The sequence below is a fragment of the Orbicella faveolata genome, unplaced genomic scaffold (genome assembly GCF_042242905.1).
Source record: "Orbicella faveolata isolate gen_17 unplaced genomic scaffold, um_ofav_v1 contig_46, whole genome shotgun sequence".
Taxonomy (NCBI): domain Eukaryota; kingdom Metazoa; phylum Cnidaria; class Anthozoa; order Scleractinia; family Merulinidae; genus Orbicella; species Orbicella faveolata.
Window position 1 is genome coordinate 20,436,523 of NW_028301576.1, and position 130,978 is coordinate 20,567,500.

Below are 130,978 nucleotides of genomic sequence, written 5' to 3' on the forward strand. Positions count from 1 at the left end.
AAAAATACACTGTGCTTACATTGTGTAGGAGCATTGTGGAGGTTTTTCTCCTTCCCGCCAATTCGGAGTCGGACGGAATGACGTCGCATATATAAACACAGTCTGGCTGCCAAGTACAGTTTTGGGCTTCTTTCGAGACAAATTTCCTCAGGATAGCGGGGACTTTTAAGGCTGAAATTTCGGTGAGTGGAAAAGCGAAATGTTTACTCAAGCTATAGGCAAGGTAAGCTTTTTGGAGTGACCTCCTTTAAGCTAGCGCTCTCCAGCGCTCTACAGATTTAAGAAGATCTTGCGGGGAATGTCAACTTTCTTAAATGGCACGCTTTCAGCCAGTCTATGATAAACTTAAGACTATAAACCAAGGAATAACAAGGAATCAAGTCAAAACCTGCTTGCAGCTTATCAATTTGGTCGTCAACTGGCCAACATGAGATTCCAGGCGGTGGTTCCTTCTTTAGAATGCTAAGTTCTCGCTGCATACGGGTGTTTCTCTGCATCTTGATACCGAGTACCGAGTACCTAACTAGAACAATTTGAACAACTTAAAATTCTCCCCTATACAGCCAAATACACGTTGATAACTGTTCACAGCACAGAAATACTAGTATCAGCCATGTTTGAAAACAAGCGCGAAAATGACACTGTCAAATAGATTAGCCAATTGTGAACCTTTAATTTGATCACGTGACAAGGTTCCGATGCTTCTCGACTGAAATACAAAATGGCTGCAGATTTGGGAATACTAAAATGATATGAGCTAAGAAAGCAAGATTTAGGAAAAGATCGGTTGAAAAAATCTATGGCGAGACGAAATGGCCAAAGGTACAACGGTTCGACAAAGGGAGAAAAAGAAATCTTACTTGACAAGTAAGAATTTCACGGACTCTACAGTTGGCAGTTCTACTTCGAGCGATGTTTCGCCAATCAACGAGGATCTTCACAACCAAAGTCTTTGGGGATATTGTGTTTTTGCCATTCTACTGTCAGTTGGCAGCGTTTCACTGTTTTGTTTGAAAAATACTGAGTTGTTTTCTCGAACATGGAGATCAATCCAAGTTTCACACAGATTTTACAGCAGTGCAGATCAAAACGCTGTAGAACTTCCGTGTAACTTCGGAGACAACTTCACCGTTGATCGCCGCTCTGATCTAAGCCTGGAGGAATTCATCCGTTGCTATGATGCCAAAAGGTACCTACTGTAACAGTAAGGTTAAAGTAGCTGATCAACCAAATGTTGTTTGCTACGGAAGAGAACATTGAACTCTGTCATTCAATCCACATATAGGCATGAGTTCGCTTGTTTGTTTGTTTGTTTTTTTCTGGGGGTGGGGATAGGGTGGAGGATGGTAAGAGAACCTCTGCACGACCCAGCCATCCATTGTTTGTTTCCCGGTCCAGCAAGTATTATTGTACTTTTGAAGGCTGTAATTTCAATGGGTCCTGCAGGTAATAACTCTTGATGTTTTACCACCTGTTGATCACAATCATGGTCATGTGGCTAGAAGGGGCCAGGGTACATGTATTTTGCCATGTGAAGAGGTTGGTTTCCATTCCTGGTCACAAAATGTAAAATAGGAGATAAATTTTAGGAGCTCAGTGGCGATATTTTGAGTACTAAGATAGAAAAACACCAGAGAGATAATAATAAATCGTAACAGAACAAGGACAGTTAAGGATGGAGAAGATTGACACAGATTTTAAGCAACAAACTTGAAAAAATTAGGCTAAAGATTTCAAGATGTGCAAACCATGACGTAACTTCTTTAAATGTAGATCTAGAAAAAGCCAAAATTTTCAGTGTCATTGTGTCGCTATGTGTTATCTTTTAATGTGTTGAGAGTTTCTGTTTTGTTTTGTTTGCAGACCAGTTGTTATAACAGATGTTGTTAGAAACTGGAAAGCTATGAACTGGACTAAATCATTCCTTGTCAGTAACTATGGAGACAAGAGAGTATCAATGAAAGCCACAGAGGTTAGATGGTGCTCTGATTTACTACACTGTTTTATAATATAGATAGGACCCTACGTGTGCTCTGATTAGTCAAAAACCCATGTTTTATCAGAGTATAAAGCATAGAAAAAGCGCATTTTATTGTTTTTCACCACATTACCTCTAAATCATAAAGCAAATGAAGAAGCCTAAACTGTGTATTACACTGTGATAAAACACTCCGGACATTTGAGAACACTCGAGAAATGTGGAAAACACTCACCTATGGCTTGTGTTTTCTACATTTTCCTCGTGTTCTCAAATGCCAGTCATGTTTTATCACAGTGTGATAGACAGCTTGGGCTTCTTTATTTGTTAAATATTAAAGTAGCCTTGAATGGATGTATGACCATCCAGTATTGCAAACTGACATTTTGCACTCCATGGCAACCAGAAGTGGAACATGCAATGCTGTCAGGCTGTTCATACATGTACTCATGAATGCAACCCTCCCCCTTGCCCCCCCTCCCAAAAAAAAAAAACCAAGCTACAATGAGCTAGTGCAGTGGTTCCAAGGCTGTTGTCTAAGAAAAATTACAAGCAGCCAAAAGGAAAAAGTAAGTTTTTCCAGTCACCCAAAGGCCTGAGTTAGTCACCTGTGGTACCCAGGCGCTTCTAGAGCACAGCCCTGGGTTAATGTATGCTGAACTCTAGATTGAGTGGCCTGCGTTCAAATCCTGGTCAGGATTATAATAATTGTGACTGTGTTCACATGTGTTCACTTGCTTTGTAGAAGTGTCTTAGAACTATAAAGACAATGTGGTGTTTGTTAAATGAGCCGAGTCCCTGCTTAAGATAAGTCTCCAATGACGAACCCTACGAAGTACATGTAGGTACTGTACAGAAGTGTTACTGCTAAGTCTTCTTTATAATTCCTCTGAACTGCAGGGTCCTTTAAACAAAGCCCAGGGATTTGCCGTTCCTTTGAAGACTTTTGCAGAACATGTACATGAAGGCCAACCTGAGGTGTGGACATATCTGGAAGATGAGCTGTTTATAGAAATGAATCCAGAACTGAGAGATTATCTAGGGCAGCCTGTGAGTAGCAGTAAATTATGATATATATGATTATATTGTTCTTATTTAGTTGTGCAGGGTTCTCCCTTGTTTTCAGTACAACAGGTAAAAGGGCATTTTAAACCGGTAAAGCAATCAGATGGTTTTAGATCTCAAATGAAATCAAACAGCATTTTCATTTTTAAGTGTTTTATTTTTTGTCTTAATTCTCTTGCCCTAAAATCAGAGAAAAATAGGCAAAAGCCACTTCCGGGGTATCCTCGCTGTGCTTTTATGAAGTGTCACTACAACATCTGCAGTCGTCTCTCAAAACCAAACGAAATCGCTGCATATTTGTTTTCATTCACGTTCTGGAAGGGTTTATTGTCAAGGATTCTCTCAAAACGTCATCTGAAAATAGATTTTAAACACTTTTGACCTGAATGTGGAGCATTTTGTGACAAAGATGAAGTTTTCGATCGCCACACGGGAATGTTGATCAATTTAGCAACACCAGTTTTCTAAAGCCGATAGTTAGGTGGGAAGTTCATGGAACTGATTTCCCAAATCTTGTAACGTCTAAAATCACTTTACCTGTAACTGTTTCCATTTGTGACTTCTTACCATTGCTGATGGAGAGAAATGAGAAGGAATTGTGGCAGAAAGCCTGCCAAAAATTCACGGATCTTGCCTTAAGTTCGAAAGCCATAGATAGAACTTACAAACCATAGCCTGCGCAGTTTATCTTTTAATCTGTTTATTCATTCTTTTACAAGGATAAAATACCAATTATGTCGGTGAAACAACTACATTTTTTTCTTTTACCTGTCGAATTTTTAAGAATTCCAAGGGATTTTAGGTGGCAATGAGTGGTGTTACAGGCGGTAAATTTTACTGGTTACCGCCTGAAAAAGAGAACACTGGTTGTGTAGATTTGCATATTAAGTAGCTGTTAACATACAAATTTTAGTATTGTTTATTTTTTTTAACATGCAAATTGAGAGTAAAAGCTGAATCGTAACAAATATAGATTATGCAAACAGGAATCCGTAATTGCAGTTGTCCGGTTGTCTGTGACTACATGTACTAAAAAACTGTAGGGACGACCAAATCAATACGAAAACTCGTCCAGTGGACGAGTTTAGTTTGACTCTACCATTTCTTAAGTTTTCTTGTGAGTTCCCTACATTCTGACCACTTGTCATCCATTTGAAACTTGAAAAAAATAGAGAAAGATTTGCAGCTTTCCGTTGCGATAAAATCATCATTTTGGTCTGCCATCTGGGATGATGTCTCATCGTGAATGAAATCATTGGAGGCTCAATTTTCATAATTTTCTCAACGGCTGATGCTCTGTAATACTGCATCCTTGAAAACACATGATGCAATCATATTAATTGTTTTGATCAGGACAAGGCGTTTAGTTAAATGGAAATACAAGCCAAATACAAGTAGGAAGAGTGAAAGTGTTCCTTTCTGCCTTCATGGCAGTCAAAGAGTTAGAGGCCTTGGTTTTCATTTGTACCTGGATTTTTGGTGTCCACTGACAGCCGCAACTATGGGCATGATTTACTGGGAGACTGGTCACATGAAAATAGTAAAAAAGTAAACTTTCCAATTACATGCCGTTTCCCTATTGAACGGACAAGTAAAATTTTGGCAGGGGAAGTATGTCGTATGCCAATATGGATCCCTGAGCAAACTGTAAGACTATGTTTTGCTCCTTGTAGCTGGAAAAATAAGTTGTCAAGTTCAAAGGGCTAGCTGACGATGTCCTAGGATTTTAAACGTTAGCCTCTGGTTGACAGTTTCAGAAAAGATGGACAGTTTCCAAAATGTGGAGAGCCCATCAAATACATATTTTTAATGTATTGCTGAAGTCTTATAAAGATTGGTCACTGATATTATCCTAAAAGGACTGTATACGTGTGTTTTTTATATGTTGTAGATCAAAATGAAATTCAGGTTAAATGATTTTAACCTAGTTTGATTCTGGCATCTTTTAGGAAAAAACATAAAACATATATTGTTGGTAACTATTAACTCTGTCATTGAATAAGGCTTATCAATAATTACTTTCTCTAAATTAGTCATCTGGTGTTTCTTGAATGGGAACCTAAGCTTACGAGCCCCGTGGTTTTTATAAGGGTTCCCTTGCCATTTTTTTTTTTTTTATTTTCTATCCTTTAATATATAAATTGTAGTTTTGTATATTCATTGTAATCGTGTATATTAATTTTTGTAGTTTATTAATCATTGTACTGTAATTCTATTTTTGTTTGTGCACGTGGCAAATCAAAATAAAATAGAAAATAAAAAATAAAATTCTCAATTTCTTTTGTCTTCTAACCCTAATTATTCATGATCCATGAATAACTAGGGTTAAGAGACAAAGAAATTTCATTTTAACCTGAATTTCATTTTGACCTACAACATATATATAATTTATATATGTTATTGGCTGGCTGGGAGGTCCGTATAGTGAAAAACTGTGACCTCGGGCTTGAAAATGTTGCCCGAGGCCACAGGCCTCCGGCAGCATTTTCAAGACCTCGGTGACAGCCGGACTACGATGTATACGGACCGACCTTTTCTTGGGGTAAATTGGCTTACAAGTGGGTTTGTTTACACAACTTTGTCAATTGAATTGGCTTACATGCCATCTACAAACCATTCGCAAAAAATCTAACGAGCGAACAAGCGAGAAACTCAGATACTAGACAAAGAAAGATGTATTACAGAACAGATTTATTTCGAACTACTTTATGTTAGTTACATTTAGTTCACCAGTTAAGTTCTCCGAAAGTGTTTTTCCGGTGTAAAATTTCGTGCAAAGATTAAAGTTGTACTACAAAAACAATTTCTGTTAGTTGTGTGAATCACTCAAAATCAGAGGTTTCTACCGTAAATTGAGTAGTGGAAAGCGAGGAAATTCGTTAAGTGTATTCCACAGAAATTCTTTCAAATACAGCAACGATCAGAGACTGAACTCGACTGAAATTGACTCATGTTTTACTTAAAACTGTACAGAGAGACACACAGGATTGCGTGCCATTACAGTGACGAGCTACAAACAGCCAAACAAACTCTTACAACTTCAAAAAATTCAATTGAATTTACTTACAGTGACTTTCCTTGCCGTTTAAAGGTGAATAGAGTTAAACTTGCGTTGATTATTCGTCGATGGAAGTGTAAAAAGGTCGAAAGATTGACGATTACCGCTAATTCGTTCACGAAAATAGATCGACTCAACGGATTCCGCCCACTGTGGCAGTCCAGATGAGAAAATTCTGCCCACTCCAGGAACCAATCAGATTGCAGGATTTGTTGAATTCTGCCCGCTCACGAGCTGAGAATAGGATAAATATAATTATTTGAAATTTCTGGAAGTTTTTGGAGGCATGATGTTTGATTTTCCATCTTACATTTTCTCCCCTTCAAGCAGTTGCTTAATAATATGTGAGTAGGATTCACTCAGTCAGGTAATATTGTTGCATGTACATGTAACCATGTAAAATATTTGGATTTTCTCCCAGGTCTATCTGAAGGAAGATTTTTTCCAGTTGTTACCAAAAGAGATTCGACCGTGGAATGCCATGCTTTTGTGGGGTACAGCTCATTCAAGGTCATCTCTTCACATAGGTACAGCACTAGTAACATGTACTTATGTAGTATATTCTCTATGGGAACATCATCATTTAGGGGCAACAACCTAAACTTAAAAAAGTAAAGGGCAATTTCACTGTCAGAAATTGTAGCTACCTGCAGCTAACCCTTTACTGAGATGAACAAGTGAGTAGGTGAACGTAGAATGCCTAGTTTAAATCCCGACCATTCTTTTAGCAGTGTTCTATCCTTTCCCCAAACTCAGAAATCAAAGAGGTATGCCAGCACATGGCATGATACATCCCATAATTAAAGCACTTGTGGTGGAGCATAATTCTCGTTGAAAGTTAAGTTTAATCCTGAAGTCTCTTGATGTATTCAAAATAAATGATGCACATCACTGCACATAGCAATCAGAATCATATTAATTTTCAGAGACAGATTTAATTATTTTAGGATCTGAATTAATATACATTGCAGGCCCCAGTTGTTCAAAGACTGGATAATGTTAGAACACTGGATAAATCGCTATCCAGTGGATAAGTGTTAACATTTGATAAACCACGCTATCTGTTGGATAGTGATTTGCTTGGTGGATAGCGTTATCCACCTTCCAAACAACCAGGCAGGCTTGGTCACCTTATGTATTTCTTTTCACATGTGCATACATGTATACATTTGCAGTGTATAAGTTGATGTCTATTGTTACTATGTTTTTTTTTTTGTTTTTTTGTGTTTTTTACAAGCGATGCATGTAGATTAGTGGGCACAAATTTCAATGTCTTTATGAGCATTACATGATTGTGAATAAAGTGGTGAAAATGCATGGATGGCTGCATCTGCAGAAAACACAGAATGTGGTTCAATGTTTTCTGCAGACACAACTCGTACACTCCCACGTACTGTACTTTTTCTGTACTTTATTATGCTTTCTTAAAAGCCCATGAAATTTACACACAGTCAATAATTATTGTAAATTTGAATTTATATGACAGTGGAAATCTAATGGAAGTTTGAAAATGTCCAGGCTTTAGAAATTCACTGCTTACTTGTCTTGCAGGGATACCAAAACTTACAATTTTCATTAACTGTCTTTAGAACTTACAACTTGCTTCTTTGTGCTTTGAATAGATCCTTACAACTGGACTGGCACAAACGCTGTTTTATCTGGAAAGAAAATGTGGAAGGTAAAGTATGAAAGGTTAATGGAAAAAGGCTTGTCCCTTCTTTGTACTTAGAGGGGATTTTCAGTTTGCCATCAAATATAGATAATACATGTCAGTTTCCAAATACTAAAAGTCCTTCACGTGTAAACTTATTAAAAAACAAACCTTTGACTTAAACTTGTTTAAAAAAATAGAAAACAGTTTTATTTATTACAGAAATATCATTTAATTTTATAATAATTTTATGCTCTTGATCAAAACACTGGTCTGGATAAATTTGTAGCAACAAATCAGTGTACATACTGTTTCCAAATAGTACATTTGAGAAGTGTACAATGTCCTTTAACACTATACAGTCATTAGTTTGTATGGTCTGATTGTCCGGGTGAGGGTAGTTCTGAAAAGAAATGTTGCTGGTGAATGATGTTTTGACAACCTCAGCGGAAGTCATCTTCCGAATCAAGTTTAGTGAATAGTGTTTGTCAGTCAATGGTGTTAAAGTCTGATCCATGAAATGGATTGGTCAGCTAAGGGACCGTTCATTTTTTATGAGGGAGGGGGGGCTGGTGGGATTTGGGAAGCACCATTTAAAAATCGCATGACCCCCCCTCAGCTTACCAATTTTTTCACATGGCCCCCCCTTATAGCGGTCATTTTTTGGGATGACCCCCCCCCCCCAAAAAAAAAAAATTGAACAAACAGTATTTTAATTGCTGGTTTTCAGTGTCACGCCATTCAAAATAGATCAAAATAAAAATCAAAACCGTTCAATAGATAAAGTCCAGATTCTGAGAAAAGAAAGAAAGTAAATATGCAAAGACTCTCGCCAAGATTCAGGTCACAGCAATTTTTCTTATGCAAGATATGCGGATAAATTTTTTACCCAAATTTACAGAGATTTGTATGGAGACGCCATCCTGGTGCCCATCCGGATGGGCACCAACATGGCGGCCGGAAACCAACAGAAACATCTGTCAAAGAGTTTTGCTACAAAAGCGTGAATTTACCTCTCGAGGAACTCAAAAACATTAAAATAATATTTTTTCTAATACAAGAACTGTTCGGATAGCCAAATTACCCGAATTAAGTCACATTTCTACCCAACATGACAGCTCTCTTGGCCGTCACGTAAATGCTGCGTCACGCAAAAGCTTAGAAATTCAAGCGTAATCTATCACAAAACCAAGAACCCATTCGGAGCAAAAATTTGTATGAATGTTAGTTTTCAGCTGCTCTTATACATCATGGAAGTAAGATGTCAGGAGGATCAATAGTTTTGTGGTTTGAATTTTAGTGACGTCATGTGAAAGCCGGCAATATTTCTCTAGTATCCCCCTACTTCGCGTTATTATGCTCACTATGAAGACAATATTTACAATCCCTATACTACAGAGAGCTGTTGTTTAAAAAACAAATCAAAAGAAAGAGAAGTCAATTATGGATCTCCTAGTTATGGTTCGCCCTGAGCGTGTGGCATTTGGCCTCTCATTGGCATCTTCCTCATCTGAATTGATGAATGCAAGAATGACGTCACTTGAGTCATCTTCTCCCCCAGAGTCAATGGCATCATTGTCACACTCATCATTGTCACTTTCATCCGGTTCACTGCTGTCAGCACTTGCCCTGTTGTCATTTTGTGTCAATGTCCTGGCATTTCTCAGTGTTGGTTGGCCAGCTCTGAGAGGACTCTTCTGCTGCAAGCATGAATGTCTTACAATTGCCTTTACTTTCTCACTCTTGCTGCTTTTCAAATGCGCAAAATTCCAAAATGCACAATAATGGCGAAAGCGACGAGTCGTTTAAGAAAAGGTTTACAGCTGAACGATCCAGGCGGTTTGACATCTTACAAGCAAAAGAAGCAGTCTTTCTAAGTGCGGATGGCTGTTCAGAAAGGGCGAGTGAGTTTTCCATGCCAGGGTACCAGTTGAAGCCTGGTGATGGAAGAAAACTGAACTTCTCCATCAAAGAGCACAGAGCAATGGTGGAAAAGTTGAATGTCATATTGAAAGATGTAAAGGAACACGATTCCACACTCTTTCAGTCCAGTGGGCTTGCTTCAAAGCAGGGCGAAGAATTTGCCCACAGTTTTAATGTAAAACAGATCAAATGTATGTTGACGAAGGTCACGCAGGACATGGAAGCACTAGAAAATAAGAAGAGCAATTATAACAGCATATTCTAGGGCATACTCAAACAGCACATCAACAAAAGGAGAAGGAAAAAAGAAAACCGCAGAAAGTCAAATGAAAGAAAGAGGAAGCGGACTGAAAACAACGTCCAACGAGTTTATGGAATCTGTGTTGGAAACCCGCTAGGAAATGATCTTCCACAATGCCTTGTGTGTACCCTCCTAGAACGGCCGTCCCGGAAGAGTGTATTAAAGTTGAGGATGTTGCCACGTCGTTATTTAGAAGAGATAGGCCATACATCGCACAGCTCTTTGAAGGGAATTATTTCACCGATGCTGCAAGAAGCAGAATCACCACAATCCTTGAGCAGGAAGTCAGAGATTATGTTTACACCTTCATGTACCCTGAAGAGTACACTCTGACGGAAAGCATTGCTGCTTCTTGCAGCATTGGTGAAAGAGACTCCCATAGCAGCACAAGCGGCGACGAAGAACTCGACGACAGCGAAGATGAAGATGAGTGCCAGTGAAAGTTGCATTCGAAAATAACAGTGTTAAATACTTCTTTTCAGTAGCTACAAATGCTTTTTGTCGCCAAATGTTTTTTCAAAGCAGAAGGAAAGTTTGTAATAAATTTGTTTCCTGCCTTCTATGTTTATTCTATAGCAATTTTTTTGATATTCAAACATTATGCCATTTTAAGGTTTTACTAAAATATTTCACGTGACCCCCCCTTTTTCCCTTATTTTTTTGGGATGGCCCCCCCTCGTAAGCCATTTTTTTTCGCATGGCCCCCCCCCCAAATCCCACCAGCCCCCCCCTACCTTATAAAAAATGAATGGTCCCTAATTCATGATCATAGATGGTATTGCCTGTAAGACTTGTGTAAAGGTTGTCGACATGCAGTCATTGGTCAGTTCTAATAAGTTTCAATCTTTAGATGTTGTAAGTCAAATTAAGTTGTTCTTGTCAAGGTCCATCCATCGGTTTTGTTTATGTTGGGAATAATTTATTGGTATGGTGCCGGTACGTGTAGTTTGTTTGCTCTAAGTTAGTGTACCAGCTTTCCAGAGCCAGTCATTGAAAATATGTTCAATTCAGGGACTTATAGCCAAGTTGGGGCTATAGGTTTATTTCACTGTAGGTCACCATAAAGAGAGCTTATCTACATGTACAAGCCAAAATTTCACTACAAAACAAAGACAAGGCAAATTGGAAGGTACACAGAGCATAAAGACCAGCTGGGCTTGTTAATGAGTGCATGGCTTCAGGTGGTTTTCAAGCCTACCAGCTTAGTTTGTCTAGCTGCATCATTGTTAATTCAGCTCACTCTTTTTTACTGGCTTCTCCTTGTAGCTTTATCCTCCTGGACAAGACCACTTATTGTACGTCAGACAACATCAACGCTGTGGATTCCCTCTGGATTGTTGGAAATACAATAGGTACATGGCAGTAGAATTTGGTTTTCAGACTGTGTTACTGAACAAGCCTGAGCAGCCTTTGACTAAGTTACCCTCTAACATTATTATACATTAACTTCAATATGTAACTAAAACATATCAAATAAATCAAATTAAATTACTTTAGTCTTAGAACGGTTTTCACTTGAGTGTTGAAAAGAAATTGGTTTTGCATGATTAGAGCAGTTTTCAATTGAGTGTGAGCAGTAATCAGGCAATTACTTTGATTTTGGTTTTACTATGGTTTGAGATTGGCTGAGTAGTCTAATTGGTAAGTGATTGGTTTGGTTTACAACAATCAAAAATCACTCTATGCTATGTACACGACTGGCTTAAAAGACTTGGGCAACTTTTTGTTCCTTTCAGAAGGAAAACCAAAACCAATCACAACTCGCTCGCGCATGATTCCCGCACTTTTCTTCAGTTACATGGATTTGCTATGGGTTTTGATTAGTTCAATGGATTGTCTGTGTCCTTTGTGACTGGCTAGAGTGATTTTGCAACAATTTGAAACCGCTCTTTTAACCTCCAGAATAGTCATAGTCTTTTACTTTTAACATAATATAAAGTAAGGTTACACGGAAGTTTGCATTCAAGCCTACAGTGTAGCAGGGGCAGCCCATCAGCCCAGTGCATTTTCCTGTTTTCTGTACACAGCATGAAAGAACTATTTACCCCCCACCCCCACTTGATTTGATGCTTAAGTCCAATGCATTATTATCCTCAGCGTTGTATTTGCCAGTACATGTTTATAAATACACGTGGATAGAGAGGGCTGCAAGAGTTACTCAATTCCAAAGTGTCTGCCCAAAGAACACAACACGATGACCCTGTCCAGAGCTCAAACCTCGACCATTCAGTCCACACTCCAGTGCCTAAACACCTTTCAAAGAGTAGATGCATAATACAAGTTGAATACTCCTTGTTAATACCACATAAAAATCAATTCATGGAAATTTCTAAGGATTACTGTTTGAGCCTTACAGTATTGCCATGCCTAATCATCTGCTTAATGTGTACTTTCCAGTCCAATAGATGCATATAACCCAGACTACAAACAGTATCCAAAGTTTAGGCAAGCAAAAGCTATCTCTTTTACTCAGGAAGCTGGAGACCTTTTCATCATTCCTACAGGCTGGTTTCACCAGGTGAGGTGTCATCAAAATCAATGCCATAACCCTTTGAGAAGTATCTAGCTAATACTTGCATGGCTATGTAGCCTGAAGATCCCAAACTCTCTAATCAAAGTACCCAGTTTATTATACATGTATGACTGAGAAAATTACTTCATTGTGATTGGCTGAGAGCAGGCCAATTTATTGTTAATTCTTAATAGCGGAGCTCCGGCGGCCCAAAGGGCCGCCAAGCGGAGCCCCATACCCATATAGGGAAGCAAAGGAAACCCATGAATTGATTTTCTCATGGTTATCATGACTAGCGGTATTGCTCGTGGGCGCGTACGCACGACGGCGACGACGACAGAGTCGCGCAAGATGGCGGCCATACTCCAGCTAATAGGTTGACAGAGACATGCACCCTTGGTTTGTAGCGGGAGAATGCCATTTTTCTTGGCGGGATTTTGAAAGAGAAACGATAGCGGAGGTTGATCTAATGTTTTTAAGACAGGGTTGCACTGAAGCAAAAAACAGAAAGCAAGAATTAACAGGCAAAGAAGTAGCGAAGAAGATCGCGAAAAAGACTGAGCGGGCCAGCGCTGGGGAAGGAGGCGAAACAGTACTGAACAACGCCGTGAATTATAGCTAGTCAAGGGCTAGAGAAAGGAGGTGAAATAATACCGAACAATGCCGTGAACCAAAGCTAACGAGGGCTATAGAAAGGAGGCGAAAGTACCCGACAAATCAGAAGACTGCAGAACTCCTCATGGCCAAGTTCAAAATTCGCGCGAACGTGATGCAGCCGTGCAAGAAAATTCAAAAGTCACATGATTTGGTCAGGTGATGAACAAGAGAAATCAAACGTACCCGAGAGTTTTAGAGAAATTACAAAACAGTAAACGTAGCGGAAAGAAGTGGTTGATTCGTTGATCTATCGAAAATATAACTTCAGTTCAGTCTTCACAACTTTTGCTGCAAGTGTCTGCCTGGAAGATTTACACTGGCCGAACTGAATTGCCAACTTGCGGTAAGTGACTTTTGTTGTTGCGTTTGCTCTGAAAATTATTAAGTTGCCTCGGCGATATAAGCTTAGCTAAGCTCATTTTCAATTGGAATCCATTGAAAGTCTTCCTTATTTGAAGCCATGCTGTAAGAGATTTTAAAAATTGCATCGTTTTAATTTCGCTCGTCTCTAAACAATAACACGTGGGTCGCTTTGGAGGTTGCTGTAAGTTGTAAACAAATAAAGTTTTCTGTCGATTTTCGTCGTCAACTTAAGCTTATAACCTCACGTCTAAAAATAAGCTTAACCAAAACCGTACTTGTAAACACGGCCAGGCGAGTTTTGAAGTTTACTCTGAGTTAGTTAGCACTGCCGCTTCGTAGACTGCTAAAATTTCTTCTTCTGTTTTGAAAACCAAGAAAGGTCTACAAACCATTTTAAGCCGAAGCGAACAGGATTTGCTAAATTTACTTTTGTTCCTATGTGAATATTTGCATATTGTGATTACAAAGTATGGAGATTTCCTTGTTTTGTTAGTTCAATTTATTCGGTTTGGCGAAATGCTTTTGTGAATTCCGAGGTTGATTTGGTTGAAGACTGGTAAAGCTACTGCCAATAAAATGACTGCAAAGCTAAATTAAACCGTCGGCAAAAATACAGACTCTCAGTAATATTCAATCAAATTTAAGCGTGAATAATTTTTAAACTTTAACACTGCAAGCTTAAACGAATTTTCTTTATCCTCTCTTTTATTCGGTCACCTTTCATTGAGAAGGGATTGCTGTTGATACTCGAGCTCAGATGTAGTGATATGCATCTTGTGTTTATAATGTAGATTTCCTCGTTTTATTTTGTTGTCTGTCCAATTAGTTCGGTTTGGTGAAATGCTTATACAGTGTATAGTCCAAAATGTCGAGTAGACGATTATGCATGGCAATCCTGTCGGCAAATTAAGCTCTGCTTTGATTTTGATTGGCTATTTCATTTTATTTATGCCATTGCTTTTGGTTGGGGGTACATGGACCCTATTTTCTTAATAAGAGGTTATTCCCCAATGCGGTATTTACACTTAATATGGAAATGTTCCTAAAAAGTGAGATTGTACTAATTAACTCGGTAAATTGAACAGTGTAGTAGAAGTTCTTGCCCTGACCATTTCTCAGTAATAAGAATAACTTTTACATACATATATATATACACAATTTAGTTGGAGAGAGCGCTCTCCTATCTCCACTCTCTCTCTCTCACTCTCTGCTCTCTTCTTCACACTAATTTTTTATTAACTAACTTGTTAAATGGATATCATTGACTGTTTTCTTTGTTGTGCATGCATACTTTTTTGCTTGTCGAAGAAAGTTTCAGTTTCTTCCTGGCTGTACAGTGTCCTTTGTCCTGTCCAGTACCAATTCTCTCAGAGTGTTCCATCATTGTCTTCAGTCGCTACAATTTTCCAGGAAAAAGCAATAGTTTTCTTAATTTCCTTTTACTTTGTGTTAGGACTTTTTAGCATGCCTGTAATTGGCCCATGGGCATTACCGGAGAATAATTTTCAAGTAAAGAATTACATTTGTTTTAGTGTTGAGTGTTTTAAATTGTTATGAATTAGGCATTTATTTTTATTTTTATTTTTATTTTTAAAATTTTTTATTTTAGTCGCATGCAATGTTTTATGATTTTACCGAGGTATACCATGTAAATGTAAATAATGCACTGGAATTGGCCAATCAGAGTGTGCATTATATCGGCTTTAAACACAAACCATGTATAATAAATGACTTGTATGTAAATGATATTTTTATCACAGAGAACTGGACAGGGCAAGAACTTCTCGTTCTTTTGTGAATTTATATATTAATTCCTCTCAGTGCTGTCAAAGATGTCTCGGGAACCTTCATTTCTGATAATCTATTATTTTCCACCATACCTACAGCACAGAAGCTCACCAAATCCTAACTGATAACTAACATGTGTGTATCTCTAGCCTTTGCTGTCTGCTACATGTATATTCTGTTATCCTGCCTTAACTGTTAGAAACAATTTTGACAGAGCTGTTTCAACAGTTTCACTTAAATTGATTTCCAGTAACAGTGCTACATGTAGCAGTGTTATTGAGTATGAACTTTATGGAGGATTTTAAATTTTTATTTTTTTATGATTACAGACGACAACAAAATATAGATGTGTATACATAACCTGATGTTGGTGTTGGTTACAAACCGTAGTTCATAATAGTCATCCTATTACAGGTAAGGGGGAAAAGTTCAGAGAGTTTAGAACATTTCTTCTCCCAGTACACCTTCTGTCTAGAGGTGCAATAATTGAGAGGTTATATATATATACGAGGAGTATTGTAAAGTTACTGTATAAACTTAGTATGAAAATCTGACATTTGAATGCCTCCTTTGCTAAAATTAGGCACGATTTAATTGTTATCTCTCCCCGTGAATTCATAGAGATTCCAGAGGCAAATTATCACGTAATGTGGAAGTCCTGTCTTCAAGTGAGGGAAAATGACACAAAAGAGTTACAATGAAAGTAAAAAGAATAGATTGTTTTCACGTGATGTCATCGCTTTCTAAAATCCAAAACTAAAGAACCACCAAAGTTTTTATCCTCGTTAGGCATAAGAGGCGGTATATTTATATCTGTTCACAATTTTACAGTTCAATAACGTGCTTCGTTTGGAATCCAGAGCATTTTGAATGTCAGGGTTATGGAGGTGCGTGACATAAGGCTAAGATCAAGTTCGTCAAAAAATATAAACTTATCTCACGATTTTGAGCTTTTTTAGAAATTTGAGCATTAAGAAAAGTACTTATGTAAATGCTTCTTTGATCAGTACTGATAATCAGTCGCCTAGATAGCCAAAGAAAGTTCCAGATGTTTACTCTATTTTCCGGCTGCCATATTGGTGTACCACGGAGGTACACCAACATGGCGTTTTCATACTGGGCTCTGTAAATATCTGCGAAACATTTCGACGAATATCTGAAGTTTGGGGGAACATACAGGCCTAAAACTTGGAGAAGTGTCTTATTTAGTTACCTTCTATAACATCATAATTTCATAGCTTTTTCCAAAGGATGGTTTTCGATTTATTTTTTTTATTGCATGACAGTGAAAATGATCTATTGTGAATGTTTATATGGTGTACATTATACATCATGTAAAGGTATTTGGTGAGTGCCAAAGGCATAACATTTCATGTATTGCTTTTTCAGGACAAATTACATAACAGTGATGTTTTAAAAGGTGTGATCAGAAAAATAATGAGTACATTGTCCAGGCATCACCAGTTTATGGACGGCATATGTAGACAGTAAGAGATTAACTGTAAGCACCACGTAAGTTAGTTTTATGCTTATGACTTCTTGTTCTTGGATTTTGTGTCATTTCATCACAAGAATAGGTAATGAAAGATGCAATAGTTGTTGCAATATATTTTTGAAGGAAAACTTATAAGTCTGCCTATGCTGGATAACAGCCATGTGTAAACTGAATGTGAAGCAAACACTCTGTTAAAGATGGGGCAACCCTAAAACCCAGAAACCGGAATCCGGAATCTGGAACCAAAAACCGGAATCCAGAAACTGGAAACTGGAATCCGCAAATCTAAGAAAATAAGTTCTTCAAATACACAAAAATTGTTTTGCTTAGCTTTTCGACAGTAAAAAATAAACTGCCAAGTAAAAAGGACCTCAAACTTAACCTTTTTTGAAACAAAAATCCCCCGTCTGTTGAAATCGTGCAACCGTTATTTCTAGTGAGGGCTATGATTATGAGAATCTCAGTAAAGTGCATCTTAATTTTATTCCAAGCACCTCGAGAGCGTCTAAAATAAGCTTGCTGGTAATTGCCATTTTGTTCAATAAGTGATCTTCAATTTACCGGAAGTATAAATTTATCCTTTATGTCTAGTAGATACTGAACAAGATAGAAAATTTCATAGAGAACAGGATATCCGTCAGTGGCAGCCCCCTGTACATTGACGGTCAGGCCCCCCACTTTCGAAGTCCAAAGGCTAACCTGTCTGGTCTAAATATGAAATTTGATTTTTCCAACAGATACGAGACCAATTCCAGATTAACACAATTTTCACACTGATACTGTGACAAATCAGCATTTCATATTCGTGGCGGCCATCATATTAAAACAATTTGTAGAAATGTTGCGCACTTACTTCCATCTGCTTCTCACTTGCCAACAGATCAGACCACATGTTGTTAAAAGATGCTAAAAGACTGCCAGAAACTCACTGCAATAGCCTATAATAGCTTGTTGTTAATATGCTGCTCACCAGTCTTCTCAGAGCAATTTGATCTAGACAAGAACCGGGCTCTCACCAGGGCCAGCTTGAACAAAAGATGGGTAACTTAGCCTATGAGCAGGCTCTCGTGTTTGGGCTGGGGGCGTGAGTGGCAAAGCCGCATGAAGGCTCTTGGTGACGTGCCAATGCAGAAAAACACTAGACACCTATTTAGCCTGCTCAGACACTAGAGACAGATACTAGAGCCTGCTCGCAGGCTATGAGTAACTCTATCCACCCAAAAAATCAGTAACCCTGACTGGATAGTGATGTACCCAATGGATAGCTTTATGCAACTTTTGAACAACCGGGCCAGATATATAGCTAAGGGTTGTTCAGAACTAGTCAATCATTTTTTAGCAATTACAGTCTGTGGCTGAAGTAAAGCCAAGAAAATAACTAACAAGAAAATAATTTTTGCTCATATATATTAATTAGACATTGCTGAAGTAAATTATTTCTATCATCATTCATAATATCTGGATTCCAGATTCTGGTTTTCGGTTCCGGATTCCAGATTCTGGATTCCGGATTTCGGTTTCCAAATTCAGTGTTTTAGGGTTGCCCCAGATGATGTATGTGCATATGTTAATCTTGAATAATCTGAAATTTCAGAGAGTTTAAAAATGTCATATCATATCTGTGATGGTTCTGAGGTGGAGGGCTGTTACATGTAGATGTAAATGTCTCATGCACGATTTTTCACTTGTTATGATTCAGGTGAAAATAGTTTCTGTATCTGTTGATGTGCAACAACCTACACCAATATTTCAGCCTAATAATGTACAGTGTATATTAATTAACCAAATTATGCTGTTTTTAGTTGACCAGTGCTACTGAATAGTAATGTGATGTTGAAGTGCACAAATTTACAAACATGCCCAGTGTCAACTTGTCAAATATATGAACTGGCCAGACAGTGTATATTACAAAATTCTCTGAAAGGTAAGATGTTTCTTAAACATTATTTTGTAATTGTTTTCCTCAAGAAAAGATTCATACCCCACATGGAGGTTTTTTCTCTGTTAGAGCTCTTGATTCCTGATACTTTTATTTGGAATTTCTAAAGACTGGCCATGAATGGGTGTTGGGTGTGAATATCTTCTGGAACTGCACATTCATTCATTGAGTAAGCAAGAACATCAGTATTTATCCCGACAAACTCTGATTTTCTTCTGGAAGCTGAACTCATATGCAGTTGTACAGTTATATGTACATGTACAAACAAACAGCCTGGATGACCCTGTGATTGGGACTGTGCACATTGTTGTAACTTGCAGTGTTCCAGTTTCTTGTTTGAAGCAAATTGCATTTGCTCTCGAAAGCAAGTTGTGAAGTTCATAACAGTTATGTAAGTTTGCTTTGTATCTCAGGGCAGAGCCTGCCACTGTGAAAGTTGGAGTACCAACCCCTAGCATTTGATTCACTACTAACACTCAGTAAACAAGTCACAATGAAGTACACTGTATATCAAAGAGAGGAATTACATGCCTGTTCCTGTCAGTCAATACATGAACAGTTTACAGATGGGCAGCCTGTATTAAAACATCAAAGATTTTCAAAGCAAGCATGGCCTGGTGAGATATTTCTGACAGATATATTAATTTGTGAAAAGTTCTATAAACAAATGCATCTGGGAACAATTTATTAATTTATCATGGATGCAGCTTCTGAGAGATCCCCAATATTAATGGAACATACACTGCTCATACATGTAAAAGAGTTCAGTAATTCATTACTTATGATTGTAATGCTTTGTTTGGTTTCTCTGTATTTACAGACAACTTGATGGGGTTATAAATTCTGCACCAAGTTCATTGAATAAACTGACTTGGAGGTTCAGTTCTGCAACCCATCCTTTGTGTAGTAATATCATAGCTGCAACATTGTGACAGATACACTGCATTACATTATTAAGAAACACATATTAACTAATTATTTTTAAGTGCCTGTTAAATTAATCAGTTTTTCTTAGAGATAATTTACTCATGGTTTATTTAAATAATTGGCTTTTTGGCTTTAAAATGACATTTATTGAGCTTTTAAATCAATTTTGTGATAATCTGCATTGGACATGGCATAAATTGATATTTTGCCAACACGAAATGGAGAACTGGGTCTTAAGCAAAGTTGCAGGATTAGCATTTTTGTAGAAAGAAAGGGTTGAGAAATTTGTGACATTCTACAGACAGCCTTGCCATTCGCAATGTCCAATAAGGTTAATTTGTTCCATTCTGTTGTAGAAATAGTGTTCTCTAATTTATAAATGACTTCAATCTGTTGTTTAAATGATTGCCTTATAACCCCATGTCTGGCTTTGGTGCATGTAGGATATTGATGTATTTTTTATCCATTTTGCTGTAAATTATCGTAAGTGATGTGTCAATCAAAACATATCTTGGATATGCTGGGCTCTTCTGACAAATGTACCTATGCCTGATATCCTTGGAGTGCATTTGGTTGTGTAGTGCAGACAAAATACATGTACATAATATAATTTCCTCTTAGCTTACTGATAATTCTTGGTATAATTTAATCATAGCAAAATTAATTAATGGAACCCAATAACAGCTCTTGTAGTCCACAATGCCAGTCGAGAAAAAGAACAAATCACATTGAAATTGAGTAATAAAATTACTATTAGAAGCCTATGCAAGTATTCATGATCAGCAAAAAAAAAAAATATCGTAATTACCATTTATGCGAGGGTGATTTTGCTCATTGCAAACCCTTCCAGCAGGAGCAGACTCCATACAATAGTGAAGATGGCTAAATGCATCTTTGGGGACAAGTTAGAAAACAAAACTTTCCAACTTTTCACATATGTATACTGTTTTGGTATTTTTGTGAGATTACATTTGGTAGAGAATCAGGGACTGAGTATATTGTAACCACTGTATTTCAATCAGTCCCCACAACAAAAAAATGTGTAAACTTCTTTTGTGTGGGAGTCCCCATGTTAACTAAGGAAGAATATAATGATTAATAACAATGCCTTGTCTTTCTGAATAAGGTAGGAAAGAACAAGAAATGCCACCAAAAAGCACAGAAGACAGTTGTGTTATGTGATCAAGATTTTTGGTGGCTTTCCAGAAATCCTTGAAATCATGGCTCTATATTTCATAATCACACCATCTTTCACCTCGATCTGCTGATGTAATACTAGTTCCGGCTGAAACTATTAAATCATTCGCAATTTACCTCATACATGTTGGATTATTTTCATTAGTAGCAACATTCCGAAAAATAACTGAGGAGCTCCGCTTTTAGGCTGGCCTAAATCTATATATTATGCACTGCAGTGCAACTTAACGCACGCGCATTTGCAATTTTCTCAGTCCTATTAGGAATGAGTAATCCTCCGTTGGAAAAAAAGATGGCGACTGGTACATTTACCCATAGATCTTAGTGAGCGAAAGCCTTAACAACGTTCATAAAAACACACAGAAGAGTTACAAAATCTTCAAACCTAGCATACACAATGTCCTTCGTAAAGAGACAAATATTGTAAAAACTTGGCTTACTTTGTGCCTTACAGACTGTGTTAGGTTCGCAAGGTATTGTGGTAAAATGTACAGCCGCCATCTTTTTTCCTACGGTGGGTTGTGTGAAAGCTCGAGCAATTAATTATTTACACTAATCAGTTTTCATATTTGAAAATTCTTTCAAATTGTACTCGCCTTAAGAGGTTCGTGCGACTTTGAGAGAATTTTCAAATATTACTTGTAGTGTTGATCCTTAATTGCACTCACATTCATACGATTACCTGTGTTTATTATAGTTATAACTGAGAAAGCAAGTAGGCTATGTTAAAAACAGTATTTTCCCTTTTGCAGGCATACAACCCTGTGGAAACGATGGCTATTAGCAGTCAAGTGATGAATTCACAGAATTACAAGTAAGCTGCCAGTCATGAATTTACATGGTTTACTCTAACATTATATCAAGTGACTATGAAAAATTCTGCAACGTTCTGGTCATTTTGTCGGAGCCAGTACTTCATCATTACTGAACCAGTCTCCTAGTGGAGAATTGGGCTGTTGGAGCCAGTACTTACACCAGCACCAGTAGTCTAAATGGACACACACACTAGGCCCCGATGTACTGTAAGCTTTATCTTTAATGCAAGCGAAATCTCCCCGTAACGAGAACTAGATGCAACCAAGATGGCGGACGCATGAAGACTGATCGCGCGGGCTTTTATACCACAATGAACGCCGCTGACCGACCGACTACAGCGGAGTGCCGCTGGACAACCAGCCTGCAGGCGCAGTAAGTTAACTGCCAACCCCAATCCACTTCAAGCGCAGCCACAATTATTGTTAATCAATGTTTTGAAAGTGGCGCATGTTTTTTCTTTAACCAATGGCGAAGTGTGCTTGAGCGGTTTTCACTTAAAGGTCGTCGGCTACATTGGTTCACTGGATTGTCTGTGACTCTGTGTCTTTCACTGGCCAAAGCAAGCGCGAATTATTTTCGACAGTCAAGTGAAACGAGCCCTAAGCTGCTAGAATACTGGGTCACGCAGTTTGTGGCAATCATAGTGGCAAACAGCTCTTCAAACGCACCTGGGTGTAAAAAGAAAAACAAAAATAATAAGATTTACTACAGTTTTTAGGCGAAATCCCTCAAATCCCATCATCGAGAATTGGCTGAAGTGAAAGTTGTTAAGTAAACACTACAGAGGGCTTGGGTAACTTGTGTATATAGTCTCCCTTGAACTTGATAATCACACTTGACTTAGATCATCTCGCTAGCCCCTGGACTTAAAGCTGGATTTTAAAATACTGTGCTGTTTTATTTTTTTGTTTTAAGATTGGTTCTAGACGAGATTTACAAAGGCGGAGAAGTAGATCGGAAGAAACTGCCGGGAATTTTTGACAGTTTATCCGCGAGAGAACAAGTAAGATGGATACGTTGGTGTTGAGAGCAACTTTGTTCTTCACTATTAATTTCAGAGGCCGTTTTCACGGAATTTTTTAAGACCGAGAACAAATTGAGTATTAGACATTCCAGAGCTTATGGTGGAAGTTAGCATTATATATAAGGGACTAGACAATAACTTAATCTTGAGTGTGCTTCGGTGGGTGGCATATAAACTAGATTTCCTGTATACATGGCTTAGACTGCGGTAAGAAACAGCAAAAACATTTTTACATTTTTACAGAATTAATCTGCCGCAACAGCCTCACGCAACCGGCAACCGTGACCATGAAACGATGGCTGCCATTGTTAGTATCAAACACATATTTGAGTTCACAGCGTGTCTTTGTCGAAACACTTTCAAGCAGCTTTATTCGCTTGACCCTTGCGGTTTCCAAATTTTACGGTGATTTTATTGTTACTGGAGACAAAAAATGTGTCCAAACAAACTTAGCACGTCAAGATAAGCCAAGTTTCAAATATCAGAGAAGGCTAAGACACGATTTCGTTTGTGGTATTTAGAATTCCGTTTACCACGACAAGTAACAATTTTGAAACGTAAATTCTTGGCGCTTTGACTTCAGGTTAGGGCGGTGGACTTCTGAGTTCGAGTGCTGGCCGGGGTTGTTGTGTTGTGTCCTTGAGCAAGGCACTTTACTCTCACAGTGCCGCTGACACAGGCGTATCAATGGGTTAGAGCAAATTGTTGGAGCAACTTGACTTAATCGTGGGTTGGGGGTGGGGTAGGGTGGTAGAATAACCTGCGTGGCAGATAAGCATGCTTTCAAAGGCTCTCCTTCTGTTGCTTCATGCGTGCTACAGAAACTGGGACGGATAAGTTCCAGCGGTTTGAACCACAGACATATCGTTCCCTAACTTGATAAGCTAGTGTGACCGGGACTTGTATGTTTTTAATTTTTCTAGGTTGAAGCTGTTGTGAAGATTATTCCAAAGGATATCATCAGAAAAGGGAAGAGAGTGACAGAGGACATTCTGAATCAACTCAAGTGGAATGGAAAGGGCAAACGACACAAGAAATGAATGATTCAATACTTGAAGCCATCGAAGAGAAATCACCGAGAATTGTTTGAGCCCGCGGTGTTCAGCGGAGAAGTTGCTTAGCAACTTAACGTGTCCTAAGCCGACGAGTTGAAGGAGTGACTTGGAGTGCTCGTGCTTTTCTTGGTCTGTTTATGATTGGACAATAAGACCCGGGAGCTCGTCACCGAGGATTCAGCGAGTATTCTCGGAAAACGGCACTCTCTTATACCCTTGGCTGACATACATAAGAAAAGGAAGATTCACAAGTCCTAAAGACATGTATATTAAACATTAAAAATTAAATTTTAGGTAATCATTGGAAATGAAATTTCACGCGAAAAGTTAAAAATGCGATAACAATTTTTTTTCTTGTGGCGGATGTAGAGAAATAAGTTGATACTGTCATTTGGACTCTGTTTTTTTGTTTGTGTGGCAAAAGAAAAGATTGTCACAGCTATCTACATGCATCTGTAATACATAGAAGTGTTTTTTTTTTTTCTTCAAACGTGCATACAAGTTAAGTTTATATGTTCTTCTGTTTTTAGCGTTTACTTAATGCTTACTCGACAAAATTCATTCTTTGACATCAGCCAGATCGCCTCATGCCAAGACTTTGAGAGATTCTAGTCTTACACAGCAAAACATTTTAAAGAATTTGTAAAATAAATCACGAACTAAAGAAAAACAGTCAGTGCAAGTCGTATAAAATATCAAGTTAACTAGCGTGCACTTGTGTCGTTCCCAGGCCCTGTCCACATTTATATGTTTTCGTTTGGAAACACATATCACACACTGATGCAGTTTTCGCCAACCCTCCACATTAGAACGATCGAAAACATTTATAGCTGTCCAGAGTGGAGATATTTAAAAATGGAGACCTATTTTATTAGTGTCGATAGCGAAAACGGAGGGTTTGGAAAAAGCAGACGGATACGTGTGGACGGGGCCTCAGTGTAGACGGAGGAAAACGCTGCGAAAACGGTCGCGAAGACGGTAATCGAAAACCCATCTTATCGAAGTGCACTAGTGTCAACGGGGCCTCAGCAGGTTAACACCATGTCCCTAAAGTTTATGCTTGTGTCAACAACATACGTTTTTATTAGGTAAAGGTGAAAATGAAATGTTGAGAGATTGTAGGACTTGGAATGTCCGGAAAAGCAATCTCTTAAGACGCTGTTTATACACAAGTTCATAGAGTCAACTTTTCGTGACAATTGCGACGTTGTGACGACAAGGTTTCGTGCACTTTGCCTCTAAAATTTTGCTTCAATTCACGTGGTAAGTTGTATGAAACATATCGCTGACTGAAAGCGTTTTTAAGAGCAACGAAACGTTCGTAAAATATTCCGCTTCCTGTTAACTCGAATAACGTTTTAGTTTCCGTAGCTCCAAACCGCGGTGAAAGCTCATCAATGTTTCTTTATTCATCGAGGGAAAAAATCTGTGTTGTGCAAACCGCGATGACAAGGCCTCTTGAAAAGAATTTTCGATATCCTATTCAACTGTTCTCTGTCGGTCATTTTGTTACGGAAAGGATCTTGTTGAAATGCGTAAATATATTTCCGTTTCAAGAACGGACTTAGTTTTAATAGTGATAATCGGGTTGTGATATTTCGTCGAAGTTGCACGCAACAAACGCAGTATCGCACTGCTGTGACATAATTCAGGATTATTATATATCCGATTAAACGTGCGTCCTTCGGCCTGTACATGTAACACGCTTGAACCCGCGCGAGTTTTGTTAATTCCTGAACTCAAGCTCGCACTGTTCATTTTCATTCCTTTTTTGATGCATTTATTTCAAATCTGAGGACAATAGAAGATACAAAACAAGAACAATTTAAGACAACAGGAAGTAAAATAACAACTGAACATCTAAACGCCTATCAAATGAGACAATCACTGATCTCTGTTTGATATCAAATGTTTGTGCATACCGTTATGATCGCTATGGACCCTCCCAGGATATTTTTCAACACCTTCATTTCGTAGAACATGTTGCAATGCTGAAAGTATCATGTACTTAAGAAAGGGCCGAGAAAGGGTTATTCCTGAACTACTAGCATTGCATTGTTTTCGCTCATTTGTTCTCCCGCGTATATAAAGGATAATATATTATTGCATGACCGCGCGGAGTATACGAATTTTATCTTTCATAATTGATGGTATCGCTCACCAGTGAGCGAGAAATACCATTAATTAGCACGAGTAGGTAAAATTCGTATCCCCACACGACTAATATGACAGCCATTTCAGAGTGATCGAATGGAAAGATAAAGTATGTTGGCTTCGGGAGAAGATGTTATTTTGTGCGTTCAAATTCGACTTAACTTCAACTCAGGTGTTGAAAGAAATATTATTCATGTTCGTATCCCATGACGATATCAGAATCATCACGTCAAAGCCTTCACCACGCGAGACAAAGGAATCAAATTTTAGGAACAGCAAAAATCCCTGTATTTCATTAATATCCATAAAATAAAACTCAGTTTCTGTCGCTCTGCCGGTCAGCCATCTAATCGCGTGATTACAGTAAGAACCTCCAGATATACTGTACGTCTGTTGAGAAAACAGGCTGAGCAGGTGCTTAAACTGGTTCTTAATTACAGGGTGGAAAGAGTTATTTCTGTACATGGTATAAATAAGCTACTACAAATTTTTGTTCATAACTTAGTGCATTATTGAATCTAATACTGTATAACCGAAATAATCTCATAGCATGTCATAGGACGTGCGCAAGAAAAACAAACAATCAAAATGTAAACTCATTAATAATTCATCAAGTTTAAACAAAGGAAATCATGACCGTGGCAGTGTTTGGATATCTGATCTTAATTAGCATAGATTTTTACGGTCTTATTTCTCCGTTTTCTCCTTAGTTTTGGTTTCGATCGAGAAGATGTATCAAACCTTCAGACTTCAGACCTCGAAGTTCGTCAAAAATACTTCGCTACGCGTCGTATTTTCAACTCTCTTCTCGGTGTTTGGAAATGTGGTCAAACATGTACGATCTTTCGTGTTTGATATATTACTTATCTTCCATGGGCACTCTAAGGGCTTGGCCAGTGTTCTTTGATATGTAATGTCTTTCATTTCGTCATGCCAAAGCAGTTGTCAGATAGCTGGTACTCTCTGTAGGTCCTTAATCAATCCGCAGTTTCATACAAGTGAGTTCTACATTTGACATGCCCAGAATCTAGAATGTCTCTGACAGTGTCTCTAAAATTAGGCGGGATCGTTACGAGAACTCTGAGTACAGCTTTCCATTTTGCTTTTCATGTTGGAATTTCCAAATTGTGTCGTTCTTCAGCTGGTGCAACCCTCTGCTCATAAATGTGTATATATGCGTTCATATATCAATTTGAATTCGCTCCGGGCATAACCGTCACAACGGGGCTAGTATAGCGAGTACAATGCATGTAATAAATTAAAATTTTAAAATTATGATGTCATAGTGGAGTAATTACAGAAGGAATCAATCTTTGCTTCAATAATATTAGCCTCAACAAGGAAGCAACATTTAAATTGCCATCACCTGTATGTCAGCAACGTCATGAGACGAGTGAACAATGAATTGGTTTTCGGCGGTGAATTTGTACCACAATAAGTCTAAATACAGCTAGTGCATGTGGTGCGCGTGGGATATGTCAGGTGCGTGCACATCCTGTTTTTCATTGTACGTTCATACTCGCCACGTCAAATCACAAACGTTTTTTTGGTTGAACAAACCATTACAAACAAGGTTACACAAGATATATATCTCCGTAGCAGGCTTGACCCAATTTACCCTACAAGTATGCACACAGCTCAGCCCTTTTTGGTTTTCAGCATTGCTAAAGAGTTCCTTCTTGGTTTGCGAGCATACCTTTGCCTCGGCCGGAGGGTTACGATATCGATCGTACCATTAGCCGTAAAACGGGCCAAAATTTTAACCCTTGTAGCCGTAAAAAACTGTTAGCCACCGTGAAAGTCTCAAGACCTCTTGCCAAGACATTTTTGTGTTTTGTCTTGTGGCTTGTAAGTCTTGTAAACTATCATCAGTCTATATTCTTATAATAACTTTTCCCATCCCAATCGGAATGGTTCTAGCATCTTTAAATTTGTTTTACAATGTTGAAAATAAATTTTTAACGTTCAAGAATGAAAGGTGAGTTTTAACTTTTTAAAACAACGGTAATTAATTTAAGGTTCCTCTTAACAGTAAGGAAAGTAAATCAAGTAACCGTTACCCGTTACAAAGCCAAAATATTAACCGTTAGCCGTAAAGGCCACCCACCACCACCCCTTTGAGACTTTTTGTTGATTGTCCGTGCCAGCGGAAATTCAGTTTTAAATTCAGGCTTGTAATAAGTGTTAACATTTTGCACCAAGATAACCAGAACAAAGAACAAAAGCGGGTGTAATCAAACAGTGGAATTCTGATCCCAGATAACAATCATGGGGACGGCAAGGAATCGTTTAATTCAGGATCTGAAACAGGGTCACTGCAATGATATTATGATCACGCCGGGATTCCTGAACCTTGCCCCTGGGGACTTTTTCCACTCCGTACCGTATTTGGAAGGAGAAAAGCCCCGGCTGGGACGCACTGAGCTGACGAAGGATTTCTAAATTAACGGGGTTGATTACTTCATACTTCCTCAGATATGTTTAAAAAGAGACCCAGTCATAGCGTATTAATTACATGATTTTGATAATATTATTTCAAGATGCGGGCCATTTGACGTAATACAGCTTGTAGTTATTTAAAATGCTATCGTGACATAGCATTAAGTTAGCTGAAGCACTATTACATAGCATCTGAGTGTGTCATGAATTGCGGCTTACGGTACCCATGACTCTTATTCCAGCTGATTCCAGAAATACGAAACTTAATGATTATGAAGATGTATGACCAAGAAGTGCACTCGTGGATTTTTGCTAGCCGACGTAACTAAACATTTCCTTTATTCCTTCTCTCGCTAATTGGATTTAGCCTAATTATGTCCGGTCCTCAATAAGGGTAAATAACTAGCTTATACCTTAACTTGCCAGTCTTTAATGTTCTTTTAATCTTATTATCAGTTACATATAGTTCAAAGAGCGGTTGATGCACTGTAGAATTGACTGAATTTAAAACTTCCATATTAAATAAGTTATTCTTGCTCAGGGAAGTCGTTGAAAAAAAAAAATGTCATCTGGAGATGGAAAGTCACTCTACGGCACTGACCTCTTTGCCTCATGCTTTTTTTCAATGGACTTTAAGGTTGCCCTATAGAACTGCACGCTCCACTGGATCTAGCTTGACTAGTCTAGCCCCAGAGTCTATAGCAAGTCTATAGTTGCAAGGACTTGTATGTGCAAGAAAAAAAGTCTATTTTTTTACTTGTATTGCGGTAATTGAAGTGCGGCAGAGATGCCGATTTGCTGCTAGTAATTATAACAAAGAAAAAATCTTTAAAACTCTATCTTAGACGTTTCCTTCCTTTCTTCCTCCATGCAAATACAATAGTCCGAATTCCACTAACGACAACTTCATAGTTCTACAACGGCCGTGAGCAGGTAAAATATAAATATCGAACACCGGGGCCAAACTCGGTTAAAAGATTGCTAGCTAATTATGTACGGGGTAATTCATGCGATTTTCCAATTATTCGCGTGATAATTAAAATCGGCGCTATAAGAGATATAGACACAACAATATTTGCCAGGAAACTGTATGAATTCATGTAATTAAATGATGTCTGGAAAGCGCTATCTATTTTTCTCTCGGTAACCGTGATGTTAAACTGCAGTGTATTTAAGTCTTCATTATTATATATTGTTGCTTCACTTCGGTTCCGTGATTCTTAGGGAAACAATATATTATACTCCAAAATCAACATGGTAATTTTTTTCCTGTTAGATTGATATTGCTGACTCGTTGGAACTAAACTTTATTAATGATTTGGACGATCTTTAGGAAACCACTTTTTATATAACCGTGGCGCATCTCTCAAATGTTTGAAATATTCACACAAGCTTGGGTCTTCCAAAGAGCGAGCCGCAGGTTTAATTTATTAAATGGCAATACTGAAAAAAGCGCATTGTTAAACGACAGTGCATTATTAACGAAATTAAACCACTATAATACCACATTGATGCAATTATCGAAAGTCCAATATAACAGTGAAGAACTTTCCCGGGGCTTCAAGCAAGATGTCTGCTATTCGAGTACGTTGTTTGGCGCTGAACATGATTTTTTTTTTTTTTTTTGGCTTGGTGGTATGTAATTAGCAGTAAGGAACAAACAATACTGTGAATTGGGCGTCTGAAAGTACAAGAGGGTAATAAACTTGGCAAGGAAGTCATTGTAAAGATTGTAAGCCGATAAAGAACAAACAAACGCTGTAAGAACAACAGAGAATGTGTCATACAGAAAGAATGCAGATGTGTTAACGCGAGGCGACTTGGTTTAGCATGTTAAAACCCGAAGCTGAGAGATACGATTACAAACGTCTGTTGATTAATTCGACTAACAGATATAGAACAGCTCAGTTTTGAACTCAGTACAAAAGGTCAAAGTCGCTCTTCATTCTGGAAAAAAACCGCGCGCTTTGTACGAAATACCGCGTTCTCCGGTGTTTATGAACACCTCCCCTGTGCGGAATGCTCATTTTTTGTAAGCTTCCGGAACGCATAAAACGCTTCTTTGACAAACGAGTACCACTTTGCGTATTGTTTAGTGTTTTCGTGTATGACTCATACACTGCTCGAGGCTATTTTCGCCGCCAACCAAACGAGAAATTTGAGCCCAATTACCTCAGTGATATTTTTGCAACCCGGCTGTGCATTACAGCATAGGTCACGTGACTTCCTCTCATTTATCAAACACAGAAAAATCAAAAATGGCGGCGAATTGTTGGAGATAGTGGTCGCGGCAAAGAACGCTTGCATCTTCGGCTTCGAAGCCTCGTTATGTCCAAGAAAGGGAGTGAACCACGGAGCGTAAACGTTGCTGTTGTGGGTTTGTCTGGATTAGATCGAGATCAAGCCTTTTTTGGCGTTGGAAAGTCGTGTTTGTGTAATCGGTTTGTGCGGCCGTTGGCCGACGAATATATTACTGAGCACTCTTCGGTGTTCAGTACGTCTGACTTTGGGGGCCGAGTGCTGAATAACGACCAGTTTTTGTACTGGGGCCATTCGACGAAGACAGCAGAGGATGGCAGCGAATTTCTTATTCATGTGATAGAGCAGAGTGAATTTATTGACGATGCCACTCTTATGCCTTTGTCGCGTGGTGGGCAACTTACGCCGTACCCTAAACGCTGCGCGATTTCAAAGCTTTCTTCCCCCGAAAAGTTGATGTATATTAGTCGAGATCAGGTGGCTTTGCAGAATGACTACGAACAAGTTAATTTACCTGGTGGGAAGGTTGCTATCGATGGCTTTCTCGTCGTGTATGATGCCGAAGCGACGCAGTCCAAACGGCTCGAAGAACAGCAAGAGCGGCTGTTGTCATCAATTCTGACTTACGTGCAGAAAAGTAAAAAGCCTTTCGTTCTCGTAGCAACGAAATGCGATGATACACAGCTTAATTTACTTCAGGAGGTTCATCGTTTTGCTCAGTCGAAAAAGTTGAACGTTCCCATCGTTGAAACCTCTGCTCACGAGAACGTAAATGTTGACCTAGCATTTCTAATGTTGGCGCAGCTTATAGAACGTGGAAGGGCGCGTTCGAAAGTCATCCCTTTCACAGAGGCGCAGAGAACTCAGCGAGAATTATTAGAAAAAGCTGTACAGGATTTTCAACGCCTTATAGATAGGACAGTGACCGACTTTCGTGTGATCTGGAAAAACACGAAGAAGTTGATCGAAAATGAAAGGGAATTTCAAACACACCGCGATCTTTGCGGCTCGGAAGCGTGCAAGAGACTATTCAATAAACACATTCGCAAACTGAGGAAGGAGTTTGAGGAGAGAAAGTTGAATGGTTACTTATCGAGGCTGCCTAGTGCTTTGGACGAGCTAATGCCGAGTGCATCCTCGATGGATCTATGCCACTGGAACTGGCAAAATTGCCAAAAGGCGATTCGAAATCACAAAGAGTTTGAAAAGTGGATGATCGTTTTGCCCGAGGAAACGGCGTGGAATGAGAGCGATCATTTACTGAGCGACGATCCACGTGTTCCCTTTGATATTCTGTCTCTCCCGCGAGCAGAGCAAGTGTTTCAAAACCACGCGGAGAAGTTGAAAGCCGAGGAAAAACGCCTTCGAATGATGAACGAGTTTCGAAAACTGTTGGAACTTACGCCGCAAATTCGACCGGGTACAAGCTGGTTAGAGGCGGCGGTACTTCTTGAAAACGAGGAAAGTTTTCAGTACTTGAACGACACAGACAAAACAAAAATTTTTGACACCTATCGACGAGACATAACCGAGAAAGCCAAAGCCGATTTTCAAGAATTGTTATTCGAATCAGCAGGGTTGTTTTCAAAACTGGAACCCAATACGCGCCCCTCGATCTCTCAAGAAGACATGAGGGTAATCAAAGAAGCGCTGAGCGAGGACGATCGCTACAAACAGCTTGATAAACTGGACAGCGATCGGGAAATTGGTTTGATAAATCACATTGCGTTGTTGTACAGTCCAACGAGATGTCTGAGCGGAGCGGAGAGGTGTCGAGATCGGCTCATGCAGGAGATTGTGGCCACAACCACATACAGGTAATGTTTTATCTACTGAATAGCGTTACTTTTGTCTTCGAAAAGATGCAAGTTTCAACGGTGTCAATTTAACTCCATTACGATTATCATGCCTCAACCACTTTTAGATCGCTCGCCGGGTGGCGTATATTTTCTAATTTTTAATCGGTTCAACTTTAATCACTGGTTTTATTTTACATTTTATATGATATTCGAAGCATTGTCCGAGCTCAGTGAGTTCTCTTAATTTTATGCACGTTCCACGTTCTGCAAATGATTGAAATATTCCATAAGTACACAGAGATTTGAAGTTCGTTATTTTATTTGCCAGCTCTTATTTCAAAATATTTGCACTTGTTTTGACAGAAGCTGCAACATTCCAATGTAAAAACCCAATGGGGCTGTGTTGTTGTTATGCATGTTCTTTTCACACTTTCCATTCAGCAGAAGGTTGTTTTGGTAATTTCACAAATGATATGTACATAAATTCCTTGTTGGAGATTTCTCATGCATGAAATCTGTTTAGCTGTCAAAATACTCGGCAGTTGTCCCTAGTATGTCTACCTTTTCATTTTTGTGCTGTTTTGGATAAGTAAAATCATTTCAAGAGATGCTTTGCACTTTTAAGAGGGTCTGTACCAATCACAGACCTAGAACTTCTTCCAAAAGAACCAGAGACAACAATTTAATTTTAACAGTCTTATATTGTTACAAGGCAGCCAAAACGGACAGACTAAAATAATACTTTTTTTTTATCTTCATTTGCATTATTTTTTATTAGATTCTGTCAGCTAAAAGACTTGTAATTTATTCATCTTCTGTGCTTGAAACTCTGTTAAACTTTCTTTTCCTTTGCCATTTGCGGTTCATTTGTTTCTCCTTTCATATGGTAATCAAGTCTGACAAGAGAATTATAATATCAATTTTTCTAAGCTTCTCTGTCTGAGAAGGCTTAATTTTTCATTTATTTAATTCACGATGCACTGCATGTCACAATTCCTTGTTTTGCATTGTCATTTAAAGTTACAAATTTATCTATGAAAATTAATATCTCATGCACTGTACACCTGTCTCTGTTTACACAAAGCACAATAACAAGTGTTGGAACACTGCCGTGCAATCGGTTTGAAGAATTCAGTTTCGGTGGAAGTAAAAGTTTACTTTATTACAGGGTTTATGTTTGAGATAACTTGATGCAGTTGTGACTTTGTTGTTGTCATGCGGAAATACATAAATTATATATTTTAATAAGACAAAGCGAATGTTTCACTTCGTTTAAAAAATTGATTTTTTTTAAGCAGATGAGCAGTACAGTGTTTTGCAAAAAGTGAATGTAACATTAACCTTTGTATGCTTTCCCACACAACAGAATAACAGATTGCTTCAATTTATGTCTGAAATGTGGTTCCGACAAAGGTAGAATAAACAGAAAAACTAGAATAATATCTTCAATTTGAAAATGTAAAAGCCCAGACCAAACAACTTTTCAGATAAAATAACAACACCATGTTACATTTTATCCATGTTTTGATCTTTCCAAGACATGGATGTGTTCATTTTAATTGTAAGTTTCAACCATGTCCAAAAGTTACAATCCATTGCAAACTAATTTAAAGGAAGGCTGTGACTTCATTGACATAATTGTTATGTTGGTTGAATGGCCTGTGGTGGTTTTAGCAGATTATACTTTACAAAGAAAGAAGAAAACAAATCGATTGTCTTAAGCATGTGACAAAGCGCCCATGGCCATCCTTTATTAACCAAGTTCCACAAGAAAAAAAGTCATTTTACATTTCACCAGGGAAAAGAATGGTTAACTTAATTAATGTTTGGCTCTTATATGCTAAGTGCTATCTTGAAAATCACCATGTAACATTTTCATCCGTGTATGTAGAAGGTTTCTCTTCATATTCAGCACTTTCAGTTAGGTTTATGATGTAGGGTCATGTAGCCTTGGGGTAAGAGAATGAGAAATATTTGATATGTCAACAGTCATATGGGTTTAAGTATTGTCATTTTTTTGCAAATAAACATGTCATACTTTGGGGGAAAGATTTAAGCGTTGTGACTGACCATTACAGTTACAGTTAATTAACCTGGTTGACTCTACAACTTGCCTAGGAGTTTAAATTCACAATAGACTTTCTTGGTCTGTGCACATTGACTCTATGAAGAAGCACTTCACACAAAACATTGGAGCACTAAAGAGAATGAGAATTCTACCTAAACAGTCACTTGAGGAATTATACTTCAAATCTATTATTCCCAGCATAACATATAGTATTTCAGTATGGGGAAATTGCTCCCCCTCTGCAGTGAATTCTCTGAACTTAATCCACGCAAGAGCTTCTCATATTATAAACAACCTTCAACCGTCGCTTGCTGATGACATCTGTTTCATTAAATTGAACTGGCTCCCTTTCTCTTACTTTTATAAAAAGTCCGTTCTTATGTTAATCCACAAAGTGTACTTTGAAACTTCAAACCAATCTGTTTGTTAACTTTTCTCTAAAAATGCAACTTCTAGGTCATCTCGCTTTCCCAATCAATTTAATATCATTAGGTTTAAATCTGATACTGGAGGAAACACTTTACAGTACAGAGGCCCTGTGATCTGGAATTTTTTAAATAGATTAGTTAAAGTACATGTACCTGAAAATTTTTATTCTTACAAGCAGATATCTAAGAAACATGTCAAGGACATTGCTGGGTTTTCTTTAAGCAAGGAAGCAACTTTGATCACTGCAAAAAAAGATGATTTTATTTATTTTTGATCTGTCTAATTTCTGGCAATATTGTCTTAATTAGGTTCTAGTGAATCAAATATGTATATATGATTATTAATTTTCCCCTGTACATAGTTCTTATTCTTTTGTTAATATCTTTTGTGTTTGTAAAATTTTATATTTTGTGTATAGTAGGTCCACATCAGCCCTTCGGCTGCCAAATCCCCTCTACAACCTACTTATCAAACAAAGTTTACTTACTACTTACTTACTTACTACTTACAGTTGTGTATACAATTAATTGATAGTTGTTAAAATGGTTGAAAGACCTTCAAGCTTGAATGGGAATATCTTTCAGGCTTAAAAAAGGTCATTTTTTTCTTCACCACTGCCTAAGTTGGGTACATGTACGTGTTTGTAACTGACTATGACCAGTCACATCTTAACACATTTTTTTTTTTAATCAAGGCGTGAAATTCAAGACAAGATACTTTAATTTAGGTATTTGAGTATATTGTTTAATCAGACTGGTCTGAGACTGTCCATGGTTTTCAGAAAGGAATATATGAATTTTCATCAAGAATCTTAATGTATGTGCACTGGTGGTGTAATAGTTTTCTTTAATGATGTCTGATATGCATGCTTTGATTTTGTAATTCCTTGCATATGACCATGGTTTGATTAGCTGTCTGTCCAATATAACCTCAATGACAACTTTATTTCTAAAACACTACTGTTATAGCAGGGTCCGAAATTAACTTTTTTCGGCAGGCGCCAACTGGGGACTGAAATTTTTTTTGCAGTCGCCATATGGAAAAATGTGGTTGCCAAAAAGTGTCATTAAAATTTTTCCTTCGCAGCGAAACAAAAACCAAAATTTTTGGTTGCCACGGGCTTGCCGGCAAAATATTTGTATTCGATGTAATCAGGAATTAAACCAGTGCTGAAATTATCTTTTGACCACTTTGACAGATCTACATTTCCACTGTATAGTATGTATTGTAGTTCTGTAAATTGCCTCAAAATTTTTCTGCCATTTTTTGGGTCCACTGATCAATTGATTCAACAAGTGAAATGGCTTACTTTGGTTGGGTGCAAAAGGGCCATCAAATGCGATCCTACTAGTGTCTCATGTCCAACAGGCTTGGGTGTCTCGAAAACCCAAATAGTCGTGAATAGCGAACAGCGAATAGTCCTGAATAGTGAATATAGCGAATAGTACGAATAGTGTGAATAGTCTTGAATAGTGCGAATAGTGGCAAACAGTCTTGAATAGTGATGAATAGTGGCAAACAGTTGTAAATTGTGGCAAATCGTAGCAAATAGGGTACCCAATATCTCACAGTCAACCTTGCAGCAACATAGGATGGGATTTTCCCACTAAAAAGCACAGACACTTATCAGGACAAAAGGTGTTTCTAAACATGATTTCTTCTGTTTTAACTGCTGCAAAAGCGTAAATACATCGTTATTAGGTTATCCTTGTGTTTTCTGTTTTCTTAATGTTGGCGATGTCCAGACAGCCCTAGCCTGAGTCGGGAGAAGAAAAGGTAACAAATTCGCTGAAATTCTGTTGCCTATTTGGATAATTAATTAATGCAGGATATAAGATCTAAAGCAGTGACTATTGACGACTATACGTCACTTTTCGCGACTGTTTGCCATCATTTGCACTGTTCAGGACTATTCGCTATTTGCTATTCACGACTACTCACTGTTCGCTATTCGGGTTTTTCAGACACCCAATAGGCTTTCTTTACTTTGTGTCACACCACTGTTTTGCTTACAGCTGTAAATATTACTTAAACTTATCAGTGATACCCCATACAGCTGTTATAGGTTAGGACATTAATTGAGAACACTGTGATAGTAATTATTATGAAGATGTACTGATGTGTATATTCATTAATCGACATAAGATGTCAAACAAGTGCTAAAGTAGAGGGCCTAAATACAATGGAATTCTAATGTTTTGATCCTCCAAGGGAAATGAAAATTAGTTTGAGAAATACTTTGAGAAAACTGGCATAAAATATAGTGTTGACCTGAGTCGTGGGAAACGAGTTGATCAGTGTTATCGGGTTTGAAAATAGAGCGTTTGTGAAATTGCGATTCTACCGTAACCAAACCCAGGTCTGATAGCCCAGGACAAGTAAATTTTGCTTCTGGGCAAGTGAAAATAGCAGTTTGGTGGTCTGGTGGGCAAGTGAAATTAGCCTCAGTAGTCTTGTTAGGAATAATTTTCGATCAAAACCAAGTCAGATGAGCAAAACAATGGGTTGAAAGTATGGATTAATTTAAAATCCAAGCATACTTGATTATAGACACTACCCAGTAAATGATGTAGTTGGTAAGGCATACACATTGGGCACCTATTCGGCAAGCAATATTTTAGTGGGGGCTACTGAAAAGTGAAATGTACTGGCCCACTGGGCAACTGGCTTTCAAAACATTTTTCCTGTCCTGAAATTACTGGTAAAGTGTACATGTAGTATGGTTTTGCTTAAAGTAGAAGTAAGGCATGTTAGTCACTCATTTGTTGTTGATTTACAGGCCTCAGTTCATGGACAGTAGTGAAACACTGGACAGTGAAGACAGCCAGATTAACCTGTTGATTCTGGGTAGTGGAGGTTTCGCCCAAGCAATGGAAAGTGAAATCAGGGTACGTAAGGGTGTAGAAAAAAAAATTAAAATCCTGCAGAGATTTGGAGGCAAATTGTGCAGGGTACAGGGTCAATTGTGTAGGATTGTGCAATGTTTTTGTGGGGAAACTGGCATCTAGAGGAATACATTACCTGTGTGTACACACATATCATTCCAGTTGCTCTAGTTCAAATGTTGATTTCTCTATAATTATTTGTCTCACTTGTCAATTGTTGGTCAATTGTTTCTTGTCTTTTTGTGTGGAATTTTGTGGATTTTTAGGAATTGTGCAGAGTTGCGCAGGTTTGACCAAATTTTGTGGTCCTGCACTCGCACACCCTGCCAGAAGGCCCAAAACTTTAAACATACATGTATATACATGTATGCGGTGTATAGATCTGCAGAAGTACAAGTTCACCAGTTGTGAGCTTGAGTTTGCCTGCCTGGTTTGACCATCTGGAGGAAAGTTTTCTTACAAAGAAGTTTGGAACAAAATGGTTTTACCTGCCTGTGAAAACCAATTACCCTCTTGAAAACCTTAATGAAACCCCTGTATCTAGGTTGTGGTGAAACAAATCTTATTATGTTTTGTTTTTCTATTTACATTTTGATGAATGGACTTGATTTCAGTTTTCCAATTTTTGTGGCCAATCAAAGAGTTGAAAGCCATGTACATAGAAATCATTGCATCTGTTTGCGGATGCTTATCTGTTTCTCAAACTAAGTGCATGGGCTTTGAAAGGCCATGGAGTGGCAAAACCGACATGCATTTAAAGACGCCTTAAAACAAACTTATAAACAAACAAACAAACAAATAAACAAACATCAAAAATTCAGGATACTGAAAAATGAATATGTGGCTTATCTTGGTTATGGGTTATTAATAAAAACCAAAAAAAGATAGCGTTGCTAAGGCCATAGTCACTTTCACTTGGCATAAAACTGGAGCATACATGAGAATTTAATGTTTGCCTGCTCAATCAATGGGCTTTTACATGTACTTTGTAAAAGTAATTTCATTCTACTGTTTATGGTACAAGTGTACAACATAAATGACACAAACTAAACCCAGGTTATCAGATGCATGTACTTTTTTTCCACCCTTTTGTCATTTCCTCAAACCCCAACTCCAAACATTCAATTCTCGTTAGCTGTTGTCATTCATTACTTTCATTGATAGTTTAGAGAAAATGAATCACTAGGTACGTGACCCTCATCATCATCATCATTTTTTTTCTTCTCTCCTCATGGAGAATGGGGCCATGAGTTCGTCTCCTTCAAGCAACTCAGTCTTGTGCTGCTACCTCTGCCTCCCTCCATGTCTTGAAACTGAGATGTTCTCTCTCCTTGTCCATCATTCTTTGCCATGTCTCTCTTGGCATTTGCCTTAGCATGCTGTGATAGATGATATGTAATTCTCATCCTTTGACTGTATGACAATGTATAGAACATTTTACGGAGAGTTTGCAGGGAATCTGATGTAGCTTTCTTGCCTTTTCAGACCCAGTGTTCTTATGGAGACCCAGATGGTTTGGAATTTGCTCTTGATGGACGCATGTATGAATTGGAATACCAAGTGGTTGATGGGGACATGGATCCTCCAGAATACGCGTTTGCTGGCAGTGACTTGACGACACAAGGTAACTCAAATATGCTCTGCTTTGCATCATCTTCTATCAAGTTCATTTACAGAGAGCTGAGTCAGTTAAATATGGCTTGCAAAACTAGTAAAAACATTAAGATATGTATCTGTTACAAGCCAGAGTTACAAATAATTAAATTCAAACAATCTACAATATAGCAAAATTAGTGTGAGGAAAAATAGCCTTCTATTAATAATCTGGTTGGCATCGAGTGGTGCTATATTCACAAGAAGTGGTTGTTGCTTCAGCAAACATAGATTACAACGTAAATATTGTTTTACTGCTTGAAATTATTTGTTTTATGCCTCTGGTGTAACTGAATTCCTCTCTCAATTCTCTTAGGCTGCTTCTGTGTGTATGGCTCACTCATTTCTCTTGACTTTGTTCGTGACTGTCTGGATGAAATGACCACACGGTCCAAGTACGACAGTATTGATGATTCAAACCCAATGCAGCTTCCTCCTCCGACATTTTTAATCCTTGCTCGGAATCCTAACAATGACGATATTATTCATCAACTGAGGAAGGAAGGCCAAGAATTAGCCTCCAGGTACACACGTACTGCTTTTGCAAACATTTAGATGTAGGTCAAAATTTAATTGTTTGCAGGCTAAGATGAGACCCAATAGGAAATTGAGCAATTTAAGTTTAAAGTGGACAAAACCCTTGTACCAGAATAACTTTTATATGTACATGTACATGTATTTTACAAACTTAAACATAAATAGACATAAATATTACACTGTATAAACTTATACGTACATGTATATTATACATGTAGTCCTTTTTGCATTTTCTAAAAGCTAAAGATATAAAAATTTGTCTGAAATAACACTGAAAACAATTTTCCATGGGAACTCGCGAAAAAAATTTCAAGGTTCAGAGAAATTGTGCAAACACAGGCGAAATTTCATCATCAGTTTCATTTCACCAGTACTTTCAAGTGTTTCATATCAACTTCAACGTTTGTTTTTGACATTTGGTGTTGTTAGAAATGATTTCTTTGTAGAAGATATTTAAAAAAGTTTGCAAAACAGTAAATGATCTTGGTACAAAGTTTTTGTCCACTTGTTACTCGGACTTCTGGTGGATTCCTTCTAATTTTTTAAAATTTGTAACTTAAACTGTGAATCAATCTCAGGGTTTCACAGATCAAGGGATCAGGGAAAATTGATGTTTTGAAGAAAAGCTAGCTAAAAGAAAAGTGAACTTTTTAACAGCGCTGATTTAATACCAGGGAAAAGCAAGGGAAAAGTCAGTGGCAACTATGATTGACAATCTGTTTTGACCTGAAGACAAGAGTCTTCTAGTTGCATAAAAACATTTCAAATCTATTCAGCAAAATGAATTTGAATTGACTCGTTAGAAATTGTATTGAGTAAATAGAGATTGTACTCTCAGGGGTGTCATGAACATTTTCAGCAGGAGAGCAACTGGTTTCTACAGGCAGGCAAAACGTTTTGAACCAAACTTCTTCATAAGAAAAACTTTCCTCTAGATGATCAAACAGGTGGGCAAAGTCCTCCTCACATGTGGTGAATTCACCCGGTGCCTGGCCCTAAAATGAAACCCCTGACTCTCAACAATCTGAATACTTGCATTTTCAACACCACACCATCTCTTCTTCCTCATGTAACTTAGTTTTAATTGACTGGTAATTACATTTATCTTTTATTCCAAGTTTATTTTATCAATTGTTATGATAATATTATTTTTGTTTCAGGTATGGTGCAACTTTCATTGATTTACCTGTGGCCCGTTTCTCCCCTGGCAAGATGATTCATGAAACACAAGTCGTGGATGCCATGCGAGGATTGCTGGAGAATTTGAAACAACAAGCCCGCACGAATTTGTCAATAGAGGACTTGAAGGAGAGCGAACCAGATTTGAAGTAAGGAATTGATGTAACTTCGACATCCAGAGATGTATAGTACATGTATATGTGTGCATTTACAGTCGAACCTGTATGTAATGGCCAACCTCGGAACTTGAGGAATTGGCCGCTTCATACAGGATCACTATAAATACTCACTGGGCGTGGTCTAATGTCAATTTTAATGACGTAATAATAATAATAATAATAATAATAATAATAATAATAATGATAATGATAATATTCACAAAAACACTTCATGCAAGGAAACAATAGGACAATCAACACTCTTTCAAGCGATCAATACTTTAAAGGTTCAGTGCCAACTTGTAACTTAATGGTATAATATACGTAATCTATAACTTAATGGTATAATATACGTAACATGGTGCACTGTCAACATCACTGTGTAATTATGTGAAACAAAGTAACTGAAAACAAGATAAAATAGAGGTACACGTCTACAGCATCTGTGCCAGAAAGAGATACAATGATGGTCACTGTTTGAATACAGTATATTGTAGTTCATGCACACTTATAAATACAGCTAAGCGTGTCTACATGTACATTCAAAATAGAGCTTTAACTATTCAGTTGATATTTTCTATGGCCACGATATACACATGCAACTTGTGTGCGCAAATGCTCTGGCTTTAAGTTGTTTTATTGTCATAAATGTTATTTCAGGATTGTGTTGTGTGCGATGTGCGGAGATCCTTACCCAGTGGAGCTGATTCTAGGGCCACTGCTTCACCATCAAAACTGTTGGCGAAGTTCTACCCGGCCAGACACTATCATCCTGGAAACTTATCTTGGGTTTGATAAGCGACGAGTGCAGATTACACTGACCTCCTACCACAGTAAGTCAGAGCTTTCTTGTCAAAAAGTAAATGCTTGTGAAGCAGTGTTCAGTAGTCTACAGTACAGGCACAAGTTAGCAGTGAGTAAGGGGTAACATTTTTGCAGCCATTTGATTACATTATTTATTCATAATCATTACTTTTCGTCACAATAGGAGGCTGCAGGGGATTATTATGTACAAGAAAACCGGAAATTGAAAAAAAACAACTTTATTTATACACTGCTGTGGTGTTGTGGTTTGGTTTTCACTCAACGCTTTTTTTCATGGTTATTTGAGTATCCCAAAAAGATTGGGAGGATTTTTTCAGGAAAGTTACCCACTACAGACTCTAAACACAAGTGAATGAAGAGAGAAAAAGTACACTATAAATTGCTCAATAAACAGAGCAAAATGATTCCAGTTAAGGGTTAAAAGTTGCTACCCTTGGAATTATCAAAGTGCAAGCCATAACACCGCATGCCTGCTCAGTCGTACTCTCCTTATCACATGTATACATTGTACAATGTAAACGTGTTCATCTCCTTTTTGCTTGAGGCACGTCTTAATTATTGTCTACTGTTCTTTGCAGGAGCGTACAGTCTCAATTACCAAATGTACCACGGCTACATCTTAGTGTACTCGGCAATACGAAAGGCCTCTCTAGGAACCCTTAGGTAATGCAATAACTTTGTTGTCAGACCCAGAGGCAGTTAGATATCTCTCTACACCGAAACACAGTTCTTCTTGGCCTTTCCGTTTTGTAGGGAGGGGTGGGTGGGTGAGGTTTTACTAGATTGGGTCCCGTATAAAAGCGGAGCGACTTTTTAGCAAATCATTGATCAGTATACTTTAAAACAAATTTCAGCATGTGCTAAGTTATGGTTTTGCTTCTAAAGTTACCGAGCTATCTTTGGCAGGGGTGAGAGGTACGGAGGGTGGAAGTAGAATCGCGTCTAAGAGAGATTTTCGCAGTAGCATACTTAATGTCAATGTATGAAGTTTGAGAAATCAAACTTATTTTGCTACTTGTATGTACCTTCCCGTATTCATTAGAGTAAGATCATATTGATACCAACACAAAGTTGACCAGGTGTACCTTAGATCTCTGGTAGAAGTTTTAATGTACCTTCTAACCAACCCACTGTAACTTCCCCCTTAAACGAACTACGTCACGGTTTGCGGATCTTGAAAAGCTTAGCTTTCAATTTTTCAAGTTCGTTATTTGTAATCCGTGTTAACCTTCTCCATCCTTAACCATCCGTGTTCCCATGTGGTTAATTATTATCTCTTTGGTGTTTTCTATCTTAGTAAATGACTATTTCCAGGTTTCCTTCAATTTAAAAGTAATTTTGTAGGTGGACAAAAAAACTCAAAACTACATTACTAAGCTCCTATAATGAAATCATTTGTTACTTTGTTTCAGCGGCTTCTCAGGGTTCATACCGCAGGTTCCCATCCAGGTGCTAGCAGTCACAGGCAGCGCATCCGGTGCCAGTGTTGTATTTCACAGCCATGTAGCGGCCTCTCTACTGGCTGAAGGCACCAATCTGGCAAGTAAACTGTTTGGAAAGTTCCAGACCACGTCTTCGCAGTTTCAGCATCAAGGTTTGTTTTCACAAGATGGAACTTGTGTGGTAATCGCTGTAATGCTCTGGGTTGGGTTGTTCGAAAGGTAGTCAACGCTAACCCAGGATTAAAAGTTATCGGAAGTATGAACTTTTCTGGTATAAGTTACATGTATTTCACTTCTCGTGTTTTGTGTAGTTTGATATTTTTTCAAACTCAGAACTGAAGGCCAAACAATATAAACAGAAAACCTCACCGCAAAGTTACAAAACTGACATCAAAATTTTCGCGTATCCTGGGTTAGCTTAATCGGACTTTGAACAACCCGGTCCTGAATGTTAGAAGATATAGTTTACATGTACCTGTTTTTCTTCAAAGAAGAAAGGAAAGAGGACAAACTTGCTGACCGAAAAAAAAAAGTTTCCCAAGGTCTGAAAAAAAAATGGTTTTAACTTTCTCGAAACGGCGCCAAAATGAACTGACTAGTCTTGGGAAATTTCCGTTGAGAAAGACAATAAATATGTTTAAGTAACACTTTTGCAGGGTAGTAAAACTCCGAAGACGGTTATAGCTAGTTAACCGAAAACGGCCAAGGATTTGCGTAGTAGATGTGACGTTTTTAACTTAGCTGTATTATTTTCTTTTCTTTTTTCGCAGCCGGTGCTTTCGCTGCGTTTTTCAACCAAGTATGGGAGAAGAAGAGAGACAGCGAGGCGGCGTACGCGAAGTTCCAGACAGAACAACACCTACGCTTGTCACAGAAACAACAAAACAATACAATCCGATCGAGGAACGACCCGCTACCAGAACCGCCAAGCAAGAGGTCGGCGCACAGCGAAGACGAATTCAACCGCAGACGAAGCCTCAGCGACAGACAGCCGCAGCCCATCTCTCCAAAGTCGGTGTACCGCATGTCTGAGGGGACACTAGATGACGCGGAGATCAATCCGTACGCGGTATTTAATTCCGTCAAGAGGCCGGTGGACGCTGCCAAGAACAACCAGGCGAGGGATTCGAAAGGAAGTGGCGAGCTACAACCGTACGCTACATCGACGCCGAACGCGCTGTTCCTAAGCCTCCAGCAGGGTGGAGTACCTGGGGCTACCCCTCCAAGTGACAGCGTTTGGCAGAAGAGAGAGAGCAAGACAGAAGATCTCTACGCTCAAGTAGACCTGTCGAGGAAACGATCCTTCAGAAAGTCCAAAGATCTAACCATGAACGACAGTGAGGTCAACCTGATCGAGAACACTCTCTACGCGAACAACAACCTGGTGCAGTCGCAAAAATCCGCCCGAGAGACCCCTCCCACGACGCGCGAAGCCTCACCACCCCTCCCCAAAAGGAACTATGACTTGAGCGAGGACTTCCCACCGGCGGACTCCAGAACAGACACGCTAAGGAGCGTCGACGATGAGGGCTATAACACGTTCAAGAATGATGACCGCAAAGAAGAGAACCCCTACGCTGCTGTAGCCGATGTCCAACCCAGACCTCCGTCCATCGCGGTGGAAGATCCTTATTTTCTGCGCGTCAAGGAGAAGATCGACTTTTTTAATAACAAAGTGGTGATGCCGAGACAGGACGTGTGGGTGAAAATGGACGCCAGACAAGGAGAGGTGCGCTCATCAGTGCCTGATTTACACAGAAAGGGTTCAGACATGGGGGCACCGCTAGCGCAACAGGAGGTAAAAACGTATTGTGCTACTAAACCTCTGCGATCTCTAATCTGCCTCTGCTGATTAAAAAGAGCAGCATTTACATGGTGTATGCCGCGAAGTTTAACGTTATTTTTTCGGTGTGCAAACTGAAATCGCATTCAAAGAATCAAGAAAATAAAAACTACCGCAGCAAAAAGTCCAAAATGAAACAACCGGTGTGTAGTTGGGGGATGGGGGGTGGTGTACTGTTACGTAAACGTGCGATCTAAACTAGAAGAAAACACTGCATACACCTTGGGCAAACCGGCCCTCTTTGAGTAGGCGGTGCTACGACCATTTGCTCGCAGGCTTGAAATGGGACGGGGAGGCTACATCTATTCCTCGAGCGGAGAGGGCGGAAGTTTTGGGGGGTTGATAGGGGAAGTTAGTAAACTAGGCACCCCAAAACAAAGAAATAACCTGTGTCCGTTGCTGTCGTTCTTCCAGGATGTTAGCGACCCCGAATACGCCCAAGTGCAAGAGGCTTTGAAGAACAAACTAAAGGTGTCGGCAAATTCGAATTCTCGTCCAACCATTTACGCTGTGGCAGTGGTGGAGGAACCCAGCGTGTCGGACAATAAGCCTAAACAGCACGCGCGAATCACATCTAAAGGCTCTTTAAGGCTGGCGCATTCCGCTGAAGACGTTAGTACACTGGAGAGAATATCAAGACGAGGTGAGAAAAGTTCTTTATTGTGGGCTGTTACACTGATCAGTTGGTAAGTGCGCTCGCCTCTGGATCGAGCGGTCCGGGTTCGAACCTTGGCCGGGTTGTGTTCTTGGGAAAGACAGTGCTTCTGTCCACCCGGGTGTAAACTTAATGCTGGGTTGAGGGGGGGGGGGGGTGGGGGGAGGGGGGGGAGGACGTTTACCCTGCAATGAACTAGCATCTCATTCAGTGAGAGTAGAAATACAGCTGGTGACTTCATGCTATTGAAACTGAGATAAGCACCGGTCTGATGGGCTCGTATACAAACGTATACCGCGAATCTCACAATTTAAGCGCGCCGTCGCAAGGTAGGCGACACAAAACTTACGCCACATACACAACACATCCTCGGTTAGAATCAGAATGTCGAAAGCTTCAAAATGTACCATCTATTATTGAAGCTTTCGAAATTGCTGATGTTCCAAATGTACCATATTTCGTATTTATCACAACTTGTTTCTTCTTCGTGCAACACTTGCCGGGCGTCGCGGTATTCCTGACACAATTACTTTGATTGCAATTTTCAGACACGTTTGGTCGACCAGTCACCGGAAGACGTGAACAGAGAAACTACAGCGCCACTTCCGATCAGGGCACTGGGGACGAGGCGACTCTGCCTCGAACTGAAGAACGCCCGGCTAAGAAGAAAAGCGGGATTCGGCGTTCCCGAAGTACCACGCGAAGCAACCAGTCCCCCACACCTAACGTGCCCACACAGCCTAACAAGAAACAACTCTTCCCTGGAAGAAAATCAGGTGAGAAAAGGAGTGGCGGTGAAAGGAGAGGGGTGGAGTGCGAGTAGTGAGAGAAGTGGGGGCGGGTGGGGGTTCGAAGAGTTGTCGTGTACCTGATGACAAAGTAAAACATAGTAGAAAGATAGATGGTAGAGAGATTTGCTTGCAGCTGTGATTTTTCAAAGTCCACCTTTGTAATCCTTCTCAATCTTTCCTAGTCTTAAACCATCCGTGTCTCAAACCTTTCTAACTGCGCCAACTAACTGGGCTTGATTGGTTCTTTTTTTCAGCTAAGAAGGAAGGAAGGAAGGGTGGTACAATGTCTTCGAGCCAAGAGGACGAGTCTTCTTGGGCGAGCAGTATGGAGGCGAGAGTAAAACACAAAGGACTTGTCAGGGTGCGTACATGATGGGGCGCGTGCTGCCCTTCTTGTTAGACTTATAGGTTAACAAGGCTTGTGAAGGGATTCGCTATCTCGTGGCGTTTGCAAACGGTCTCTTTACTGCTTAATTTGCTCATCAAAGTTCCCCCCCTAAAATAAGGCTATTTGAGGCTAACGAAGTGAATGTTAATTAGTGACGTATCAATTGGTCATTTGACGATCGTTTGGAATGTGGGGCGTAAATGGCTATTGGTACCAACTCTTATTTGAGGGGAGCCCGGAAAGCGCGTTATAACCATCTTCGGTGTGGTAAAAGCTGGCCTCTGAAAGCAAAAAGATTTCCGCTTGCTTGGAACGGCAAGTGACACTCCGTCTACGTTGACAGGCTACACTGTAGCGACTGTAGCCGTGTGTGTTACTGTAAAGTAAATCGTGTTTCTTGTTGTTTATTGTAGCCCACTCTGCTGGATCTTCCGCAACGACAGTCAGATCCGGGCACCGAAGAGGTACGTTTTGAGCTTGCAGGTTGAATCATTTTCAACATAGAAATAATTTAGTTATAAATAATTTATGTTTAAACAATTTAGTTCTAAATAATATATTTCTAAATAATGTATTTGTAAATAAATTATTTCTAAATCCAATTCCCTCGGTGTTCTTTTGTAGGAAACGGAGGATGACCCTGGCTCCCCGGGACACAAGCCAAGGAAATCGGTGAGTGGGAATCGCAATCGCAATGGGATGTGTAACGCAAGTGAGAAAATGTTGTCACGCTGCGACTAGCGACTTGTATTCAAAATGCAAAGTTTGATTGTTATGTCACGAAATCATCAATTGCGCTCGAGGAATAAATGCAGATCAAGATAAATTATAAGCGATAAAAGGTTCGAGGTGAAAGCAACTAGTTAGGCAGCTTTTTAGCAGCGAGTAAAAAAAAAAAATCTATCTTAATAAGAAAGCATCGCACTGTTTCTCAAATCGATTTTGTTGTCTTTTTTAGCCGTGGTCGTCATCCAGAAAGAAGCCGTCACGCGAGGAGCGTGAAGCGCTGAAACAACGGAAGAAAGAAGAAAAGAAGTCACGAGAAGACGAGAAACGCTTGAGACGACTAGAGAAGAAAAAACGAAAAGACAAAGAAAAAATCGACAAATTCTTCGAAAGTAGGCAGAAAAAAGTCAACAATTTCACGTACTTTGCTCAGCCACTGGAATCGATCTGTGAACCGGGATCTTATGTTCCAGTTTTTATTGACAAATGCATCGAGTTTGTGGAGAATGCAGGTAAGTCACGCACTCATGATGATCATGATATTAATTTAGAGTACAGTGATTGCGTGACCTCACTCCTCGCGATGTCACGCGATCATTGTAAGCCTAGCGAGATTAGTGGTCACGTAAGAACTTTTGGGATTCCCTCAAGAACTGAAAAGTTTATTCAAAATTTATCATTGAGCTGAGCAACCTTCATCCGTTTTGCGTTGGTTTGGGTTTTCAATTTTTATCATAACATAAACCGTTTTCTGTTGATTTGATTGAAAAAAATTTTCAGCTGACACAAAAGTCGCTTGAATCGGTATGAATGAAATATGGTATGTTTGAATCAACCAGAATTCTTCGAGAAAGACAGCATTCTTTTTCGGGATTGAAAATTAAACATTCTTTCCGTGTTTCTTGAATCTTAACCAACTGCATTCTTTCTTGTTTTGTGTTCACGTAAAAGGAATGCAAGTAGAGGGAATTTACAGAATCAACGGCAATCAAGCAGATATTGGCCTTATCGAACAGAAAGTGGAAGAAAGTGAGTATTCTTCAAGTGTTATTCACATTTTGTGTTGATACAAAATGTTTGAATGATTCAAAAATGAATCGAGATTTTCCTCTTGTGTACCAGATCCCCAAGTGGAGTTGGCCGAGCTGGGGGTTGGAGTCCACGCGGTGACAGGCGCGTTCAAGTCCTTCCTGAAGCTTCTCCCCGAGCCAATAATTCCGGGATCGTATCAAAACGCCTTCCAAGATGCTATGAGTAAGTTGTTAAATGGAAAAATGTTAGCTTTAGTTAGTGTGAGACTCTGAACAGCTCACGCTTGTGCTAGATAGAACTGTTTTGCGGCCACACACCAGTCATATGCAGCTTTTGCCTCTCGCTTCTTTATTTAGTGGGTATTTTCCCGCCTTTTTTTGTGATACCGAGCTCTGCGCATGCTATTTCCCCGCGCTTTTATGTCAACTTGGCGCGGTTCTGCCAACTTTCTTGACAGTCGGTTCGCGCCGGACAGACATGACGTTGATTTAAATTGAACATAACCCGTAGCTAGACGAAACTTCTTATTGAGGCAATATCAAGAAAAAAACGCTTCTTTCATATTGATTGTATTTTCTTTACAGTAACTTTAAATAAATAATTCCAAATGTTTACCGAGGCCAGTGCCTCGGTTCGCTTATCACTAGCTTCGGCCCTGATGGCAACATTGTATCGTGTTTTTCTTGTTCTTTTGCAGTTCATGTTGATGCCAGCAGTCGTTTAGCTCGATTAAAGCAGCTTCTACACGACATACCACCACACAACCTTGCTGTTGTCAAACGAATCATGTTTCATCTTAACCGGTACGAAGCATTCTGTAATACGTGTTAACAGGAGGCTGATTAAGACTTCCAAGGTTACAGTGTTGCACATTTATAGCACTCAAATTTGACCGGCAAATTCATGCTATTCAAACAAACAAACAAACAAACAAACAAACAAACACATGAACACATAGATACATAAATAAGCAAATAAGCAAGCAAAACTATGGCTTGTGCCAAACAGAGAAAACTGCTTTAAAAGTTTTGAAATTCCTTATACGTTACACAGATTTTAGAACTTTGCGGAATAAATCACATGACAAGAAATTAACGATCACGATGTAAATTAAAGTGAATTTTTAAAGTGGCGTTCATTTTATGGATTTAAATTTGCCATAGTAATATGAAATGTAAATCAAAAAAGTGTTGCTACCTCCGAGAGAACCAAATGTTACATTTCAATGATTGTAAACATGAATTTCTTGTTGTGAAGGATAGGGAGAATTTAGGGATTGGTCACTTTTCAGTACTGGGATGGATTCAAGAGTCACTTTTTGCCATATTTTCTTGCAGCGTGACGGAGTATTCCAAGGACAATCTCATGGAGTCGAGGAACTTGTCTCTGGTTTTATTCCCGACCATCATCCGCCCGGATTTTATCCGCCTGGAGATGTCGACACAGATGTACTTTATTTTGTTCATTCAAACGTGTATAGAAAAATGCGACTACCTTTTCTCGACCGACGAAAACTGAGAGGCAGAGAAAGATACAGGATTTACTTCGATCAGTCGCCTGTAAAGTCTTGTTTTGTCGCCGTGCAAGTTGCATCCCAGCCTCGAGAAATGGTGTGTTATGGACATTGTACCTGTGCGAAGCGAAAGTAATGATCTCTTAAGACAAAGGGACAATCTGGCTTCGTGTAAACAGCGTTGAAATGTCCCAAGAAGCAGAGGAAGTTTGTAGCGTCAATGTGATACGATAATTGACGTCTGCAGTCGTTGGCAGAGTGACCATTTAACGTCATATTAAAACTGTGAAAATTTTACAGCGTTGGTATCCCGTGCTGCAGTGCAACCCGCTCCATAGGCGAGAAGTCTGAGTCGAGCGGAGTGGGAGATACGAGTCGTTCCAAGTCGAATTCAGTGTATTATACAAAAATTATTTAGCCTGCTTCTAAATATTGTATACAGATAGCTATGTTACTATGGGGAAAAAGACGTTTTTAGCTGTAAGCGCCCTGAAATGGTGATGTATTTCGCTAATTTACCCAGTTTTGTTAGGAATTGCTGTGCAGTTTCGAGAATTTATTTGGACAGAAACGAGGTGTTACAGACGAGAATTATTTCTGAAAACATTCGTCTCTAGAATTCAGTTCTTCCCTAGTCAGCTATTTGTATGGTGACAAGAAGCTTGTTCGGTCAAAATTGCTCAGCGTTAAGTGTTTTCGTTGCTAAGCAACAAGTCTTTCTGTGATTGGCTATCAAAAGTCGAAAACTCTTCGGGTGATCCGAAGATCTGCCGACATCGCATACGATCATGCTGATGTTTCGCGTGGCTGGTTAGACAAAACCAATTTTGTAAGAATACAAATATCATTGTTAACAAATTAGTTCACGTTTTCTCTTCATTGTGCAATTCCTTAAAGAGTAGGTCCTTTTTCGTCGTCCCTCAACAGCGTTTACCGTTCGGAAGACGTTATTTCCTATTTGCAATGTTCAGTAAAAGAAAAACAATTTTCGATATTTAACTCACTGCCTTGAAAAAAAGTTCACAGAGAGAGCACCTTTAAGATAGCTATTTGTAAAGATATAGTTTTTTATCGACAGACCGTTAAAATAGAATTCTTTGTTTAAATTGCCGCGTCTTCGGCTTTAATTCAGTAGTTTTTGTTATAAACGTCTGTATAGTTCACTCTTTGTATTTCTTGCTGCTGAAGTACTCTCTTTACTTTCATTTTCCTCGCTTGCTCGGTTATTTCAGTGCAAAGTTTGAACCGTTTGTGAAGCAAGCCACGTGAAATTTGTTTAAAACAGTAGCTAACTGCACGTATAATGAAGAGCATTCATACGTGCAATGAACGTTCAGAAAATAATAAGCGTAGAGCTGAGAATAAACCTAACGAATTCGCAACGCTGGTAAAGTGGTCATTTTAGGTTAACACTGTTCATGGTGTATGTGTGGTCTGACTGTACTTTCATGGATCAATCTAACCACTATTGATTTATCAGTTAATGCTATGGAAAACAAGCAAGAATTACTTAAAGATTTACTACTTGACGTTTCGCAGACAACGCCATTGTCAAGAGAAAATAAGTACAAGAAATTCAATACTTATTTCCTCTTGACAATGGCGTCATGATGACTCCGAAACGTCGAGTATTAAATCTTTCAGTAATTTTTCCGTGTCTTTGCTTTAGCAAATCTTTTTCGATCAAATGCTATCAAATTAATGTTTAATCACTTCAGACGTTTTTCATGGAAAACAAGAAAAGGAGACTTCAAACCACTTAAGGGTGTTTTTAACAGGCCATACCTGGTTATATGCCAAGAAATTGGCATGAACTTGTTCATTAATGAGCCCTTCGTTAGATACCAGTATTGAAACATCAATTTGAAGATGGAAGAGTGGTAGTGTTGCTTCCCAAAGTTAGTATATAAATGCGAGAAAGTTCTGGAATTGGCCAATCCATTTCAAATCGATATGAAATGTAACAGCATAATTCAGCAATTAACATTTTTGCCTGTTTGAATCCTCTGGGATTAAAAATGACAACCAAATTCCTGCCGTTGGGAACAAAATCTGTTTTTCTACTCTCAGACTCGTTTGGCCGCCATGTTGGTTTTCCAAAGTGACACCAATATGGCGGACCCGTACCAAGTTCTGTAATTTTCATAACATTGTTTTTCCATAACTTGGTCGCGATGAATACTGCAAAGTTGAAATTTAGGCAATGTATCTCTTTCCCTCCTACTCTAAAATCTTAGAGGTTTTCATTTCAATGCAAGCAGAGCACTATCTTATTGTTTATATGGGTAAAGGCTCGGGAAATTATAAGAGTGTTGACAAAGCGCGCGTGAGATTATTTCCTAGTTTCACTCGTCACCATTTGAGTACCTTTTAATATCGTGGGTGACAAATAACGCTTACAATTGTGGGCTTTTGACTTCTAACGAGGAATTTCGCGCCAAACGTTGCCATGGCAATTTTGTAATTTCACATGTGAAATTCTAAATTTACAATAGAATTTAGCGCCAAAACTAAGGAACAATTTGTCACCCATAATATTATAAAGAAAACAGTCAATGTAGTGAGCAGATTATGCTATCTTCACAGTCGCCAACCAAACACAAACGACTCGTCTTCACTTTCCTCCACGGATCCCACACTAACTGTGTTCTTGTTGAAGTCTCGGATACAACTCCGCGATGCAAGCGTCACCTCTAGATCTGCTGTCGTCTTGGGATGAACCTCACCCTCCCCTCCTGCGTCAAAACTATCGTTCTCATAATCCCCGCGCTTTTGACATCTTTGTAATCTCTTGTTTCTCTTTGGCTTTACGTCTTTTTCTTCAGTTTGCTCAACTTCGCCGTGAGCTAGAACAAGGCAAAGCGTATAGCAACTTGAAACAAAGTATGCTACAATTAATGCTATTAGAGCGCAAGGTATATTTGCACTCATACTCTCCCGCAGAACTTTGTCCTCTTCAGGCGAGCAGAAATAGACTCCGCTTCTCAGATCCCCGCGATTATCGGAGTTTGCGGTTAAATTACCAACGACGTGAAATATCCTTTGAAAACCAACCGCTAAAACGGCCGTCAGTACAATCCACACGGAAGTACAAAGCACACCTATATAACTAGCATTCGCAGCTGTTTCATGCTCTGGTGAGAAATGAGCGGCGAGTTTCGTTAACAATAGAATTACTGTTAGTACCCAGAAGATGATACACAAAACAGGTAAAAGAAGCCCAGGAGATTTCCGGTGGCGTCGAAGACTGAAAATCACGAGCACGAAACTAGTCTGTCCGACAGCAAGTAGGCCAAATGGAATTTGCCACCTTGAAAACTTTTCCAACTTGCAGCACCGTAAAATGTAGGGGTATTGCTGTACGGTTTCACCAGCCACAGGAATCGCTCTCTCGCACAGTAGACCTCCTTGTTTATGGTCGAAATCTAGTTCTTCACCGAGCAAAATGAATATGGCCAGGGACAAAAGGAAAGATTGTATTAACCAAAGAAGAAGGTTCATGTTCGCGATAATAACATCGGTTAAAAAAAAAAAAAAAATGAAATTGCACTTGTTGTTTTAAAAACGAGCGATGAAAAGATACATTGAGTGACGGCAGGGTCCAATGCTAATTTGTATCCTAAATTTACCTGTGGCTTATTGCACGTGGGGTGTATACCAATATTTATCAATTGGTTGGCCACCTGCTTGGCACCTGCTGACATTGGACAATAAGAGTTAACTTTTCATGCTCGGAGTTAATTTGATGAGCTGGTAATCTGTCATTCTAACAGCAAACAAACCGCAGAACTCCAAACATAATGTCAATCAGCCTTGCCTAGACTCAAGTTTGGTTTAGCCTTTTATATTCGTGATTAACATGATGGGGGAACCGAAGTTCTACGGAAAGACCACAGCCAAAAGAACACGAGTTCAACGCCTTTGCACGTGGCACATACGTACGTAGCCATCCTCTGCGACCGTACAATGGACGCGATTAGCTAAATTCTGGGTTTAATTGCAAACTTATGTGATCCAAGACAATCGATTTTCGATGTAAATGAGGCTATTCACAGCCTCTCCTTTTTCCTATTTTTCTTGGAAGTTGAACTCGCTAAAGGAATCGCGACTGACCACGTAGTTAGAATGAAAGTAGAAGCGCAATGTGATGTCGCGTGCAGGAAGGACATTTTCGAGCGCACTCCATGCCCTCATCTCCTCGCGCGCCGCGATCCGCGCTCGCTCCTCTCGTTCTTATTTTTGGGTTGACAAATAGAAAGGCTCTTAAACAGTCTGTTTATATTAAAAATAGCCAAGAGAGGGTGAAAGATAAAAGAGTTTCTCCCCCATACAGGCCTTATTCCCAAGGTACTCCCTGTGAAGATATGTTAGTCATAGTGCTAGGCTTTTGTCGATTGTACTTGTAAAACTTGCATATTATGCTCCTAGCACTGCTCAAAATGTTTGGAAATCATCCCCGAATTAATTATGCTCGTTTCTCTAAATTATGCTCCTCGCATCAAAATTATGCTACTTGGTTTTTAAGCAGAATAAAAACAGAACAGGGCCAACAGGTAAAGGTAAGGTAAATTCTGCATACAAGCCAAGTGGTTCATCAGGTCGGAGTTTATCCCGGTTTCAGTAGCATGAAGCGACTAGGAGTATTTCTACTCTCCCGTAAGGTTACCCCCCAGCATACACCTGGGTGGAGAGAGGCACCGTGAGAGTTAAGTGTATTGCCCAAGAACACAACATAATGTCCCCCGTCAGGGCTCGAACCCGGATCGCTCGCTCCGGAGCCGAGCGCACTAACCATGAGGCCACCGCGCCTCCCTCCCCACGAATAATGACGAAACAAAGAATAATGCCGTTTGGAACCGCCGTTTTCTACATTTCTAAGCATCCTGGCTTGATTTTGTATTAATTACCGTTATTTCTTGACTTTGTAAGAAAATAGTGAAATCCAAGCTGGCGGGTCAAATGACGTCATTTGACAGCACATGACGCCATAATTAACAAAAATGGTACCACGTTGTAAAGCAAGCTCAGGGCTATCTAATCTATGTAAATTTATTTCTTTGTGTTAAAACAAAACGAAAATCCAGAAGAGAGGTTAAAACAACCCCAACCCCCCTCCCCCCATACCTTAACTGAGAAATCAAAACAGTAGAGCATGCTCGCATGCTAAGCAAGTAAAGAATTAACTCTCGTTGAGTGCAAGCCTATTTCTCAAAAAATATAGATATATATATGCCATGTAGTGGTAGTATGCTGAAATACAGTGTTCATCGCATCAAATTTGTAGGTCGCGTATGACTTTTGTGAGCAATTTCTCATCTAAAATAATTGATGGCATTTGACTGGGAATAAAAATAAACTGTTTAACTGGTTTTTACTCAACTTTATTCATTTTTTTACAACACACGAAACAGCATTAAATAACTTATTACAGTGTTAATATAAAACACACGAGGTGTAATCATCCTAAGCGACTGAATTGTGAACACTTTGTTGTAAAGATCTGTATGGGGGTGAACGAAAAATGGTTGCATTGCAAGATCAATAATTTCACGATCTATAATCTTCCAATTCCTTTTCTCACAACATCAGCAAAGAAAATCAGTGAAAAAAATTCTTTGTTATAACACACATCAAACCAGCAATCGCCAAACAGTAAAAACTTCAAATTACTGCTTAAAACACGGAGGATATTTCCAATCAACCCAGCCAATAGTCCTATCTGACTATTATGCCACGTCACAGCAGGCAAACGCATTGCGCCTGCGCAATTCCCGCCAAAACTATCACTGCCAAATCTCACCAGCCACAAACTTTGGAAAACATCAGGCTTTTAACTCTGGCGGAAGTATGACCGCTGGACGCCTAGCATGTGCATGTGAGACGGGCAAAGTTATATAAAACAGAGGCTGAGTTATGAAGTATTCTGAAGCTTTCCCGCAACCAATCCAATCCTTTCAGGTTTATCTTATCTCACTGAACTGACTATATTTTGTTCAAGCAATTAACTTATTACTATAGGTAGTAATAGTTTAAGAGCGGTTGTTAATTACTTTAGTTATCTGGAAACGTTCTCTGGTGCGTTTTGGTAGATGGATGTCCTGATGTAGGAAACCATTAATTATTGTGCATATGCCATGTTTAAATTTTCAGCTGTGATATTTTGTGATACTTACACCTGATGCTATACACAGCTAGCGTTCTTATAAGTTACGTATTTCAACGGTCTGAGGCCCTAAAATGGGCTGGACTAGTTTTGATTTTGGGGAGAGGGGGTTGGGAGAGGGGGGATTCTATATAAAAAGTGAAGGAGAAGATACCTTAAAGGGGTCAGTTTCCCGGGGATATCCCCTATAATGGCTTATACGGGGAAGCTCCCCCCGAGAGGGGTACCTTTTTCAGGCTTCAGGTATATAAAAGGGGTACGTTTTCTGTCAAAGTGGTATACAAAAGGATAAGGGGTTGGAGCTTGGGGCGAAGCATCCCCGCACGTATTGAATTTTGTAGAGTACCCCCTCGGGGGGTCAATTGGCAAATACAACCCCAGTAAATCTTGAGTTTCCCCACACTATTCTTCTGTCATTTTTCTATTGTACGAACATATTATTTGAAACAAATATTTCTTTTTCCTAATTGTGAAATTACTTGAAAAAATTGATTGCGCGTTATCAAGCAACAGGTCTAAGAGACACGAATTAAACTATCATGCCGACACTCGGTATAATCTTATTTGCTGTACCACTTAGACAGTTAGCCACGCAACCTATGCTGCAGGGCCCCTTGTGGAATTGCGACAAACACTCATTAAGCATGCACACTTCGTGGATAGATAATTCGCTTAACACTTGCTTGTTCATCAAAAAAACTAACCTCATATAACGCAGTTACAATAACAAGTGACCATAATAGCGTCTCTATGGATAAATATCCTTGGCGAAACAAGGGCTTATATAAACTATCAGCTTAAGGTAGCTTAATTCTTTTTTTGTTCACGCATAGGAATTCTCCGTTGCTGAGAAGGCTTTCAGGGGTATCATTTACTAACCTTAAATTTTGAAATTTAGGTAAATCAAATCTTTTCTCCGATTTGTTTTTGGCATAGGGCGGTTTTGAATTGAGTGTCGAAAGTAATTAGGCAATCGCTTTGGTTTTACTACGGTTTGAGATTGAGTGAGTAGTCTAATTGGTAAGTAATGGGTTTGGTTTTGGTTTACGAGGACGCTCAATTGAAATCCGCTCTAAAGGAGAAGAGGATACTAAAGACAGAACTTGCCTCGCCCGTGTCAGAATTTGGAAGACTATGTTTGGTTAGACATTACCAATAAGTCAGTTGTACAAGGCACGTAATATGATTGGCCATAGTGGAACAAAGACGTGTGCAGGCGAACCAAAATGCATTTGCATAAATGGCGCCGATATTTGAATAACAACACTTACACTGCCCAGGCCTCACATCTGTGTGAAAAATCCTTTGTCTGGAAACATCAACATGAGGCTTAGGTTGTATAAAGTATTGTTATTCAAATTTAGGCACCATTTATTAAGAGTCTATGCTTTTTGATATCCTATCTTACTGTAACTTTACTACAAAGATTTTGTTAAAAAACTCGCATTAACAGTATAAGCAGCCCTTCTCTCCCTGTTCATGCGCTGCGATATTTAGAAAGGAGCTCAGCCACGGTGTTTTTGAGTTATTTTGGCCGTGCAAAATTACCTCAACATAATAGTTTACTAAGACCGCAAAACGCCAACGAGATAATAATAAACCATAAAAGAACAAGGATGGTTAAGGATGGAGAAGATTGACACGGATTGCAAATGACGAACTTGAAAAATTTAGGCTAAACTCTTCAAGATGCGAAAACCGTGACGTACTCCTTTAATCCACTGGTGCAGGCTCCAGAGGGTCCTCTGGAGAGATCCTGCCTGACTTCTTCTTCTTCTGTGTAGTGCAGTACCAGACACCAAGAACGACAACGAGGATCAAAACAAGGCCGCCTATAACACCTCCTACGATGGCTCCTGTCATGTCCTTTTCGTCCTTTTCTGTTGGCGTTGCTGCGGAAAAATGGAATTAAGGTGTGGTTAAAATTCACCGTTGCGAGAACCGCGGACACAGCCTGGAAGGTCTTGATAATCAACATGTTGAACTTCCACGGCGAGCGGTCTGGGCCAGAGCTCGGGCAGGGGTATTAGGCCATTTCTGTGTTGTCTTTTGCCTCTGTTTTAAAATATGTCTTCGTGCGAAACCATTCATATGGAAATGTGTTCCGCCTACGGATTCATTTTCATACAGAGTCAAACTTATTTTCATAGGAAAGGTTTTGCACGAAGACTCGTTTTAAATCAGAGGCCGGCACGAGGTAACTCGGAAATGGCCTAATTGCCTTTTTGGACATATAACAGTTTACTCTTATGATTTCTGAAGTCTCAATTTGTCCCGTGTGTTGGCCCGGCGAGATTGATCTTCAGATTAAATAATTTAAGTGATGATTGCGTTTGGTCGCTGGTTGCAGATCAATTTTTTTTTTAATACTCGCGTTCACTCGTGAAAAGTTATCAATAAATTGTTGCAAGATTGTTCCACCTATATTGTTAATTGCATGCTACAGTCTTCAGTATGAGATAAAAAAAAAAAAAAAAACTTCCAGATGTTTTCCTTGAGATCGGAGATTAGTAATATGTAATGAGCAAACAGCCGTTGAAACGGATTTTAGTCAAAGCACGGGCGGCGCAGTGGTGATAGCGCTCACCTCCCATGAATGCGACCTGGGTGCGAATACTAGACCCCAAGTTGTAATGGTGTCGAGTGTTTTGTTGGTTCTCGCCTCTGCTCTTTTTTTTTTTTGCTCCGGTTTTCATCCCTTTGGAAAACCAACACTCCAAATTCTAATTCGATCTATGTGCACGACCGAACATTTTATAGGGAGGTCATGAGAGCTCTGTCGTGTTTCACAGTAGATAAATCCCACCCACTCTTTTACATTTTACTGTAATTAATTTGAACATCCTTTTTAGGTTTTCTGATTTACTATCAGAGCCTAGTCAATTACACATCCAAATTATGATGTTCATAACTTGTCCTGGCTTCTACTTAGGGCGCGATCTTCGATGACGCATAGACAACTATCCATACCTTCCACAGCAGGGGTTGTCGGGGCAGCGGTACTGGCGTTGTTCACCACATCATGCGACGGAGCGAAGAATGTTGCATGTGATGATTCACAAACCAACGTGTTGTCTCCGTTGTCTACAGCCGTCAGACCAGTTTTTACCCAAACTTTTATCTGGGTTTCAAAGAAGTTGCAGCCAAGTTCCTTACCGTCCGGCGGAGGAGGAACATTGTTGAACGTGATTTTTAGTGGATTTGACAGGCCTGTAACTTCAAGCGGCTCCTTCGTAACTGGATCTTTGAGCTCAATTCCTATGACCTGTAAAGTGGAAACAACGGGAAAGGGTCATGTGACAAATTCTTTCCGTGAGATTCAAGAAAGCTGCGATTGACGCTGGCATTAGAGGTCTGCACTGCGTGCAGAAAGCTAAATGATCAATAAAGGCAAGCTTTGGACTTGATTAAACCACACGGGTTCATTGCATCGACTTTCGAAGTACCCCACCTCATTCCACCCCACCATCCGTCGGTATAAAAGCCAGTTAAAGCCAACCTTAGAATAAATTGAGCTCAACGTTTATTCATCTTGTTTGATAGCGTTTTTATCTTTTAATTAACGTGGAACAACCAGCGGTGGGTTATGGTAGCAGGAATGCCGACAGGTAGTATAAGATAGACAAACGTCCTATCTGTGGGTGCTTCTAATGCTTCTGACCGCATCATTCTTGTGAAACCAGAATGTCTCCTTCTAGGGATGCGCTCTGGATCACGATCACTGATCCAACATCACTCAAATTATGGTACATCAAAGGAATCGATGAATCTGCTCTGGTCAAGAATTCATCGGCTTCTTCGATGCACCATGATCCGAGTGCCCTGAACCAGATCATTCCAAGGGAACATGCCCTTGGACGCTTAAGACGTCTCTTTTTTTTCTCTCTAATGTGCTAAGTAGGAAACACAGATACCATACCTGCGAGTCATCCACTTCCACGTCATGATTCCTTTGGTTTTCGTTCTCTGTAATCAAATTGTTATCGTATTGAATGAGCTCTAGAATCACTCCACTGCAAGTTCTTCCTTGTCCGCATTTTCTGGGTCCCTTAAACTGGTCCGTTAGCGACGAGCCGGGGTCAAGTGTTGATGCACCTTCCTTGCTGCTGATGGCTACTGTACTTTCCAAGGTGGTGTACTGCACCTTTATCGAACCCAAACCGTCACTGGAAACTTCCCGAGGGGGATCCCCAAGGTAAAGCCCTTCGTCCAAGTTATCCGCCATTGCGTCAAAGAATTCCTTCACGGTCTGTAAAGATTGAATAGTAAAGTTCATTAGACAGGAGTTGAAGGTGACACGCTTTGAACAAGCGTATAGAGCTAATCAAGCGGCTAGTCGGACGAAGATTGATCTTGCTTGAAGTTATGTCTTCGACTTTTGGTGAGTCGAGGTGCCGCCATAATGGCGTTTAAATAGGCAAAGATGTTTCAATACTCGTTCTTTTTCAGGGAAAATTAAACACCCTATATATTTTCACGAGCTTGCCAAAGTCAACAGCTTTTTTCTGTCGAGTTCGTCGCCCGCCTGATCAATTTATTACTCCATTTGTAAGCGGCTCTATGATTGCTCTACAACAGTGGAAAGAAATTTACGCTGCAGTTCAGTAAGTTGCAAATTAACTAATAAGGCTGAAATGTGACTTACAGCCATTAGGTTTTCTAAAGGAAACCCTTACCTCTTTCAAACTGGTATCGTTTTGCAGAGACTCGCCAGCAAGGTCGCCCATCCATTCCATCAAGTCCTCTGCCTTGTCATTGGTCAGCGGTGTGTCCTCGAATCCCTTGAGAATCTTTACAGCCGCTTGCGCCATGCCAGAACTGAAGTGAAAAAAAAAAAACAAAAAAAAACGACAAAGTGCCTTAATGATCGAGATAGGGATTGTTATTTTCCTAAAGCAGAGTTCAAGAGTATCCAACCAACTTTTTGATCTAATGTTCGTCCGGGAGGTCCATAGTCAAACATGACAGATAGACAAATGGACAAAAGACGGACAGACAAACAGACAGACAGAAAGAAAGAGAGCCAGCGAGACAGACGGACAGACAAGCGTGATGATAAAACTACCCATGCCGCTTGTCACCTCCAACTTTCTTTATAGTGCAAACGAAATGCTTGTTCTTTCAGGAGGAATGAAAATAGTGAGTTAACGGAAACCTCGAAGACGCAGGCAACGAGAACATCGCGAAACAATGTGTTAGCAGATCAATGGCTATTCACAAATCATTTCAGTCATATCGTAGCCGTTATGTGCAACACAATAGGGGACTTTAGATTTGAGTACGAATATGACTTTTCAATCCTAGTTTGCAGGTTTCACGTCATCAAATCACATACCCATCTAATCCCATGAGTTACCCTCTCTACCTAAAACCAACATGAAGAGCGAGGGCTCTAGAAACGTCACTGGTTTGAAATTCGAAAATCGTGCTCGTACTCAATCTCGAACTCGTAATCCAATCTAAAGGTCCCTAATATACTGAAATGACCAAGTTTAATGGTTTTGTTTTGTCGGGAGAAAGTGGACTATTTGGAACTCAGCGCTATCTTAACATGTTAAACCTAACACCGATAGATGTGCTGAATAGAACGAGTAAGAGATACATAACATTATCTAGTAGAATATAAATTAGGGTTTCCAGCACCGATGTTGTCTTCGCAGCGTCACCATCTTGGTTGCATAAACGTGCTGTCTTTGTTGTGTACGAAAGAAAACTTGAGCTTATTGTAGCTACGACTTTCGGAAAGACAATAGGGTTATCTCGTAGTTTAGCTATGAATATATACGAAACCTTAAACTTGCATCACTATGCAATTAAGTACGCATGTGGAAGGTGACGAATGGGGGCAACCCTAGTCGGAGACTCAATTTTTTTTCTTTGATCCACGCTCGCAACCTGGGGGTACTCCCTTATGTGGGCTATATAGGTATGTGCAGCCCCAAAGGGTATGGGTTTTCAGCCGTTTTGGTTTTAAATAGAGTATCGATTTTGGCCATTTTTTGGTCACAAATAGTGTATGATTTTTGCACTCTATTCTTGAATTAAGTATGATTTTTTAGCAGAAGCCACACTTCCATCATTATCGATAAGCCCATCAATAAAAGCCCTTCATAAATTGTGTTTAGGGCAACTGTGCCAGCTGCAACGCTGTTAAATAGCGTATCGAAGTTTTGGTCAGGTCATAAATAGGCCAGGGAAAATGGCAGATTTTGGTCATAATTGGGTAAGGGGTTTGGGTAGCGGGTCACACACCCCCACCCAATTCTTTTGGGAGAAACCACCGGGGCTTGTATTACCAAAGCTTGTATCATATAGTTTACCTGTTTTCCGCAGCTGTCGCATCAGTCTTAACTATAGCCGTTAACAGCGGGGCAGCGCTACCTCCATCGATCGTTGTCGAGCCCAGGATATTGAGAATAGTTTCTTGCGCTTTTTGCGAGATGTTAGCCTTCAACTCAGCTGCAAATTGAGATTTACAAGAGTTAGATCGAGGAAAGCTCAAGCAAAATGTCCTGCATGCAGAAGAAAAACTCCAATGAGATTATTTATATAAAACAAAAATAAAATAGTGACAGCTGGATGGGGTTAGGATGAGATGGACAGCGAACGATAAACTTGTCCCCAATTTGTGAAAGGCTTCACTCTCGACTTTGTTTCAGTTGTGACACATAAATAAAGTCATTACCAGTGACTTAGGCCCGTAGCTTTATTTCTGTGATTAGGCCTACCGTCCACACTAATCTGTCTCGAAAACGGAGTTTTTTAAAATCACTCTACAAGGCGGAAGAATTTGAAAACGCCGGCTGTGTGTTTTAGTGTGGACGGAAAACATTTTGAAGAAGACCTTTTCGAAAACGATGACGTGACGGTAATCCTGTGATTTCCCTACCCTAGATTTTCTCAAACACAAATCCATAATGACCGGCGATTGTTATGTTTTCAAACCCCCAATTTAGACCTCCAGTTTTTAACAGGCCGATTTTAACGCTCTTAAGTTGTATTCGCACTGTATTTTTCAGGATTCAAATCGTGTAATTTAATCAAATGCGGTTTTGATCCGTTGTCTTTTCCTTCTTGAATTCCTATTGGCTAGCTCATTATCAGATTAGAGGACGTTGGGGCTGCTTTGTGACAGCAGCAATTTTGGTTTAGCAAACCTATCTCACGACTCACCCGAGGTGTCATTAGATCCAAGAACAGTGTCTGTAATGGCGATCAACGCGCTTGTGGCCGCGTCCGCGTCTCCGCTCTGCAACTTATCTCCAATGGCACTGTCGAACAGGTTGTCTAGTGCATCTGGCGTCAGGTCAGCGGCATCCGGTGGGCTGGAGGTGATATTGACGGTCGCTATGGCAAACGAATCAAATTTGTCGATGACAACGACGCACAGTTGTAGGATGTTGTTTGGACCAGATCCTTGGCTCACTATCTCTTGCGTCTCTGGGTCTGATGACGGAGCTCGATACGTCTCGCAGACATGTTTGCCGACGAGTTCACCGAAGGCATATCGAAGAGGACCGGCGTCTGAGTCGGTAATCCACTGCTTTGCTGCAAGTTATAAAGTAAATAATTCTAGTAAAGACACTAACATGGGGGATTTTGATGAATTGTGATGAAAGTGGTGCTAAAGATATGACCAGACTCCTTGGTTCTTGTATAAAATGTGCCTACAGTACCAAAATGATTAGTTTTATGTTCGGTGATCTGCATATCTGATCGTTATATTAGTATGTAAATTTATGTATATGATGTATGTTAATTATTGTTCTAGCCGATAGATAATCTATCAAGCATTTGTATAATTTAGTTATTGATAAATAAACAAGTAAGCTTCACTTATCTACTTACTATGAAGATATTCGTTTAAAAGCGAAGACATAACACAATGTTATCATTTTTTTAGCGACGCTTTTCCTTTTGGGGTGAAAATCCCGTATTTTTACAAAATAAAACTTTTTTGAAAATAACCCAAAGCAAGTACTCGCGCTCATTGGATTAAAGCCGTGTTTCTATTTAACAATTAGATTATGAGCTCGAGATTTTTATCGCGTGATAGTTGAATAGGGCGCGCCCAGCCCGAGTCAACTATCAAGCATAGAAATTGAGGGCGAATAATTTAATTGTTTTAGTATAAATCTACTGGTCGTTCAAAACTTTATCTAAATCCTCTTCACAGACACTTAGAAAACGCCAAGAAGCGGCCGTCATTTTGTTAACAAGGGCACACTGCTACGCTACTCACTATCTACAACAGAATAGATAGTGAGTAGCGTAGCCAATCAGAGAACGGCATTCGTGATAGAACGCTAGTAGACTTATACTAAAACAGAATAGACAGTGAGTAGCGTAGCCAATCAGAGAACAGCATTCGTGATAGAACGCTAGTAGATTTATACTAAACTCGATAGAAACACGGTATATTTTTTCTATTTCTTACATATTAACTTAATAAGAAAACGAGATACAGCGGCAGAGTTAATTGTTTAGAAATCACAAGCTGTCCACGCTGCCACACCATCCTTCGCAAGTGAATATGGCGGCAATTGAATCTGTTTATCAGCTGCAATTGGGCGAGCCAAGTCACCTGCCAAAACATCCCCGTATAGGGCCGGACGCGTTAACTGTTTATTTAGCTCTTTTAGAAGTACCCCCTTTCTTATGCACTATATAGAAGACAAGGCTTTTTTCCGCTGATAAATAATCAAACCTGTTCCAAAACTATCGTATTTGATCAAAATCATTTTTTTGCTTCACAGTTACTCAACCAATCTCAATGCTCTCATCTTTGTCAAGAGACCCTTGTCGTTATACCACAAGTACCGAGAACTCACCCGTCATAGTGACAGTATCCAGCGCTTTCACGGAAGTCGGTTCAACAGAGAACGAGCCGGAAGTAGGCCCAGTTCTTACTTCAACCACAATAGATGCCACACCCTCCTTACTTCCGTCATCAACTGTTAACGTGAATCGATACTTGGACCCAGCCCTCAAAAGCTTCGCAGGAAGAATCATTTGGACAAATGACTCCTCGTTGGCATGATACTCTGTGAGTATGTTAAAGCTCGTTAAGTCCACAAAGGAGAAACCTATTTAAAGAAATTAAAAGAAACATTAAGAAACGACTGGCAACAACGGAAAAGTGGGAAATGCGCTGAGTTTTGAAACTTCAAATATGTATGCCAGTTTTGGGTGCTTCTTAGAATGTGAGAAGCCTTGATTTACTTAATTAAGGTAGTCGTCGATTCAGAGTAGATGGAATCGCAAGCCATTATCTCATCTCTAAAGTGAAAGCCGTATCAATCTAGGAAAACTTCACGCCTCTGGACAACGTACAAAACAGGCCGGCATCATTTCTTCTAATGCCAGCATGGCCACAGTCTTTTCTAATTCCTCTACGGCGTTCTCTCAGGACCTCACGGTTACCTCATTTCGACGACGTACCACGTGACCCGAAAAAGGATTTACTGTGGCGAAATATAATAACCTGGATATTAGCCCTCCCAGCGTTAATTGTACGGAGTTATTACAAGGAGTATGTGTAATGCTTCGATGCACCAGCAATCCTGACTTTTTGAAACCCAGCTGACAAACGTTTTGGGACAAAAGCTCTGTAATTTAGATGATAAAAATGGCTATGGATTCACCTTGTTCTTGTGAGGAGGCCCACTCCACCTTGTTAGGCTGATTGCTGGTTTTGTAAAATCCAACCAGTTGAACTCTGTCACTTGCCTTGACCTTCAAGAATGCTCGATCTACCCATACTTCAGGTGGGGCACCCTCGACTACAGTGAAGATTACAGACGCCGAGGCAGATCTGGAACCCTTGTTTACATCCACACTATTAAAAATGATTTATTGTTAGTTCGATTTAAAAGTTCTTCAAGAACTTGGCCAGTCGAAAGCCAAGGTCTAGTAAGGATTTATTGCTTAACCAGAAACCCCAGAATCTTTCTGTCGTCTTATAATCAACGACGCTGAACGCACTGGAATAGTAGTATTTCATAAAGATCGCTCTTGTTACGTGGCACGGGGGAAGGGACTGGAGGGAGCCGTTTAACCCTTTTAGCCCTAAATTGCCAGGCCTTTTTTTTTTCCAATTTAATTAATAGATCCCCTATACCCATGTATGCTATACCATTTGAAAACTATTGATCTACGTATTTCCGCAATCGCATCAACAACCACTAATGAAGTGATAGCTTTGACAAACGATGGTTTGACAGGAGCAAACGAAAATCGTTTGACACATTAGGTAAACTTTACCTTGTTGTACGACTCTCAAATACAAATGCACTAGAGACTGCATGATTATAGTAGAAAAAAACTTCCAAAACTTCCATGGGTGGTGAACTTTATCATGTAAGGGGGAAGGGGTGGGGGAGGGGGGGTCACAATTTTATGCTTTGAGTAGATCTTTACAAGATCACTTTGCTGTGAAAATTTCATCAAAATCGGCCAGATTTGAGCCAAACAGCAACGTCACAAGCACAAACGTGCTCCCCCGTGGCGAAAGGTTTAAAGGTTTTGGCATAACCCACTGACCTATCAATCAGCAGTGAAAAATATATATATTTTTAATTTGACACTTGATGAAAACGCTAAGGTTATGCCATATTTGAAAAAGATTAAACAGCTTACAGGGCAGTCTGTCAATCATTAGACCACTTTGGTTTAGCCGATCAGATTGCACATTTACCTGAACGTTGGCCAGCGGATTATTATTATTATCAGCAATTAATGTTATGAGCTCGAGATTTCTTGGAGGTAAAAACGTCGTGGAGAGACAGTTGACACGTCAAAATGTCGGCAAGAGACGAGAGAACAGCTTTTGAAAGGCTCAGGACCACGGAGTAAAACCTTTTTTCACAATTCTCAAATGTAGTCTGGGTGGTGGAATTCAAATATTTGTACGTCAAAAGAAGATTGAAGATTAAAGATCAAATGTTAAAAGAAGTGTTACTAATTGATCATTTCGTTCTTTTTTTCCATACGTACATGATTTTGTAGGATTTCCCGCCTTCGAACTGACTACTCTGTACTGTCGTATCACACCCAGAGATCGAGTCAAATATCAACTTCCCTTTTTCCTCAACAGAATAACAGAATCCAGTACCACCGCTCTCGACTTCACAGCGCCACTGGCATACATAAGGATCAGTGGTTTGGTCGGGATCCCTTGTAAGACTCACGGCGTCCAATGTGATAGCACCACTACCGCGGCCTATCTGTCGATCACCTGAAAAGTTCAGAAAACAGTCGTTTGGGAAAACTTCATCATTGTGCTATTCTCCGAAACGAAGGGCTGAGATCGGAGTTCAGCTGTACGAAAACCATGTTGGCAACAACAGTTGAGAGTACTCAATAGTCATTTGGAATGAAACGAAATTGAAATTCAAGAGTGCAACCGAATAGTCGTGTCATCTTCAGTTCATACACGATTTCATTCTTATTTCATTCGTATGCCTTAAGTGGTGGCCCACTGACAATGGATTTGGTTTCATATCTCAGTTTGCAGGTTAATCATGGATTTAAATACTGTGGAAACCTTGATTATTCTAAGCTGATCTCTGACTTTCATTGTCACATTGTCAAAAAACACAACAGTCCGAAAAACTGTATGAGAGGTCCCCTTTGACATCCATCCTTGAATTGATAGAAAGTAAGAAAAACCTTATGAAAAAATATAAATTACAGCGGATATTTCAGCTAAAACCACTAAAGTGTCGTCAAAATGTGGTTTTGATCAGGACGCAAACAACTAGCGAACTTTCACGGATGTAGCCACTGTGCAAATGGTGGATGGTTTCTCTCCCATCAACTAGAGCAATTTCATCTACAAACTCCAATAACCTACATCTACAACCTTACCTCCAAATATGGCAGGCTCAAGAGGACTAGGCAGAGCTTTGATGTCTTGGCTGACCGTGCTCTTGACATTAGGATTGAAGTTCATACTTCCTGTCGCGTTAAATGTGCAGGTGACATCACCAGTCAGCACACCTTGGGCTATTCTGACGGTGGCCTGGTATCTGGTGGCCTGGAATAAAGCACTGGATTGCACTTTCTGTTGAGCGCTTGAAACAGTGCATATAACAGTCCATGAAAAGTCAACCCTAGTATTGTTCACACAAGGAGCGACCTGTGGAAAAGAAAGGTAAATTTTAAAGGCACAGTGGAGTAGCAAGGAGGATAGAGTGGGTCTCGTATCCAACAAATACAAACGTTTTAACAATAAACTCTGGCATGAGCTCATGAAAAAAAAAAAAGATGTGCAAAATCTCACAAACATGCGATAAGAGAAAAAGGTGGAGACAAAAAGGTAGAGAAGAAGATGAAGATGAAGGAAAGGTAAAAGAGGAGAAGGTAATAATAATGATGATAATAATAATGATAATAATAATAATAAAACCATAATAAGGGAAAAAGTAATAATAATATATAATATTAATAATGATAATAATAATAATAATAATAATAATAAGAACTTTATCAAAATCTCCTCAGAAAACCTATTTGCAAATCTTCACACACTCCACTATCGTAGACTAAAATTTTTATGAAAATAAAAATATCATGACATCCTAAAATACTAATTCACAAGCTCATGCCATCATCGACTTTCTAAAATTAGAGGACACATGCCCGGTTAGCGTAAACGGCAGACTTTCATTATTATCATAATATGATAATAATCATGATAATAAGAGAAAAACACTATTCATATACTAAAGTTTTGATGAAAATGTGAAAAGATCCTAAAACACCAATTCAGAAGTTCACGCCATTATTCACTTTCTAACATTAGCCCACACACGCGTGGCTAGCATTTAAGCGGCAGTCATCAATGAAATCCCCTTGTGGAATTTGGTAGAAAGGTGTCCAGGAGCCCCTCACACATGTGTGTACCGACCTTAAAATGTCAAAGGAAAGCAGTGTTCTAATCCAGGTAATCCACGTAAAAAAACAAAACAAAACAAAACAAAAAAACAATAACAATAACAACAACAACAACAACAACAACAATAATAATAATAATAATAATAATAATAACTGTTTGTTTAATCACCATTGCCGTTAAGAATTGAATAACAGGGATAGAACACATCCAAGCTTCGATGATGAGGACGATGAACAGGAAAGAAGGAGCATACGGGAAAATGTAGAATATTAAACAAGGAAGACATCAATTGTTAGCAAAATGAATTTATGGCCACCATATTGAGCTACTGCTGTCGTACTTACAATTGCACTTGCTTTGATTGACAGGCCCTCTGAGACAAAAACTTCTCCTTCATTCAGATCAATGCTTGAGCTCAGCGTTAACGCCGGGACTGGATCGGTAGATTTTATGATCGAATGGGTAATTTCTTCAAAGCTTGATTGATTCAGAAAGTTGGCCACTTTAAGCTTAAACACGTAGACTTTGCCAGATTGAAAAAGAGTGCCAGGGAGGTCAACACGATCAGCATTTGAAGCAAGCCCGTTGAGGACGCCTGTTATTTCTGTGAAGTCTTGTCCACTGTCAGGTGATATCAATTCCCATTTAAAGATGAGTGGACGGCCGCCACCTCCAAAGGACTGGACACCAGATAAGGTGAGATTTCCACAACTGGAGAGCGTGTCAGGACCTTCAAGGAAAGCAAAGGCAAGGTTGTGGCTAGTTAATGAGAAGAAAATATGACAAGAGATCTAGAGCCTCCCGAGATGTTTCATTCTATCGATATTTTGTGAAATGCAAATTGTTCACAATCTTTTCTTTGAGATTTATTGTAAGCAAGTTGATCAGCTTTAATTTGAACGCCTTCTTCACCTAATTCACACCCTTATATAAGGGGGACATTGTGTGTGTGTGTATGTGTGTGTGTCAACATGAGAATGCCATAAAGAAAGCAATTACATGCGATCAGAAAGCAGTGAATTAATCAGTCGTGATTCTGTTTTGCTGCATAGCTGCAAAAACCAATCTCAGTTTTACACTCACTGTAACCTAAATTACAATATTGCCCTTTCAATTGCAGTCAAAGGGATGTCCCTTTGTTTTCAATTCAATTGAACGCAAACGCGTAAATGATTCCGGCTTAAATGGGAGAGTTATCCTTGATACATAGCTTTGAAGGTTTTGGAATGGAGTCATTCAGACTGTCTACTGATATGACTACCCGTGCTCAGTTGCAGATGTTGCTGTAGCATTTATGATTTATAAAACACAATCGCATCACAGCTCACTGCTACCGTCCAAGAACAGGCCAATTTCGATGTGTTAGAATTCTAGCTTGGCTCCGATTCGTGGGCAAATAACACAAAAGAAATCGCCTCGAAGCTGCGGAATGAAAAATTAGATTGCTTTTCTTGTTCCCTGGTGGTGCTTCGTAACCGAGTTAGAATTTAAATATATCGACATTGGCCCATCAACGGTGGCATTATATTTGCATTGACATTTTGAGCTTTACTGGTGTATTTAAATTTGATATATTACCGCTGCATACCTGTGATTACCGGCGTGGGTTTCAAGGGAGTATCTGGCGCATTGACTGGGAATGAACCATTGAGGTACCTGCTGTGCTGTTCACTGTGGGCCTTCAAAACGTTATCATTGAACACCAAATAGTCACCGGTTGTAATGTTAGCACCAAATCCTAGCTCTATCACTAATTCTCGAGTGCCTACGAGGAGGCAGTGCGGTTCAACCCCCAACATGACAACGGTCGCACTGGTGAAGAAAAGTTGGCACGATTCATCCGCATTGGTAACCAGTTCAACATCTGTATCAAAGTCAACCAGAAGTTCCCCGGCTGTGTCACTGAACTTCACCCCGTCAACATTAGGTGCACTCGCAAACACCGTCAGGTTGGTGTCGCCAACTTGTACCAGACCTCCGTCCATCGAGAAGGACACAGAAAAACGGGTAGAGGAGCTAACTGCGGCTACCTAAGGATTCCAGAGGGAGGGGAGAGTTAGAATATGTTATAATAAAGTGGGGGATTAAACTATTGTTTTTAATCTGACGGCTCATAATCTCAATAATATATGTAGTGGCGATTGGCTAAAAGATCTCCCACCACGTAGCCATCCAATGAAAAGTTAAATTGAAAACAAAAAGCGTCGTGACTCGCACGTTTTCCCGTTCTTCGCGTCAGCCACATTTTTTTCACTTCGAGCTTTGATTGGTTCACTGGATTACCGATATCCTAAAGTTGTGATTGGCCATAGTAATTACTTTGGTTTTGGTTTCATGACATTTAACATTGAAAACCGCTTCAAACGGGCTCCGAAACCCGGTTAAAAAACCTTAATGAGCTGTGTCAAATCGAAGCTGTCATCTTAAAGAACGAAAACCTGGTTTACACGTCAAAGCGCTCTCGTTCTCGTTCTCACAACCCCTGTTTGATGCTGAAAACGCTTAATTAACAACTGGCAAACTTGGGAGATTTGCCTAAAGCTAACCTTGAGTGGAATAAAAAGGGGTGTCTAATGATCATAATATATCATTTTTAAGTGTGTCCCATCTACATTTGACCAAGACTTTTGTGCTTTTTAGCCCATTAAAAATCGGATTAGTGGCGTTGTACTCTGCGAAAAGGTAATAATTCACGTTACTATGGAAACGAAACAAAGCGACTTACTTTGCATTGAAGATGAGTTTCATTGATATAAATTACATCCCTGGTTTTTTGGGAACCAAAATAACACACTGTTTCTTCCCAGTCAAAGAAGCCGCTGCCATTTAAAGTCACGTATTGTGGAAGGTCTCCCTTAAGAACTTCGTCAGGTATAACACTTGTCAGAGAGAGGTCCTGACTTGAATAATAATAAACCGGAAGTGAATTGTTGGTTCTCACATCCGCCTTGTCGTCGTGGACAATCGTCACTGATAAGTTGTACACGCCCGCGGTATAGTTGTCCCACGGTTGGAATTCACAACGAGCGTGCGTGAGATTCCTTTCAGAGGCTAAAAGTAGCAAAAAACGACAAAAAATCAGTAATTTCAATGAGCTTATTAGCCTAGACCGGTGAAAAGGAACTTTCTTAAATTAGGATTGCTTCGCTCATATCTGGTCATATTCTGTGGCCCTTCTAGCCAAAGTCAATATCCCTCTGCTATCCCAGAATTCTATCACTATTGCTGTCAGTTGCTTCTAAAGTTGTCTTAATTAACCATTGGTATTTCCATTTATTTTGCAAGATTCTTTCACTTTCAACGCTTAATTTTTATCCAGTTTTCCGATAAATTACACTCTATTTTTGATTACAACGCTTTTGATTTCTTGCTCTGTCGTAGGCGACACAGTTCGAAAACCTGGTCACTTTAACAGTGGCACATGTTCATGTGGATTGCATATAAGAGGAATCCAAACCTTCGATGAGGCATTAAGAGGTAGAGAGGGAGGGAGGGTATGATCACAGGTTAAAGTCACCCCCGCTGCCGGTCTGGTCAATATGCCTATTGTTTCGAGAACTATTCTACAGCTGAACATGAAAGAAGACAGGGTTAAATACTAAGCAAAAACACGAAAAAAACACCACCGCGGTTCTCGTCATCAACAACGAGCGAATGTTTGGTTATTTCACCTTCTTGTTTTACAGAGCACGACCATGGAAACTTCTAGGATAAATTGTGCACTGGCCATAAGCTTTTTAATTGGGCTCGACATCCTCTTTGCCATGCATGGCTGCTCGTTGACCGTGTCTCATAAAATCACGGGCCAAGCTCTTGTTTTTGGAGTAATAAAAAATTATCATTATCTGGAGCAGATATCCAGTCTCTTGCACCATATCAAGTCATAACATACATTTACCTGTTGTATTGACCACTAGGTCTCCACTCTCTGGGTCATATAACCCACACACGGTCTTGCTTCCATCGTTCAGTCCAGCTCCATTCACCCACACAGTTGGCTGACTGTTGGCAATGGTTTGTGGTATAGTTGCCATGATTTCGGTGCATGTTGACCCGTTTCCGCCACACACTTCGCATGCGTCATTAATTAATCCGCTGTTTGGAATACCGTCGCATCCGGCGCAAGTAGTGTTGGTTCCATTACAGACACCTATGGAAAACAGTGCATTCAAAACAAAGCGCAAAGTTGTAATAACAACTTTGATTTAATAATAACATTAATAAGATCGAGACGGATTGAAAGGAACCGGATTTTTAAAAGGTATCCAATTCAATCAAGAGACCATAACAACATCATTATCATCAACAACAATATCATCATCATCAACAACAACATCAACAACAACAACAAAAACAACAACAACATCATCAACAACAACAACAACATCAACAACAACAAAAACAAGGACAACATCATCATCAACAACAACAACATCAACAACAACAACATCAACAACAACAAAATCAACATCAACAACAGCAACAACAACAATATCATCATCAACAACAACAACATCAACAACATCATCATTAACAACAACATCATCATCATCAACAAATCACCATCAACAACAGCACCCTCAGCAACAACAACATCAGCAGCATCAACAACAACAGCATCAACATCATCATCAACAACAACATCATCATTAACAACAACAGCATCATTAACAACAACAGCATCATCATCATCAACAACAACAACATCATCAACAACAACAACATCATCAACAACAACAACATCATCAACAACAACAGCATCATCATTAACAACAACGGCATCATCATCATCAACAACAACAACATCATCAACAACAACATCATCATTAACAACAGCAGCATCATCATCATCAACAACAACAACATCATCAACAACAACAACATCATCAACAACAACAACATCATCATCATCAACAACAACAACATCATCAACAACAACAACATCATCAACAACAACATCAACAACAACAACATCATCATTAACAACAACAGCATCATCATCATCAACAACAACAACATCATCAACAACAACAACATCAACAACAACAACATCAACAACAACAACATCATCATTAACAACAACAGCATCATCATCATCAACAACAAAAACATCATCAACAACAACAACATCATCAACAACAACAACATCATCATTAACAACAACAGCATCATCATTAACAACAACAACATCAACAACAACAACATCATCATCATCATCAACAACAACATCATCATCATCAACAACAACAACATCATCATTAACAACAACAGCATCATCATTAACAACAACAACATCAACAACAACATCATCATCATCAACAACAACATCATCATCATCATCAACAACAACATCATCAACAACAACATCATCATCAACAACAACAACATCATCATTAACAACAACAACATCATCAACAACAACAACATCATCATTAACAACAACAACATCATCATCATCAACAACAACAACATCATCAACAACAACAACATCATCAACAACAACAACATCATCATTAACAACAACAGCATCATCATTAACAACAACAACATCATCATCATCATCAACAACAACATCATCATCATCAACAAATCACCATCAACAACAGCACCCTCAGCAACAACAACATCAGCAGCATCAACAACAACAGCATCAACAACATCAACATCATCAACAACAACAACAGTAGTAACAACATCATCAACAACAACAGCATCATCATCATCATCAACAACAACAGTAACATCAACAACAACAACATCAGCATCAACAACAACAACAACAGCAGCAACAACAACATCATCATCAGCAACTACAACAGCATCATCATCATCGACAACAACAACATATTTATTTCTCAATAGGAAAATGAATATTATAACATTTTAATGTAAATTGAATATATGAAGTAGGTTTGACGTAAGGTGACTGTTGGTAAGGTTTCAGGTAAGGTAATCTTGTTCTAATGAGACTGGAGGCTAAATGAACCGTAAGTTTTCGAGTTAGTCTCCAGCCTAGTTGTGTCTAATTGTAGGTCTGAAGAGACGAAGCAAGAATTTACAGTTTACAATTTAGTTTAAAAGAGGACAACAAAAACAATAACAACAAAGGAAAAAAAAGACCACAATTAACTAATTCGGGTATTGGACTGACAAACGTACCGCATTCATCCATCAAGTAATTGGCCACCTTTCCAGTATTGCCACCTGTGCAAACATTGCAACTATCAATGGTTGCTTCGCCGAAACACTCGTTGTTGCAGTCCAAGTATGGATCTGATTGTCCTTGTTGTAAGCAGGTTCCACAGCTCGAGTTGACAGCAGTGCCATCGCATATGTTACCACAGTCTCTCAGTGAAGTGGCACCTGTGTTACCCTGAAGAAATATGATAGAGTCACCCGTGAATTGTTGCTAGGGTTTTACAACAATGCTTATATTAGTCACGGATTATTAATCGAGTGATTAAATTTCTGAGAGTGAAATAAGGAAATCGAAATCTCACCTCGATGCATTTTTCACAGTCCATATATGCGCTACCGCCACAATCACCTAAAGCAAACAAAGAAAGATTAAGATGAATCGAAAAATAACGCTCAATTAAAGAAAAATGAATGAATTTAAACGTACACAGATAAAGTCCCTGAGTTTTCAGTTAGGAAATAATTTCGCCCCTAGGCGAATAAAAGGAAAATATTAACGTGGAGGCGTAATGGCCTCATGGTTAGTGCGCTTGACTCCGTATCGAGTGGTCCGGATTGAAGCCCTGGCCGGAGACATTCTGTTGTGTTCTTGGGCAGACACTTTACTCTTATAGTGCCTCTCTTCACCCAGGTCGGTGAATTTAATGCTGAGGGTAACCCTGCGATGCATTAACATCCCAGGCAGGAAGTAGAAATACTCCTAGTCGCTTCAAACTGCAGAAACCGGGATAAGCTCCGGCCTGATAGGCCCCTTGGCTCGTATACAGACATTACCTTTACCTTATTAATGGAGCCAGGTTTTAGATTGCAAGCTAACCAACCAGTCAGCCAGCTAGCCTGCAAACCCGCGACCTCCCACAAATTACAAAAGTCAGCTACATTGCTGATTCACGACATTTGGATAGTCGTTTGGTTGATTAAAAGCAAATAGGGAGACATTAAGGAGGTTCAACGTGACAATTCGTTGTCAGTGACCGCAGCTTTTATACCTGACAAGCAACTTGTTATTTACCTCTGCGGATGACTTCCACTATGCTTAGGTTTGCAAAGCGTTAGTAACCAACAACCGTGTTTGCAAATGCTGCCATTATTGATGGCCTTGGAATATTAATAAGTCGACGTTCCGGTAGTGGTCTTTTTGCAGGACATGTTTTAGAAAGATACTTACCATTGCAGTCAACTACTTCAGAGCACCCTGCTGGAGCCACTGAGGAGGACATCCATGCACTCGTTGACAAAGTTGGTGAAATAGTCACGGAATGTCGGGGGGAATCTGAAAAAAAGAATGAAAGTAGGAAATTAACTAGACGCTCATCTCAGACGCTGCTTATCATTATTTTGTTTCAACGTGGTTTCTCCAAGGCAGGGGTGTAGATTACATATTAATTTAACAAACTGAAGACATGATTGATCATCGTTGTTATATACATAGTCATAGTTAAGGACTCGAATCCCGTCCAAGCATGACTTTTTTACGGGCTTCAATTTCACAGCTCAGTTAAAGTGCACCTAACCCCTAATTTTTTCCGTAAAATAACAAAGCCCATTTTGTTGAAAAAACATTTTTCGATTTGGCTAAATCTTTAATTTTCTATGGCTCATCAAGGTACGTCAAAATGCTTTCTCCGCAGCTCGGATATATGATCTTTCACAAATTTGATCACTTGTAAGTTAACAAACTGATGCCAACTTCTAGGCGTTTGTTCTCTTTTTTGGTGATACATAATATTGTCAAAGAAGCCGTGGATTCAGAAAGCGTGGAGAAATAATATTTTCAAAAGTTCTCATGGCATGTAACAGATCGCAAACACAGTCAAATCTTGCATAGCGGATCCCGTACATCCCCTGTTACGAACAGAAGCTGCATCTCAGGCCAAAACTGTAAAGATATGTAAGGAAACAACTTCCGTTCTAACGGAGTCCTGCTATTACGGAATTGCGAACTCCTCGCAAGTACCCGGCGTGTTTCAGAGGTTTCTGTTATTCAGGTTACCCTAACCCTATAGGGTTAATATTTTGATTGCCTGGCAGGTTTTGTTTGTGTGTTGTTTATTATGATTGAACTGACTATTTTCCACCTCTGCAATCTATACCACGTGATGTGTTAGCATTGTAAGTTGAAAATAGGTTTTTCATTGTTTATCAGTTACAAGCATGTTCTAGACGTGAAGCCAACAAGCAAATATTTTGAAATGCGACGATTAATTCTACTACTTTTTTCAAACGAAGGAGAAAAGCTTGCTCACGTGACATGCACTCGATCTCCACCCAACAGGATTCGTTGGGACAAACGAAAGGCATAGAAACTGAGGAACTTGGTGCCAGTAAAACCGAGGAGTTGTAGCTCATAACTGTGACATTTGCACTCGCTGAATACGTCATGCTCATCACACTGGATGGAGTTGGATTCATGCTGTAAGATGACATGTTGACAGGTGATGACGTCGTGTCTGCTGACATTGTCGTCATATCCATTCCAAGGGTCGCATTTGACGTCATGTTGTAGGCCATGGTGGTGGCATATGCTATGTGAAGGAAAAGGGAAACTTTGTTAAAGAGACTGGATGCCAACGTAATCACTCTCTCATTAAGGTACCTCGGTTGTTAGTCCGTCCGAATAGGTGATTATCGCTACTTTTTTCCTTGCGAAATCCATAATCGATAGCAAAGCCTGGATTTAAAAATTAAGAAATTGACTAGCCACGGAAAGCACTCATTCCAGGTAAAATCTCCCTAGTAAGAGGAAATATCATAAGGAAATTGCTTTTGATCCTGACATCAGTTCTCTAGTTATTTTAATTTAAAATTTAGACTGCGATGCCGAGTTTTGTATGAGCAAATAGTCAAAAGGTCAATGGGTTAATCATTCAAATATTGAACTCAAAGTCGCTGTTTTGAAGATACCTCGTTTCTAAATTGTCACACGTCACATAGTACTCCTAGTTGAGATAAAAACTAAATGTGTGAAGATAAACTTGAAATGTCAAAAATAGAGAAAAATCCCTTGGAGGATGTGACAGGATGTTTCTCAGTTTTACTGCATCAAGTGACCTGTTCCGACTGGTGGCACGCGAACAAAGATATTTGATGGATTATGGCAGAGAATGGGCACTATACATTGAGAGAACCAATCAGCGATGAACGTCTACCAAAAAGGTAATAAGAATCTGAATTGTTACAGTCAAGAACAAATAATTGGCTGCATTTCAGCGTCAGATAATACCCTTCTTACACGTCAGTTGCATAGGACAACAGGACGCAAAAATAAGAGGGGCTTCCCATTAGACCAATTAACAATTTGTTTTGAATTTCCAGAAATTTCCATAGGCGAATGGAACAACATTTTCCGGAATATCGGGAAAAGAGGACAACCTGGTGAGGTATACACAAATTTTGGAAAATTTCTCTCCGGGAATTCCCGTTCCACGTGAGTTTCCTCCTGGAATTTCCCGAATTTTCGGTTGAATGGTTCGCACTTCGGAGCTTCAACAAGTTTTGGATTTTCCGAAAACCTTCCGAGGAAATTGCCATACAATTTGTCTCCGTTTAGAAAGTTCCGGAATGTTGGGTTGAATGGAAAGCACCCAAGATTGAACTTTTTTATATTTATATGTCCTTTTTATCCACAATTCCACCAACGGTACACCACAACCACACGTGTTCATTCACTTACCGACAGAGCTGTTGCATCTGCAAACTTGGTGGCAATATGATGGCAGCGGCGGTGTGGCTGAGACTGGGACAGAGTAACTCGTCATAGATGGTGACATTGTTGTTGATGTCATTGTAACATTGACAGTGTACTGTGTGTAATTCATCATGTATTGTGTAACATTGACCGAGTACGACGGGGTGATAGTCACTGTCTCGGAACTATCTGTAAAACCAAAAGACAACTGTTGGGTTACTTGACTTCATGGAGTTGCATTTTTCCAGCTTCTTACACAGGTTGAACATTCAAATGAAATAACAGTTCTTCTTTACTTTTTCTTTCTTTCGTTTTTCATTATCGCAGTTTTCGGAGCTATCCTCAACTTATTATAGTTTGACCTTACAGTGGCATATTAGTGTTCCCAAATAATAAAATTTTTAGCCTCTGCTAAATGAGATATATTGAAATCAGAATTAAAATGATATGTATTATAAATCATATATATATAATTATATGAGACGTTGAAAATTGAAATTCTATATATTTCGATATATTGAATTTATAACTCTGCTCCAAGGCTCGGGGAATAAAACGAAACAAATCACATCGAGGTTAAGTGATGAATAATTAATTTTCTCGCTGCTAAGTAAGAATTTTAATTTTTCGGTATTACCAATATCGTGGCCGTCACCAAAACTTTCACAATTTAATTGGGTAATTAGTTCATACTATTTCGTCTTGTGTGTATTATTTCTCAAATTTCTTATTCTTTTTTACAGGTTTTCAATTGTTGCAATATTTGCGAACTGATGATGGATATTTAAGTAACCGAATCGCGCATTTCTTAAAACTGAAAATTTTCGTCGTCGTTCTTCACACGAAAACAGTTGACGGGCTGGCCCTCAATCATATTTTCTCTTAAAAAAAAAAAAGTAATAACAATGTGTTCATATGAGAACGCCGGCCAGCCCGGTTACTGAGATCTCGGTTCCCGGTAACCGCGACGAAACTGTTTTGACAAAATAGGTTCGCTTTCGCGACAGACCGGCCAAACTGGCACAATGTTTGCCTTAATTTGTATGTATTTCTAATTCAGCAGTATGCGAAGGTTAGGAGAGTCAACAAAGCTGCGATTTCGCGAACAATGTACCTTTATTGGGCAACATTTTGGTTTAATTTGTTTTTTGAATGTCATCCCGGTCGACCGGGCTTAAATTTCCCATATGAACAGACAACAAAAATCGTCCCGATAACCAACCAACCAACCAAGTTACTGGGCTCAAATGAAGCGGCTCTTTAATATTTACGAATTTCAATTCTATTGCTACCAAATTACGAAAACATGAACCACATAGACAAAATTGTCGTTTCTGTAGATTATTCACCCAAGGTTTGCTTTTCAAGGTTAACTGAAAATCGTTGAAACGTTCGGTTTCAAACCACAACAGGAAAACAAAGGTAAAACAGTTATTTTTACATATCGTTTTTATCTAGCGCGTTTTGCTGGAAAACTTTATTAACAAAAGGTGCTAATTATGGACATTCACGGCAGCTGCTGCGTGTATATGTTGCTTATGCTCTAGTGAAAACCAACCTTTAACTTCTCTTGCTATACGCTGCCTCCACGTTCCCAACAACATAGCAATTTCTAATCTGTTTAAAGACTGCTTTGAGATCTCTGCTCTGACGCGGTGGTCCATAATCCGGAATCTCTTACTTCACTTGATCAATGATAAACACATTCCTGGTCTCTCTTATTATAGGAAACCCTTAGTTTATTACAAGGTTCCTATACAGCAACTAAAAAAATTGACGAATCTACCAATAGGTCCTTACGTAAAAAAATTGTAGTATTAAAACCAAACCGAAATCCGCCATCATTTGCAATCGAATCAGTTTGACTGCCAGGAACGTTTGAAAAATAGTGCCTTTTCCTTTACCGACAAATTACACAAAGACTGAATATCCTTTCTCACCCTTGTTTCATATTTGGAACTTATGGGAAAGTGTAATTGTGTTGTACGACATAATCTCTCAAAGTTGACCGCACTTCTCTTGATTTTCCGTTTGGACACCGATCAATGAAGTTACTTATTGGAACGAATAAACGTTTTTTTCAAATTCAATTTTTTTAAAAAGATTACAGAAATCTTACAGAAAGCTATAGACCCATCGAATTTGCCTGTGTCAAAATATAGAAACGTTCTTTTCGTTGTCATTGTGGCATCTGCAAAGCAAAATGCATTTCGACATAACGTATGTCTTGGTATATTTTGACATTATGCATCTTTTGACATCAGTCCATCAGTTTACAATGTAGAAACGTTTTCTGCTTTCAGTCGTTTCGCTTTCTAAAAAGGAAAATCTAACGTTTAAATTCGAATCAAGTTAAGATCTGCCCAGAAACCGAATTCGGGGCGAAATAAAGAAACAAACAACGGTTATTTATTTACTATGACTGCAAGGTTCGCTTAAGCCTAAACCTTACGTCTCCTGCCAACCGAGGAAATATTGTAGAGAAAAACTGTCACGGAAACACTTCTTTGTACCAAGTTGGCGAGACCTCCTTTAGTAAAATGTTTTGTTTGTCAGTCTAAGTGCAAACATTTTATGCGTAAAAAAAATCCCCATCGCTGTTTCCTTGCCTTGCGGGGCACTTTTGCAGCATGAGATGGGAAAATTCTGTTGTACCTTCTCTCTGTTACGATTTTGCAAGATCCAAGGGACTGGAGACACAGATAGTTGGTGAAAGATAAGAACTCTGTCTATTTTTTTTTTCATCTTCGCCGAACCTTTTGTTACTCTCGCCCGCGTCTTTCCGCGAGAAGTTAACTTAGCTCAGCTGACTGAATACAGGGTTGATTCATCTTAACACTCGCATCATACATGTCCAAATAAAGATGTTACTGTAATTGGTTCCCCAAATTGTGCCTATATCTTGTTGAAGCCATCAAAGAATACGTTAGACAAGATACTTCCATTTCTTCACAAATTTCAAGCACAAAATTTTTGGGAGTTTCAGAGTCAAGTTTAAGCTTCCACTTAACGAAAACTACCCTTAATTTGGCTCGGATGCTAATTGCTGTATGTGATAGGAAGAGATGTTTGAGAAATTTCTTGCATTTATTCGAAAGGAATATTATTTGAAATAGCAACGACAAGGCATTTACCGTTTATAATTTTAAGATGGTCGTTGATTAGTCAGCGTTATTCCCTTGGGAAAGAAAATTCTCACCAACTCGTTCAAAATGCTTGAGTTTTATCTCATAATTGGCGTCTTTCGTGGGGATTCAAAGTTGCCTTTAAGCAGAAATGTTTCTATTTCATAATTTATTCATGTCATTTTGCATTAATTTCAAAAGGTTTTCGTTGCTTATAGTTCTTTCAATTTTTAAAGTAATTGGAAGAGATATGTCAGCCTAAAAATAAACATGCCGTCAACCTTATCTTAATGAATAAGCCACATTTTAACGTTTTAAGACAGCCATTTAAACATCTAAAGTTAGAAATTACTAAAATTCATTAAGCTTAGAGTTGGCGGAAGGTGTGAAAAAAGATTAAACTTCTTGCTGGTGCGCGGTTTGTGTACGAATTTGCAAGAGATATGTTACTTAATTGTGCACCTATTACCGCTTCCCAAATTCCCACCTTAGTCAGTAATTGTTTAAAAGCGGCAACTGAAAAGTGCAGAACTTCTTAGATGTTAGTTTAGACAGTTTAATTGATAGGTTAAGATTCAAATCATCCGTTTGTGCATTTTGGTTGTTCAACATTGTGTATTAAACTCGTATAAGTGCTGTTTGGTAACTAGAGCTAAGGCCAACATTTGTAAAAAGCAAGACTGAGAAATGAACGACAGTTTTACATTGAGAAAAGTTTAAATTTTTTAACTTCAATTTTTAACTTTAATTTTTAATTTTGAATGGAACTCAATAGAAACAAAAATATATGCAAAATGTCTTCTGGCAAAGACAATGCCAGTGTCACTCAACGAAAAGATGCGAAGGAAAAATGTGGACATTTCCTGAATTCAAATTTCTCCTTCATATAACGTCCGTACAAGTTACCCGGAGAAGGCTCCTAGGTAAACAACTTAACTAACGAGAATTTTCTTGCAAAGATGTAATAGCCGATATGCTAATATATTACGGATAAAAGTTTCTGTCAAAGTACACCGGCCGCATTGCTCAGAAAAGACAAGAAGACAGACTGGACGTCACATTTTCTAAATTACGGGTCGCATGTTACTTGTAAGGGAAGTGTATTTCTAAACGATTTCGAAACCAAAATTGTTTTTATTAACGTTGGCAGAAAAGACCACTACCATAAGCCGAGTTAATCAAAGGTTTCTGTTGATTTCGCATAACAATGCGACCACCTTTAACTCAAAACCATAGGTATTAATTGTTAACAGAGGTAGCAGCGAACGAAAGCTGAATTTGTTTTGACTTATCTCCAAGAGATGTTATGATAAACTTTGACGTTGCTATGGTGTTTAACATTTCTAATTTGGAGTCAGGAAAACGAAAATCAGAATAGAAGGATCGTGGTAAACAAGAAAACCCTTAATCTGGTAAACTTCAATATTTTACGTCATTATGCAAGCGGTATGCGACCAGAAATAGAACAATGAAACTAATTAATCTATTTTTCTTCTTTAAACAAATGATTAAAATATGCTCCCGAAAAGCATCGATGAATTTAGCCAAGCGTATCTGTCAGAATCTGTCAATTGCAAATTAGAGGAAAAATGAATCAATCTTGCTCGGAGAATACGAGGCAAGGTAAATAACAGAAAGAGGGAAGGCATAACCGCTTCCTAGCGGTACGTCTTATAGCGTACTGGCTATAAGGCAGAATCCGGAGCGATCGCGAAATTAAAGGGAGAGTTTGAGGAAGTCACTGGCGTATTGCAAAAATGTCATAACTATTATTTCACAAAAATTTGAGAAAAAAGAAAAAAACCTGAAGCGCGAAATAATTGCTCTGTGCAGTTAAATTTAACTGGGATGTAACATAAAACATTTACAGTGGAAAATATGACTCGAACTTAGCACCTACCGACAACGTTGCCGTATGAAAACGACATGAAGGAGATAAAAATCCATATCTGCGTGGTTCTTGATACATGTGGACCTGAAAATGGTGAGATTGAGATAAGAAACGAGTTCCCAGGCCGGCATATATGTAAACAGTCATTAAGTATATCTTCAACAACATTTTTAAAGTACTACTCTACAGTTCACGAACAGTCCAACTTAGTAAACGGAATTCAGCTACAACCGCGTATGACGCATTAGGATAAAATTGAAAAACTGAAATATCACTTGTACCTTTTGAATATTTTGCCATCTCCATCTTCTCCAGATCTGTTGCCACAATGCGAAAAAATCCGGGTTTTTCACCTATTCAGTGAAAACTACGAATTGACTCTGGTACTGGACTGTTCCAACAAAGTAGCGTGGCCAAAGAATTTATATGATAATTTCGACTTTCTAGACATGAACTGTACGCTTCGTTGGCTAAAGAACAAATCTTCTCAGAATAATTACAATCTCTGTCTCACATCGAGCAAAGTTAATGACGCAGAGAGTCGTCTCAGGCCACTTGGCGCGTTTATTTACCCGAGTTGTGGTTATAGCCAAGGTAACCAGGATTAGAAATTATAAGCAACTGTGAGTTTTCGTTTTGAGGAACAAATAACCAATGACACAACGTCAGTGCTTTGTCAAGATGCCAGAAATTTTGAATTACCCACCTATGGCGACTGATTTTTCTCGAAAAAAAGGCGCATTTGCCTCGAAAGTGATTGATAGTAGTAAAAATACCAGGTTCTGTCCCTGCTTGTTAAATTCATGGTTGCCATGAATACGGCCCAACTGGCGTGAGGAGGTCCGTGGTCCATTTTTTCAGGTGTGCACTATTTTGACAAGCACACCCAAAATACTGAGAAAAACTTTGCCATTTAGACTCGCACTTTTTGTTATGTTTTTGTTATTTGCCCTGAGGCTCGTCAACAAAAGTTTTGAGCTGTATCGTGTTTTTTTATATACTATCTCGAGGAGAGAGATCAGTGTAAAGTTATTAATTGCAAACTTCTGACTAAATAGAAATCACAAGACGAAGCTATTCAATGCATCTTCAGACGTTTCGTTTCGCTTTTGCATCATGCATTCTAACCAATTTTAATATGACTCACAGCCACCCGCCAAAATTTGACTTACGTGCCTCAAGTCGACCTTTCTTTATGAGACAGCGCACGTAATAACTCTACCGTTACGAGCGCAAGTTATAACTCTAGTGGGAGACAAAGTTACGACAAGGACATGTAAGACGGACCTAGCGTGAAGTTTTTCTCAAGTCTTGTTCACTCTTTGCTGTGTGTAATCACCTGGTCCTGCTTAATAACACATTTAGTGCGTGAAATCAATTGCTGAACGTTTTTCCCGGCCTTGTTCTCGCCTTGCGAGATTGTCTATGTTCCTATGATTAGAATTAAGAGAAAACTACTGGTCGCGTTTCTTTTGGAGGAATTAATCCGTGATTCTCATAGTTTTACTTGGCAAGATGTCTCTCAGTTCCACATTCATGCCCAGTTTTTATTCACTAAGTGACTATTGGTCGAGGAGAGAATGGATACCACCAGGAGCCGTGATCGATTTTGGCCCTGCCCATTATTGCCGGGTGGACGTCTCTTTTCAAACCACTCTCCCCTGTCATGAATAAAAGCAATGATAAAAATAAGAATAATAGATGTAACAAGAGTCTGCTCTGACACGAAAGCAGTAGACAATTTCACTGTACACACTCTAGCATTGCAGATACCAGTGGTACATGAGAATCTCCAAAACTTATGATTGTCTCAATAATCTTTAGTCTCGTCAAAATGTTCCGTATTTACGAAAAGCTTCTGCATGACATCTGCCTATTTTTAGAATTTAATTTTGATTTCCTAGCTTTTACTGTAAGTAGCCTCGTTTTTCTTTGACCGAGCGTTGACCTGTTTTAGTGTGCTGTTGTCTTGGTGAAGACTGATAGTTAAAGCTTATTTTGACCATAATTTCTTTGCCCGAAAAAAATAATTTATTATTTATAGTCCAGCTGCCGGCAAGTTCGAATAATGAATAGCAGACGAACAGAAAGGAAAGGCAAAGAACTTTTTTTCGATTTAAAGAATGTGTCAGCGAAATAAGGAATGCGTTGCCATAAAATTATCTTACCTACATAAACTTTATTTTTCTCGAATTTAAGAGTAGCTATTAAACAAGCTAATTTTTCCGAGAGAATACTGTAAAATACAAACTACAATTCTGAACAATATTTATCTACGCAGGTGTTATTGCTTTTTGAATAATGATGACCTCCACTTGGCATAAAGTGGAATTGACTGACTTTGTAATGTGCGAGTGTTCAAGAATTCGAAAGCACTTGACATGTAAATTATAGCCCGAAGGCTAAGTTTATATTGATTTTACATAAACAGTTTAATTTTTTCCAGAACCCCTTTAGTATTGGGCTTGTTTGTATTTCTTAAATGCAGAAAAAAAGCTATCTTGTTTCGTTTTAAATTTCAGTTTCTCAAAACAACCTTCCTTTTCATGAGTTCTACAAGGGTTCAGTTTCAATCATCTTAGAAATACCGGTCGAATTCATTTGTAAATGCTGGGTTTTCAGTATAAAGTTATCGTAATTACCAATATGTAGATAATCGTACGAATGCGGGTGCAATTAACGATTAACACCGAGAGTGATACAGTTGTATTTGAGAATGTACATAAAATTGTACGAAGTTTTCTGCGAGTGAAATCTGAAAGAATTTTCAAATATCACGAGCAGCGAGTTGTCTCTCGATTTCTCATTTATTTTATGATAGAGAAAATTACGAACACGGTCGAGTTAATTTGCCCTGCAGTGGAAATAGTACAAATTAAAAATTAACAAAACATTGGCCTGCCCTCAGCCAATCATAAGAAGTAACTTATTAGTCATATATGAAGGAGATTAATGAGTTCAGACCGAATGTCAATTCTTTACGAAAATGCATATACCATTAACTTTGTCCAGGAGCCCATCACTATAGGAGCGAGTAACTCCCATACTCAGCCTGTCACGGCATTTTTTCAGACCGGTCTTTGGACTTCTATAGGTCAGTTCCGGTCTCCATGAGCGCGCATCGCTAAGGAGAAGAATGGCTTACCTCACATCAGGAGCCCATCTCTTCTTCCGGTGAAATGATGACGACAGTTAAAAATTAATTCCGTGCTTGTGATTGGTTACTGAGGTTCCTGCAGAGGAACTGAATACGCGGTAAATTCAAACTAAAAATAGATCGGTCTGTGAAAACGCCGTGACAGGAACATGGGGTAGTTGCACGCTTCTAGTGATGGGCTCTTGCTTTGTCCCATGTTAGGTTTGATTACTTATATAACATGAAAAATCTTCCCCCGCCCCAAAAAAGCAAAACGATAAACAAATATTCATGATAACAATGTAAATAAACAGTAATTGATATAAAAAATCTGTGGAGAGGGTTCAGAGCAACATTAACTTTTAGAAAATTCAAGGTGGCTTTGAACCCTCTCCACAGACCCTTTTCAAACTTTGTAAAAAGTTGCATCTTATCGTGCTTATTACAATTCGATTATAAAAAATGGAGAGGTTGTATTAATGCTATGGTAACCTGTTATAGGTAAAGAATGATCGCAACTTGTTCACCAATGATTGGGCTTTTGTGTGATACCATTATTGTAGCATCACTCGTTAAACAGTGGTAGTATTCATCCTTCAAAGTGTAACCGTTAGAAAAGAGCTGGACACTTTTTCCAGCCTCCCTAAAAAACGTTTACTTATGTATATTACTTATCCAAGGTATTGCAAGCGAGAATTGACATAAGTATTTTCGAATTCCGACCCCCCGAACCCTCAACGGTGTTTCAATCAACATGGAAACAGAAAGCAGTCACCCTCTAGTTTTTTCCTTACAGAACAATTTAACTGTGAGGCTTTCACCGTATTTGAATACTATGACGTTTCTGTAGCGCCAACTCTGACCTCATTGTCAAGTCAGAAGAAATATGTAATGACGACGGCCACCCCGAGGACAACGCCTAGTAAAAGTGAATTTATATTTTACCTTCGAATTTCGCAATTTTCTAGATCTGTTCAATGCACCTATCCGTCTAAGAATTAAGCTAAATATGTAATGCATGCCAGTGTTCAGTTTCAAATGAAAATACGAAAACTTAGGGGCAATTCACATGATTCTGGAATGACTTTCATTCCGGAATGTGTTTCGCTCTAGAATGAAGTTCGTACTGCATTCACATGACACAATCGGTGGGCCTCTCTCCGCCATCTTGAAAACGATACGCATGCACCATCCGCCCCAGACTACACGGCTTGCGATTTTCATTTCAGAACGAAGTTCGTTTTCACTTTACATGATACCAGAATGAATTTCATGCAAGAGCGAGGATTTCATTCGGATTACAAACCGGAATGAACTCATCCCAGAATGACCTGTAAACAAATGAAATTTCGACTCGGTATCATGTAAACAGATACAGAGAAATACATATCGGGATGGAATGAACTCGTTGCAGAATGAAAGTCATTCCGGTTTCATGTAAATAGCTCCTAAACCGCCGTCGTTCGCGTTTTCCAAACTACGCAGAACTTAGTCCTTTCACCTTGTTGTTTTGCAGAAGACGGCTACGAATGTAACGCACACGCACAGCTATTGTTTTGCTCTTTAAATCTTTTTGTTTGGTGGCGTTCTCGTCGCCTCCTTGGTTTCCTTAAGGTTCCCACCGCAAAAAGCTAAATAAGCTACTCCGCAAGTGATAGTCTATCAAATGACAGATTGGATAGCCTGCGGCTTATCTCCCTCTCATTAGCAATATGTGGTTATATTACATTATGGTCTTGCTGGAACACATTAAGCCTTTAACGTAACTATCGTGCTTGTTTTTTGAGATTACAGCCTATCTTATTGAAAGAACAAACTTGCAAATTTAGCTCCTGCTTTGTTAGGCAATACGCCTTTCCACCAACGCTAAAATAGTTTTCCTTGTCCCATGGACATTTATAGTTATTTCAAAAAACTCTCAGTGCTGAATCCAAGAGTCAAGCTTATGGATGTGGGTAGGTAATCACAATACATATTTTATTTTAGAATTATGAGTTTATTTTTTGTTTCGTCCATTAACAGAGCTTTTGTTTTTGCTGTTTTTTCACTTTTGGTGTATTTAAGGGTTTTTGAACAATTCTTCTAAATGATTGGCCAGAAGGTAGCGTGTTTAAAAGCTAGCTACACCGTCACAGCTTAAGCCAGTCTCGTCTATTAATTACTTCTTAAAGAGGTGAAATGTCCTCTTGCGACTTTGATCAAAGAGATGCGAAACACATCCAAAACAGCACTATAAGAATTGCCTTTAATTTTAAAGTGTCCCCAAGCCAAATGTTTTGTTTTCTTCCAAATAGAAAGCGCTGGCGTAACTGACTTGAAAAGCCACAGGAAAGAATGTTCCAGAGTTAGGATTTTAATAAGGTTAGCCTTAACTCAACGTTTTTTAACCTTTACTTTGATTTATAGTTTATAATGTTGATATTTTACAAAACGTTACTCTTGAATGCTGCTGTCGAGATGTTTAACCACGAGATTGAGAATAAGCTGTTATTCGCTTTTTTCATCTTTTGTAAAAACCGTTAACTAAAATTCACAGCAAGTGCTTATAAATCTTGACGCTTTAATATTTCATCATGTTGATGCAAGAAAACGCACCCCTTGTTTAAAAAACATGTTGCAATTACGAGAGTGGTTGGCATAACCTTTCAAAAGTTGCGAAATTACCTCAGCTACAGGTGAAAAAAGAACATAAGGTTTTCTTTTTGTTCCTCCAAAAAATGAGCTGAGCCTTTTCACCAGGTCATGTTTAAAATAGCAACAGTTTAATACTCTACTTTTCAACGAGAACCTCAGCATGAAATTATCTTCAGAGATTACACAGCATACAATAAACTCGCAACTGTCCAATGAGAGAAGGTGTTATGTAATCGAACGTTTATACCTGGCGATGTTTTGTTGATGAATAATGATCACAAGTTATTTCACGTCTCGTTGATAAACATCACAGAAAGAAAAATAATGAGAAACGTCTGTGAAAAGCTCAATTTTCAGCAAATTCTATGGTAAAGGTTAATTTGATATTACAAAAAACCACAGATAAATTTTCTGGCAAAATCTTTTGAAAAAAAAAACAATTGTCGAAGCACGTCTACAGAAGCCACGACAACAGGGACCCCGCCACTGTTTTGATCAACTCGTCAAACTTCTTTAGTTATTACAATTTATAAAAATCAACACAGTTAGAGGTAGGCGATAGCATACGTCATTCTCAATGTGAAGCACATTATTTCCTTGATCAAGAAGATTCGGCTCATTATATCAACGAGGAAGTTTAACATATCATTTCTCTACGCTTCTTGGTTGAATCGTTACCTCATTTTGTTCAGGGTCACAGAATTAGCAGAGTCATTTCGGAATTCCAAAGAAAACATGTAGCTGTTGGTAATAATCAGTCGACATTGTTTAATTGAGACGAGACGTAAAAGTCGCAATGGAAAATACAAAAAGTTCAAGAGGTTGGCGCCACTTTACTCTATCTGTAACTGAAGTATGACAGGGTTTCTATACTTTGTGAACTTAAAAATTTTGCAATATGATCACTAGAAGTGGAATACTGTTTTAAGTAGAAAAGTAGAAAAAAAGTCTTTAACTTTCTTCTACCATACAGCAGTCTTCAAATGTGCGGTAGCAAATTTTTTAACCTTTGAAAGATCGAAAGTTGTACAAATGTCGTACCTTTTATCCACAACCTTTCCAGTTTTGAGTCTTTGTGACAATTTTGGCTAGATTTCATTTAAGTTGGGCTGACTAGCAATCAATTGTGTTCCTTTATTTTCTTTTTCAGCTTCCCATTCAGCACTCGAAGGACGTTGGAGAATTCGGCTATTACTCATCGAAATATGGTTATTTATTTCATTCCTGTCGATTTCCTATGGTGAGACGCGAGGTAAGCACTGATGACATTTACTGCACGTTGATCTTCTATCTCCACTATATCTCTCCTTAGTTTAACGGTTACATTACAATAATGTTAAGACTCGAGCACTCTCTTTGCTATTTGGATCAATTCGCAATCGAGATTAATAACCTCAGCCTTGTTTGAAATTTCGAAGCTATATCAATTTTTGCCGGTTTTATTACGGTCTCAATTTTGATTCGGCGATGAAATCTAAATCCCTATCCCTTGAAATAAATCTGAAGTGTTTTAAAAATCATTGGGGGCATAAAGCATAAAGCATGGAGCATGAATGATTACGGTGGCTTAACTTCTTGACAAGGGTCCATTGACTCAATTCAGGAAGTCGACCCATAATTGTGTGCGGAAATTTAAATATCTCAGTGTGAAATTTGTTTTGATTACTCAACTCAAAAATATGCTCTTGCCGAAAAACTGGAGGTTTTCAAACCGCTAACTATACTTTTAAAAATTCATTACAGTCTTAATCTGCTTTAAACAGCCTTTTGCAAAAGAGAGGGATAAAGATATCTAAATTACTTCACAACTTTTACTAACAAAGTCAGGTGCAACTGTAAAACTATGCTGTTTCGAATATCGGTAAGGCGGCATTCTTTGAGTAATAGGAATGTCGTTAAAGTTTAATCGTTAATAAAGTAAGCTCCACATCAGGAGAGTAGAACTAAATAACGTCTAATAACGTAAATCCCAATTAAGTTGCGAACGAAGTATTATGAAACAGCACTCATATATTCTTGGATTAATGTCAACTTTTCCTCTGTTATTGTATATGATAATGCATGATGATGAGTATAAAACAAAAGAAAAGTTGAAATTGAACCAGGCTTAAAGTTGTATCAAAACATACGTAAGAATTCAACCCTAAATTTAAATTAAAGTTAAGAAGGTGTAAGAATATCAAACCAAAAGTATTTTCACTAAACCAAACTTCAAAGAAAATTCAGTGAAAATATCGTTGAAGACTACAGTTTACAGCAGTTTAGAAAGTTTAGTTTAGAAAACTTGTGTTATGATATTTTCAGCCAGACAGTGTTAATACATTTGACTAAAATCCAGTGGATTTGACGACTGCGAAACTACTACCCAAATTGCTTAAATAAAGTAACTCAGTCGTATTGCTTGGATTTAGCATTACATCTTATCGATGTTTAATTTGTTTTAGATAGTTGAAATAGACATCCTCAAACGTTAATAAAAACAGCAATGAAAGAAGCTTTTTTGTTGACTTTTAGATCACGTACGACTGCAAATATTTAAATATCATTGCAGGAAAAAATAAGAAACACTTGAAAGTGATCTGTTGAATTGATCTCTTAAACTGAAAGAGGTAAACAACAGATTTGGACCTGGAAATTTGACGAACTGGCAAAATTATTAATGAATTACATACGTGCAAAACTCACTTGTTTACACATACTGGAAAAATATCCAACATTACAAGTTTGGCGAGAAGATGGCAAATAACTGGGAGAGAATGATGTACCGATTTCTTTTTCTCGTTGTTTCCGATAGGGGAAAAAGCTTGAAAGAGACGAGCTATGTAACAGCCAGACCTCCTGTCACTTCCCTTCTTCTTGTAGCTTTAGGGTGATTACTTTACAGTAGACATGATCTTCTTTTGATTGCAATGCTGGTGAAAAAATTCCATTGTTTCTTTCTATTATTCAGGCAGGAAAACTCTTAAGACTGAACCTCGGAGGATAAAATTAATCAAGTAGATGATTTCCTTACCTGTGAAGCAGTAAATAATAATTAATACTAAAACTTAATAATTGTAAAATACTCAATATTCTAATATCTTATCGCTTTCAACTTGATTGTGAAAAACTCTTAATTTATTACTACTCATGTATTAATTCTAAACTACATCTTTTTTAAAGCCCCAGATATTTTGGAATCTGTTAAACCATGAATGCAAACGGTAAAAGAAAGTATCTATTTACTCAGTTTTTCATGGATAAAACCTTAGCGTAAATACCTTCAAAGATATTTTGGCTTCGCGGGGATGGGGGGGGGGGGGGGGGTGGGGGGAGGGGTAGAGGTGATGGTCAGTACTTTAAAAATTTTAAAATGCATGATGTTTATGTATTTTTTTCAACTGAAGTGCTCAATGTATTTTACTCAGTCCTTGCTACTTACCTACTTAGACAGTGCCTTAACCATCATCAGTTATACGGCTCTTGAAAACCAAACACCCACAGTTAATGTGAGCCAGATTCAAGCCACAGTTAATGTGGGTAATAACTCGGTCTCAATCTCCTCGTCGCAATGGCTGCCATCACACTGCCACCGAGTCTGCGTTTGCAACAGCTCCGAGGGTGAGTAAACAACAGTAACAATTAGCGCAACATCATCATCATTAATATCTACAGGTCAATGAAACGAGAACAGCCTTAATCGTTTTACTGTGTTACACCTTTAACCAGGTCACTTACGTACTGAGAAGAAAACTGAGAAATCAAAGTATTAAAGAGATTCGAATGCTTCTATCCAGACTCAAATAGCCGTGACATGCAGGTCATGACCTCCTTTATCTTTAAACCATGGGATAAAGGGAGTTGTTATTATATTAAAATGCTTGGTCAAAACGTTTCCATAATTCTAAAATGAGAAACCACTATTCTCTCTGTGTTAATTTCGTTGTCGATCATACACAAATAATCTGAAGAATACAAAAGCAAAAACCGACACAACGTAGGATGATTTTTTGAAGGTGTACTATATTTCGGCTGGCCAAACCAGCCTTCTTCAGGTACAATGGAAAATTTTACATTGGTACGTGTTTTTATGTAGCCGATATTTACGTAATACCGGAAATACGCAAAAGTAATTGATAGTGTAAATTAAAGATAAGCATACGGTAAAATAAAATAACATGATAAAAGAACACAATAAAAGAAAACAAATGGAAACAATTTTTATGTTTCTTCGCGGATGTTCAGACCATTAGGATCAATTGTTCTGCCTTTTTGAATTAAAAAAGCTTCCCTGGCCTTACGGATAGAGTCTCGGTTAGAAACGATTTTTTCTATGGGGATTAATTGTATGTCGTTAGCAGTGTGGTTAGGAGAGGACAGGAAATGTTCGTCGGCTGTAGTAGGTTTAGATTTGTTGTTAGGGTTATCTATGGTACGGCGGTGTTCATTAAATCGGTCTTTTATCGTCGTTTCGTCTCTCCTATGTATTGTAAATTACAGCGGTTACATTGAATCATGTAGATGAGGTTTTTAGTGTCACAGATCAGGTTAGATTTTATGGGGCGCTTTTCCCCGGTAGAAAAGAAGGTATATGTAGTAAATCCATGAGGAATGTAGGGACAAGTAGCACAGTTTTTGCCACAACGGAAAGAGCCAGAAGGGAGTTGGGAATTAGAAGAATTAGAAGAGAGTTTAGTTGTAACTAGTAAGTCACGAAGGTTAGGGGAGCGTCTGAAGGCTACAACAGGCAAATGCTGAAAAACGTTTTTGCAGCGGTTAGAAGAGAGCAACAAATTGTAATGTTTTTTAATGATGTTAGAGATGTGAGGGAGTGATGGATTGAAGGTAGTTATAAATGGTATACGTTTAGGTTTGTTGACGTCTTTGGTTTGTAACGAGAGTTCCGGTTGCTTGCTTAAACATTTTATAGACAAATAATCTCCCTTTTTCATGTACTTACAAATTTATTTCCCTTTTAAATCAGGAAACATCTCCTCCTTCATAGAGTACAATATGACCCATTCTGTCACTATGACAACAATGCCAAACATGACGACGTCATCGCCACTTAGCATGTCATCCGACGTGATGAAAAGCCACAGTCCGTCCAGCGTCAGGATGTCGGATACAGCGAGTGCAACAGTCACACCAATGAGCTGCAACACCTATGTTTGGCCGACACTGAAACCTTCAGTGTCGTCCCCTTTTGTTTGCACTGATGAATCTTGCAGACAGGAGATCGAATGCACGACAAGTAAGTTAGACATTGTCGTCTCAAACAAGAAAAATTCAGAATGGAAGTTCTGCCTCAATAACTGAGGTTAAACATACTCGGTGGTATAAGTATTTGCAACCTGTCACAACCAAAATCCGAAAAAATAACCACAGCTGCAAAGTGAAAATGACCAAAGGCTGGGAGACCTTATCTAGCCCTAATCATGCGTTTCTCTCGCGTAACTGAGAAACAAAATTCTCAAGTGGCAGTGAATGGTCAGCAATGAGTGTAGTTAGAAGAAACTTTGATTAATTTTCAGATTCTTCTTTGTTCCAAGCAACTCCTTATGACGTCACTGCAACACCATTATCAGACGTTCAGGCCTCTGAGGTGACTCAAGCAACAGGTGCATTGTCAATCTTTATTGAAATATCATAATGATTAGTATATAATTATATTGTTACGTTTTGATGTCAATACGCTATAATTTATCTGGGGGAATTAAGTCATCCTTGGATACATGTTTGATAAGGTCAAAAACTTTTCTTCACCACACCTTTGAACTGCTTCGAATTGGCATAAAGGTTAAATATCTTGTTGGTTAATCGACCAAAACTATGTGCTGCCAACCAACCAACCAACCAACCCAACATCCGGCTAGTTAACTAGCGACCCTCTATTTTCCTGACGTATGCATGAAAGTTAATTCTTTGTGTCTTTACAGATTTAAACAGCATGTCAACGACATTTTACGACGTTACTGCTACTACTGCTGTTTTTCGATCAACTGCCTCCACAACTCTAGGAGCCCTAAGCACACAGTCTCCATGCACAGGGTCTCTTGACTGTTACGATGTTGCTTCTACTACTGCCCTAATACCACCGACTGCTTCAACATCTTCAGTAGCTCCAACTGCAGAATCTCGATGCTCAGGATACCTTACTTGTTATGGTAAGTGTGTTTCAAACTTTATAAATAACATGTGTCACTTATTGACTGATTGACTCACTGACTTATTTACTGGCTAATTGAATGAACCTTTTTAACGAAATTCTAAACGTTGTCAGTTGAAGCGACTTCTACCTTTTTAAGACCAGTATCAGAGCAGTATCATTTTTTAATAATGTCCACTATATATGAGTCCAAGATTGCGGTTGTTCGGAAATCGTTAATCATGACTGAATTGCTAAGTCATATTACATAATCAAAGGACTCATTTCTGGACGTACTGTAAGCCTTCCAAGTTTCATTGTACTGACTTCAATTTGCCTGGGAATTCGCCAACTCAGGCAGATCGAGAAAGAAGGGAAAAAAAGCCCATAAACGATTCAGCCCAACCGACTGAATACGGTATGCTCAATCTAGTGAACAGGCTGAAAGGCTGCCATATTGTATTGAATGATGCATGACCACGTAGTAAAATATTATTGTTGAGAAATGTATGTCAATTGATTATAGATGACTACTTGACTAACGTGTGACTATTAATTAATTTATGACTATACAAAACTTTCAGACTCTTCTGTACTTACAACGACTTCAAATATCGTCATTACGTCGATTTTACCGACTGCCTTAGCATCCTTAGAAGTGTCAACTACAGAGCCTTTGTGTTCAGGATCGCCTAGTTGTCATGGTAAGGGTCTTTAGTACATGCAGTGTCTCCTTGCCTGCTTGCTTGCTTGCTTGCTTGCTTGCTTGTTTGGTTCCTTGCTTCCTTCCTTGCTTCCTTGCTTGCTTGCTTGCTTCTTTCCTTGCTTCTTTCCTTGCTTCCTTGCTTCCTTGCTTCCTTGCTTGCTTCCTTGCTTGCTTGCTTGCTTGCTTCCTTCCTTGGTTCCTTGGTTCCTTGCTTCCTTCCTTGCTTCCTTGCTTCCTTGCTTCCTTGCTTCCTTGCTTCCTTGCTTCCTTGCTTCCTTGCTTGCTTGCTTGCTTCCTTGCTTGCTTGCTTGCTTCCTTGCTTGCTTGCTTGCTTCCTTCCTTGCTTCCTTGCTTCCTTGGTTCCTTGCTTCCTTGCTTGCTTCCTTGCTTCCTTGCTTCCTTGCTTGCTTGCTTGCTTGCTCACTTCCTTGGTTCCTTGCTTCCTTCCTTGCTTGCTTGCTTACATCCTTGCTTTCTTCCTTGCTTCCTTCCTTGCTTCCTTACTTCCTTGCTTGCTTGCTTGCTTTCTTCCTTGCTTCCTTCCTTGCTTCCTTGCTTGCTTGCTTCCTTGCTTGCTTGCTTGCTTGCTTGCTTGCTTGCTTGCTTCCTTCCTTGCTTCCTTCCTTGCTTCCTTCCTTCCTTGTACTTCCCATTGGGGTATGGGGGAGACTTTTTTTCTAGTCGAGACTACAAAATCCTGGTGCGACTAGTTAAACGACTGTCTAAATGATTGAAACAAAACAATGGACCAATTCCTTACCTAAGAAACCGGCGACGTTTTGACTGTCTAGTTAGACCGACATTTTCACCTCGTAACGGCTGACCATTGACGAAGAAGTTATAACTATTGACTTATTGATAATTATACAGAATCTTCAGGCGCAACTATGATCACGACTACTTATGACGCCACTTCTTCAATTTTATCGACTGAGCCAGCATCCTCACCTACAACGATTTCGTGCTCAGGATCTCTTGGGTGTCATGGCAAGTATCTTGAAGGAAATACTCGGTTTCTGATTAGGGCACATTGCTTTCATTGCCTATTGCCTTCACATTTTTAAGAAGCCAATTACCGTCAGAATGTTAGGCTTCAATAGTTCTCCCTGAGGATTTGATTAACTGCTTGTCCTAGTGGCTTTATTTTTCAACTAGTTGAATAAAAGATTTATTTACTAACTGCCCATCAATTTACCAACTTAGTTACCAGATGACCAGCAACTAGTACCTACTAACCATCTCATTTACCTAATGTAAAGTGTTTGAGTGGTGGATTTCTTACGGCGATCTTTTTTCTTTTTTTCTTCTCCTCTTTCAGTATCTTCCTTAGGCTCTACGAGTTATCCCGACTCCACTCCATTAAGTTTGCCAACTACCATATCTTCCTTAGCGGTGACATCTACAGTGGTTTCATGTTTAGGATCGCTTGATTGTGAGGGTAAATGTATTTCAAATGTGTATTTCATCTTCTCCTTACTTGATAACTTCCACAATTGATGCTCGCTGACTCCCTGATAGCCAGTCTGACTGACTGATTGGCTGACTGAATGACTGATTGGCCCCTTTACTGACTAAATGAACTTTTAAGCCTGGCGAACTTACTAAGATGGTAAGTAGCTGCCTCTTCAATTAATCAAAAAATGTCGGACACAGTATTCGTCAGTACTTACTATCTAATTTATCGAATGGTGGGTGTTAGAGAGTTGGGTTTCTTACATCGTGCTTTTTTCTTTCAGCATCTTCCTTAGGCTCTACGAGTTCTGCTGAATCCACTCCTTTAATTTTGCCAACTACCACATCTTCCTTAGCAATGACATCTGAAATAGTTTCATGTTTAGGATCACTTGATTGCGAGGGTAGGTTTGTCTCAAATGTGTATTCCATTTTTTCTTTACTTCATAACTTTCATACTTTCTGCCCTCTTACCTACGATCTTACTAACCGATAGCCAGTCTTACTGACTGGCTGACTGACTTGCCATCTGACTGACTAAATAAGTTCTAAGGCCTGACTAACTAACTGAGATGCTGGGCAGCGGCGAAAACTTTGCAGTCGATAGATTATTTTAATTGTTTTTTATACAGCTGCAGTCAGATAATAAGTTACTTGTGTCAGAAATGAAAAAAAAAAAAAAAAAAAAAAAATTAGGGTTCGCTGACTTCGTTTCAGAGATAAAAGCGTGCGGAAAACTACCCTGATTTTGAAAAATTGGCGCACGTAATTCAGCAAGGTCTACAGGGGTTTATAGTTAAAAATATCGAAGGTGAATCAATGGAGGCAAACGATCTTAGTCGTATTTTGTAAAGGTGTAGATTCTAAATGTTGCCAATGTTTTCACAAAACGTAACCCTTCAAGAGGCACTTAAAACCGCCGCACAGATAAACGAATAGCTGAAAAGAACGGAGTTCGATGGTGCATTTTGCAAAAGATTCAAACTTATAATCGATAGATTTTCTTCATTTTTTCGCTAAACGTAGAAAATCGGTAGAGAAAATGATTCATCAAACGAAAAATACGGGTCACCAAACGTCCAAGATCGGAAGAGAAAATGATCTACTAAAAGAAAAATTGAAATCCAGGCAAAGCTATAGCAATGGTCATCTGCCCTATTATTGTTCATTTTATTAGTTAGCGCGCGCTCGATGGATGATGATACGTGTGAATTTGCGTGCGCAGTAAGGATGGGTAGAAAAAACGTAATATCAGGTACACTTGTTGCTAGAACTTGCAAACTATCAAATTTATCTAAAGCAGGGTGTTAGAGAGTTCAGTAACTTAAAGTTTCTATACGGCCAACAGGGTTTTTGTGGTTTTGGTAACTCTATAACATCTAAAAATGTATTCAAACCAAAAAAAAAAAAAATAATTCCGCTGCTTTTTTTGCCATGAAATCAAACTTTACATTTCTCGCTTCGACCACGCCCAATGAAGTTGACCGCGTAATGACAGCTTAGTGACGAATGACATCACTTCAGGAACATTTCAAAGCTTCATGTTTTTATTTTGCTTGATTGACGACCGCATTGTCTTACCAACTTCGGTTTGTTTGCTTTTGTCGACGAAAACGCCTAACCACTACTGAAACAACAGTGACCTGAACTAGGAGGATTTGGCAATTCCTGACTTGACGTCACGACCCATTCAGAAACCCAGACTCTGTTTTTGCACTGACTCACGGTCAACTTCATTGGGCGTGGCTGAAGCGGGAACTTTAAAGTTAGATCTTTGGGCGTTAAAATGTCGGAATCCAATTTTTTTTTAGAATACCTTTTTACACATTACAGAGATACCAAAACCACAAAAACCCTGTTGGCCGTATAGACACTTTAAAACGTTCATTCTTTAATTTCAGCGTCTTCTTTAGGCTCCATGAGTTCTACTGACTCCACTCTATTATCTTTGGCAACTACCTCATCTTCCTTAGCAATGATATCTACACTGATTTCATGTTTAGGATCGCTTGACTGTGATGGTAGGTTTGCCTCGAATGTGACTGTCGTCTTTTCAATATTTGATAACTTTCATATTATCTGCACGCTTGCCTATGTTCTGACTACCTGATTATCAGTCTGACTGACTTATTGGCTGACTGAGAGGTCTCATGATTGAATAAACAAACTGCAATGCCTGGCTAACTGAGATGCTGGGTAGCTGCCCTCGTCGATCGCTAAATATCAGGCGCGTTATTCACATTTCGTCGTCTGACTTCCACTCTGGTTCCATACTTAGTGTCCTTGGTTGCCAAGATAGCAGTATTTCTAAATTCAAAATCGCTTTTTTTTCAATTAGGTGTCTGCAACAGCGGTAAGGAATACGACGCATGCGGAGTATGTGGCGGGGACGGATCAACGTGCCCAGGAATTACGATGACGATACCACAAACCATTGCAAGCAGTCAACCGACTGTCTGGGTGATTGGAACTAGACTGGACGATGGATGGGATACCTTATGTGGGTTATATGACCCAGAGAGTGGAGCCCTGGTGGTCAATACCACAGGTATATATAGCTTTCAGGGAGACGTCTTTCATTAACGGAGGTTTGCATACACAGGCTTACTAAATACAGATCAATTTTCCACGAGCACGCGTTGAATATGAGCCAAATATTCGTTCTAGTAAAAACTCCCCCAAAATATAGAAGACTATAATAAAATAAAAATAAAAACACCCAAAAAATTATACTTACCATATTTGAATTGTAGAGCATTGTATAATTGCTCATATGCAATGACGGCTTAGCCAATGAAAATTCTTAAATTGCATCATCCAATGATCCCGTTTTTAATTAATTAATATAATCAAATACACTTTTCCTAATCAACGGTTGAATTTCTTATTGGCATTCAGTCAGCTGTTTGTTTGCGCAATGTGTTCGCTTGTTGACTTGGACTAGGTTTGCCATCTATGTAACAATGTTTCATTGGCCCTAAAGTCGCATGAGAATTTTATTTGATGGAATAAAGGTGACCTAAAACTTAAATCAAACGCGCTTTGTTTGCATGTTGGGTTGAGTCATGATCATGATGTAACATAATTATGATTGTGTGTTTTGATGCGATAGTGGGCTCTATAGCTCAAGTTAATTAAATGTACAGGGTAGAAATATTTAAGTTATGTGAATAACTTATGGCATTTGAGACCAACTTCCACGGAATCCTGTTGAAACGAAAGTTATTTTTTCTTTCTTGCTTTTGATCCCATTTTTAGCAGCTGCAAGGAATCTGACGCATGCTCGGTGTGAGTTTCAACCTTGGGACGAAAACATTGCAGGCGTTTACAACCTGTCCCTAACAATTGTTCACAACGGTAAACCAGATTTGAAAATCAACAATTCACTTCCGGTTTTTTATTACATGAGACCGGACCTCTCTCTGACAAATGTTATACCCAGTGAAGTTCTCATGGAAGACCTCCCACAATATGTGACTTTAGTCGGCAGTGGCTTCTTTGACTGGAAGGAGACAGTGTGTTATTTTGGCTCACAGGAAAGCAGCGTTGTAAATTTCATTAACGATACTCATCTCGAGTGCAAGGTAAAGTGATGGTTTTGCCTTAGCAGATGAACAGTTGAAACGGATGAGGTTTAAGACGGAAGCGTGAGAACTGGAACCTGAGAAGGACTCAATTGAAGGTCTTTGAATTGTTAAGCTCGAGCCATTCAAATGTTTACATTATCCTTTGGGAACACAATTAAAACAATAATTTCGTGTGTATTAATAAAAAAATAATAACACGCAGAGAAACATGACTTTATTGCTGTGTTTAAATAACGTATTTGTAAACCAATAAACCAATAAACATATTTATTAGCGCTACGTTCGCGATGCATTTCTGAGGAACCTTTCCCCCTCAATTTAGCGCCATTTTAAGCAAAGCATTCTGCTATGTCAGGCTTTATGTGTGTAAGGACTTGGGCATAACATGACTATTTCAAATGGTATTATTTTAAAACAATACTTCAAGTATCTGAAGTTCGGCAATAATAGATTGTAAAAGGAGAAGATATGATCGTTGCTCTTGGGTTTCGTTCCAACACATTCTATGCAGACATGATTGATCATCGCAGTTATGCACACAACTTAAGCAGTTGTGAAATTTGAACCTGGAAAAAAAAAATCAGGCCTGAACGGGATTCGAACCCATGACCTCTGCGATACCGGTATCGCAGAGGTCATAGGTTCGAATCCCGTTCAGGCCCGAATTTTTTTCAGGCTTAAATTTCACAACTACTTAAGTTGTGCGCATAACTGCGATGATCAATCATGTCCTCATATTCTAACAATCTTCTGTTTCATAATGTTGTAGGTGACCGCGGTTGAAGTTTCGACCCATTTCTCCGTGTCCCTCTCAATGGATAGTGGACTGGTACTGGTTGGCAATGCCGACCTTACAGTCTATGCTCGGGCCCCCGACGTTATCAAAGTAAAGTTCAGTGATACAGCCGTGAAAATCTTGATTCGCTTTGATAAGGAGGCGGAGATTGTAAATGCGGATCACACATGCCATGAGCTATTTGCCAGTGAAACAGTTGCTATGTTAGGGAGTTACCCTGACTGTATCTTGAGCCATTCTCAAGAATTGCGAATAATCCCGGGTGTTGGGGCTAACATTACGGTTGGTGACAACTTGGTGTTTAACGATAACGTGCTCAAGGCCCGCGATGAACAGTACAGCAGGTTCCTCAGTGGCTCATTTTCAGTCGACTCACCAGATAGTCCCTTGAGACCAACGCCTGTAATCACAGGTTAGCAGCATAGAAGTTAAAGGCGAAAGAATTAACGCTTTAGAACAAGCTGAATGGTACCATTCGGATAAAATCTTGCTTTTGCGTCTGCCGCAAAATACTAACTACTGAGATTTGTCTTTGCAGGTCCTCACGCTCTTGCTTCATGTGGAAATCTTACTCTTTCTGGCTCCCAGTCTGTTGGAGGTGGCGGTCGCCCATTTACTTATGAATGGAAATTGACATCACCTAACAGTGGGCAAGATTTCACAGACATTACAAACGTCCTCAACGAGCTTAGATCAGATGCCGATCGTGTTAAGTTGCCCGGGACAATGTTTGAGACCGACAAAGCCTACGAGTTTAAGCTTAAGGTGGCCAACTTTCTGTATCCATCAAGCTTTGAAGAAGTTACCCATGTGATTAGAAAAGCTACTGAGCCAGTCCCTGCCTTGACGCTCAGTTCAGGTATTGAACTTACTGAGGGAGAAGTCTTTGTCTCGGAGGACCTGTCAATCAAAGCAAGTGCAATTGTAAGTACAACAGCACTAGCTTAATTATGGTGGCCATAAATTCAGGTCCGCTAGCACTCGATGTCTTTTCATGTTTTATATCCCACATTCCCCCCTATGATCCTTCTTTCCTGTTCATCGTCCTTCTCTTTCGCATCTTCTTTTTTACCTTGTCCTTCCACTTTTCTCGTCCTTTTTGTCTCCCCCTCCTCCTCCGTTCGTATGGTTGTATGTATGATTTTACACCTTGTTTTCATGAGCTCATTTCTGTGTTTACTCGATACTTCAAATGGCAAAACTTTGGAATTTGTTGGATACGAGCTAGACCTGCTCTTCCCTCTTTACCACTCTCCTGCGCCTTTAAAAATTACCTCTCAATCAAAGCAGCGGCGATTGTAAGTGAGACACTCCTGCCTTGTGGTCCATTAGTTTCGTATTTTCTTAGGTCAACTGATGATAGATTAGATACAATACGAATTCTAAGGCGAATATAGGTTCACTTCATCTTTGCAGAGACCTTTACGCTACCTTCAAGGTGCTAAATTTGGACAACAGCGATGGAGTCTAGAAAGCAAGTTTCTCTGTCGTTCCATCGAATTCCAAAAGCGGTGCTTTGAAGTGATTTTCTTTAACCCTTACAACTTTTTTCAAAGGACTAATTAAAGCCCAGCTTTTGACAGCTCTTATAAAATAGAATTAATTGTCTTTCCTGTTAAAAATGTATTGGAAATTTAACCGAGTGTCTAAGCCGTCATCGTGATGGTCATGAAAAAGATAAATCTTCCAATACAAATAGTAAATAGCTGTCAAAGGAGAAGTAGCATGGTTATATTTTTTGAAAACTGCCTTTCTTTTTCTTCATAGGTTGCTCCTTGTGTAAACGATACTCGAGTGGACTTTTCGTGGGCTGTTACATGCCCTGATGCAAGCGCCCTACTAAACGTGGAGTCCAGTGCCTCGTTTCAGGCCACTAAACACCAGGCCACCCTCAGAGTAGATCGAGGGGTACTAACTGCTGACCTCAACTTCACGTTTAACGTGACAGCAAGTATGAACTACGATCCTACTGTCCAGAGCTCCGCCGGCCAAATCGTCAGAGCTATGCCCAGTCCACTTCAACCGGCAATAGTTGGAGGTTAGAGAAAATATGTAGCTTCGGTGGTTTTTTATAACAAAATTCCTCAAGAAACCACGTGTTCGATTCTGTAGGTTTCAACTAATATGCTTTGCGTGATCACAATTGAAGTACAAATCCTACTCATGTCGGCTGTTTTGCTTTTTTTTGTCGTCATAAGTCTGTGTAACGTAATGATGACGTAAAAACGAAATGTTATGTGAAACGCTACATCTATACCTGAATAGTAATGCCATAAGTATTTTTACAGTAACTGTCTAATTTCTCGCCGCAGATTGGCTAATTTTTATCGTCAATGAGAATACAGACGGATAAAATTTTAATTCATGGAAGCTGTCAAGTTCAACTTTCAACTGTCAAACTGCCAACTTTTTAACCAATGAGATTTTATAGACTTTCTTAAGCAGCAAATCAAAAAGCGAAATGCTAGTGACAATGTTCGCGTTATTTTGAATAAAATTCACTTGTCCTTGATTACGACAAGTTTACGGCGTCTTTCCCCCTCATTTATTCCCAACATTTGACCATTTTGGGGTCTTGTTATTATGTATATATATATATATATATATATATATATATATATATATATATATATATATAAACAAATTGACGTCAGTTTTTTTGTGCTTCTGGTTCCACAGCCACTTTGACAATGTTATGACGCAATTTATCATCACTAAGAGGACAGACGCATAAAACACTGACGACAATTGTTAATGTTACCATATGACTGAACCTGTCTGAGATGAAAAGGACAATTCTGATTGGTTCCCTTAGCGGTCCGAATTTTGCAATACACACCACTGGGATGGACCGCTCACGAATTAATTTCGCCGCATTGCTCTTTGCATTCATTGCGCAAACTGCACAGTTTTGGTTAAGTACCGAAAATGGATTATAGGGACGCATCAATTTATCAGCAGATTATAAAGTACTTTATTGCTTGTTCGGTCCGTATTGGGAAATATTGGATCTTGTTTTTCTTTTTTTTTTTGCAAGTTTATGGATCTCGCCTGCGGCTCGGTCCACAAACCTGCAAAGAAATAAGAGTTCGACATATATTTCTCCAATACGAACCTCACGCTAGTTCGATAACATACGGAGGAGGTGGGGGAAGCCTTGAATTCGAAAGAGAATGTCTTGTACGTCACTTAAGCTTACAAAGGTGTTCATTAGGGAAATCAGATTTGCGATAAAGTAAGTTAATTTCCTATATTTCATTCATTTTATCAGTAGGTGATTAGACAATTAATTAGATACACGACCACAAGCATGTAGTGCTTAAACGATAATCGTGTTTTAAATAAAGGATTTTACTTTACTTTTTACCTTATTTAATTTAAGGTGATCGACAAATTGGCCGTGACAGTGGAGCAATAGGATTGGACGCTAACACTCAAACAGTGGATCCTGATCGTACCAGCGAGGCTTTAACTTGTAGCTGGAGTTGTGAAGTTCAACGCGGTGGATCATGTGACTCGGCTGTGAACGGACAGTTAATATTTGCTTTAATCTCGGGATGTCAAACGGAAGTGCAGAGCAACCACTTCTTTGTAGGAAGAACTTACATAATAAGGTTTGATTGAAAAAAAAAATGGAACAGAATGAGACTGCTGGCGATCTGTTTATCTCTAAATCAGTCAGGGATTATGAGGAGATACGTTTCAGACTACACAGGACTGGGACGATCCCTCTTCATCCATGCGGCCCTTTTGTGTTCGTGTTCACGGATAAACTCTCATCTGACCCTAAAATAAGACCGGCTGCCAGCAGTGTAGAACAAAATCTTTGCAATTGACAGCAATGTTCTCGATCATCGGATATGGATTAACGCGACTCTGGAATTGGAAGTTGACCTAAAACACAAGCATGTTAAAAGATCATAGCGTTTAAGAGTACTATTTGCTTGACATCATAAGTAGAATTTCCATGTTTCTATATTGTCTTTGTGAGGCACTGCTGTTATATGCCTGCTTCATGTTCGGGTTCCTGAGTTGACTTGGAGAGGTTGTTCAGTTTTTTTGATGTAATAAGGGTAAAAATGCCGGAATCTAGAACATTTGATCAGTTGGCTCCACGATAACTACATCACGTTTACATTCTTTTCTTTTCTATCATATTGTCAGTACTTACCTCAAAACATCCCACGTAGTTTGTTGAAAATTCCGATTTATTGTTTTGTTTGCCAGTGTGGATGTTAGCAAAGGCTCAAGATCAGCCTCGACCTCCATAACACTGACCGTGGTAGAAGGTAACCCGCCCACCGTGTGGGTAGGTCAAGATATGAAGGTCAAAGCAAGCGACAGCGTTACTTTGGAGGGATTTTACCAAGCAAGTGAAGTACCTACTAACGTGGAATGGAGTTCTTCACAAGAACAAGGTGTGTTCAGCATCTTTGCATATGGAAGAGGCAGCGTGGCCTAGTGGTTAGGGCGCTGGATTTCTAATCTGGAGGTCCCAGGGTTCAAATCCTCCACCCTGCTGCCGGACGGATTTGTCAGTGTTCGTTTGTTCTAAGTTTTAACTCCTCCATGCCTCGTAAATAGCCGACTGATCAACCCACTACATGGGATTTTTAAAAGATTTCTGTTAAGTTTTCAACATTTGTTTGCTAATTTCAATATCTCAAATTAGTATAGTAGTACTTAATAATTAGATACATAAAAAAGTGATGTATTTACTACTTTTGAGATACAATGTTAGTCAATTCAGGGATAACACTACATGATATTTTTTTAGGTTTTGCAGTTGTGGATCTAAGTGGTTTCACCCCGTTTACAATATTCAACCCCGGAGAGACTTCATTTGTTCTGTTGACTCTACCCGAGGGGCTTCTGATACCAGGCTTCAAGTATCGATTTAAATTGACTGTGTATAACGGAGGTGAGGAGGGTGCGGCTTCCATGGATGTGGAAGTAAGAATTGGGCCTACTTCTGGTTTGTTCGCTGTTGAGCCGACTTCCGTTAAAGCTCTGGATACTGTCATTATGTCAGGTAAGCGGGAGAAAAAAAAAAAAAAAAAAAAAAAAAACGATGACGGGCTGTTGATGACCCCGGTAATCTTAGATAAAAATAAGATTGTAGAGAAATAACTTCAACGTCCTGCTTTCAACAGAGAGGGGCGAGGACCTTCATTCCGTGTTAAGGCCGTTTACGGTAACGAGGTCACCTGGCAACTGAGCTTAGCAAATTATTCACTCCCGGAAGTGACGGCTGTGTGAGCTGGTACGGTCGAAAGCTTCGAACTTGCTCAAACCTTTGAGTTGTGTGTAGAATGTTTTTAAAACAGCTGAATAAATTGTTACATAGAATTTAACTGCGGACGATAAACATTGCTTTTTTTGCTTTGGAAAGAGGGGTGGGGGTGGGGATGGTGGTAAGGAAATACTCTTACGTTGCTTCGTGCTAGAAGAACTTGAGACAAACACCGGCCTGATAGGCCAGTTGCACCGCTCTTATATGTGAATCGACATCAACCAATTCAAATGCCATTGACTTTAATAAAATCTTGGTTTACTCTGCACATAGGTTTAATGCAATAGGCTAAACTGGGTTATTTTCTTCGCCTGTACAGCTCCACAGTGGACGAGTGAAGCAGACGCCATACCTCTTCAATATGCATTTGGTGTACTTGTCGACAGAGATGTTTGTGAGACATTTGGAGTTCCATCGAGCGATCCAGATCGGGAACAAATAATCCCCCAGGGATCGGGTCCAGAGTACATCCTCCCCTTATGCGTTGTTGTGTCAGATAAGTTTGATTCGTTTGCCATAGCAACAGTCAATATCACTTCCAGTCCCCCGGATGTGAGCGATCTAATCCCAGTTGCTCTGGAAAATTTACTTGATGATGCTGTGGAGGCTCCGTTGCAAAGCGGCGACGTGGATTCTGCCTTAGCCGCCTTAATCAGTATTATAGATACCGTGCAAGACTCTAGTAACACTTCAGGTGAGTCATATTGTAGGATTGAGTCGTAGTTCACACAGAGCCAGTCACAAAAGATACAAATAATATGCCATGCTGTCTAGCAAACACCCATCTCGCGCTTTACTGAACTATACGCATGCGTGAACGTGATGCTTAATGTTTTGAAACCATAATATTTTCAGATGAGTTGAAGAGCAACATCTCTCAAAAGACTGAACAAATTATTTCGGAAATCCTCGGCTCTGCTTTTATCGACCAAGACATCGCTTTCCCGCTTTTGACTGCTCTTGTGAAGACCGACGCAAAAGCTACAGCTAACAGGTAAGATAACCTTGACTTCTTCCTGCTGAATCCCTCGCGGTAACGTTTCAACTATCTTTCATTGCATTCTCGCAGTCGGCGTAGTCATCAGTTATTTTAGACAGAAATTAAACTTGAATTTCGCATACTTTGGTATAGATTTGGTTCAAGTGTCAATTATTGGCATTAACAAGCCAAAGGAGGAAATTACTCCAAAAGAGCAGCCTTATAGGTAGTCTTCTTAGAAAAGATCAAATTAGTTTATCACAGAGAGAAAAAAATTGCCTTAAGAAATGACAGGCTCCATAAGCACTACAAAAATGGAAGAAAAATAATGCCTCTTCTTAACTAAGCGTTAATTTAAATTTTTTTCATCATGTGGTCTTGAGCTTTATTCATTTATTTATTTTGTCTATTTGTTTTTAGTGTATATATTTATTTATTTATTTGTTTAGTGTTTTTTAGTGTAAGTGCGTCTGGTAAATATGCTTTTAAAATTAACTGTAATTGTCAATGTATAAAAATAAAGAAAGAAAAAAAATTGTTAAATTAAAAAAAAAAAGCCTTATAGGTAGAGTTTACATTGTTTCACAGGATAACCTTTGGTAGGCTTTCTGAATTGCGCATAACTGCTTTTTTAACAACTAAAGTGTAAATGTTTCAAGCGAATACTCTTTTGTGTAGATGAATTATGCATGGCTTGATACGCAATAAAAAAGGTAGTTGATCTAATGCCTATAGCTTACCACTATGTCTTGTGTTGTATCCGCCCACGAGAACGTGTGTGTTGTTCCATTTCAGCTCTAACACGGCCGAAGTAGCATTAACAATTCTTCAAGGACTGGATGACAAACCGCTGACCGATGAACGGGCAGACGACTTTATTAAATGGATGGCTGACCTTGCCAAAACCTCTATCGAAAATGACGACCGTATGAAAGAGGTGAGCGTTTACTTAATTAAGATGAAAAACAGAACTCTATGGGTACGTACAGATTGTTTTTCAAATGAATTATGGAGTACTCGCGCATACCAGATTGGGGCAAAACTAGACTTGCCGCTCCATATAACAGAACCACTTGTTCGTATGATTTTATTTTTGTATTATACTAGGATTGTAGATAAAGCGTCGAGCTGGCTGATGTCGAATTTGGGTTATGTATCAGAACTAAAATCTGGGGATGATGTTATTTCCGCAAAACTGAGCTGGGAAGTGACCTCGTGGTTCTTGCTGTAGAAAACCAAAATAGATAAAATACCCGCAACCCTATGAGTTAATTGTGTATTAGAAAGAGGATAAATACTCCATTTTAAACACTTTTAAATTTCCGTAGACTGTGAAGGAGGTTTTCAGCGAACTTGCAGACAACATGGGGGCAGACTTGAAATGCGGAGATCCCCCTAGGGAAGTGTCCGATGCCCGGCTGGGATCGGTGAAGGTACAGGTGTCCACTTTGGAAGACGAGATCGTTTCAAGCAGCTTGTCCGGATCTCCCAAATTTGACCCGGGCCCGGCACTATCGGGGCAGTACAATGCTCCGAGGCAATGTGGAGGCGGAAAAATCTGCTGTGGAGTATTTCTAAAGCTCATTCAGTTCAAGGAGGAAGTGATTGTTGCGGATCAAGGCAAACAAAGTAGTGACATCCAAGTGGTTAGTTCCCAGGTAAGGTTTAGCAAGAAACCGACGAGAAGTCCTCGGTTGATGATGTGTCTAGCTTTTCTAGATTTCTGGACCGGGGCTTAATAGGACGCGATGGATCAATCAATGAACGTTTTCTGTAAAAGACAAAACTTAACGCGCTTAATAAGTAAGTAAGTAAGTAAGTAAGTAACTTTATTTCAACTGGGGTTGATGAGGCTGATTAAGCCCTTGGCAATATAGTCATGCTAATATGCCGAGAAAAATATATAAGATATATATATATATATATATATATATATATATATATATATATATATATATATATATATAAAAACAGACAAACAAACAAACGAAAAACATACATGATCAATTAATGACTAACATTCTAACTAAATCAATAAATAAACAATAAGCAGTCCTAAATCTTTAAATTATTACAAACAATGAATTATAGAAAACTGTACATCACAAATTTAACTCTCTTACAGCATCCATAAATTCCTTAAGGATTGTTATTGAACGTAAGTCATCCGGAAAAGAATTCCACACTTTGGCACCAATACATGTTAAAGTTGTAGATTTTAAGCCAAAGTTTGTAGTTTTCTTACGTGGGACTACGAGCTTGTTGGTGCCTCTCAAGCACTTCACATTATCACGTAATGCGATGTTTTGCATTCACTGAGGAATTCAACCCATTCCTAACCTTGAATAGCGGTCAAAATATTTAAGTCAGAGGAAAATGAATTGCTCCAAGTTCTGCCAGAAATTATCTGACATCGCTTAACAATACAGCTGAATCTATTTTGGAGATCGACCAGGGCAAAGCTGAAATTTGAAAGACGGTGTTTACGGCAGCAAACTGCGCTTCATCTAGAAAATTCCATTGTATTAATGTTAGTACCATTAGGATTTTAGGGAATCTTCTGTTGGCCATTTGTTAACTCCATTTACAAATAAAACGTCATTATAATTCTCGTTAATCATGTAAAAAGTATCAGGTAGTTCTATTCTTCACTCAAAAAGTGAGAAGAAAGGGTTAGAAATAGTTAGAAATAGAGCAGATAGTGAAATAAACTTTGGTAATAAGAACAAAATATGTAGTTCCATATAACAAAAAAGAGAACGAGTAAAGTTATTTACACGTACTTCATTTACGCGTCTTTTAGGTGCTTGGTATTGAGCTGTGCGATCCGATAACTAAGGAAGCGATTGAGGTCCAGAGCCTTCCTCAGCCATTAAAGTTATCCTTTATTATAACCTTGGTACCAGAAGGTAAAAAGCTTGGGTGTGTTTACTTCGAAGAGGAGGAAAGAATCTGGTTTACAACTGGTTTAAATGCAGTAACACCTCCTGGCGACACGCTGGTTTGTGAGTCAACGCACGCGACTTTCTTTGCGCCATCACACGAGTCCTTCTCTGTTGTTGAAGGTGGGTCAGCTTTACTTATTCGGTTATACGTATCAGCATGGCGGGACGGTAAGCGTATTATATTCACCTGCTCCCCTTTCTTTTGAGCGGAAATAAGTAAACAAATAAAGTAAGACCCACTCTCCTTTCCCCATCTACGTTCAGCTGGTCGACATGGTCAAATTTGTCAAAATTAGGAGAACAACAAAAGAAGGAGGAGGGGGAGGGGGTGGGGCAATCCAAAGAACGTTGATCGATTGTTTTGGCGGAGAGGTCGCAATGCAAGTGATGATGAACTGACCTGAATTCCCGCCTGCCCTAATTTAAGGGTGTTTTGAATTGCACTTTCACCAGTGTGCAGACATTTTGGATCAGTTGAGAGTAGTGACAGGTCAATCAGATGTCACGAATCGTTACCTTTCATCTATCCTAGGGGAGAATTCGTGGCCCGTTGTCTGTGTTTATGTGTAGATTTGAAGTATGTATGGGGAATGCGAAACAAAGCATAGAAAACGCTTTGGATTCACTATTAAGTGTTCGTGTAGTGCTGCCGGAATGGCTGGCAAAAAGCGTCAATTGTGGAATATGTGCGAAAACAATTGCAAATGTTCTCAGTGAGTCGACGCCGCACGGAAATCCTATTTTGAAACAAATCGCATTTGTCTGAAACCAGAAAATGCCGGAATCTCTAATAAATTAGAATGAATTTTTTGGCTTCATCGAAATAAGTTTTGCTTCATTTCAGTAATGTTCTAGCTGAGACTCTTTTACATTGTTCAGCGATATCGATTTAAAGCTAAGTGATTATTCCAAATTGATGAATTGACAGACTGGACATTGTACTATGAGCAGTAGCTAGTCTTTGATCTTCCACTGTGTTACACTGTTACACCGTGTTACAAATGGGTCAATAATTAACTGATATTGCACAACATACTAGAGCCTGTAGCTGTTTTGAACGGAGACCCTGTATTAAGCGGACACTAGTGAGGGTCCCAAGGCTGTCCGCTTAATACAGGTTTCACTGTAATATACTTCATAGACCTTTGCATAAATGGCGCCTAAACTTGAAAAACAACGCTTATACATCCTAAGCCTCACATTCATGTCAAATTTAGACGCCAGTTATGCAAAGGACATGAACTACAATTTACATAAAGGAGCTTAAACTTTCCCAATTCCCAACCCATGCTTTTTTTTATTAGCCTGCATCTTACTCCCATTCCTACTTTGTTTGGTACTTCTCAGTCCCAGTGACTCAAATCTCATTTGCGCAGTGAAGAATAGGTTGTTTACCCAAGGACCCTCATTTACCACCGTCATTCAACTCTCTTGTAGGAAAGACTCCAAATGACTACACGCCAGCGATTTTGGGTATCGTGATGGGATGCCTCGCAGGCATTATCGCTGTCCTTGTAATCGTTGGCATCTTGTGGTGGAAGCATCAAAAGACATTGAGTGCCGAGCTTCCCCTGTAATATTAAATGGCCCAGAAATAAACGTCGAACTGCCTCAATATACATTGTACATTAAATTGATCCTTGTATGCTGCCTGTGCTTTGTCTAGCTTCGCCCGTAAAATATTGGCTCCTAAATGCTTTGAATCAAAAGCAGTCATTTTTTGACGTTAGAAATTTCGAGGAATTGAGAAACTAGAGATAGATGTAAAGTTGTTGCTGTAGACAAAAAGGAGTTGTTAAGACTCATTCGTCTAAAAATTAAGTGCAGAAGCAAAGCTTGTTTGTTTGTAGAATGGCAAATGATCTCAGCGAAGATTGATTTCCAAATTCGATCACTCAGTCAGTACCTGCGCTGCAGTCGGACGTGCCACAAAATCCCCGGACTATTCTGTCTGCGACGCAGGCTGTACTGGCCGTAACGTCATGATACCCATTTTAAGGTATCAGCCAACCCAAAATTGACCGTTATGCATAATTTTGGATTTTTATATGATTCGATAAATCTTAGGAATAGTTTTCGTTTAAAAAAAAAAATCCACAAAAAAATGTTATTCATACGGGAAGTTATTAAGCGAAAACAATTTTCCCATCTTAATTATTCTAATTAGCCGCTGACAACTCTTGTCATCGCGTTGTCAAGTAAGGAGAGGTTACGTGACAGCTAAGCACGTGTGTTTGTGTTTCACAAAACACACGCGATTCGCCATCTTGCAAGACACGCAACGCTTTACTCAAAAAAGAGAAAAGCTGGTGAAAGAAAATTCTGTCTTGATTTCTTCAGCAATTTATTTGATATAAACTATATTTTTATTTTTATTTTTTATTTTTCACTTTATTTTAATATATTTTTTAAGTTACCCTCGACTCTCGACATTTTACCCTCGACTTTCGACTCTCGACAATTAGATACACTCTCAAAGTCGTCGTCTTGTGAAATCTATGAATTCTTCGGAAAAAAAAAAAAAGATCGTGTCCCTTTTCTTCGTCAGAGCCAAGACCAAAGAAAGGGAAGAAAGCATTCAGCTGTGAATCGGCAGCAGACATCGCTTCGAGCGACAAAGGTTCTTTCTTCAACCAAGGCGAATGGCTACAAGAAATCGCAGAACATGAGCGCAAACCGGATACGAGTGAAAAGCAGTCGTTTGAAATGAGTGCAAGCCGTTCTAAAATTCGGTTAGAAGAAACCGAAGAAGAACAAGAAGATGTTGGATCGTGGGCAAATTAAAGTTGAATGGTCGAACCATTGTTTCCCACCGCCGCGAAAATTTGTCTGTTTCTTGTTACCTGTCAAACTACCCTCACCCGGACGATCACACTATACGAACTGTCAAACTACTATTGTTCAAGAAAACTGATACTTTCTTTTATGGATCAACACTTTATTTGCTTGACGCCTAGGTGTCGCTAATCTCATTGCGGTCGAGATTCTATTTTTCCTTGTTTCTCGATATGAAAATTTTGGGCGAGTTATGCATGCATTTTGAACTCCAAGTTGGCAGCCCCTGGACCAATTTGGCTGAAATTTGGCCAAATTGTTGTCAGATAGCTTACCTACAAAACCGTGTCTGCGAATTTTAATTCTTCGTTTCATTTCAAAGGTATAGCCTATTTTCCACTGGTGGTGGCAATAACTTCTCATCCCCGAATATATTTGCTTGTAAAAATAAAACGAACACACATTCCAGAAATCTGAGACATGGTTTTTCAGGCAAACGTGTGAAGAAATGAAAACCGTATTAATCGTTTTCTTCCGTTTGTTTTTGGTGAGCATGGAACTTAATGAATGAAAACACTTAGCTTTGCAAAAACCTCATTTTTTAAGCGCATTATAGTTTTATACCTTTCAAAGGGAATTAGCTGTAATCATGATTGTTCAGCTTTCAAAAAATATACGGTTTATAGGGGTTTTTGTTGAAACAAAGAGCGCTAGAACGATCCGCGCGCAGACGGCCCCGGTGGGTTGGCTGATACCTTAATATTAGGGGTGGCGAGTGGTCCTTCGAAAACCATGGATATCGCAAAAATTTTTGCTGAATTTCACGGGTCTCGCAGTCTCGTTTTTTAGCGGTTATGTGCGTCTCGCAGTCTCGATTTTTTACAAGGCTAAGAAAGTCGCGAAGTACCGATTTGTTTATTTTTTTTAGTAAAGTTAAATGACATTACAACATCTTAGAACCTAAACGTCTTGAGTTCGCATTTAAAATACTTTAAAGTCTCGGTCTCGCAACTGAAGAAATCAAAATGTCTCGGGCTCGCAAAGAAAAACGCTAATCTCATCGTCTCGCAAAGTCTCGCATTTACATCCGCCACCCCTAATATTGACACTTTGCGTGACTGTTATGATTCGAATAAATTAATCACTTCGTTCCGTGAACTTCCAGTGACTGTTTATTCACCTGTGTTATTGTAATCAAAGTAAAATAATAAATAGTATTTATTCATCATTTTACCTTAAAAACTCCTTTTACTTTTGAGTGCAATAGTTTCCTACATGAAAAGGTCGGGGATGGTCGTCGTCTCGCTTAGGGGTGTAAATCAAGGATAACAGCCTCACTTAGGGTGTTCAGGAAGAACGCCACTATTTGTCGGTGTCAAAGTATCTTGTAGGGTGCACTCGAAGAGATAACAATTAAAAAACGCTCTCGTTCCCGTTTTTAGGCTCGATTTCCGCCGCTCTCTCGCCGGTCTACTAGCGCGGACTCCTTTCGCGAACAGCGGCTGGTAATCGAGCCTACTCCGTTTGAAATGGTATCTTAAGCTCCAAACAACCTACAGATTGGTCGCCTTTCAGGGCTTAATGCAAATTTTCCGACGGAAACATTCCTAACCACGACTAATACAAACTCACTTCAGATTGTTTCGTATCAATGTACCCGATTTGTAATAGCTTATGTACTAGACAGGCCTGGCCTGAATATTCGAAAACATTACAAGGATATTTGAAATGTGCAAAGTATTAGACTAATCAATGTCATTAGAAATAGCTTTAAAAATCGCTAACATCTCGGTTATTGTCCGTCGGTAAGTGACACGTTTAGGTTATATTGCATTTGTTCAGACCCATTTAGAGGTTTATAACCAAGCAGTTCCAAAACAGAGCGACAAGTGTGTTCGATGATATTAACAACACAAGGATCAATGTCAAGCCGCCAGTTATCGACAATAGCTTTAGAATTCCTTTTCGTCGAGTAATTGTTTTTAGAGCTGTCCCCTCTCCCTGTTGTGTGAAGTTTAATCCATTCGAGGGTGCTGTTCACCATTGCAAGTCCAGCCATTTTGTACACCCTTCGTAACGTTTCCGTTGGGTTTCCAGCTAGATCTTCGTAGCGGAGCATATGATACCGACTTTTCATCCAGCCAGTAAGATTTTTGAATATCTTAACATTCGCTTCAATTTGTTCGCAAACCCTGGCGCTGTACATTTTTATTGAAGGGCGAGGAGCAGTGTCGTTTGCGCCGAGGATTTTAAAATTCTGCCAAGTTTGCATACCAACTTTCATGTGCGAGAAAACTACCGGTCGGGGATCACGAACTAAATAAATAATCGTACAATTAGTTGAGTTACAAAGAGGAAAAAGCGAGTTGACCGTCCCATTCGGTATTCTAGGTGTGAGAATTTTCATGACTGTTACATTATAATTCGACTTGCAGACGGCTTCCATATTCCTCGTGCTCAAGAGGTCGCATTTCTTTCGTGGTGTGCCAAAAAACGTCTTTTTAGCGCACAATGGTGGAGAGGACAAGGCAATGCTGGAGAACCGTCGGAAGCGTTCGATTTGTTTAACATAGGTCAACTGGGAGAACTCGCAACGTAACATCCCTGCAAGGAATTGCATCGGTTTGGGGTCCTTGAGATGCTGCAACGGGCTATTAATAATTCCATGAAGAGGCTCAAATAAATAGAAGACGTCTGGATGTTGGTTGAAAGCAGCTCCTAGAAACGATGAACCGGTCCGTGGCTGCGCCACAATGATAAGGTTTGTTCTAGAGGATGTCACGTCCCCAGGTGTAGCAATGTCATCGACTTGCCCCAATTTCTGTTTCACGGGTTCTCTGCGTATACCAGCTACTATTCGGCCAAAACCCAACGTGCTAACAGGTAGAGATACGTTTGTTTTCTTCTCCGCTCCTACTGCAGTCAATCCTGAAGGTGCGCGTTTTCTGACATTTGTCCGCGCGTCGATGACGTGTCTGAATGCGTCTCCAACAACTTGAGAGTTATTACGTGGGGCTGGCTCGGGTTTCGTCACGTTTGCCATTGCAGTTTTGCTTATGTCTGCGCGTCCATCTTCAATCCGTTTATTAAGAGATTTTTGCCCGCCATTGTTGACTCTTAACGAATCGCCAATAACAGAAGAATTCTCGTGCGGGGTCGAAGTTGGTTTGCTGATGTCTGCTAGGGTAGATCTGCCTCCATCTTCCAATTGCTTACCAATTTGTACCGTCGTTTGTTTTGCGCTGGTGTTGTGCCTAAGACCATATTCAGGAACTGACGATGAGTTACCATTCCGAGTTGAACCAGGTTTCTTCGTCAATACAGTCACCCGTTTAGATTCCAGTGGCTTTTGATCAGCTCTGCGCGCATCGCCTCTGAATGAACCGAGCATTGAAGAGGACAAATTATTCAGAACTGTCCCTGCGCCTGACGCAGCAGTCACGCTCTTAGTTATATTACGTTGCATGGCGGCGATTTTATCTCTAAACGCTTCACTGATGACTAACCTTAAATTCTTAATGTATTTTCGCGCATCTGTAGGTGTGTTGGTCGTGCTGCTATTTCCTATTCGATGAAAGGTTCTGTGTGCTCGTTTATCTCTGAATAAACGCCTAATAACTGACAAACTTGATTTCTTCACGGGTGCAAGACTGTCCCCCTCTGCTTTTAGTGCATTTGGGTGTTTCCTGTTGTCCTTAATATGTGAATCTCCTCGTACAAACGGTGAGCCAGAAGATCGAATCCGTCGCTGTGATTCCACAAGAGCTTCGCGTCGCTCGGATATTTTCCTGACTGAACTCGTCGTCGCCATTTTTACATCTTTTTGCGTTTGTTTCCGAGTAACACGAACCCCTTGAACATCAGCGTTGACCCGTGCGAACATTAGATACGAAGTAAATAACGATGCAATGACCAGAAGACCGAGCAAGCGGATGAAAATGTTCCTTCTTGAAGCGGTGGCCATGACAAATTTTCCGAGACAGCCCAATCTAAAGGTCATTGTTAGTTCTGATGACATCCGATCACGGGATTTGGTTCAGTTTTCAGCCCAGTTATTGTAATTTCCGGGCTGCCGAGTGAGAGTTCACGTGCCCCAAACCGTTTGCTGTCTGAAGCATAACTTACTCGTCTTCTTAACAAAGTAGACGATTCAAGACACTACAACGCACAAAGTAGGGAAAAAGTGCCGGTAAGGACATTTGTAACGTTAAAGAAGAAATGTAGTTGGGTATTGTAACGAGGAAATCCACCATAGCTCAGTCATTCCTTTGTTGATTGGATTATAGGTGTCCCAAGCTCCAGCCCGATTAAAAGGCATCTTATATTTTATTTACTCGCCATGCAAACAGCCGTGTTAACAGGGGCACAGTTTTGAGGGCAAATTCTCAAAGAAAGAGGGGGATAGGGGTGATGCGATTTCTCTAGGTATTGTGTTAAATGTCGCTCTACAGTATTTAAAAAAAATACATCTTAGTTAATTAACAAGTCAGAAAAACAACGAGGTGCATTAATTACCGTTTTTCATATCAATGAAGCAGTCTTTTCAACCAAATATCTATCTGATCCATGGGTTGTCAGGGTAACTATATTTATCAGAAGAAGTCAGTAAAATCATTGGACAAGATTTTTTGACAGATAAATATGTTCTGCTCCAGTTAAGTAAAGTTTTTTTTTTCACGCCGGTTTCTAAGGTGAATTTATTTTTGAATTGGATTCTGTGGCTCCACCACTCTCACCAGGTAATTAGGAAACGTTCAGTTGTGTAAACGATTGATTAATTTTGCGGGGGTCTTTGTGGTCAACGACATCTTTTTAACGAGCATCATTTGGCCTATGTTTTCATTATGTCTAGTATTTATTTCAATGTCGCTTTTATGAGGGCTTTTGTCATGTAGTTAGTCTACGAGTAAACAATTTCCATCTTTCGATCGATTGAAAGAAACTGTAAATGAATGCCAGCAGTCTCTAAGAGTGCTGCTTTTCCAGCGTCCATGTACACTTAGTTACAGACTGAGGTATTCACATTAAACACCATAAGAAGACACTGCTAATGTTGTTGACCGTAACTTTTAAATATTCACTGTACTGAATTGACTTTACGGCAGGTGAGTATTAGTATAGGAAGCCGAATGACTGCGAGTGTAAGTAAGGATTTACACTAAAGAGTGATATTGCCATATAGCGAGAAGCCTCCGCACAACAGACGCTCTTTAGACCCGTCACGCAATCTTAGGAAGATTGTGTGACGAGCTTAAAGAGTGACTGCTTAGAGGGCTATTGCTGTTTTGCGCTGTCACGCAATCAAAAATAAAAATCGTAATCATTAAATTAAGTCAAGAATCTGGGATACAATAGATGATTGATATATAAGCAACCTCGCAAGATAAAAGTCTGTGCGGTTTTTCATTCGAGAATAATTCGTTTCATCCAAATTTATAGAACTTTGCATGGAGACGCCATGTTGGTGCCCTTCCGAGGGGCACCAACATGGCGGTCATAAAGTAGGCAGAAACATCTATTACTTGCTGATAATTTTAAGAGGAAGAGAATAAATATGATACCGAGTAAATGCATTGTGTCTACAACACAGGCAACAAATGCAAGGAATCGTTGATGTACTTGTAATATTTCGATATAATTCTGTATCATCTTCAGAATGAGGTGACATACAGGTAGCAGAAATTTAAATACTGCAAGATGGTACATTAGCATTAGCTCGTGAAAATACAAAACAAAGACGATGCTATCAAGAGAATAGGCATATTTTCCTACTGGCTTTTAAACCAGTGTTCAAATATGGTGCTGAACGCTTGATATGGTAAGCTTCCTGATATAGTAATTATCATCGCGGTCTATTATGTTTGTGTTACCACGTACGGTTTGGGTGAGAAATTCTTTGTTCATTGCAGTAGAAGGTGGGTTGTTCTCATTGATAAAAATGTGCGGTAAGTTGTATAAACGTTGTATGTGTTTGATCTGATCACAATAGCGTAGATGTTGACATATAGCGCTTTCTTTGTCCGTGAGCGGATGTTCTTGTGTGCGGACAAGCAGAGTTCTGTCCGTTTTGCCGATTTACGAAGAATTGCAACCGGGGCAAATGAATTCGTATACAACATTTGATTGGCGTTTTGTCTTTAGTGCTTGTGAAGAAACATGATTTTGTGGTCTTCTGTTTTATTCGGATGTCCATATTCGGGTCGACGAGACATCTCCGGAGCTTAAGCTTAAGCTTCTTAACAAGCTGTGTTTTTAGGTCACCGTCGAATGGGATGGTAAGCCAGATAGTTGAATGCTGGTTGTTGTGGGAGGTGCCGTTGGTAGAAGGATCTGGGGCCCTGTTCTGTGCATTCGTAGTAAAGCGATCAATTAATAAGTTCGCAAAACGTTTAGGAAAACCGTTCCACGATAAAAACTTTCCTTTTAACTTGAGCTCGGTTTTAATTTTGTTGGGAGTGCAGATTCGGTGTACGGGGTCAATCAGTGCTCTAACCCAAGAAATCTTGTGCTGCCAAGGGACAAAACTTTCAAAGTTAGTGTACTGTCCAGTAAAAGTATCTTTCCTGTAGATGCCAAGACCATCACTAGCGATGTTGATGTCCAGAAAGTGCGGAGTGGTATTTTCGAATAAGTCAAAGTTAAAGCGGATATTTCGATCAAACTTGTGAAAGTGTTCAAAATCGTCTTGATTGTGTTGCGTTTGAGGAGAAGGAGTGTGTGTGTGTGTGTGTTTGATAGCACTGTGTGTTTGCTAGCACTGGACCAAGCGAGCCACCCATGCTAACTATGCCTGCCCATACATAAACAATAGCCTCCATTTGGCGCGAAAATATGCTCGGATATTTGTCCGCGGACATGATTTGTTCCGAGAAGTGAACAGTTTTCCGAGAGCGTAGCTCGAGGAAAACTGTGAGCTTCGAGGAACAGATAATGTCCAAGGACAAATATCCACACATATTTTCGCCCAAAATGGAGGCTATTGTGTTTATTATTCTTCAAATCTTTTTCGCAACGCGCACAGTTTTGAAAATTGGGGAATATTCTCGGATATTCCCCAGTTTTAGCTGGGGAATATTCGGTCACTTGACGTGTTTAGACCAATCGCGCGAATGAAAATATTTGATGGATTATAAGTAGCAATATTTAATCCTTGTTGATTTATATTTGATTTAAACTTATTTACTTTTAAACTTAAACTTCCTGTCCAAAATTTATTTAAATTTAAAACAAATTTCTATTTAAAATTATTTAAATATATTCGATACTAGTTCATTTTCTTATTTAATCTTTTTATCCATTTAAATTTAAACTTTTAAATGTCTTTTAAGCCTTATTGCATTATTTCTTTAAATTGTTTAAGTTTCATTTAATCCTTGTTATTCATTTAAAATTAAACTTTCAAAATTCTATGTGAACCTACAAATAAGTGTTTGATTTAAACTGCGAAATTCTATTTAATCTTCCTGGGGCGAGCTCGGCCAGGGTCACGCATGCAGGTCACATATTCATCATCGGCGACCATTTTGGTTTTAGATGTAGCATCAGGACGTAAATATGAACGAAGGAACCAAGAGTAGAGTGTCCCAATTACTAAGCAAAACATCCAGGCTTTTCCCTTCGTCCTCCAGCACTGCTTCGAACCCTACTGTGAATGCCAGTCGCTCAGCAGCGATCCGCAGGCGACGATCAATTTTAAATTCTCAGGCGTGCCGAGGGAATGCTTCGGGAAAGTACGCCTGCCGGCCTCTATGGGCGATTGAACTGACAAGAACATTTGAGAGCGACATGTAAAAAGGTCTAAAAAGTTTCGACAGGCCTGGACGAAGCCTGCAGATGAATCAGTTCTAAGACCTTCATAGCTTAGTTTTAACTGGATGTCTTTTTGGGATTTTCCCTTGCGATATGAGATCATGGGGGCTCGTACAGTGTATCAATTTTCATTTGCTTCATCCTTACAAATTTTTAAAAAAGTAAAGAAAATATACTCACCTTGCCTGATTTTTGTTGTTCAGTTGGCCTATTTCATCGTTTTTGTTTTTTGTTTGGGGGGGGGGGGGGGGTGTTTGAGATGTTTGTAGCAGCTTTCTATAGACTTTTATTTAAAAAAGTAGCATTTTATTTCGTTGCGCGTCCTTATCCTTCGATATTTTATACTCCTGTACAATACCTTTTAGAGCGCTCAAATTCTCAACGGCCCAAAGTGTAACACAACACCGCGCACTTTAGGTGGTCACGTCCCACTCGATATCCGTACGCAAGAGAAAATGATGCCGTACATAAATCATTAATAGGGACTTTAAGATACGCTACGGCGAGGTGCTACTACCGCTACTTTGGCCGTGAGGGACTAGGCTGACAACGGTGTTTTACCCGCCAAACTCAAATGATTAAGATTTTGCTGTACGGCAACGGTATGTGCAGTCTCTACGTGTCTTTACAAAAATGACTACTTTCAAGGAAACCAGAGATTATTCTACTTTCATACGAAATAGGCTTGATTGATGACAATGATTTCCTTCTCTTGTATCCGTCTTACATCTCCCAGAAGTCAGATTTGCCTTTTAGAACTTGATAGAGCCGCCCGTAATTCCAACCACAAAACAAAATATAAACTCTGATATAAAAGAGCTCGATGTCAACACGGACAGGTTGTTCGTACAACGATTACGTGATAAGCCCGAAAATACGAAACTTTCGATTATAATAAAATACATTTTGAACAGTAATAAACAATTACAGCTGAGATTAGAACATACGAAGCTTTCTTATAAACGGCTGTTCGGCCCGATACTAATATGACTAAATTGATCCTCTCATGGTAGGTGTTAAAATCGTTCAAATTTTCTGTATAAATGACAAAGAAACAATGATCTTAGAACTGATTTTTATGATTGAGAACTTTATCTTCAAACTAGGCTGTTCAAACAGTGAAAAAAGCGTTAAAATGAGAAGTAAACAGCATGCTTATACTCACGTAGAGGAGAGTACGTGAAACCAAGCACTTTCCCGTAGTAGAAAGCAAGGCTACGGCGAGAAAGCCATACTGGTACGCGCGTCATGACGTCGCCGGAAGTGATCTTCACTATCTGCCGCCGTACTACAGCCTAGCCGTACCATATCTTAAAGTCCCTAGATCACAACTACGGCAACATATGGTCAATCAGAACACTTGTCAGGAATAACAATCCCGCCCCTTTTCTGTGGCTGTTTACGGGAAAAGAACACGCACTTGGAGCGTTTGGACGATACTACAGATACGATATATTGTGGAAGGTAACTAGTTCATCATATTGTAATTTAATCAAAGTTGGTATATTGCAAAATAGGCACAATAGGCTTTTTTATGAGGTTTTTTTCATATCGTAGGTGTCGACATTTTCCAGATTTAGTTGAACTTCTCGAATTTTCCGCCACAATTCCAGTAGCTTTACTTCTTAGAGCGCGCTTTTAAAAATAGGAAAATTTGTATTTCGACATACCGGGACATTTCAAGAGCTGGTGTCCATGAAAACACCGATAGCATTTGTATTTTAGCCTCATGATATTCAAGCAAAAGTGGAGGAATACTTGCACAACTGTCGCCACACATGAGGCGTCCTTTTTGAAAAGAAAAATATAGTCCGTAACTGACAACGAAACGTAGAGTGCCGCATCCATTCGAGTCAAGGACTGCCCGGCACAGAAATGGAAATATTATGCGTCAAACGCTTTTGTCTCAGCTTTATTTAGCCTCAAACACAATACTTTGGATTTCTGAAAAATTTGAGGGTGCTGTGCGGCCCGCTTCCCAAAGCAAGACCAAAGCCAGCGATTTTTCTAACCTATTTATGGCCTGACCCTTTAATTGAATTAATACCCTGTTTCAGACTTGCCGTAGTTCTCTAGTTCAGAATGATGTTAAAGGTATTGTGAATAGCTTTAGTTGCTGCTCTTATCGATAATGATGAAAAAAGTAGCTTCTTCTAAAAAACATACCTAATTCAAGACTAGAGTGCAAAAACCATATCCAGTTTGAGACCAAAATGACCAAAATCGATACTCTGCTTCTGACTAAAATGTCTTTAAAAAACAAGTCCCTCTGACGCTGGACATACCTATATAGACGATATAAGGGAGCACCCCTCCCCCTCCCCTAGGGCAAAGTCAAAGTGAAGTATCACAAGTAAATACATTTTGAAGCGCGTTGACTGTAATAACTAATACATATGTAGACAACTTAAATTAATTAGCCCTTGCTCTTTTACAATAGGGCCTTAAGTACTAAACCTCACCTGGACAAAAAACCCCAGGCTCTGGCAACTGAGTACGATCACTGCGGTGCAAAGCGGCGCATTAGCACATATCCCCCTCACCAGAGAACTTCTCTTGCACAAGATATCAAAACCCAGCCTTTCTCAGCCTTTGAATATCTTTCCGGAAACGAAACACTATTTCTTTCTGAGAAATAGCTTCTCGTTGTAATTGCATAGCCTCTTATGGCGGAACTTGAAATACGTAAATAAATTCCAAGCAAGTGCCTCAGTTCGCGCGTTAGTATTATTCCGCAGGCATAAGCTAAGCGTGTTCCGAGATCACGCATTGCATTATCTCAAAAATTAACGGAGTGTTAAGATACATTTTGTTCTGCTGCTTTCAAGAATCAAATCACTTTCAAACGAACTTTCTAGATTCTTGATGTTCTACAGTGTTCTGGCATTTAGACGCCTTGCATGAAGTATGAACTAGTATCGTGTTAATAATTTGTTCAGTATTCAACTGAGTCTTTGATTAAATGCATCAGACCAGGGGTGGTAAATGGTAAATGCAAGACTTTGCATGAACGTGAGAATGGAGTTTTTCTTTGCGACCCCGAGGCATTTTGACTCTTTAACTGGCGACACTGAGACTTAAAAGAGTTTTGAATGAGAACGTGAGACGTTCAGGGACTTGATTTATAAACGCAAACAATCGAATAGGGATTTAGAGCCTACCGAGACAAACTAACTTCCGAGTTAGGATTTCGAGCTGGATTTCGAGTTGGATTTTCGAGTTAGGATTTCGAGTTGGATTTTCGAGTTAGGATTTCGACTTGGATTTTCGAGTTAGGATTTCGAGTTGGATTTTCGAGTAAGGATATAGAGTCGGTTTTTTTTCACTAGTAATCCAGCTGCAACGAATCGGCGAGTTTGTCCGTAAACCGTCTCGTAGATTTCCAGTCCAATACAGCCAACAAAAGAATTCCTGTAGGGGTGGGGTTAGTGTTTTGCCTTTTTATTGCGCGTAAACAGCTACATTTAAATCACGTGGTGCCAGAACGACCAAAAGGAGGAATAAACCTATACATCGAGCTCGAGAAACATAAGCTCGATCAGATAGCTGCAAGGAACAAAAGAATGTTTCTGGAGAAACGTATAGCTTTCTCGAAGTAAAGCTACAGCGTCTCAGAAGAAAAACGTGCAAGGACAAATGATATAATATCCGTGATAAGAATCTATCCACTATACTTGCAAAAAGTTTTAATCGCAGCCGGCCCGGCGTCACAATATAGAATGCAAGTAAGCAAAATTCATATTTTGTCCCTCGAAAGCAAACACATGGAGACTTACAACATATCTTGCAATATCAATGACCCTAAAAGAGGCATAAACACATGGCAAATTACAGGGGTGTCAAACTCGACGAAGCGACAAGCAGATAAGAGTGGAAGTCATGCAGACCTATGACCTCTGAAACGTTTGCTATAGCACGGTCTTACGGCTCAACTCTACTTAAAATTCCTCCTTGTAACACAACATGAAGTGCCCTTCATAAACACGAGTGAAGCAACAAAATGGTCGATTGACCGAACAGAGAACGGCAAATGTACAAATGTCACTAACCGTAGGAGTCGTGCAGGCTTGTCAACCCCATTTTACACTGATGTCACTGATTAGCCATCTAGTGCTAGAAATCTAGAAAAAATGCTGTTAAAAACAAAACAAAACAAAACAAAACAAAAAATAACGAGGTCGAGCTTCAAACAAATAAGGATCGAAAAGTACATTACGCCATTGGCTAGCTCTATCTTGACCAATAGGAGTCGTGTTTGGCCTGTCAACCATTTAAATCATCAAACCACTAAAAATGTATTGAAATCCCGCCAAAAAATCTAACTCGAAAATCCAACTCGAAAATCCAACTCGAAATCCTAACTCGGTAAATAGGCAACCTCGAGCCTACCAGGCCTTGCACAAGATCGAGATTCCAAGAAAGCTGGTAAAAAAAAAGACTGGGAGACCAACATAAGCGCTAAAAAATCCACGAAATTGGGTAAAAGGTATACGGCACCTACGGTTTTTGAAAGATCATTTGGCTCCCCTAGATGAGGAAGTGAAGTCGCATTCCACTAATTAACTGATTCTCTAAATTTTGGCTTTCATCTGTCTCTCTTTTTTCTTGGTACGGACAAAAGCGCAAACTTCTATAAACGGATAAAGGGTTCTATACTTTCTATCCGCCGATACAAAATTAAATCGAGTTACTAAACCCTCTGACTGGAACGTTGCAGATGAGAACTGTATGTACGTGCTTTCTCCTTCCTTGCGGAATATTCATCTTACGAACCCGAGAAGCCTAAACAACCAATTGTCAAACTTCCAGATAAAAACTTAATTGAACGACTCCAGAGATTCCATACGCTTGTTAAATGCGCAAAGAAAGGTACAACAGCTTTACATATAACGTTCAGTGCTCATGGTCGGAAACTCGTTTATTGCGTGACAATGTTTTGTCGTGTTGCTATCTGTTCGTTAGTCTTCAGTTGTTTGAGTGGACCTGCCCCTAGCGATCCCTAGTCAATGATCGTTTGTTTGTTTGTATATGGAACGCGAGAAAGATAAGAGCGCCGGCAATATCAGTTTGTTCCATTCCTAAAAGCGAATTGGCTGAATGTGTTTTTGGGAAGAGGAAATGAAGATCAATCGTTGCTCTGGTCGCAAAGATAGATTGCTCACGAGGAGCTATGCAAGAAGCGAATTAAGTTCACCGCGGGTGAGTCAAATGAAGAATGTGGAATCGTAGTCTGAGGGGATCGAGTCAGATCTTGAAGAGGAAGGGGCGTGCGAGATTTGATAGTGAAGTACTGTCACAATCAACAATCATGAGAGGGCATGGCAGCTCCTGCTTTAGACATCTCCACATACACTATCACAAAAAGACTAAACAGTTAGTTGAAGCAGGGTAGAAATTTCGTCCATTTTTTAAAATGTTTTACCAATTTATTGCTAGTAGCTGAAACTGTCTGTTCAATTTGGTAAATTGCTTTAACCTTGGCTATGAGGATAAGCGTCGAAGCTGACTAAGTTTACCCTTTTCGGTGTTGCGCGGGTTAATGTTGACCGTCACTGAAAAATCTCGGTTTACCTTCATAGATTCATCCGATCAAATATTTGTCCAGTTTTGACCCCCTACAGCATCTTTGACTTTTTATTTCATTTGTGTTTATTTACGCCTTTAGTCACTACATGCATGTATTCTTGTTAGGTTCAGTCTTTCCCTCTTTGTGTCTGGCGTCTGACCATTCAGTTCAGCAAACAGTCCACCTTTTCTCATCAACACATCAGGTTTATCAAACTCCGCCACACGTTTAGGCTCGATTTCCGCCGCCCTCTCGTGTCCGGTCTACGTACCTCCGATCCCCGAAAAGAGACTTCGGGGGAGGAGCGCGGACTCCTTTCCCGAACAGCGGCTAGTAATCGAGCCTACCACACGTCCGTCGTCGAGAACCAGCATCTTGTCATAATCCAGGATGGTGTTCAGTCGATGAGCAATAGTAATGACTGTGGAATCCTTAAACTTGTCACGAATGACTTTCTGGATCAGACGGTCAGTCTTCAATTCCACATTAGCGGTGGCTTCATCCATGATGATGATCTTGCTCTTCTGGACCAATGCACGAGCCAAGCACACCAATTGCCTCTCACCGACGCTTAAGTTTGTTCCGCACTCTTTCAGCTTGAACTCGAGCTGTCCTGGCAGTTCTGCAACAAGCGTCTTTAACTGCACTTCCTCCAGAGCGGTCCAACGGTATTGATCCGAATACTTCGAGAATGGATCTATGTTCCTTCTTAAGGTACCTCCAAATAGCACCGGATCCTGAGTTGTAACTGCTATGCATCTGTGGGCGTCTTGGAGATTGATGGATATCCACACAATCGATTAATTAACACCTAATACGCACGGGAATTTTTTCTTCTTTGAAAAATCTGGAGGTCATTAAGACTTAGAAACATGAACGTTGATGTCCCTTCAAGTCACGAGGTCCGCCTTGAAAGTAAGTCAAAGAGAGATCTTTTGTGGTCAGGCCTCCTTCATTAGGCCAGGACTCGGGGGGACCGTCATCACTGCTGTAGCCGGGCTCAGAATCGATATTTGTATGCGTCATTACGCGTTCGACTGACGTCATCAAGTTTTCCACTTCTGATGCTGATCGTACACGATGTTGAGTGACGTCCAGTGTTTGCATTGGGTATGTCAGGGCGAGTCCGACCAAGGCTGCAGTAGAAAAATATAGTAAAAACTATTAGTGGAATTTTAAAACAAAATGAACACTCTCTATTGAGGTTGAAGAAATTAAGCGGACGGTTTTGTCGCAATTGTTGTTAGGGCTAGCTGAGAAGTTTTGAAAGACTTGAGCGCGTTGAATACGATTTCCTTTTTCGCAAATATGGAACTGCTGAAACGTTCCCAGAAAAATTGAAGTAATTTAAAAAGGGTTAATTTGTTGTCTATTTCCTGGGGTTTTTGTTCTTCAATGCATTGTGAAGATCTGGCTCGTTAGGTGCCCCTCAAATTTTTCCCGATGGATGACTTTATTTTTATGTCGTTCTTTGTGAAGGACAGCCATAGCAGGAGGATCAAACTGAGTTCGCCCCAAACTCACTGACCAGGATTTTCCGAAACTAAAATGGCAGCCACTGCGACAACCGTGATAAACGTACTACACAGCAGATCAAGGCGTACGCTCAGTCAACGATTAGAAGACACCACCATGAAAAAAGCTTGTGTGTTAATCGTCCTGATACCTAGGAAAAAGGTACAAATTTGTTTGAAGTTATAAAACCAGGCCAATAAGAAATCAATACAGCTGATAATGTAAACCCGGAATGAAATGAAGTTTGGAGTCATAACCCCAGTTTTCACACCTTGGTTAGGTGCAAAATATAACCGACAGTTAATTATAAATATCATCTTTCACATAATCTATCCATTTGACATATTTGTGTAGGTATTGATTCAATATAGACCTGTATTTGCATTTTATTGAATTTTTATCTTGTTAGGTGGTTCTTTGATAAGTTCGTCAATTCATTTCAATAGCTGCTTATTGACGATGAAAAGTAGCCAATGAGCGCCCGGGAATTTCTACAGTAAGTGCGCGTGCATTTGGCAGCCAAGCAGTAATCAGGGGATTTCTGTGCAAGTCACAAGTCGGAGCCAACTAATAGAGATTAGATTTCTGTCACCACTCGCACCTTGCTGTCGAGCGCCTCGACACTTTTAGACATTTTTGTTCCTGAATTTCAATTATAATCTATTTATTACTTGAAAAACGGTATTATTATTTTTATTTTTGACAGTACTCCTCGTCTGAAAGATAACTGCAGATTATTGACTAGATATTTCAATTCTCACGTCTTCACCTTGTATGAGTTTCACTCAGTGGATCGGCACAAAGCGGGCATTGTTTTGAAGGAGTTTGTGGAGTGCAGGTCCAAAACTGACTGAAAGGCAGAATTTGCTGACCTACTTATCAAACCGACCACACAAACAAGGGCTATTAAGCCGTGTGGCTCAGCCAAGTTCAGACTAAAGAATATATTCGCTTATATTGGCAAACGAGGAGGAGGGTTAGCGCAGTGGTGAGAGCAATCGCCTCCCACCAATGTGTCCCGGGTTCGATTCCCAGACCCGGCGTCATATGTGGCTTGAGTTTGGTGTTGGTTCTCTTCCTTGCCCGAGAGGTTTTTCTCCGGGTACTTCAGTTTTCCGCTCTCCTCAAAAACCAACATTTCCAAATTCCTATTCGATTTTGCACTTTATCA

The 130,978-nt window shown here is 39.4% G+C and overlaps 8 protein-coding genes and 1 pseudogene across 8 annotated transcripts in view; 4 read left to right on the forward strand and 5 right to left on the reverse strand.

Moving 5' to 3' along the window:
• LOC110067041 (ubiquitin-conjugating enzyme E2 T-like) overlaps nt 1–622 on the reverse strand; it is an 8,517-nt gene extending 7,895 nt beyond the window's left edge. Inside the window, exon 1 of the mRNA XM_020774318.2 lies at nt 389–622. Within this exon, the coding sequence (XP_020629977.2) occupies nt 389–497 (109 nt within the window). The 5' untranslated portion in view covers nt 498–622. The remainder of the gene's footprint in view (nt 1–388) is intronic.
• A 73-nt stretch (nt 623–695) lies between these two features.
• Nucleotides 696–24,419, forward strand: LOC110067040 (uncharacterized). Its single transcript, XM_020774317.2, has 10 exons — nt 696–1,189; nt 1,864–1,972; nt 2,879–3,028; nt 6,523–6,628; nt 7,724–7,779; nt 11,243–11,328; nt 12,374–12,494; nt 21,607–21,668; nt 22,586–22,673; nt 23,618–24,419. The coding sequence occupies exons 1-10, from the start codon at nt 813–815 to the stop codon at nt 23,732–23,734; spliced, it is 1,272 nt and encodes a 423-aa protein (XP_020629976.1). The 5' UTR covers nt 696–812; the 3' UTR covers nt 23,735–24,419.
• Nucleotides 24,420–30,562: 6,143 nt separating this feature from the next.
• On the forward strand, nt 30,563–51,906 carry LOC110067034 (rho GTPase-activating protein 5-like). Its single transcript, XM_020774306.2, has 19 exons — nt 30,563–32,418; nt 37,677–37,785; nt 39,268–39,406; nt 39,752–39,959; nt 41,133–41,300; nt 41,970–42,142; nt 42,713–42,797; nt 43,547–43,728; nt 44,347–45,374; nt 45,834–46,062; nt 46,623–46,850; nt 47,120–47,226; nt 47,667–47,717; nt 47,878–47,925; nt 48,212–48,491; nt 48,931–49,008; nt 49,102–49,233; nt 49,709–49,814; nt 50,349–51,906. The coding sequence occupies exons 1-19, from the start codon at nt 30,671–30,673 to the stop codon at nt 50,527–50,529; spliced, it is 5,280 nt and encodes a 1,759-aa protein (XP_020629965.2). The 5' UTR covers nt 30,563–30,670; the 3' UTR covers nt 50,530–51,906.
• Nucleotides 51,907–52,212: 306 nt separating this feature from the next.
• Nucleotides 52,213–54,117, reverse strand: LOC149098806 (uncharacterized). Its single transcript, XM_089277404.1, has one exon. The coding sequence runs from the start codon at nt 54,023–54,025 to the stop codon at nt 53,105–53,107; it is 921 nt and encodes a 306-aa protein (XP_089133530.1). The 5' UTR covers nt 54,026–54,117; the 3' UTR covers nt 52,213–53,104.
• Nucleotides 54,118–55,889: 1,772 nt separating this feature from the next.
• On the reverse strand, nt 55,890–85,042 carry LOC110067045 (uncharacterized). The gene is made up of 21 exons (XM_020774321.2): nt 84,769–85,042; nt 84,497–84,571; nt 79,457–79,660; nt 78,030–78,308; nt 76,952–77,056; nt 76,086–76,132; nt 75,745–75,958; nt 73,484–73,735; nt 72,311–72,636; nt 71,174–71,615; nt 69,930–70,315; nt 68,556–68,826; nt 67,683–67,923; nt 66,332–66,525; nt 65,519–65,773; nt 63,861–64,235; nt 63,008–63,146; nt 61,364–61,505; nt 60,607–60,936; nt 59,658–59,952; nt 55,890–58,579 (listed from the first exon to the last, which is right to left on the reverse strand). Exons 1-21 carry the CDS (start codon nt 84,791–84,793, stop codon nt 58,401–58,403), a joined length of 4,776 nt encoding a protein of 1,591 aa, XP_020629980.2. The 5' UTR covers nt 84,794–85,042; the 3' UTR covers nt 55,890–58,400.
• A 10,243-nt stretch (nt 85,043–95,285) lies between these two features.
• On the forward strand, nt 95,286–98,154 carry LOC149098807 (uncharacterized). Its single transcript, XM_089276728.1, has 5 exons — nt 95,286–95,490; nt 95,789–95,857; nt 96,176–96,403; nt 96,969–97,088; nt 97,961–98,154. The coding sequence occupies exons 1-5, from the start codon at nt 95,286–95,288 to the stop codon at nt 98,152–98,154; spliced, it is 816 nt and encodes a 271-aa protein (XP_089132854.1).
• Nucleotides 98,155–100,088: 1,934 nt separating this feature from the next.
• On the forward strand, nt 100,089–113,959 carry LOC110067012 (uncharacterized). The gene is made up of 15 exons (XM_089277624.1): nt 100,089–100,563; nt 100,881–101,090; nt 101,801–102,126; nt 102,899–103,337; nt 103,464–103,849; nt 104,693–104,963; nt 106,308–106,539; nt 107,153–107,343; nt 107,703–107,957; nt 108,538–108,912; nt 109,074–109,212; nt 109,993–110,134; nt 110,526–110,855; nt 112,001–112,262; nt 113,580–113,959. The coding sequence occupies exons 1-15, from the start codon at nt 100,461–100,463 to the stop codon at nt 113,717–113,719; spliced, it is 3,801 nt and encodes a 1,266-aa protein (XP_089133750.1). The 5' UTR covers nt 100,089–100,460; the 3' UTR covers nt 113,720–113,959.
• A 2,107-nt stretch (nt 113,960–116,066) lies between these two features.
• LOC110067046 (uncharacterized) lies at nt 116,067–119,005 on the reverse strand. Its single transcript, XM_020774322.2, has one exon. The coding sequence runs from the start codon at nt 118,933–118,935 to the stop codon at nt 116,710–116,712; it is 2,226 nt and encodes a 741-aa protein (XP_020629981.2). The 5' UTR covers nt 118,936–119,005; the 3' UTR covers nt 116,067–116,709.
• Nucleotides 119,006–128,351: 9,346 nt separating this feature from the next.
• LOC149098808 (ATP-binding cassette subfamily C member 4 pseudogene) overlaps nt 128,352–130,978 on the reverse strand; it is a 3,743-nt pseudogene continuing 1,116 nt past the window's right edge.

Bases quoted from the DNA above. Each gene is read 5' to 3' on its own strand.
- LOC110067034 (XM_020774306.2), top strand. From the start codon at position 30,671: ATGTCCAAGAAAGGGAGTGAACCACGGAGCGTAAACGTTGCTGTTGTG. The intron at 32,419-37,676 runs GTAATGTTTTAT...GTTGATTTACAG, and splicing joins GTGGCCACAACCACATACAG to GCCTCAGTTCATGGACAGTA. The intron at 47,227-47,666 runs GTGCGTACATGA...TGTTTATTGTAG, and splicing joins AACACAAAGGACTTGTCAGG to CCCACTCTGCTGGATCTTCC.
- LOC110067040 (XM_020774317.2), top strand. From the start codon at position 813: ATGGCCAAAGGTACAACGGTTCGACAAAGGGAGAAAAAGAAATCTTAC. The intron at 3,029-6,522 runs GTGAGTAGCAGT...ATTTTCTCCCAG, and splicing joins GAGATTATCTAGGGCAGCCT to GTCTATCTGAAGGAAGATTT. The intron at 21,669-22,585 runs GTAAGCTGCCAG...TTTTGTTTTAAG, and splicing joins ATGAATTCACAGAATTACAA to ATTGGTTCTAGACGAGATTT.
- LOC149098806 (XM_089277404.1), bottom strand. From the start codon at position 54,025: ATGAACCTTCTTCTTTGGTTAATACAATCTTTCCTTTTGTCCCTGGCC.
- LOC110067046 (XM_020774322.2), bottom strand. From the start codon at position 118,935: ATGTCATCAGAACTAACAATGACCTTTAGATTGGGCTGTCTCGGAAAA.
- LOC149098807 (XM_089276728.1), top strand. From the start codon at position 95,286: ATGACGACGTCATCGCCACTTAGCATGTCATCCGACGTGATGAAAAGC. The intron at 95,491-95,788 runs GTAAGTTAGACA...CTTTGTTCCAAG, and splicing joins GGAGATCGAATGCACGACAA to CAACTCCTTATGACGTCACT. The intron at 96,404-96,968 runs GTAAGTGTGTTT...CAAAACTTTCAG, and splicing joins AGGATACCTTACTTGTTATG to ACTCTTCTGTACTTACAACG.
- LOC110067045 (XM_020774321.2), bottom strand. From the start codon at position 84,793: ATGGAGATGGCAAAATATTCAAAAG. The intron at 61,506-63,007 runs GTAAACTATATG...TTTTCACTTCAG, and splicing joins GCGACAGCTGCGGAAAACAG to TTCTGGCATGGCGCAAGCGG. The intron at 59,953-60,606 runs GTATGGTATCTG...TCCACTTTACAG, and splicing joins TGGAAGTGGATGACTCGCAG to GTCATAGGAATTGAGCTCAA.
- LOC110067012 (XM_089277624.1), top strand. From the start codon at position 100,461: ATGAGTTCTACTGACTCCACTCTATTATCTTTGGCAACTACCTCATCT. The intron at 107,344-107,702 runs GTGTGTTCAGCA...ATATTTTTTTAG, and splicing joins GAGTTCTTCACAAGAACAAG to GTTTTGCAGTTGTGGATCTA. The intron at 112,263-113,579 runs GTGGGTCAGCTT...ACTCTCTTGTAG, and splicing joins GTCCTTCTCTGTTGTTGAAG to GAAAGACTCCAAATGACTAC.